General features: G+C 47.8%; 3 protein-coding genes across 14 annotated transcripts; 1 reads left to right on the top strand and 2 right to left on the bottom strand.

Moving 5' to 3' along the window:
- The first annotated feature begins 23,561 nt into the window (after nt 1-23,561).
- On the top strand, nt 23,562-33,746 carry PIGH (phosphatidylinositol glycan anchor biosynthesis class H). Of its 9 annotated transcripts, none has more exons than XM_084969538.1 (5): nt 23,562-23,799; nt 28,054-28,156; nt 28,423-28,627; nt 29,525-29,608; nt 32,006-33,746. In XM_084969538.1, the coding sequence occupies exons 3-5, from the start codon at nt 28,424-28,426 to the stop codon at nt 32,144-32,146; spliced, it is 429 nt and encodes a 142-aa protein (XP_084825664.1). In that variant the 5' UTR covers nt 23,562-23,799; nt 28,054-28,156; nt 28,423; the 3' UTR covers nt 32,147-33,746. The 9 variants fall into 8 exon arrangements, 8 of the variants coding, with proteins under 8 accessions (XP_084825663.1, XP_084825666.1, XP_084825664.1 ...); XM_084969537.1 differs by having other exon boundaries at nt 28,461-28,627; nt 32,196-33,746; XM_084969540.1 differs by having other exon boundaries at nt 32,196-33,746.
- PLEKHH1 (pleckstrin homology, MyTH4 and FERM domain containing H1) lies at nt 32,869-94,012 on the bottom strand. 4 transcript variants are annotated; one of them, XM_084969534.1, is made up of 29 exons: nt 93,766-94,012; nt 84,277-84,435; nt 68,158-68,220; nt 67,143-67,292; nt 63,311-63,394; nt 60,989-61,070; nt 59,830-60,566; nt 57,194-57,272; nt 56,536-56,627; nt 54,253-54,403; nt 53,952-54,094; nt 52,409-52,519; nt 50,817-50,903; nt 50,343-50,504; nt 48,555-48,635; nt 48,042-48,224; nt 47,532-47,640; nt 46,617-46,729; nt 45,404-45,580; nt 44,754-44,851; nt 44,082-44,259; nt 42,449-42,604; nt 41,001-41,101; nt 39,774-39,915; nt 38,215-38,357; nt 37,985-38,114; nt 36,386-36,472; nt 35,965-36,111; nt 32,869-35,034 (listed from the first exon to the last, which is right to left on the bottom strand). In XM_084969534.1, exons 2-29 carry the CDS (start codon nt 84,400-84,402, stop codon nt 34,873-34,875), a joined length of 4,074 nt encoding a protein of 1,357 aa, XP_084825660.1. In that variant the 5' UTR covers nt 84,403-84,435; nt 93,766-94,012; the 3' UTR covers nt 32,869-34,872. The 4 variants fall into 4 exon arrangements, 3 of the variants coding, with proteins under 3 accessions (XP_084825660.1, XP_084825661.1, XP_084825662.1); XM_084969535.1 differs by having other exon boundaries at nt 54,253-55,466; nt 56,218-56,627; nt 93,766-93,832; XM_084969536.1 differs by having other exon boundaries at nt 54,253-55,074; nt 56,218-56,627; nt 93,766-93,832.
- LOC146401811 (uncharacterized) lies at nt 87,226-94,352 on the bottom strand. Its single transcript, XM_084969542.1, has 2 exons — nt 92,989-94,352; nt 87,226-87,957 (listed from the first exon to the last, which is right to left on the bottom strand). Exon 1 carries the CDS (start codon nt 94,276-94,278, stop codon nt 93,736-93,738), a length of 543 nt encoding a protein of 180 aa, XP_084825668.1. The 5' UTR covers nt 94,279-94,352; the 3' UTR covers nt 87,226-87,957; nt 92,989-93,735.
- Between the last annotated feature and the right edge of the window lie 21,010 nt (nt 94,353-115,362).

Raw genomic sequence — 115,362 nt, 5'->3', positions numbered from 1 at the left:
CTACACCACAGCTCACAGCAATGCCGGATCCTTAACCCACCGAGCAAGGCCAGGGATTGAACCTTCGTCCTCATGGATACTAGTCAGACTCACTTCCACTGAGCCACGATGGGAACTCCAAGAATGAGTTGTTTTAGAATTTTACTTTAAAACTTACTTTAGTACTAGTTATAGCATGGCTCTAGGACCCTTCCTCAGGTCCAAACCGGCTGGTTCTGCTTTTCTTCTTCCTTCATAGGAGGACCTAGAAATTCTGTCTCTTTAATTCAGTGGCTGCTGACATACACTCTATCCCTTGATAGGTTGCTGGGAGTGTGTACTGGGGCTGGGGGGTGGTGAGTAGGTAAGACCTGATTACTGCATTGAGTGATTTCCATGTTGTAACTACTCTGCCACAGCTACAATTTCAATGTCACTGAACATGGGGTCAGGGCCATGACTACCATTTCAAGTTACCATTGTGATGTCACTAAGTATGGAGTTGGGAAAAGGTGCTCATTATATAGTATTTCCACCATACATATACAATCAACTTCAAGACCATAAAAAATAGTAAGTGATAGTAAGATAATTAAGCATAAAGTTTTGAGTGTATATCATCTTTGTTTTTAATATAATTAACTTGTAAGTTTATATAATTTGGTTTTTTTTTTTTTTTTTTTTTTTTTTTGGTCTTTTCTAAGGCTGCTCCTGTGGCATATGGAGGGTCCCAGGCTAGGGGTCTAATCAGAACTGTAACCGCCGGCCTATGCCAGAGCCACAGCAATGCTCCATCCAAGCCACATCTGCCACCTACACCACAGCTCCTGGCAATGCCACATCCCTAACCCACTGAGTGAGGTCAGGGATCAAACCCACAACCTCATGGTTCCTAGTTGGATTTGTTAACCACTGAGCCACGACGGGAACTCCAATAATTTGTTTTGTTTTGTTTTTGTCCAATAATTTCATTTTTGATGATGGCAGTGTTTAACTTGTAAGTTTATATAATTTGGTTGCAAAATCCTTAAAATTTAACAACCTGGTTAAAAGCAGGTTCTAGCACACCGCTGTTTACTACAAACCTAAGGGAACTCAGAAAGGACTAAACTGCAAATTCTTGAAGGCAGGAACCATGACTATTTCTGCTCATTGTTTGATCCTTTCCTGAGTACAGTGTTTGGCTCATAGCAGGAGCCTGGTAAATAATAAACACATCTTCCAGATTCTTATGAAACCCTTACTCGTGGTCCTTCAGCTATGGCTCTGACATGGTAAATGTAAATTCCCAAAGATTTCCTATGGGACTGCTGCTTTTACCTCTGAAGGGCTGAGCTCATTGACCACAACTTTAGACTCTAAACTTTAGAGCCTCTCTTTCATTTAAAAATTTTATTCCTTTATTTATGGTTGATAATTAATATGCAAAACATTGTTCTACATGCTGTTGATAAAGACAGATAATATCTCGTCACTCTCAGTGCTTTTAATTCTAGCTGGGAAAACAGTCAAGTCAATAATTTCAGATTAGTAAATGCTATGGAGAAAAGAATGCAGGATCACGGGACAGGAGGCACAGAGGGGTGTCAAGGAAAGCCTCTGCAAACTGATATTTGAGCCAAAGACCTGAATGGTGAGAAGGAGCTGCAGCAACAAGTTCTGAGAGAGGAGCCGTCCAGGCTTACAGGAACAGCAAGATCAAAGGCCCTAAACTGAAACCTTCTTGTGGGTCAAAGGATGAGCAAGAATGTCCCTGTAGCCCAAAAGTGCAGAGCCAAGGGGGCAGGGTGACTTGGGTCAGATGAATAGGCTGGGGTCAGGTCTCAGAGGCAGCCTTGAATAGAATGAAATTGGGAGGAAGAATGTTTTACACAAAAGCAGGGGGTTAATGGTTCTGAATCTGCATTAGGGAGTTGGGAAGGTGTGGTCCCTTCTTTCTTGCTCTTCCATCCCGAGGCTGGGAGAATTAACATAATTAACCTAGGATTCAGTTAGGGTAAGGAAGCAAAGGCCGAGTTCTTGGGAGGGTAAAACACAGAGTCTGTTTACTGTGCAACGGGGGTGGGTTGGGGAGGGTTCCTGGGTTCAGTAGAAAGGAGGCAGTGAAGGGAACAGAGGAGGGGGTGTCAGAGTAAAGCCTTGTGTGGAGGCAGGCGCCTGAGCCCCTCACATGGTCATCACTGCACCCCCGACCGCCCCACCGCCACCACAGCGAGGCGGAATATTAACTCAGGTAGTCAGAGTATGAGCCTGGGCTTGGATGCATTCTTTGATAGGGCCATTGATGAACATTTGTGGCTTAAGGGCTCCAGGGAGTAACATCCCCACAGGCCTTGTTTATTAATCTCTAATCCCCTGTGACTCAGTTTATGGGAGGAAAAGTTCAAAGAAACAATGAGATTTACAGGACAATTCCACCCCAGGACCCTACTGGACAAGGACTAAGGCCAATTGGTAACTGAATAAGGCCAATGGGAGAGGACCACATCTCTCCGGATCCCACGTTGGTACCCCAACCTTAAGGAATAAAAACCCCTATAGGACAATAGAGAAAGGGGGCTCTTCTCCCCACCTCCCAGGAACCCTGGGAGCTATCTGCTTTCCTCTAATAAAAACTTTGCTTGCTTGCTCCCTGTGCGTTCGCAGAGTTCATTCTTCGACCACCGTGAATTAGAACCCAGATTCCAGTATTATCTTTCCTGCATCAACAAGACAGAGGGATTCTTATGTGGGGCTTTGCTCAGTGATAGAGAGGTAAAAGCAGACCAATGGCTGCCATCAAGGGCCAAATGAAATGTAGCTGGGAAATCTGTTTTAGTGTCAGTGGAGGGCTGGGGTTGCAAAGGACACCAGAACACTTTGTTCTTTGTTCAGGTTCCAAACAGAAAACAAGCTTCGAGCCCTTTGTACCTACTGCTCTTTCTCTTTGGGACCTTTCGCCCTTCTCTCTCACCCCCTCCCTTCAGGTCTTCTCATTCTTCAGCTTTCCAGGGGAAGCCTTTCCAGACCCTCCAAGCTGAATTAGACAGTATAATACTTACTAATATTACTGAATGATTATACTAGATCCTGCGGAACACTTGACAAGTGTCACTTCAATCCTGCCCACAAGGCAGTGAGTGAGGTACTGTTATTAGCAACCAAGACTGGTAAGGCTAAGTCATGTGCTCAAGGTCACAGAGTAAGTAGTCAAAAGCAGGATCCAAAACCAAATCAGACCAAGGGTGTTCATTACCCCTCCCACGGTTCACTTAATCCTCTGATTTATAATTGCCCATTTAAAATCATTTTCTCCTGGAGAGCCCTTCTTTGAGAGCTCAGATGGTGTTTTGCTCTCATGTAACACAGTGCCTGGTTACAAGGAGGGTCCAATAAATTTGTATTGAATGAATAGATATTAAATGGTATGTGTAATGTCTTTTAAAAGAAGTCATGTCTCTTTATGCTATGAAAGTTTTTGTTGTTGTTGTTCTTGTCTTTTTGCCTTTTCTAGGGCTGCTCCCGTGGCATATGGAGGGTCCCAGGCTAGGGGTCTAATCAGAGCTGTAGCTACTGGCCTACACCACAGCCACAGCAGCGCAGGATCCGAGCCGAGTCTGCAGCCTACACTACAGCTCACGGCAACGCTGGATACTTAACCCACTGAGCAAGGCCAGGAATCGAACCCGAAACCTCTTCATTCCTAGTCGGATTCGTTAACCACTGAGCCACGACGGGAACTCCTATGCTATGAAATTTCTGAGGGTGGAATTTCAGCTCTTCTCTGGGACAGAGAATATTGTCAGGGAGTTGGCATTCAAGCTGAGCCTCAAGGATTTTCCGAGGAGGACTCTGTAGGGTGTTTGGGCAATGGTGAGAATAGTGACCTCAGCTAAGAGGCATGAACTTGAGTGATGGAAGTAGAGGGAGAGAGTCAAATATGTGGGCACCCACCATTTGTCAGTGTTCTGGGATTTGAGGGTACAGTGACAAAGAGAGTCCAAGCTCTCCTGGAGAGAATTGTAGGTACTGATATGTGTGCTAAATAATATAAGGTGCTACAGTAGAGAGTATGTATGGGGGGAACTTCCTAAACCATTGCAGATGGGGACAGATGTTAAAAGTGTCCCGCAGCTGGAATAGATGGTACTGAGTTATTCCATTTATACAGACTAGGGAGGGAAACAGAGGAGAGATTTTAAGCCTAGATGAGGAGGGGCTTGGTGGTACTAGAGAACATATAGAATAAAGAGTCATAGAAGGGTCGTACTAGAGTTCCAAAGGGTTTGAATAGCCCACCAAAGTTGGAGATCACTTTAAACCAAAAATATCTGATCAGTAGCCATAAAAAGAACATTAAAAAAGAAACTTAAGCAGAGCCTCCTGAAAAATATAGCTGCCTTTGTCTCCTACCTCCCACCCCAAGGAGGGAGTTCCCTGAATGGGAAATGACTGAACTTTAACCTGAAAAAAGAATCTGGCTCGTTCCTATTAGCATTGAAAAACCCAACAGAACTTTTCATACTTTGAAGCCTGGAGCCCTAACCCCCTCTTCTTTGGTTAAGTTGGTGTATATAGTTTTACTCTGGCTATTCAGAGAGTTACTCAATACAGAGCAACTCCCTTTTCTCCTATTAATCTGCTGTCAGTTAATTCACAAGCCCCCAATCACTTGAGCATAAAATAGCAGAAGAAAAGTTGTCAATTCGGGCAGCTGTTAAAAAGAACCTAGGGAGTTCCCGTTGTGGCTCAGGGGAAATGAATCTGACTAGTATCCATGAGGACACAGGTTCAATCCCTGGCTTTGCTCAGTGGGTCAAGGATTCGGAGTTGCCATGAGCTGTGGTGTAGTTTGCAGACGTGGTTTGGATCCCGCATTGTTGTGGCTGTGGGTTAGGCTGGTAGCTGCAGCTCCAATTTGAGCCCCAGCCTGGGAACTTCCATATGCTGTGAGTGTGGCCCTAAAAAGATGAAAGGAAGAAAGGGAGAAAGGGAGAAAGAAAGAAAGAAAGAAAGAAAGAAAGAAAGAAAGAAAGAAAGAAAGAAAGAAAGAAAGAAAGAAAGAGAGAGAGAGAGAGAGAGAGAGAAAGGAAGGAAGGAAGGAAGGAAGGGAAAGAAAGAGAGAGAGGGAGGAAGGGAGGAAGGAAGGAAGGAAGGAAGGAAGGAAGAAAAAGAAAACCTAGGAACCTTTTTTAGAAAGGCTCAAGTCCATCCTGGGCATATATCTGGACAAACTTTCATTCAAAAAGATACTTGCACCCCATGTTCATTGCAGCACTAATCACAATAGCCACGAAATGGAAACAACCTAAATGTCCATCAACAGATGAATAAGAAGATGTGCTATGGGAGTTCCCATTGTGGCTCAGTAGTGACGAATCCAACTAATATGCATGAGGATGGGGGTTCGATCCCTGGCCTCACTTAGTGAGTTAAGGATCTGGCATTGCTCTGGGCTGTGGTGTAAGTTGCATAAGTGGCTTGGATCTGACGTTGCTGTGGCTGTGACTGGGAGGTACAGCTCCAATTTGTTTTTTTGGGGTTTTTTTTTATGATTTTAATTTTTTCCATTGTAGTTGATTTACTACATCTGTGATTTGACTTTAGCTTGGGAACCTCCATACGCTGCAGATGCGGCCCTAAAAAGCAAAAAAAAAAAAAAAAAGAAGAAGAAGAAAATGTGGTGTACATATGTACAATGGAATACTACTCAGCCACAAAAAGAATGAAATAATGCCATTTGCAACAACATGGATGAACCTATAGTTTATCACACTAAGTGAAGTCAGAAAGAGAAAGACAAATACCACATGACAGCACTTAAATGCGGAATCTAAAACATGGCACAAATGAACGCATCTACAAAATAGAAACAGATTCAGATACATAGAGAACAGACTTGTGGTTGCCAAGGGGGAAAGAAGTGGGATGGACTGGCAGTTTGGGGTTGATAGATGCAAACTATTACATTCAGAATAGATAAGCAATGAGGTCCTACTGTATCCAGTCTCATGGGATAGACCAGGATGGAAGATAATATGAGAAAAAGAATATGCCTGGATCACTATGCTGCACAGAAGAAATTGACACAATACTGTAAATCAACTATACTCTAATTTTATTTTATTTTATTTTGTCTTTTCTAGGGCCACTCCTGCGGCATAGGGAGGTTCCCAGACTAGGGGTCCGATCGAAGCTGAAGCTGCCAGACCACACCAGAGCCACAGCAATGCCAGATCCAAGCCGCGTCTGCGACCTACACCACAGCTCATGGCAACGCCGGATCCTTAACCCACTGAGCAAGGCCAGGGATTGAACCCACAACCTCATGGTTCCTAGTTGGATTCGTTAACCACCGAGCCACGATGGAAACTCCAACTATACTCTAATTTTAAAAAAAGGCTCAAGTCCATATCCTCCCTCCCCTACCACCTGCCCATTATTTACCAGGGAGGGACACAGGCAACAGAGTTTCAGAAGTTCCCGGGTGGTTCCAACAGACAGTAAGGGTTGAATCCAGTAAAAGAGAATCCAGTATTAAGAGTTACATCTTTCAGGAGTTCCCATGTGGTGCAGTGGGTTAACCTGTCACTGCAGTGGCCCAAGTCACTGCTGCAACACGGGTTTGATCCCTGGACCAGGGATTTTCGCATGTCTCAGGCACAGCCAAAACAAAAAACAAAAAACAAAAAAAACTCTTTCAGTGCTTCTCAAATTTTAATGTTCAAGCAAATCACCTGAGGATCTTCTTAAGCTCAGATTCTGAGTCTATACGTCTGTGGTGAGACACAAGAATCTGCATTTCTAACAAGCTCCTAGGTGATGCCCATGCTGCTTAGCTATCTACCACTTTTTTTTTTTTTTTCCTTGTCTTTTTGCCTTTTCTAGGGCCATTCCGTCGGAGCTGTAGCCACCGGCCTACACCAGAGCCACAGCAAAGCGAGATCCAAGCTGCGTCTGCGATCTACACCACAGCTCATGGCAACGCCGGATCCTTAATCCACTGAGCAAGGCCAGGGATCAAACCCGCAACCTCATGGTTCCTAGTCAGATTCGTTAACCACTGCGCCACGAAGGGAACTCCTCTACCACACTTTGAATAGTAATACTTGCTTTAGCTAGGGCTCTTTCACCTTTCCTTTTAAATTCTTTCTTTTTTTTTTTTTTTTTTTTTTTTTTTTTCTTTTTGGGGCCGCACCTGCAGCATATGGAGTTTTCCAGGCTGGGGTCAAATTGGAGCTGTAGCCGTTGGCCTATGCCCCAGCCACAGTAACACCAGATCCAAGCCACATCTGTGACCTACACCACAGCTTATGGCCACACCAGATTCTTAACCCACTGAGCAAGGCTAGGGATCGAACCTGTGTCCTCGTGGATGCTAGTCAGATTCGTTTCCGTTTTAAATCTTCAGAATCATTTTCACGTGAAGATAACATTTCCTAGGCCACACAGATGTGGCTGGATCAAAATCACTTCAAGAAGTCATTGCAACCAGTCACTTGAAATTGAGCTGAGAATGTAATTGTTTAACTGAACCTATTTCTCAAACCTATGTCCGGGAAACCAGATCCATCATTTTAACTAAACTTTCCCATCTTTCGTTTATTTAATTTAAAAACTTTAGTGTAAAAGTTATAAAATGTCCTGATGTTATAAGGGAAGAAAAAACTTCCACAAAAAAAGCCAGGTGTGTTCTCTGATTTAAATTGAAAGTTTTAAACGTTACTATCCTAAAATGCCACAAGATGGGGATGTGACTCCAAACAAAAACAAAAACAAAACTGCTTCCTGTGTTTTATCTGTTTCCATAGTTTTCCTTCTATTTCTGTATCTGTTTTTCCTTTCTTCTCTAGTTGTCTATTTTTTCACTGTCATTCTTTCTCATTTGAAATTTTTACTAGGTATTTTCACCAGGTAGAAAAATAACAGGGTGATATGAAATAAATTATGGTAGAGTAACAGGCTGGAACACTATGTAGCTATTTTAAATGTATTTATAAAACCTATAGAAATATGGAAAATGTTTGCCAAAACATTAATTTTTATTGTTAAATGAATTACATTGGGGCAATTCTAATACCCCAGCTGCCTATATAAGCAAATGGAACCTATAAATGCCTCAAGGGGAGTTCCCCTCGTGGCTCAGTGGTTAACAAATCCGACTAGGAACCATGAGGTTACAGGTTTGATCCCTGGCCTTGCTCAGTGGGTTAAGGATCTGGCATTGCCGTGAGCTGTGGTGTAGGTTGCAGACATGGCTCGGATCCCGCATTGCTGTGGCTCTGGTGTAGGCTGGCAGCTACAGCTCCGATTAGACCCCTAGCCTGGGAACCTCCATATGCCGTGGGAACGGCCCTGGAAAAGGCAAAAAGACAAAAAATAAAATAAAAAAATAAAAAATAAATGCCTCAAGGTTAAGAAATCTAAACCTAAGGATATTAAATGTTTCTGCACAGCAAAGGAAACCCTAAATAAAATGAAAAGACAACCCACAGAATGGGAGAAAATATTTGCAAATGAATCAACTGGTAAGGGATTAATCTCCAAAATTTATAAATACCTCCCACCGCTCAATACCAAAAAAGCAAACAACCCCATCAACACATGGGCAGAAGATCTAAACAGACAACTCTCCAAAGAAGACATACGGATGGCCAAAAAACACATGAAAAGATGTTCAACATCACTCATTAATAGAGAAATGCAAATCAAAACCACTCTGAGGTACCACCTTACACCAGCCAGAATGGCCATCATCAAAAAGTCTACAAACAGTAAGTGCTGGAGAGGGTGTGGAGGAAAAGGAACCCCAGTACACTGTTGGTGGGAATGTAAATTGGTGCAACCACTGTGGAAAACAGTATGGAGATTCCTCAGAAAACTAAACATAGAACTACCATTGGATCCAGCAATCCCACTCCTGGGCATCTATCCAGAGAAAGCCATGACTCGCAAAGACACATGTACTCTGATGTTCGTTGCAGCACTATCTTCAATAGCCAAGACATGGAAACAACCTAGATGTCCATCGACAGAGGAGTGGATCATGAAGATGTGGTACATATACACAATGGAATATTACTCAGTCATTAAAAGAAATGAAATACCGGCATTTTTAGTAACATGGATGGACTTAGAAATTATCATGCTAAGTGAAGTCAGTCAGATGATGAGACACCAACATCAAATACTATCACTTACATGTGGAATCTGAAAAAAGGACACAATGAACTTTGCAGAACAGATTCTGACCCACAGACTTTGAAAAAGGAGACAGCTCAGGGGGTGAGGGGATGCGCTGCGGGTGTGGGATGGAAATCCTATAAAATTGGATTGTGATGATCATTGTACAACTATAAATATAATAAATTCATTGAGTAATAAATAAATAAATTAAATAAAATAAAAATAAACCTAAGGATAACCAATCACAAATGGCCAACCAGGCTTTCAAATAATGCAGCCTTGGAGTCCCCTTCGTGGCGCAGAGGAAAAGAATCCAACTAGGAGCCATGAGGTTGCAGGTTCCATCCCTGGCCTCCCTCAGTGGGTTAAGGATCTGGTGTTGCCACTATGCCGTGGTGTAGGTCACAGACTTGGCTTGGATCTGGCATTGCTGTGGCTATGGCATAGGCTGGCAGCTGTAGCTCTGATTAGACACCTAGCCTGGGAAGCTCCATATGCCATGGGTGCAGCCCTAAAAACACAAAGACAAAAAAAAAAAAAAAAAAAAAAAGAAGAAAAGAAAGAGAAAAAAATCAAATAATGCAGCCTTACTCTATAGCTGATCAAATAATTTCCTTGCTTTGTTTCCACCTTTTCCCTATAGGACTCCTTCCCCTAGCTCTTGTCAATGGAGTGACTCCTACCCATGGCCAGTTTGGTGCTGCCTTATTTGAAACGATTTTTTTTTCTCAAATAAACTGTTAAAAAATTTAAATGCCTCAGTTTACATTTTAACACAACAAAATGGTGTGATACTATCACTACAATAATTTTTTTAAATGCAAAAACTAAGAATGATGGAAAAATAATATGTAAAACTGAAAGGTTTTAAGATTCGTGTAATTTTTTTCCTCTCATTTGCAATTTTTTTTCTTTTTCTTTTTTTGAAATGAGAGGTGCAACATTTATTTCAGGTTCTCTTTTGGATTTGCTTTTGTTTGTTTGTTTGTTTGTTTTGCTTTTTAGGGCCCCACCATCTGGACGTTCCCCCTCTAGGGGTTGAATTGGAGCTGTGGCCACTCACCTACACCACAGCCACAACAATGCCAGATGGGAGCTACATCTATGACCTACACCACAGTTCACGGCAACACTGGATCCTTAACTGCTGATCAAGGCTAGGGATTGAATATGCATCCTCATGAATATTAGTCGGGTTCGAAACACACTGAGCCATGACAGGAAATACCACTCTTGGGTTTTGGGGGTTGGGTTTTTTTTGGGTTTTTTTTTTCCTATTTTTTTTCCTTTTTTGCCACACAGGCAGTATGTGGAAATTTTGGGGCCAGGGATCAAACCTGTGCCACACAGCAGTGACCAGAACCACGGCAGTGAGAACCCAGGACCCTTAACTGGCTAGGCCATCAGAGGACTCCTGCAAATTTTCTATATTACATTGTCTTTTCAACAGTAAAAACATTAAAACAAAATGACTCCGATACTTGGGAAATTAAGATCTTGTTTAGGTCACAGGATTATGGATGTATTTTCTTTTTCTTTTTTTGTCCACACCCATGGCATGAAAACGTTCCTGGGCCAGGGACTGAACCCAAGCCACAACAGTGATAACATGGGATCCTTGACTGCTAGGTCACCAGGGAACTCCTAGATGTATTTTCTATTATGAAATTTCAATTTGATGGTTCTGGGAAAATAATAAATATATCTTATTAAAAATGGATGGGTAACACAATTCTTAAAATATATAAGAGTATCAAAAAATCAAATACCAGGAGTTCCCCTTGTGGCGCAGTGGTTATCGAGTCTGGCTGGGAACCATGAGGTTGTGGGTTCTATCCCTGCCCTTGCTAGGTGGGTTAAGGATCCGGCGTTGCGGTGAGCTGTGGTATATGTTGCAGACTCAGCTCAGATCCTGCGTTGCTGTGGCTCTGGCATAGGCTGGTGGCTACAGCTCCGATTGGACCCCTAGCCTGGGAACCTCCATATGCCGCAGGAGCGGCCCTAGAAAAAGCAAAAAGACAAAAAAAAAAAAAAAATCAAATAACAGAGTTCCCATTATGGCTCAGCCATTAACGAACCCCACTAGCATTCATGAGAACATAGGTTTGATCCAGTGTTGCCGAGAGCTGTGGTGTAGGTCGAAGATGTGGCTCAGATCTGATGTTGCTGTGGCTGTGGTGTAGGCCAGCAGCTACAGCTCCAATTGGACCCCCAGCCTGGGAACCTCCACATGCCACAGGTGTGGCCCTAAAAAGATAAAAAGACAAAAAAAAAAAAAAAAATCAAATACCTAGGGAGTTACCTGGTAGCCTAGAGGTTAAGAACTCAACATTTTCACTGCTATGGCTCAGGGTAATGCTGTGGCTTAGGTTCGAACCCCAGCACAGGAACTTCTGCATGCCATGGGTGCAACCAAAACACACACACACACACACACACACACACACACACACACACATTAAATATCTAGAAATAAGTCTAATGAAAGAGGTACAAGATAACTTGCAGAAGATTGCTGAGAGAAATTAGAGAAGACCTAAAAAAAACGAGACACAGATAAGGTTAATGGGCTGGAAGATTCAATATAAATAAGACATCTAAAATATGGAGTTCCTGTTGTCGCTCAGCACGTTAAGAACCTACTGGTATCCCTGAGGATGCAGTTTCAATCTCTGGCTTCGTTCAGTAGGTTAAAGGATCTGGCGTTGTTGCAAGCTATGGCGCAGGTCATGGATATGGCTCAGATCTGGGGTTGCTGTGGCCAGCAACGGCAGCTCTGATTTGATCCCTAGCCTGGGAACGTCCATAGGCCGCTGGTGTGGCCCTAATAAGACAAAAAAAAGATAAAATAAAATAAATAAGCTACTAGAATATATTGTACAGCACAGAGAATACAGCCAATACTTTATATTTTTATTATTTTTTAATTTTAATTTTTGTCTTTTTAGGGCCACACCTGCAGCATATGGAAGTTCCTAGGCTAGGGATCAAATTGGAACAGTGGCTGCTGGTCTACCCACAGCCACAGCAATGAAGGATCAGAGCCGCATCTGTGACCTACACCACAGCTCAGGACAATGCTGGATTCTTACCCTACTGAATGAGGCCAAGGATTAAACCTGCATCCTCATGGATACTAGTCGGGTTTGTTACCGCTGAACCAGGATGGAAACTCCTAAAATAACTATAAATTGAGTATAATCTTTAAAAATTCTGAATTACTTCGTTGTACACCTGAAACTTATATATTGTAAATCAACCATACCTCAGTTTAAAAAATATTCAATTCTCTCTAAAGCAATTGATTCAATGCAATCCAAGCAGGATTTTTGGTGAAAACACAAAAACCTAGAATAGCCAAAACAATCTTGAGGTAAAAGATCAAAGTTGGAAGACTTAATATCATGAAAAACCACAACCTACTGTAAAGTCATGATGTGGATGTTGACACAGGAAAGACAAAAGAGAACAGGATATAATAGAGTCTGGAAACAGACCGAAGCAAATGCAGTAACTTGATTTACAACAAGTCAGTGGGGAAAGGAGAGTCTTTTCAACAAGTACTGCAGAAAAAAAGAGCCTTGATTATTTACTTCATATTAAATAAAAAGTAATTCAAAATGGATCATAAGCATAAATATGAAAGGTAAAATAATAAAACTTCTAGAAAAAAAGGAATAGAATATTTGCATGAACATGAGGCAAAGTTTCTTAAATGGAACATAAAACAGCACTAACCATAAAAGAATATATTGCTAACTTAGACTTCATTAAAATTAAAACCTAAAAAGAAAAAAAAAAAAAAGAGGGAAGGAGTTCCTGTTATGGTACATCGGAAACGAATCTGACTAGGAACCATGAGGTTGCAGGTTCCATCCCTGGACTCACTCAGTGGGTTAAGGATCCAGCGTTGCCATGAGCTGTGGTGTAGGTCACAAACACAGCTCAGATCTGGCGTGGCTGTGGCTGTGGTGTAAACCGGTGGCTGTGGCTCTGATTAGATCCCTAGCCTGAGAACCTTCATATACCACGGGTGCGGCCCTAAAAATAAAATAAAAAAAAAAAATTAAAACCTCAGGATCTCCTGTTGCGGCTCATTGGTAACGAACCTGACTAGTATCCATGAGGACACAGGTTTGATCCCTGGCCTTGCTCAGTGGGTTAAGGATCTGGTGTTGCTGTGAGCTGTGGTGTAGGTCACAGACAAGGCTTGAATCCCAAGTTGCTGTGCCTGTGGTGTAGCAGATATAGCTCTGATTCAATCCCTAGCCTGGGAACTTCCGTATGCTGAGGGTGTGACCCTAAAAAAAAAAAAAAAAAAAAGACAAAAAAAGTAAAACCTCTGTTTGTTAAATTGGAAGAATCAATATTATTAAAATGACTATACTACCCAAGGCAGTCTACAGATTCAATGCAATCCCTATCACGTTGTCAATGACATCTTCACAGAACTAGAACAAAATATTTTAAAATTTGTATGGAAACAAAAAAGACCCTGAATAGCCAAAGAACATTTAAAAAGAAAAACAGAACTAGAGGACTCAGGCTTCCTGACTTCACACTATATAATAAAGCTGCATACAATATCAAAACAGTATGGTACTGGCACAAAAAAAATTGAAACGTATATCAGTGGAATAGGATAAAAAGTCCAGAAATAAACCCAAGTACCTACGGTCAACTAATCTGTAAGAAAGGAGGCAAAAACATGCAGTGGGGGAAAGAGAATCTCTTTAATAAGTGGTATTGGGGAAACTGGACAGCTAAATGTAAAAGAATGAAATTAGAACATTCTCTAACACTAAACACAAAAATAAACTCAAAATGGAATAAAGCCATAAATGTAAGGCCAGATACTATAAAACTCCTAGAGGAAAACATAGGCCAAACACACTTTTGACAGAAATCACAGCAATATCTTGTTTGATCCACCTCCTAGAATAATGACAATAAAAACAAAAATAGGAGTTCCCATCGTGGCTCAGTGGTTAATGAAACTGACTAGGAACCATGAGGTTGCAGGTTCAATCCCTGGCCTTGCTCAGTGGGTTAAGGATCCGGCATTGCCATGAGTTGTGGTGTAGGTCACAGACGAGGCTCGGATCCCGCGTTGCTGTGGCTCTGGCATAGGCCGGTGGCTACAGCTCCAATTAGACCCCTAGCCTGGGAACCTCCATATGCTGCGGGAGCGGCCCAAGAAATGGCAAAAAGTCAAAAATAAATAAATAAATAAATAAATAAAAATATAAATATAAAAACAAAAATAAACCAATGGGACCTAATTAAACTTAAAAGTTTTTGCACACCAAAGGAAACCATTAAAAAAAAAAAACCCAAAACCAAAAATACAACCCACAGAATGGGAGAAAATCTTTACAAACAAAGCAACCGTGAAGGGATTAATCTCCAAAATATACAAACATCTTATGGAGATTTATATAAATAAAAAACTAATCAAAAAGTGGGTACAAGATCTGAATAGACATTTCTCCAAAGAAGACATACAGATGGCCAAAAAGCACATGAAAAGATGCTCAACACTAATTATTAGAGAAATGCAAGTCAAAACTATAATGAGGTAAGACCTCATATCAATCAAAATGACATCATCAAATGTTTACAAATAATAAATGCTGGAGTGGCTGTGGAGAAAAGGGAACCCTTCTACACTGTATATGGGGATGTAAATTGGTGCAATCACTATGGAGGACATTATGGAGGTTCCTTAAAAACTAAATATAGGGGAGTTCTGGTGGCTCAGTGGAAATGAATCTGACTAGCATCCATGAGGACGTGGGTTCAATCCCTAGCCTTGCTCAGTGGGTTGAGGATCTGGCATTGCCATGAGCTGTAGTGTATGCTGCAGACACGGCTCAGATCTGGCATTGCTGTGGCTTGGTATAGGCCAGTGGCTACAGCTCTGATTCGACCCCTGGACTGGAAACCTCTATGCCCCAGGTGCATCCCTAAAAAGACAAAAAACAAAAACAAACAAACAAATAAAAACAACCTAAATATAGAATGACCATATCATCCAGCAATCCCACTCCTGGGCGTATATACAGAGAAAACTCTAATTCGAAAAGATACATGCACCCCAATGTTCATGGCAGCACTATTTACGAGAGCCAAGACATGGAAGCAACCTAAATGTCCATCAGCAGAGGAACGGATAAAGAAGAGGCAGTACATATATATATATAATGGAATATTATTCAGCTATAAAAAAGGAATGAAATAATGCCATTTGCAACAACGTGGATATACCTAGAGATCATCATACTGAGTGAAGTAAGTCCGAGAAAGGCAAATATATGAAATCACTTATATGTGGAATCTAATAAAAATGGTACAAAAGAACTTATTTAAAAAATAGGAACAGACTCGCAGATTTCAAAACCAATCTTACGCTTATCATAGGTGAAATTGTTGGGGGGAGGGAATAATTGGGAGAATGGGAATAATTTATACACACTACTGTAAAAATAGATGATTAATAACCTATAGCACAGGAAAATGTACTCAATAGTTTATAATAACCTATATGGGAAAAAAGAGTGGATATATTTCTATGTATACCTGATTCACTTTTCTGAACACCTGAAACTAATACAACATTGTAAATCAACTATATTCCAATAGAATTAAATTTTAAAAAAAGATATCATTAAGACTATGAAAAGGTAGGGAGTTCCCATTGTGGCTCAGCAGGTTAAGAACCTGACATAGTGTCCATGAGGATGTGGGTTTGATCCCTGGCCTTGCTCACTGTGTTAAGGATCCAGCATTGCTGCAAGCTGTTGTGTAGTTCACAGATGCAGATCAGATGCAATGTTGCCATGGCTGTGGTGTAGGCCTGCAGCTGCAACTCCAATTTAACCCCTAGCCTGGGAACTTCCATATGCCACAGGTTCAGTTGTAAAAATAAGAAAGAAAGAAAGAAAGAGAGAGAGAGAGAGGAAGGGAAGGAAGGAAGAAAAAGTAAGGCACAGACTGCATTTTACTGCATGAATGATAACACCTCAATAAAAAAAAAATAGTTTAAACGGACAGATAACAAAAATTCTCCTCTGAAAGTTAGGGTAGACATAACTTTCCTTATCTTTCCTATTAAGAACAGCTAAAATCCTTGAATATTTTATATAAAACAATACAAAGAAGACTCCAAAATGCGGGAAGAAGGAAGCCTTTCAGAGGCTATGCTAGGGACCCTGGAAGGACACAGTGCGTTCACTGGGTTTTCTTTTTGCCTCATCTATCTCAGACCACCTGCTGGAGAAGATGGCAACTGGGAAAATAGCCAGTAGAAACCCACACTCTCTAGCCAAAAGCCCATATAAAGAGCAGCCTAGCAACACTGCAAACTTTCAGACAATAACTACTTTACTCTGGCTAAATGCTACAGAAAAAAACATCAGGCCCATCATTACCCCTGCCACAAAGGCTGACTGAGAGACCTAGACTTCCACCTTCACCAGGCTGTAGAGAGGAGCCCCACCCTGCTGCTGGGGTGAAATCAGAGACGGCTGAATGGTAATAGCTTCCCCTAATGCCATTCTGTGGTCTCAGTGGAGAACCTGTGGGAAGCCTAGATGTGTGGGAAGCTGCCCAAAGGTACATTGCATTCGTCCCCACCAGGGGTCAATGAAGGCCAAGTGGGGAACTTGGACTTCTGCCTCTACCTTGCAGTAATGTGGTAATGCTTCTCTTCCTCTGCTGGAGCAGTGTCAGTATGCTACCAGCCTGGGCCCCTGGACTCTAATCAATAAATGTTGATGAGAGACTAGATAAGAATTTCAGGCAAGTCTTTATTGGGATTCATGCTGCAGCATGAGGGAGTTGAGAACAAGAGTCACGTGCCCAGGCTCTTTCCACGAGGGGAGATTCTTGGGTCCTTAAAACGGGTGACAATAGGGGCAGGTAGGTGGGTTGGGCATGAGACATAGCTTAGGTGGTCTGTGTGCAGGGATTGTGCACAGTGATTTTTGCTCCCAGCACCTCAGAAGTCAAAGTTGGTTTTGTGGCCTGTTTGTATCTTATTTTTCTTAATTGTCCCAACTGCCCATATGTGGAATTATTTTTAGTCTCTTATAGTTTCTTTGTATCCTGTTGCATGAGGGGATGTTTGTCCAGGTACAAGCACTCCAGTGAAGGGTACCAGGTTCCAGGTCTCAGTTTATCTGAAATGAAGGGCTGCTATAACAGAAGATTTAAATAAAGATCGAAAATCTCCTAATATGATAAGTGCTCGGGTTTCAATAAAAAGTCATTCATCAGGAGTTCCTGTTGTGGTTCATCAGTAACAAATCCAACTAGTATCCATGAGGTTGTGGGTTCAATCCCTGGCCTCACTCAGTGGGTTAAGAATCTGGTGTTGCGTCATGGCATAGTGGTTAACGAATCTGACTAGGAACCATGAGGTTGCGGGTTCGGTCCCTGCCCTTGCTCGGTGGGTTAACGATCTGGCGTTGCCGTGAGCTGTGGTGTAGGTCGCAGACATGGCTCGGATCCTGCGTTGCTGTGGCTCTGGCGTAGGCTGGTGGCTACAGCTCCGATTCGACCCCTAGTCTGGAAACCTCCATATGCCGCGGGAGCGGCCCAAGAAAAGGAAAAAAAAAAAAAAAAAAAAAGAATCTGGTGTTGCCATAAGCTGTGGTATATGTTGCAGATGTGGCGTGGATCCTGCATTGCTATGGCTGTGGCATAGGCCAGCAGCTACCATCCTGATTTGACCCCTAGCCTGGGAACCTCCATATGCTGCATGTGCAGTTCTAAAAAGAAAAAAAAAAAATCATTCATCAGAAAAATCTCAACTGGAATAACCATAGACAATTCACATATGCCAATAGCAGTATGGTGTAGTTGTTAGAATTATCTGACAAGGATTTTAAGCAGCCATCATAAAAATGCTTCAACAAACAATTACAAACACACTTCAAACAAGTGAAAAATTTGGTCTCAGTAAAGAATAGAAGGTATCAAAGAAGAACCAAATGTAAATTTTAGAACTGAAAAATAAAATACCTAAAATTAAAAACTCGGAGTTCCCGTCATGGCTCCGTGGTTAACGAATCCGACTAGGAACCATGAGATTGCGGATTCGATCCCTGGCCTTGATCAGTGGTGTTGCCATGAGCTGTGGTGTTGGTTGAAGACATGGCTCAGATCTGGCGTTGCTGTGGCTCTAGTGTAGGCCGGTGGCTACAGCTCCGATTAGACCCCTAGCCTTGGAACCTCCATATGCCGTGGGTGTGGCCTAGAAAATACAAAAGTAAATAAATAAATTAATTAATTAAATTAAAAACTCAATGTATAGGCTCAACAACAAAATAGAAAGAGACAGGAAAGAATCAGTGAACTTGAAGATAGAATAGAATTCACTCAATCTGACTGATGGTGAGAAAAAAAATACTGGAGAAAAGCAAAGAAAAGGGCTTTAGGGACCTTAGAAATATAACAAACACATCTAAAAATTATGTCATTTGATCAGAAGGAGAAGCAAAAGAAGGCGAGGCTGAAAAAAACATGTGAAGAAATAATGGCTGAAAATTTCCTAAATTTGATAAGACCTAAACTTGGGGATTCAAGAAGATGAGCAAACACAAAATAAGATTAACCCAAAGAAATTCGTGCCAATATATATCATAGTCAAACATCTAAAAACTAAAGACAGAGAAAAAACCTTGAGAGCAGTGGTGGAGAAAAAACATTTTACCTAAGGGGGAAAAAAAATTCAAATGACAGACATTCTCCATCAGAAACCATGGAGACCAGAGGAGTGACACAGTATTTTCCAAGTTCTGAAATAAAACTGTCATCTCAGAATTCTATATCCCATGAAAATATCTCCCAGGAATGAAGGGGAAATCAAGACATCTTCAGATGAAGGAAAACTAAGAGAATTTGTCACAAACAGATCAACCTTAAAAAAATGGGTAAAGGATGTTGTCTGAGCAGAAAGAAAATGCTAAAAGGAGGAATCTTGGAGCATCAAGGAAGGAAGAAAACAATTCGAAAGAGCAAAAAATAGACTTTCTTTCTCCTGAGTTTTCTTTTTTTTTCTTTCTTTTTTTTTTTTTTTTGTCTTTTCTGGGGCCACTCCCACAGCATATGGAGGTTCCCAGGCTAAGGGTCAAATCAGAGCTGTAGCTGCCGGCCTATGCCACAGCCACAGTAACACGGGATCTGAGCTGCATCTATGACCTACATCACAGCTCATGGCAACGCTGGATCCTTAACCCACTGAGCAAGGCCAGGGATCAAACCTGAAACCTCATGGTTCCTAGTTGGATTTGCTAACTACTGAGCCACGACAGGAACTCCTCTCCTGAGTTTTCTAAATTATGTTTGATGTTGGAGAAAAAAGTATGCCGCTGTCTGATATGGGTCTCAGTGAATGTAGAGGAATTATTAAGACTATTATAAATGCGGAAGAGTAAAGGGAGGTAAGCTTTCTACACGTGACTTGAACTAGTAAAATGCTGATACCAGTAGACTGTGATAAATGGTTGTGAGGTATTAGAAAAAAAAAAATATGTATATGGAGTTCCCTTTGTGGCTCAGCAGAAATGAATCTGAGTAGTTAGTATCCATGAGGACACAGGTTTGATCTCACTCAGTGAGTTAAGGATCTGGCTTTGCTGCGAGCTATGGTGTAGGTCGCAGACGTGGCTTAGATCTAGCATTGCTGTGGCTGTGGTGTAGGCCAGCGGCTATAGCTCCAGTTGGACCCCTAGCCTGGGAACTTCTGTATGCCGTGGGGGTGGCCCTAAAAAGACAATATATATATATATATATATATATATATATATATATGTTGGTCTCTCCCCCTGGTTCCTGGCACAAAGCTCCTAAAACAGTTGTAATTTCCTAAGTGATAAGAGTCCTAGAAACATTTTTTGTTCTAATATTTGTTCTTTGGTTCTTGACACAAAGTTCATAAACACTTTGGGGTTTCCTGGTCGATAACAGTATCTTTTGTTCTAAGAAGGCAACTCTTGGTGGGATCCTAGATGGGGGCTGGTCACCAGAAAGCCCAAGCCATGATTAGAAGCTTGGGATTTTCAGCCTATGCTCCCCGCCCTATTCTCCAGAGAGGAAGAGTGGCTGGAAACGGATGTAATGATTGAGCATGATTACATGCTGAAGACTGCATTAAAATCCTGAAAGTACAAGGTTTGGAGAGCATCCGTGTTGGTGAAGCCTCCATATACCAGGAAGATGATGTATCTCACTCGACGGGGCCAGAAGCTCCTGCACTCAGAACCCTCCCAGACCTTGTCCTCTGTATCTCTTTATCTGGATATTCATCACATCCTTTGTTATATAATAAACTGGTAAAAATGTTTCCCTGAGTTTTGTGAGCCATTCTAGCAAATACTTGAACCCAAGACGTTAGAGCAGAAAAATCAAAGAAGAGGCAGGAGGACGGAGCACTGAGACATCAAGAGAGTTTTATTGACTAACAGATTCAGATTGGCCAGGAACATTGAGAAAGAACGTGGGGCTCCCAGCTGGCTTAGGGAGCAGTTAGTTATAGAGGAAAAGGGGTAGTTTCTATTTTTAGCACAGCTTTGTTCCTGGGCTAAGTCAGTATTCAAGGGGGAGAGGGAGGCAATCTCCTTAGGCATGTGGGTGGGTAATGGTTTGGGGTGGGGGTAGAGCGCAGTTGTAAGGGAACATCCCATGATGAATGAAGTTTAACTGGTCTCCAAGGCACTGTTGGGGTGGGGGAATCAACCTTCTAGACTGTAAGTCTGATTAGGGTTTCGGTGGTGCCTGGCACGTCATGTCTCCACCTAAGACAAGAAAGAGGAGGTCACGGGGAACTCGGATGTGCAGCCAAGTGGGGAGAAGTCTCGTGGGACCGAGCCCTTAATTGTGGGATCTGATACTATTTCTGGGTAGATCGTGTCAGAACTGACACCAACTGGCGTCACAGATTTATTGCCCTTGGTGTGGGGACTTCTCCTAACATTTGGTGTCAGAAGTATTGTGAGTGTGGTAGCAGTGTGAAGGTAAAGGAGAAACACAGACCAAGCTTTTTCTAAAACAGTTTTGTATATATGTAACATAATACCTAGAGCAACCACTAAAAAAGCTATATAAGGAAGCATATATTCACACTGTATAGATAAGCCAAAATAGAATTTTAAACAAGGTGAAACTGTAAGCTGCTTTTTGCAAGAAAGAGCTCTCTGCAGGAGACCCCTTTTATCTTGTCACTTTAACAAAGCTATATTTTAACTAGCTTCCAGCCCAAGCACACCTTTCAAATCTATTGATCACACATATTTTGTTCCTTAGATCAAAGAAAAAGAAATGAACAATAAGTCATTAACAGTTGGTCAGAATTTTTTTTTTCTTTTTTGGGCCATACCTGTGGCATATGGAAGTTTCCAGGCTAGGGGCTGAATCAGAGCTGCAGTTGCTGGCCACAGCCACAGCCACACCAGATCCGAGCCACATCTGTGACCTACGCCAGAGCTTGAGGCAACGCTGGATACTTAACCCACTGAGCGAGGCCAGGGATTGAACCCACATCCCCATGGATACTAGTCGGATTTGTAACTCGCTAAGTCACAACGGGAATGCCACAGATGGCCAGATCTCTTCCCCAGCTTCCCTTTCAGTAATCTCACAAGCAAACTGCGTAAACAAGATAGCCTCTAAAGAAAGGTCAGAAGAAGTAGACGAGCCTGCACACAGTGGGAGATGTCGACGAATCGGACCGCCTACCTCAGTAATTAACTGAGATTACTTCCCTTTCTCCCTTGAAAACCTTCCATGGCCAAACAGAATCTTGGGAGCTGGTCTTGTTATAGGGGTCCACTTTCTCCCCAGATTGCCAGCTTTTGGATTAAAGCAATCTTTCTGTTTCTACCAGCACTTGCCTCTTGAGTATTGACTTTTTAGCAGCAAGCAGCAAGACTGGAGTTTGTCAACAAAATGTGTTATATTTGTCTTTTTAATGTAAAAATTTCTTTTTCTTTTTCTTTTCTTTTTTTGTCTTTTTGCCATTTCTTGGGCCACTCCTGTGGCATATGGAGGTTCCCAGGCTAGGGGTCTACGGAGCTATAGCCACCAGCCTGTGCCAGAGCCACAGCAACTCGGGATCCGAGCAGCATCTGTGACCTACACCATAGCTCACGGCCATGCCACATCTTTAACGCACTGAGCAAGGCCAGGGATCGAATCCGAAACCTCATGGTCCCTAGTTGGATTAGTTAACCACTGATCCACAACGGGAACTCCAAATGTAAATATTTCTTGATCAATTTCACAAAAAATTGCAATAAGATTTACAAGTTCTTTTTGTTGGTTTTTTATTTTTTAATTAAAAAATTTTTTAGGGCTGCATCTGCAGTATATGGAAATTTCCAGGCTAGGAGTAGAATCAGAGATACAGCTGCAGCAACTTGGGATCCAAACTGCATCTGCAACCTATACCACAGCTCCCTGCAATGCTGGATCCTTAACTGACTGAACACGGCCAGGGATCGAACCCAGGTGTTCATGGATACTAGTCGGGTTCTTAACCCACTGGCCACAAAGGGAACTCCTTTGATGGCAGAAGGAAGGGATAATAATTAGACTCATCATCTTCCGCTCTTGCTAACCTCCCAGCCAGGATTTGTCTGCCTACTCAATGCTCCAGGCAGTGGTTTGGGAGAGAGGACAACTAGCCAGTGAGATCTAAACTCCTTACCAAGCCCTATACAAAATCCTCCTGGTCCTGACCGCTACCTACCTCCCAACAGCCGACTGCATTCCTTATGCGTCAGCCTCTCTGACCTTTTGATTCCTTCAATAAGCCGATCTTGTTCCAGCCTCGGGGGCTTTCTTTTTCCTGGTCCTCCTTCCTGGCAAATTTCTTCTCCAGACCTGCCTCAGACCAGTCTGGCACCTTATACTTGTAGCTCCAGTGTCTCATCTCAGAGGATGTCGTCTGCCCTCTTCAAAGTCCTCGGGTAGCCCTGCAGGTCCTATTATTGCCAAGAGCACTCTGAGATTATTTCCATATTGTTTCTCTTAATAGGAAGGAAACTACTAGAAAGCAGGGATTTTGTCAATACTGTTCACCGCTGTACCCCTTCAGCACCTAAAACTGCCTTGCACCGGGATGAATGAATGAATGAACAAATACCTGCGGGCTGTCTCCTTGGGCGTACTCTGGCTTAGAAATAGAAATCAGTTTGTTGGGCGAAAGCACGTTAACAGCTGTTTTAATCTGCCCGCTGAGGCCTTGGCCCCCTTTGAATCTCTGGGGTAGATAATCTTCAAATCCCTCTGGGCCAGGGCGTGGAAAAACCTAAACCCGAAGAGCGTCCCTCCTGTCGGCGGCGGAACTGCGGCTGCGCGCAGCCGGGGGAGGGGCGTGGCCAACCCCGCTCGGGAAGCTCGCCCAGAGCCGGCGAGAGGACGCTGGAGGGCGCGCCAGACGCCGCGGCGTGGCCTGGTGGAGGCGAGCCGGCAATGGAGGACGAGCAGAGCTTCTCAGACATCTGCGGGGGCCGCCTGGCCCTGCAGCGGCGCTACTACTCCCCGTCCTGCCGGGAGTTCTGTCTCAGCTGCCCTCGGATCTCGTTCCGCTCGCTCACCGCAGTCACCTGCACCGTGTGGCTGGCGGCCTACGGACTCTTCACGCTTTGCGAGGTAAGGCCGGCCGGCCCCTTCCCGCGGGCCGGAGTCGGAGGCTCGGCTTTAGAAGGGTCTTAGGGTTGAGCCCAGACCTCTCGCCGGACCCTCCTCCAGTCGCAGGGCTGGAGGGAGGAAACGGGAGGGTTCTGGGGACGCCATTCCGCTGCTGGACAGCTCTCTTCCTTAGGTTTAGTGACGTTTGTGCTCCTGTACTTTATCCCGCTCACGGGCCGCTGCTCTGCTCCCTGATTCCACCCAGCATACAGATGGAGCTAGTCCTTGCACGACAGTCCAAAACATTAACTTCCCCGTGCTCTCTGTAGTCCACGCGCATGGTCATTCAGGTCCAAGAGTTCAAGAGAACTAAATGGATCGTCATCATCCATCACTTCCACTCCTCAGAGGAATCACTGCTAACAGTACCTTAAAGTCTTCTAGAAACTGCCTGTGCCGCCACAGTAATGTCTTTGCCTCCGTGTGTCTTTGCCTCCGCAGTTCACACAAGCAAGTTAAGAGTTTGATATAGTTCTTCCTAATCTCCTTTTCAAGGCAGCCTAACTCCTCCTCCTCCCGATCCCTTCCCCAAATTTAAATTGTGAAATTTTGGACATGGGTGGTTTCTATGCTCAGTTCTAGACTCATTCCCTTTTTCTGGGCCTCAATGTTCACGTCTCCAAAATGCAATTAATATCTGCCACGCCACTTTCACAGCATTGTGAGGGTCACATGTAGTGGCTTTGTGACAGCCCTCAAATAAAAGGAATCATCCTTATTGTTTTCTTCAGTAATTTAGTTTCGTATGTAGTGCCCTAAATCGAATGTATTATCCCAGGAGTGACCTAACTAGAGCTAAGTACAGCAAGGCTATTTATTTCTATAGTTTGGGTATTGTTTCCCATACTGCATCCATTAATTTGTACCAAATTGCATTGAAAAGCTTGTTTGTAAGTCACTCGAATTGGTTAAGTTGCCAGGACCGTCCTTCCCCTTCCGTAAAAAGATTTAATATATAATATAGCTGAACTTCAATACGAGCTTGAGCTCTGACCATGTAGTCATGTGAGGAAGAGGGAACAGGTATTTTTATTAAATGCCCACCAAGTGCCTGCTGCTTTACTAAATGCCTTGTTTCAACCTTAGAAGAAAATCAAGACTCAGAGTAATAACTTATCCGAAGTGATAAAGCTAGTAAATGGCATACCTGGGTTTCAAACCCAGGGCTGACTCTGAAACCATTTCTTCTCACTACACTATGATGTCTCCTCCTTGGGGAGGGCTTACTTAGGCAAAATTTTTAAATAGGGGAAGTTTGTTATTGTGCCAGCTCCCTTTTGTATGCATTTCTCCCATCCTGGTATATCCCACTTACCCCATCAAATGTCCAGGCTCCGTAACTTCAGCTTCCTTTAAACTCCACTGCAACACTTCTTAAGGGCCCTGTGTACCAAAATTTCTTTTCTTTCCTCCTATTCAAAACTATTAGAGTAATGAATCTCAGCTAGAATGAGAAGTCTGATGAAGAAATTCCTTAAAACATGTGGCTTAACTTCAACCCAAACGAATACTGAATTGTTAGAATTTCAGAAAGAAAAATGAAGTATAAAAAATTGTAGGTAGTGGAGTTCCCATCGTGGCGCAGCGGAAACAGATCCAACTAGGAATCATGAGGTTGCAGGTTCAGTCCCTGGCCTCGCTCAGTGGGTTAAGGATCTGATGTTGCCGTGAGCTGTGGTGTAGGTCGCAGATGAAGCTCAGATCTGGTGTTGCTGTGGCTGTGGTGTAGGCTGGCAGCTGTAGCTCCGATTAGACCCCTGGCCTGGGAACCTCCATATGCCGCGGATGCAGCCCTAAAGTGCAAAAAAAAAAAAAAAAAATGTAGGTAGTAATGAAGTTTGGGGCAAGGATTACTTTCTAGAAATGCTAATATGGGTCAAATCCCCTAAGTATATCATGTTCTTCATCCCTTCTTCCCTCCCAGTTTTTGAACTCACAGTTCTGTTGGAATTCTAAGTCTTTATTTATTCCTAGAATATCCGACCTCCTTCCTTTTCTCAGCTAAGTATATCTGTCAATAACCACTACCTCCTCTGTACCAGCTAAATCCTGCTTCCTTGGACGTCTTCATGGGATCTTCCTGTGTGCTTAAGTCTCTTTGTTGCTTTCTCTCTCTCTCTTTTAATCCAGTCTTAGGCACTTCTAAAAGTATCACTTCTAGTGAATAGTATCACAGTATCCTCCAAAAGTATTTTTTATATATTGATCTTGCCTCTAATAAATCTCTAAGGGCCAGAACCGAATTTTATCATTCTCCACTCTTCCTAATACTTAACTCAGTTCACACTGTGTACAAGACACTACTGTACTAGATGCTAGACTCAGTTAACTAAAAGTGTTTCTGGATCATCAGAGACCCAGCACAAAGATTTCTCCATCTTCCATTTGTTAATCCACAAATGATTATCTAGCACAGAGGTCAGCAAAGTTTTTCTTTAAAAGTCCAAATAGTAAATATTTTAGGCTTTACAGGTCTCTGTCTCATATTCTTCTGTTTCTTTTTCTCTTTTTCTTTCTTTTTATCAACCCCTTAAAAAATGTAAAAAACAGAGTTCCCTGCGTGACTCAGTGTTTAATGAATCCGACTAGGAACCATGAGGTTGCGGGTTCGATCCCTGGCCTCGCTCAGTGGGTTAAGGATCTGGCGTTGCCGTGAGCTGTGGTGTAGGTGGCAGATGTGGCTTGGATCCCGCGTTGCTATGGCTCTGGAGTAGACTGGCGGCTACAGCTCCAATTCAACCCCTAGCCTAGGAACTTCCATATGCCACGGGTGCAGCCCTGGAAAAAGACAAAAAATGTAAAAAACATTCTTAGCTGAAGGTGGACCAGACAAAAACAGATCACAGGTCCAAACAGTTTGCAGACCTCTGATCTGACACTTAACTATGTGTTAACGTAGAAAGAAGTAGAAAGTTACTTTCAAGGAAAACCAGAGCTGGTCAGTAGCTAAAGGGGTAAAAACAGATTTTATTCAGAAACAATTGTAATTGGAGAAAAGAGACCTCAGTATCAAATTGGGCTCAATCCTGAATATAGCAGGGGTCAGTGGGAATTTATAGTCAAGGAGCAGGGTTGGGGGTTCGTGGGTAGAAAATTACTCAAAGAAAACCTCAGGGGCAAAGGGGGCTTCTGGCTAAGCTGATTTGACAGCATTTTTGCTAAAGGCAGTCCAAGGTGATCAGATTCCAAGGTGATCAGATACCAGGGGTGAGAGAATTCTCTAAACTCACTTGGCAAGATTCTTGCTACAGCTTGTTGGACCATGCAGGCCCAACAAGTATGGACACCAAGGTCCGATGCTTAGGAGAGCCTGACTAGAGGTAGGTCAGAGAGGGTGTCTTGTCAATAATAAAGTTTTTTTTTGTGTTTGTTTGTTTGTTTTGTCTTTTTGCCATTTCTTGGGCTGCTCCCACAGCATATGGAGGTTCCCAGGCTAGGGGTCGAATCGGAGCTGTAGCTGCCGGCCTACACCAGAGCCACAGCAACGCAGGATCCCAGCCATGTCTGTGACCTACACCACAGCTCATGGCAACGCTGGATCCTTAACCCTACTGAGCAAGGCCAGGGATCGAACCCGCAACTTCATGGTTCCTAGTCGGATTCGTTAACCACTGCTCCTCGCCACGACGGGAACTCTGTCAATAATAAAGTTTAATGAAACACTTCCTGCCCTCTCTTTTGATTCAAGGTCATCATTTCCCCCCGCCCCCCGTGCCATCCTTCTAAATAAGACATTTTTGGAAAAAAAAGAGAAAACAGTGCCACATGAAAGAAACATACCCCAATAGAAACTTTCTACTTAAGAAATGTTAAAAAAGTTTGTAAATGTGTCTTAGACTCAAAGAAATAAATACCTTTTTGGGCGCCCTTAACACATCAGTTAGTCATTTCACCTGGTCAGTCAGCCACAACCCAAAACAACTAAACTAGCCCTAGATGGTAAGACCTGTATTATTTCACAAAACAAAAAGTCAGGGCTCTGAAGGCATGAGAGACTCAGATGATTTTGTGTTTTCATCGTACTGCTCTTTCACCCTTGATGTCCTCAGCCTAGCTTTCCACACGGTTTGGCAGAGGCCAGGTAGTTCCAGGCACCAAAACCTCAGGATGAAGGGGCCTTCTCTTCTTAGATGTCTTTTGGAGATGGCCTTGGAAGGAGGAGTAGCTGTTGAGCATTATCTGCTACACTGTGCTAAGCATTTTATTATTATTCAGTTGGTGATTTTGCTGTCTGTTTTACCGATGGAGCATGGGAAGCAAAGATCGGAGTCCTTAAGTTACAATTCTGGAAGGAAACTCTCTGGAGAGCGGTGTGATGGTGGGTATTTTGCTGACGGAGGTTCTTTTCCCTAGACCTCTCCATTTGTCAGCTGCATGTATTTCATCACATGCTTTTATAGCACTACAGAGACCAAATAAAAGCCATTTCCTCTTCCTCCTTGCATGTTCCTCCTATCTGTTCAACTCAGGATAGGACGAAGGCTTTTTCCCACCGCCTAAAGTTGACTTATTAAACCGCAGAGATTTATGGGGAGGACCACTGGGTAATCTTACCGCCCGTGTCTGGCTCTCTCTTCAGAACAGCATGATCCTCTCTGCTGCCATCTTCATCACCCTCTTAGGCCTGCTCGGGTACCTCCATTTTGTGAAGATTGATCAGGAGACTCTGTTAATCATTGATTCCCTTGGCATCCAGATGACCTCATCCTATGCCTCAGGCAAAGAAAGCACCACCTTCATTGAGATGGGCAAGGTGAAGGATGTGGTCATTAATGAGGCTATTTACATGGTAAGTATTTAAGCAGTAACTTTTTTTTAAGGGCCTCAGCTGTGGCATGTGGACGCTCCCAGGCCAGGGGTTGAATCCGAGCCGCAGCTGCGGCAACCCTGGATCCTTTAACTCACTGCACCGGGCTGGGGATCGAGCCTGCACCTGCTCAGTGACCCAAGCCACTGCAGTTGGATCCTTAAGCCACTACGCCATAGTAGGAACTCCCTTAAGTGGCAAATATTATTGGCCTCTCTGGAGGAGGGAGCCCACGGGGTGTGTCTGGATCTACACTGTCTTCATACCGAAAGTTACTGGTGTCACAGAACTAAACTTGAGAGTTCTCCATTCTGGTTATTTGTAGTGTTTTATTTCTGGATGACCTGTCTATAGACCATAAAAGTGAAATTTGCATTGAAAATACATGTCCTTTATTTTTTTGCTTTTTAGGGCCGCACCTACAGCATATGAAGGTTCCTAGGCTAGGGGTCAAATCAGAGCTACAGCTGCCAGCCTATGCCACAGCAACGCAGGATCTGAGCCACATCTTTGACCCACACCACAGCTCACGGCAACACCAGAGCGAGGCCAGGGATCAAACCCGCAACCTCATGGTTACTAGTCGGATCCATTAATCACTGAGCCACAGTGGGAACTCCTGTCCTTTATTTTTAAAGAGATGCAGCAGGTTTTCATGGATAGAGGGCAAGTCAACTTTATTTTCTAGCCCAGCTTCAAAAAAACCTCTGGTTTGTTGTTGTTGTGTCTTTTTTCATTTAAAAAACGAGAATATGCTTCTCCCTCACTTCAAAGCTATCAAGTGGTCTCTCATTTATGAACAAGTTTTGCGCCTTCCCTTGAAGCAAAGAAAACTTGAGCTTGACTTAGAACTCTGCTCTTTGGTTTATTTTCTTACAGCAGAAAGTGATTTACTACCTCTGCATCTTATTGAAGGATCCAGTGGACCCACAGGGGATATCCCAAGTAGTACCTCTCTTCCAGGTGAGCACAGAACACTTAAGTTTCTTTCCCAAAGACAATCCTCTCCCTCCCCCACCTCGATGTAGATCCACTGCTCCTTCTGTTCAGGAGTAATCTTATGTTGTCAGGAATATCTGAGGATACCTGAGGGCTGTTTTTACTGAGAAATAGGATTTTAGTTACTTCAGAAGTTCCTGGAGGAGTTCCCGTCGTGGCGCAGTGGTTAATGAATTTGACTAAGAACCATGAGGTTGCAGTTCGATCCCTGGCCTTGCTCAGTGGGTTAAGGATCTGGTGTTGCCGTGATCTGTGGTGTAGGTTGCAGACAAGGCTCGGATCCCGAGTTGCTGTGGCTCTGGTATAGGCCAGTGGCTACAGCTCTGATTCGACCCCTAGCCTGGGAACCTCCTTATGCCGCAGAAGCGGCCCTAGAAAAGGCAAAAAGACAAAAAAAAAAACAAAACAAAAAAAAACAAAGTTCCCTTCTGAGGCAAATAAAGGCTTTCAGAAATGTTATAAATGTATACAAATTTTAGAGATAAAAATAAACCTAAAGCAACTTCTGCCTATAATTCATCATTCAGGATTTCCCACTGTGGCACAGCAGAAACGAATCCGACTAGTATCCATGAGGATGAGGGTCCAATCCTCAGCTTCGCTCAATGGGTTAAGGATCCAGCATTGCCTTGAGCTGTGTAGGTCAGACAGGGCCCCAATCCTGCGTTGCTGTGGCTGTGGTGTAGGCCAGTACTGTAGCTCTGATTCAACCCCTGGCCTGGGAACCACCATATGCCGCCAGTGCGGCCCTAAAAAGCCAAAAAAAAAAAATCGTCATTCAGCCACTTTGTCTCTGTCAGTCAGGCAGTATGTGATTTTACAGAGATGCTACTGATCTACACCTACTGTTCTACACTGTTTGGTGTGTTCCTTTTCAAATCTGCGTATTCTCATGCAGCCACAGAGGCCATTATACTGATTATTTTAAATAATTGTATCATATCAAATATCAGTTTATTTAGTCACTCTTTTGTTCACTTTTGAAATCATGTCCAGGTTTTTTCTTACAAAAAAAAAAAAAAAACACTTATACAAACATGATTATAATATTTTATAGATATATAAAATATTTATGTATGCAGTAAACTGTCTCTCCACCTTTCTTTTTTCACAAAGGATTTAAGGCAGCTAAGCTAAAAGCCTTTTGCATTATAGTTCAAAATTATTTTACTAAAGCTTATGAAGTTTCAAAGATTTTTGACAGTGTTTGAGAGTTGGCTCCAGAGACTGGACACCTTTACCGTATTTTGGGAATTTGTACTTGCTTTTCTATAGTCTTGACTAACAGTGGGTTTAGCTATTTTTTAGTTTAGTGTGTAGGTAAAGGAATTTAGAGTTATTAAATTTGTATCCTTTTTTTTTTTTTTTTTAAGGGCCGCAGGTGAGGTATATCCAGGTTCCAGGCTAGGGGTCAAATCGGAGCCGCAGCTGCCAGCCTACACCACAGCCACAGCAATGCCAGATGCAAGCTCACCACAATGTTGGATCCTTAACCCACTGAGTGGGGCCAGGGATCAAACCCACATCTTCTTGGATGCTAGTTGGGTTCTTTTCTGCTGAGCCACAATAGGAACTCCTGTATTTCTAACTCTGTCAGTGCAAAGAGACTTTTCATATTTCCTTGTATTATCTATATTTTCTTGTTTTAAACTGTCCATCTCCTCTATTAGTCAAGTAGAATCTAGATACTGATTATGTGTTGTAACGATTCACATGTTTGGGGTAGCAAACTTTTATTAAATTTGCTTTCCATGTATTTTTTTCCCATTCTGTGGTTTTTAATTTGTATTACATTTTATTATGTAAAATAATTTTTGATATTTACTTTTCTCTTTTTTTTTTTTTTGGTCGCACTCGTGGCATGTGAAATTTCCTGGGCCAGGGATTGAACCTGTGCCACAGCAGTGATAGCACTGGATCCTTAACCCACTGCACCACAAGGGAACTCCTCAATAGTTACATATTAAACTGCCCTTCTTGACTCTGAGAACTGTTTCGCTTCCTGTGAGGGTCATCCTTGTTATTCCTCTTGCTTGCTCTTAGATGGAGATCATGAAATTTAGACAGATTTAAAACTGTTGGAGTTCCCTTCGGGGCGCAGCAGCAACAAATCCGACTAGGAACCATGAGGTCAAGGGTTTGATGCCTGGCCTCGCTCAGTGGGTTAAGGATCCGGCATTGCCATGAGCTGTGGTCTAGGTCGCAAATGTGGCTCGGATCCCCCATTGCTGAGGCTGTGGTGTAGACCAGCAGCTGTAGCTCCAGTTCGACCCGTAGCCTGGGAACCTCCATATGCCATGGGTGCGGCCCTAAAAAAATAATTTAAAAAGTAAATAAAACTGTTGAGCTCCTGCTCTGCAGTTCACAGGCTGGGCTGTGGGCCTACAAAGGGACTCCTCCCAGCGAGGTGCTGTGAGGCCTGAACTTCTGCCTCTGAGGCCACACCCGTGCCGTTTGGACCCCCTTGTCGTGGGTGAGAGACTGCAGATGCAGCAGCCCTGAGCACTCTGACGTTCATCCTGACTCTGCACTTCTCCCCCTTGGAATTCAGAGTGCCAAGCCCCGGCTGGACTGCTTGATTGAAGTATACAGGAGCTGCCAGGAGATCTTGGCACACCAGAAATCCACGTCAACCAGCCCGTGAGTCCCAGCATTCGTGATCAGTATTATCTCCCAGGGGAGGTGACTCCTCAGCCACAGCGACTGGTTTATTTTCCGGATTCTAAACCATCAAGTGGATGCAGGCCCAGGAACCAGTCTGGATGCGGCGGATCCCAGAGCCATAGAGCAGCTGACTGGAAATCTAACTTATTTTCCGTGCGATGCGGCGGAAAATATTTATGTATGTTTTAGGGTTTCCCCTGTCAGGTTTTGTGTACTTTACCAACTGAGGGGAGACCTCGAAACCATACGTCAGAAGTAACACTGACAAAGAGCACTTTGTGAAATTCCTGAGCACATTCAAGTTTACTTTTTGTTGCAATTTGTGGAGCAAGAAAATGGGAAATCGATTATCAGATCTCTTGAGAAAGGTAATTTCCAATTGCACTGTACCCCTGTATAAAAGTTGAGAGGGAGGGAAAAAAAAGCCCTTCAGGTACTGGTTGGTAGGAGGAAGATGTCCTACAAAAGATGAGCCTCTGCCCATCTAGCGCCCATACAGGGTTAGCTTATGATGATTCTCTTAATAAGCAGATCTCTTTCCAAAACATACAAGGAATTGCTTGGTTCAGGCAGCTGCTTTTTATTGACAGACTTGATCATGGCATTTCAGTCATGGGGGTTAAGCACATTAATACTCTCGTTACTCAGCATTGTCTATGGTTTCAAAAACTTCTTTTGCCAAGAGGGATGAGACAAAAAGCCAGACAGAAATTTGACTCTGGTTTCCAGATATGTTAAAGGCCAGACTACAGAAGCCTCTGTTTACATGGCAGTTTCTTCTGTGTAAAATTAACGAATTAGGGCAGGATTCCTGAAGGGCTGGGAAGAAGATGGGGCGGGGGGAATAGCTGGATCCCCAAATTCAGTATGAACACAGCTCCAGTCTTGCTTACTTTTTCTTTGGGATTTTTTAAAAAATTCCTGGGTAGATGATAATATTCTTATTTACTTTAGAGCCACTCAAGATCTTACAAAACTAGAGCTGTAATTTCTGCCTTTTATACCAGCCCTGGAAGGGTTATTCAGGAGCCTGCGGGGACATGGGACATGTCACCTGTTGAGGTAGAAATGTCTCAGCTAAATCCCAAATCCTGGGGGAAGGGCAGGAACAGAAATGGGAGACAGCTATAAAATTGCCAGCCTGGCAAAGTCAAGTTTGTTTAAAAGAGGCCGACACTCTGATGTGCTGCTTTTTTCGTCATGCCTGTTGATGTAAAGAGTGAGAGAGCAGAAGCTTACAGCCACTAAGGTGTTCCAGTAAACCAGTTCCAGCCTTGCAGTTCTTGCAGTGTGCAACACACACACACTTTGTTGGGGTTAAAGGCCTGGTTCTTGGATGCTACTGCTAAATCCATATCGTTTGTTCAGCCTTTATTGACAAATGGTAAGACTGCCTTAGAACTATGAAATAAAACGCAGTTTCTCCAGTGTTGGAAAATCAGAGTATGAATGAACTCTTTCGTTTTGTTTTTCCTGTTAGGGGAGGGTGGAGACAGGTCACCTCTGCAATCAACAGAAGGCCTCACTCAGGGAAGAGGGGATATTCGTATCAGCAGGGGGCCTGACACTCTTAGGCCAAGGCAGGTAACACAGACGAGTGCTCTGTCCTCACACTGGTTCCCAGCGCGGGTTCGCTGGAAATCCAGAGGGAGCAAATCCAGGCCCACGAGCCTGGAGGGATCTTCTGTTCCTGACTCATCTTGGGTGGCCTCACAGAGCAGCAAAAAGCAGAGCGCATCTGCTGGTCTTTCAAAGAGCAGGGACAACCACTTTGTCCTACAGTAGTAAGCACAGCCTCCACCGAGCCCCATGCAGTCGTTAAGATGAGACAGGGAGCGGTTCCATTGGACCTACCCCCTGCCGTGCTTGCTTGTACCCAATTGTGCTGACAGTCCAGGGTGAGGGAGAAGAGCTTTGGTCTCAGCCCAGCTTGCGCCTTGTCTTGCAGAGGTCGGTGCAGCTGTCCCCAAAGGGCCCCACCGCCGCCTCCTCATCTGCGGTAGGGGAAGGAGGGCCCTGAGGCTACTTCTCCTCCAGCCCTGCCGACGCCTTCCCCACGTGGGAAACGAAGTCCAGTCTTAGTGAGTTCTAGGCTCTTGTCAGAGTGGGGGCATTAGAAATTTTAGTCCTCTCCTGTTGAGGGATGCCGGGAAAACTTCAAGTATCCATCCCCACATAAGGACCATATCTGGCTAAGAAAGAGTGGTCTCCCTGAGTGTATCAGTGCAAAAACCTGACCTAGAGCACTGATGCCCTCAGTAACCGGTAGCGGTGGGCCATCTCTCTCTGTGTCTAGAATCAGGCAGCATCCAGGGCTCAGTATCCTTGAGGGGAAAAAAGAGTGCTTTTTCTACTGGGTCTGGATTTGTAAAGGTTGGCCCTGAAACGTTATAAGGCACCTAGAGTAAAAGGCTCCATGGACACTGATATACACACTTCACAGAACAAACGGGCGAGGGTGGGCGAGGGCTGTGAGACCCATCACAGTAGCATCGCACCCCAGGATGCATCTCTCTCATCCCAGAGGCAGCAGGTGGGGGTGGGGAAAGGGGCAGGAGAAACAGTCACAGCAACGTCGGCCCCTTGGCAGCGCGGGGAACAGAAGTGAAGAAGTGCCGCGCATCCAGTTCCCAAGGCTGGCAGGCAGCCGGCGGGTTAGTGGGTGGGCTCACAGCTGTGGAGCAGTGGTTCATGTAGCTGGCCACGATGAAGGTCACCTCTGCAATCTAAGGAGACAGCACACGAAGGACTTGAACTAGCCTTGGCCCGAACCCAGCTTTCTCACTCACTAGCTGTTGTGCTGGGTATATACCCTGCGTGGGCTTTAGTTTCTCTTAAAATACCCACTCAGGAGAAAACATCCTAAAGGGGTCATTACTGTGAGGTTTGGCAGCCTAGTGAAATGGGCGCCTGGGAGTCCCGGGATGCACAGGAACCCGAGGACAGGAGGACCAGTGTTCCATGCTGGTTGTCTCCAAGCCAGGGCAGGGGGCCTGCCTGGAGGACGGGATCTGTATATCCTCTGCTTTGGCAGGGAAGGTATTGAAAGGAGGGAAGGGGTTTGAGCATTAAAACAACAGGCTTTCAGTTACTCAGAAGGGAGTCAGAGACTACAAATCAGAACTTTGGTTTCAGAGTCTCTGGAATTTTTTTTTTTTTTTTTTTTTTTGGGCCAATCAACATTTCCTGAACTGAGTAGGAACAAGGCCCTTAAAGCCAGCGGGTCTTTGGACCTTCTTCAAGACCCCGGGGAAGGGGGAGCATGTGTCGATGGTCCCACTTGTGACTAGTGTCGGGATAATAAAACCCAAGGTAAGCCAAGAGCACCTTGAGGAAGCTGCCCTGGACCTGGACCTGCTGTAAGAGGAGCAAGAGGGCGCCTGACTCAGGCCTGCCTTGTGCCGAGGCGGACAGAACAGAAGGTAACAGGCGTGTAGGAGGCGCTGGACCAGAATGAGTTCCCTCCCCCGCCAGCCCCTTCACCTGCCAGCTCAGCAGTGACTCCTGAGACGCCACATGCCTGAACTTCAGAGGCCCAATGACAGACAACGCCAAAGCTTTATCTGGGGCAGGGCCCTTCTAGAGAACTGTCCTAATCCCAGTTTCCTGTCTTGGCTCCAAGCTCCCCCCCCCACCTCAGACCAGATCAGACCCACCTTGGGAGCAGCCATTCGGAAGATCAGCTTCTCAATGTGGCTTCTTCCAGAGCCCTGGTCTGGAATGGATCTAATCACAAGCATGAAGTCATCCCGGTAGCCGCCAAAAGTCATCACCGAAGCATAGGGATAAGTCACGTGCACTTGCTGTGGGGAAAGAGCCAGTTTGTTCTGGGGAAACTTTCCACGTGCCTCCCGAGCTAGGAGCCAGCAGGCCCGGTCTCTTTCAGACCAGGCAGGGAGAACTCTGAAGTGGCCACACTTTGAAGAGCCACACCTTAAATGTCTACAAGCTGTGAGGACACCAGCACTTGGGCGGTGGGGGCAAGAGCAACAGTCACTTAGCCAGGCCTTTGAGTCCAGAGAGGAGAGGCAAAGGTACTATTTGGGGGTCTGGGAGCCAGCCCCCACCCTCCCGTACCATCGTGTTGTGGTCCAGGATGCTGACACCATCCTCGTTCACAGCAATCCACACTGGAGCATTCTCCTTGGAAGACAGCTCTGCAGGCTGGGGAAATAGAAAATGCCATCAGACAGAGCCACCGCTAGAGATTCAGAACCATGAGAGCTTTCTGAAAGAGAAGGCACATCCAGGGATCTGCTAGGCTGTGATGCCCATCTTTTTCCTCCTTTTGGAAAACACAGAATATGGTATTTTTACAGCATGCCAGAGTAAAGGGGCTGCCCGTGGCGGGAGGCATCTGGCTTGGGGCTCTGGCCACCTACTAACTACCCCGAGTGGGCAGAGTACCACTTCCTTGCCGTACCTCTAGCCCATCCTGCCACAGTATAACAACACACTACACTTTGTTCCTGCTGCAGGACCAAGGCCAGCCCTGGCTGCTCTGTCAGGGGCGTGGAGAACCGGCTGTTTTCTTCTGGCTCTCAGAGACTGACCGCTTCCCACCCACAGTCTCTCCCAGTGCAGGTGCACCTGCTTCCACCAATTTCCTAGGGACTGTGAAAAAAAATTAGGAAAATAATGCAACCTTAGGGCTTTAGGCCCTGCCAGGGAGAAAAGTGACTATCCGGTGGACAATTCCTAGAATGACTCATTTTCACTGCTTGGGCTGCAGTCGGCAATCTAGATTTCCTGGCCAAATGGCTGAGGGGAGAGATAGACCTGTTCCTTTTTTCAGGAGCTTTTCCCAACCTCCCAGACTAAGTGGGTCCCCATGTTATATGCCTAACACCCCTGGACTTTCCTTTCATGGCACTTGTGACATCCTGCAAAAACATTATAAACATATTCAGAGAGAGAGAATGTGTGATTATTTGATTGACGTGCACACCCCCCACCAGGTGGGAAGCTCCATGAAGCCAAGGACTCTGTTTCCTTTGCTCACCTCCTGTAACCTCAAACAACCAGCACAATCCTTGACACACAGTAGGGGCTCAACAGTTCTTTGTCAAAAGAACGAGTGAACGTCCACCGTCTCATCTGTACCCACCGTGAACAGGATCATGGTCCAGCTTCAAGGACAGGATACTGGGGTGCACAAAGTTCATGCACCCCAGATACCCAGTGAAGAGAAGTTCCAACTGAAATTACTCTTGGCCAACTGGCCTTCACACAGGAGAAACAAACAGTTGCCTGAGTAGTTAGATCTCCCTGTGGCCACGCCAGGCCTGCAGAGATGTATCTGTTTAGATTATACATTAGTCTATCTTTCAAACTTCTTTTAAAATAAAAGCATTCTTGAAAGGGACATCATATCAAGTCTGAAACCTGTTGAAACTTAGTTGATCCTGTCTTTTCAGGGCTAGGATTGGGAAAGAAGTGAATAAAAGAAAGTTAATCCTGGCTCCAAAGCAATGAATCACACACAACTGCTGTGGACCAGAGAAGTCTAGCGTAGGCAAGAAATGGGTGGCGAGACAGCGACCCCTGGTGGTTGCTAGTATGCAGGGCGGGTGCCACAGACAACCAGCTCAAAGGTGACAGCAGCTCCAGGAGAAACCCAGGGAATTCCCAAAAGGGTGGAAACCACTCCTTCCACTGGAGGTCACTCACACTTACCTGAGCAGCAAAGAGCTTAGCACCAAAGAAGGGCCATTTCCGGGCCACTGTCAGGTAGATGCGGACGCATTCAGAAGAGGAGCAGCCTTGCAGGGCTGCCCACTTTGTGGTCAGCTGATCTGCCAGGTGCCTGGTTTGAACAGATGGAGAGAAATGTCATGTTTTTGTCACAGCTCTGACTTTTCCCCAGGTCTGCAGCCCACGCCTCCCCACAAGACCTTGCAGCCTACCTCAGCTGTTCAGGGGGGGCCCCGTGTCTGTAGCGCCTTGGGTAGAACCTATCTAGGACCTGCTGTAGAAGATGCTGAGCCTTGGCAGGGGGTGTGACCCCAGGGCCTGGCAGGACGGGCCTCTCCAAGTCCCCATACTCTACCTGTGGCAGAAGCACATGGAGGGTCAAGTCAGGAATCTGGACATGAATGGGGTGGGGAAGGTGAAATAAACCATTTTTTCATTCCTTTATTGGTGAGGTGTGAATGGATGTGAAAAACACTTCTTGTGAACAGACAGCCCTTTTAGCTCAAGCTTCCCGAACACTAGAGAAACCACCTTAGGGTCTTAGAATGTCAGACACTGTCCAAATTAACTTTCGTCTTGCAGTTGAGGTTAAGTGCCCTATCCTAAAACATGGTTAATTAGCAGCAGACAAAGGAAAACAATGTAGAAATTCTGGCTTCCAATCCAAAAGTATGGGATACAGGATGGAAAATGCTACAGATACAGCAGAGTGTTCCAAACACTGGCGTCAGACAGTTGCCATTTACCAGCTTTGTAACCCTGATCAGGTTAACCTCTGTGAGCTTCAATTTCCTCATCTATTAGGGGATGAGAATTAAATAGAGCAGTGCTTAGAAAAAGTTTAGCATAGGACCCTCTATAATGTATTCAGGAGTTCCCGTCGTGGCGCAGTGGTTAACGAATCCGACTAGGAACCATGAGGTTGCGGGTTCGGTCCCTGCCCTTGCTCAGTGGGTTAACGATCCGGCTTTGCCATGAGCTGTGGTGTAGGTTGCAGACGAGGCTCAGATCCCGAGTTGCTGTGGCTCTGGCGTAGGCCGGTGGCTACAGCTCCGATTGGACCCCTAGCCTGGGAACCCCCATATGCGGCGGGAGCGGCCCTAGAAATCACAGAAAGACAAAAAAAAAGAAAAAATCAACTATTATTATTTCCCCTTCCTCTTGAGCATGTAGATCCAGACTCGTGTGTATGTGTGTGTGCATGCGCGTGCACGTCTTTTTAGTACTGCACCTACGGCACAATGGGAACTCCCAGAATCTTTCTTATAGAAACCATAACGATATCCCAGGTAACTTCAGCAAGACGGCCTTCTAAAGGGAATGGGAAGAAGAGGAAAAGTCTGAATGTGTTTCTTTTCCTAGTTCGCATCACAGTGTTTGACAGATTAAGTACACATTTTACCACATACACCATGGGACACACGTTACCTAAGAATCATACTGAGTACAACTCTGTAAGGGCAGGCAGGATGTATTTTTTCTTTCAGTATACAAAAAAGGGAACTAAAGCATAGACAAGTAAAGTGACTTGGCTAAGATCTCATGGCAGGAAGGTGGCTTTGATTCAAACCTAGGCCCCGGGATTCCGCGCCCAGAGTTCTGCATGTAGCCTGTATCTGCTGTGAGGCGCTCTGCTGGGTGAGGGGTCCGTGAGGCCACCTCTCTGGCACCTCAGGATCCGCAGAATCTCCTCTTCCCGCCTGTGTGATACATTCCATCTGGGGGTCCAAGACGGCCTCCTGACCCTCCTGATACCCAATCAGAACCTTACCTGGGCCATCAGGGCAGCCATCTCCAGAGCCAGTTCCTTGTTGACAGGAAACCTCCCCGCCACTATCTCTCCGCTAGCCTGGGAGGCCAGCAGCAGCCGCTCTCGCTCTGTCTCCCCTTTGACTTGACTCCGAAAGTACAGCCTACAGGGGAGAGAAGGAGGAGCCAGCACTTAGCTGGGGTCCCAGTGGACGAGGCTGTCTCTGCATCTGTTTACCCTGATTTCCAAAGAAAGAAACTCTTCTTTTTACACCATTTGTGAGCCTATGTTCCACTGTCTCCAGAAAAATTTAACCAAGTATAACCAGAGGAGATAACAGGGCTATCAGATGTCACAGCAACAGTAGCTGTTCACTTTTTTTTTTTTTTTTTAAACTGAAGCCCATATTTCATTAGGATTTTCTTTTATTTTGCCTGATATTCTTTTTCTGTTCTGGAATGCCATCTGGGATCCCACAAGACATTTAGTCTCAGACTTTCCTTGGTTTTTTTTGTCTTTTTAGGGCCACACTTGTGGCCTGTGGAAGTTCCCAGGCTAGGGGTTCAATCAGAGCTGAAGCTGCCAGCCTATGGCACAGCAACGCCAGACACTTAACCCACTGAGCAACGCCAGGGATTGAACCCACATTCTCATAGATACTAGTCGGATTGGTTAGCCGCTGGGCAACCATGGGAACTCCTAGTTGTTAACTCTGAATTCACCATCAGACTTACTGGATTTAATGAGGGGAATCTGGTACCTAGCATCATAGCTTATTAGGGAACTGGATGAGTTAAGATTCCAAGAGAATTTATTTGCCTGGAGACATATCTGGGATGGAATTTTCTTACTCAAATTGATATAAATCAGGGTATCTCCTGTATTTCCTGGAACTGGTATAGGAGCGATTTATTCTTTAGCCTTAAAAATCTAGTGCTCAGACAAAATCTCATTCTCCTCATGTAACGCATTTGGTCTGTTTGGTGGGGCAGGTGTGTGTGCACATGTGTGCACATGGACATGTGATGTGTGAGTATGCAGACCTAGTTCAGGGACTGAAAGCCTGAGCTTCCCATGGCCTCACAGAGACCAGCAGAGCCAGCCTGGGCCCCAGCTGATGACCACCACGCATTGTTGTACGTGTGGGCTCCCTGCCTGTGCAGGCCGGGCCTCCAGTTGGGGAATTGAAGACTGCACCCCAGTGGCAGCCATCCTGCTTGGTCCCCCGCCTCCAGGGGTGCTCAGGACCTGTTCTTATATATCAGCTTCACGACACGTGAGCCACCCTCAGACTTTCCAGAGTGCAGCTCCTTCAGGGCTTGCTCCCACTTGGAGATGGCATCGCAGATCTGGAAGAGGCAAAGAGAAAAGTCAGAAAAGCTCCCGATTTGGGGAATAAATAAGTCAGGGCAGAGCAGGGGGCAGAGCTGGCTGACTGCCCTCCTTCAGGAGGCTGACCTGCCGGCCTCATGCTCCCAGGACTCAGGGCGCCTGCCACTCCTGCACAGACACAGGTGCAGCTCTGGGCGTGGCGTGAGCAGCAAACCTCAGAACGCTGCCCCCGCTGCCTTGACATCTGAGGGGGCCTCCCGGAGGCTAGACAGGCCCCAGTCAAAAACCACAACCTCTTGTCACTGGCTCCACTTCCCTTCCACTGACTCCATTCTCTTCAGCAAGTATACCAGGGGGCCTACTCTGTGACAGAACCTTACAGATGCCTGGGCATTTAGAAGGAAGGTCCATGGCGCAGTTTTTCCAAGCAACAGTAAAAGAGGGTAGAAGCCTTTGCCCTGTTACCATAAAAAAAGGAGATGCTGGAGCCCAAACACTCATCCTCATTCCCATAAACACCCAGCATGCCCCACGGCTCTGACCCCAGACCCTAGGACAATACAGGGCTCGAATCTCACTCTAGGGCCTTTACTCACACAAGTACCATAAGGATCTACCTCTTTAAAGTACAGTTGGACTTGGAGTTCCCGCAGTGGCTCAGTGGTTAACAAATCCATGAGGTGCAGGTTCAATCCCCGGCCTCACTCAGTGGGTTAAGGATCCGGCGTTGCTGTGAGCTGTGGTGTAGGTCACAGATGCAGCTCGGATCCCGTGTTGCTGTGGCTGTGGTGTAGGCTGGCAGCTGTAGCTCTGATTTGACCCCTAGCCTGGGAACCTCCATATGCTGTGGGTGCGGCTCTAAAAAGACCAAAATAATGATAATAATAAAAAAAGTACGGTTGGACCTGTAAGCGCAGCACAGGCCCTGGGAGACGGGGTAAGAAGGAGGTGCCAGTGTGCAGCCCCACCTCCCCTGGTGCAGGCAGCGCTGGCCATCTAAGCGTGTATGTACGAAACTGGCAGCAGGCTGTGCGTGGGTGGGGCTGCTGCTGCGGGGGGCCTCCCTGTCCTTCCTACACTGATCTGAGAAGCGGTGTTTCCCCTGAAGCTGGACAGCCCCTCCAGGGAGCGAGGGATGTAGAGATCTCTTTGGCACCAAGGGCACAGCACCTTTTCTCTGCCTGATGGGACACACTGCAGGATGGCCCAGAAACGCTGGCCTGGGGAATGCCTCGGGCTCAGCCCCGAACTGGCTGGGGCTGGTCAGGCACCCAGCAGGGGGGGGGGCTTCCTCCCGACACAGAATCCTGACCCCTCAAGCTGGCTCCGGAGGGGCTCAGCTGGCTTACGGGGGAGGCCATCACCTTGACGCTCCCCTGCAGGCAGTGTTCCAGGTCCCGGCCGGAAGGGTCATCTGTGAAGAGGGCAAAGCCGGAGTGGGACGACGTCCTCATGCCCGCCTCCTGGTTCAGCCGCTGGAGGAACTCATCCACTGTGGACGAGCCGTCAAAACCCACCACCTGCCGGGAGAGGGAACGTCCTGAGTGGGGCTCGGGGGGGGGGGGCAGTGGGGAGTCCAGGAGGTGGGAAGGCTTGGCTGAAAGAAGCAAAGGGAACGCAAAGGCCAAGGGAAGCTGGTTTCCAGGCACAGAGGGTCCGTGCTTAAGGGAGAAACCTGCCCACAGTGAACTGCAGTCCCACGTAAGCTCTGTTCCTCCTTTCCTGTCGCTCTTTTTTTCTCCCCCTCCCCGCCCTGCTTTTTCTGGGGCCGCTTCCTATGGCATATGGAGGTTCCCAGGCTAGGGGTCTAATCGGAGCTGTAGCCTCGGCCTACGCCAGAGCCACAGCAAAGTGGGATCCGAGCCACGTCTGCAACCTATACCACAGCTCACGGCAATGCCGGGTCCCCAACCCACTGAGCAAGGCCAGGGATCAAACCTGCAACCTCATGGTTCCTAGTTGGATTTATTAACCACTGAGCCACGATGGGAACTCTCCTTTTTTTTTTCTTTTTGGCTGAGCCTTTACCCCATGGAAGTTCCCAGGCCAGGGACTGAATTCTCACCATAGCAGTGACCCAAGCCACAGCAAGGACAGTGCTGACCCTTCACCCGCTTAGCCAGCAGGGAACTCTACTGTCTCTCTTTTGGAGGCCCCGTCTCATGCCACTTTCATGGTCAGTGTCTCAGCTTCCCTGTTCATGTAGTGGGTTCAAAAGATCCACTTCCAAGGCTTCAAACCAGGAAGCACTTCTGTTTTTACGTTTGTTTGTTTTAGGGCTGCACCAGCAGCATATGGAGGTTCCCAGGCTAGGGGTGCAATCAGAGCTACAGTTGCCAGCCTATGCCACAGCCATGGCAACGCAGGATCCAAGCTGCATCTTCGACCTATGCTACAGTTTGCAGAAATGCAGGATCCTTAGCCCACTGAGGGAGGCCAGGGATGGAACCCGCATCCTCACAGACACTATGTTGGGTTCTTAACCCAACGAGCCACAATAGGAACTCTGTGAAGCACTTTTGTGATTCAAGCTCCTTTCTCCCTCCACACTGGCATCAACAGCCCCAATCACTCCCCCAAACCCCAGGCCTGTCCTTGCCCAATGTGCCTGGTTAAGAACTGCTAGGCCTGGAGTTCCCGTCGTGGCGCAGTAGTTAACGAATCCGTCTAGGAACCATGAGGTTGCGGGTTCGATCCCTGGCCTTGATCAGTGGGTTAAGGATCTGGTGTTGCCATGAGCTGTGGTGTAGGTCGCAGACACAGCTCGGATCCCGCATTGCTGTGGCTCTGGCATAGGCCGGCGGCTGTGGCTCTTATTGGACCCCTGGCCTGGGAACCTCCACATGCTGCGGGAGCGGCCCAAGAAATGGCAAAAAAAAAAAAGAAAGAAAAGAAAAGAAAAAAAGAACTGCTGGGCCTGAGGAGGCTCAGCACCCACCGGCCCACTGGAAGGATGACACGAGAGACTCGGGACAGTGAGCACAGCGGCCTCATCACCTGGTATGTCCCGTTGGCGAAGTGCACGGGGATGCTGAAGGGCAAGGAGTGGTGGAAAGGGTTCCTCAGCAGGATGGACACCACCTCCATGCGTGACGGCCTGGCCTCCCGCTCCCCGGTCTGCAGCGTCCGCTCCACGGCCCGCTGGCAGTAAGTGGCGTACTGGCCAGTTTCATTTCTAAAAAGACAGGCAAAGGAAGAAGAGAACACCAGGGAATGTGCCTGTTCTTGCCACCTCGACACTCTGGCTCCCTACCTCACGGTCACCTGCAGGACCAAACCTGTAGCCGGGCAGGCTGTGATAAGAGCCCCAAAGACTGTCTGAGCGTTTGTCACTCGGGACCTATTTGCTGCAGGTGGCTGGCAAGGACATTTTCTCTAAAGGCCAGAAAACATGGTAACAGCGAAGGAAAATCTAGGGATGATTTGGAGGCGCCGCAGCTTCACATGAGAGCCCCCGCAAAGCATCCATGCACAAGTGGACTGGTGTGCAGAGGAGCCCAGGCGTGCCCAGGTCTCCACACGCTCATCTGTGTACACGGTGGTGGGCAAAGTCTCCCTGTGCAGAGCTCAGAGGGCAGGGGCGAGCTGATCCATCCTAGTCTCTCCTGTGTCCCCTCCGTCTCGCTGGTCGGTGGTGCCGGAGTGGCAGAGGGAATGACGCTGACTCACCTGGGGTCTGCATGGCGTTGGAGCTGCTGTTTGACGTACCAGAGGAAGTGGTGCTGAGGCAGGAAAAGCGGGGCGCACAGAGCCAGGAGCTGCCAGCACTGCCAGCGGAGGAGAAGGCAGGGTGGGGTGAGTGCTGGGTCTGCAGCATCACTGCCATCCCAGTCCCTCCAAACCACAGCCCCCAACCTTCTGCGGGCACCAGGATGGCCAACTTGTCCAGAACCGCCATCCCACAATCTGTGCGCAGATTCAGGAGGGGCACAGAGAGGGCAAAGGGCCGCAGGCAGCTTTTTTGTTGTCGTTTTAAGGGCTGCACTTGCAGCATATGGAGGTTCCCGGGCCAGGGGTCTAATTAGAGCTGTAGCCACCAGCCTGCACCACAGCCACGCCAGAACTGAGCCGTGTCTGCGACCTACACCACAGCTCACGGCAACGCCGGATCCTCAACCCACTGAGTAAGGCCAGGGATTGAACTCGCCACCTCATGGTTCCTAATCAGATTCGTTTCTGCCGCACCACAGTGGGAATTCCTCCAGGCAGCTTTGAGCACTGAGGCTGCCCAATGGCTGCCAGGCTCAGGGAATACCTTCCGTCTTTCCCACCCCTGGGTAGCCCTGACCAGTGGGCTGTTCCACCCCAGGGGTGCCCACCTGCACAAGGGAGTACTTCTGTGGCGGGCGGCAGCTAGTCTGCTTCATGAGCTGGCAGTAGATCTCGCTCTGCAGCTCAGGGTGAACCAGGCAGACCTGCAGTGCTGTCTGTGCCAGGGACACATGGTAGTCCACTGAGGCGGCCTCCACGGGCACGTTGATGAACAGCTGGCAGGACTGCAGGGAAAAGGCGGTGGGCATGGGTAGCCCAAGAGTCCCTTGATTATCACCCCCTGTGATGGGCAGAGGCTGGACCATCCCCCTGGGGCAGTTCACTGCAGACAGCCCCTTCTAGGAGGGGGCATTGTTACTGCTCAAGAGCATCTACGCTTGCTGAGAAAGCTACTTTGGGACAGAATCCTTCCTTCATTATTTGTTACTCGTTTTTTCTTTTTAGGGCCACACCTGTGGAGGTTCCCGGGCTAGGGGTCAAATTGGAGCTGCAGCTGCCAGCCTACAGCACAACCACAGCAATGCCAGATCTGAGCCATGCCTAAGACCTACACCACAGTTCACGGCAATGCCAGATCCTTAGCCTGCTAAGTGAGGCCAAGGATCAAACCCAAGTCCTGATAGATACTAGTTGGGTCTGTTACCACTGAACTACAGTGGGAACTCCTGTTTTTAGGGTGTTTTTTTTTTTTTTTGGTTACTTGCAGTATGTGGAATCTCCCGCCAGGGATCGAACCTGAGCACAGCAGCTACCTGAGCCACTGCAGTGATAACACTGGATCCTTAACCAGCTGTGCCACAAGGGAGGTCTAAATCTTTCCTTCTTTAAATGTTTCCATTACGTAAGCAAGACATATTCATTTGTTTTTTAAGACAGAATATTCAGAGGGGAACAAAGAGCATTCTAAAATAGGTCAGACTCTCTCAGATCCACAAGGAACATAAACCTGCCCTTTCCTGCTGTTCACTATTGGGGGGGGGGGTGCTCCTCATGTCACTGGCGCTTCCCTAGGGCTTATGAATGAAGGCCCGGAGCTTCCAGCCTCATGGCCACAAAGGAAGCGGTGGGAACCCTGAGGGGCTGTCTTTCCCTTCATATCCCTCCATGAACGATCAGATCCCTCCATGAACTAGCCCCTAACTGCACGAGCCTCCTCCACCCCAGCATCACCATGGTGAGCAGAACTGCTCCAGGAAGAACCGAGGCACAGGGTGAGGGCGCCGCTGCCAGCCCGTGGGCTGGGCTTTGCTCCCACTTTACCTTGAAGAGCTTGAGAGCCTCCGTCTGCAGGGCCTCGGAGGGCAGCGTGGTGAGGGAGGTGTACAGGCCGTCTTTGCTGTAGCACAGCATGGGGTGCCTCCAGAGAGGGGAGTCTGCACAGAGCACCAGAGCGCAGCAGCAGTTACCACCCAGGAGGGAACTCGCCTCCCGCCCCACCCCCACTTTGATCTGGGGGAAGATGGGGGTTCACTGTCTGGACACTCGGGCTGTGCTGGGTGTGTATCCATAGGATGTAGGGTGTAGTGCCCTGCATTCATTCAGCACACCTGCAGTGTGGCTTACAGATAGGTGGCCACTGCTCTGCTTATGGGGCTGCAGTAGTGGTGAGTGTGCAAGGTGTGGGCACCTGAGCGCAAGTGTGTGTGCACAGGGATGGTCCCCTCCCTGCAGCATCAGGTCTGGGTAGAGGAGCGTATATCAGCCTGGAATAAACAAGCCCTGGAGCAGCAGTAAAGCAGTGTGTGTGGTGGGAGACCTCAGATCTTCAGGGTCTTGAGGATCAGTAGCAAAATAAAGACCTCCAAATGCCCCAGGCTTGGGATAGCCTGATCTCAATTTAGGCTTCGTTTATTAAGAAACTCTAACTATAGACTAACCAGCCACCTTCTTTCCTCAACCCTCTGCCTGGCCAGCAAAGTTGCAATGAATAAAGCAAAACATTGACCCACGTCACTGGAAAGCCTGCTCCCCACACAACTCCTCCAGAGGCAGAGTGGTCTCCTCAGTAGCCTCACCAGAAACGGGGTTCCTGGAGCTTGGGATGGGAAGGCCCTTCTGTGGCTTAGATGGTTTGAAAAGAGCTTCAGGGTACAGCAGTGCTTTCCTTGGGTCCTTGACCAACAATTACCCAGCCACCAGCCTCCCTCCCAGCAGTGAGGGCTCCCTTTGGCTTACCTGGGTCTCCCTCACCATCCATCAGCTTTCCAATGAGCTGCTCATAAGCCGTGCCCACCTTTGCACTGCTGCCACCTGCAGCCACTGTGAGGTGGTAAAGCCATGTATCCTGGAAGAGGATGGAAAGCCATCTGATGGGGAAGGGCTGGGGAAGAGGGGAGGCAACAAGAGCACACCAGACCAGCTTGGAGGCAAGAGCCCCAAGGGAGCTTCTCTGAAGGGGTCAAGCCCAGGGTCAGGTTCAGCCTGTTTGGTTGGCACAGGTCAAAGTCACCAGTCTCTCAGAGGAAAGACTGTGGTCCTTCTAGCTCATGGCCCCGCTGAAGAGATGCTGGTCACTGGGAATGAATTCAATACAAGGAATATTCCCAATAAGGAAATACTCCTAGTTGCCAAAATGTCCAGGAGGGCAATAAATGTGAATCTGGGGAAACTCGGGGAAGAGAAAGGAAAAATGAGAATCAGAGGTCCAAGCTTGGCCAAGGAGGGAGGCCCAGCCCTGTCTCTCACCTTTTCATGCTTGGTGCCAATGAGGAGGTAGGTGGGGCTGTGCTCTGGGGGATGGATCACCAGGGTGCAGTGGGAGGAACGCAACCGCCCGGTTCCTCCGGCCTCATAGTCCTCGTCTGAGTCACAGGATCGATCTACTTCCTCTATGCACGCGTCCCGCACAGGCAGCCGGCCCAGGGGTCGCTGTGGATGTGAGCCTTCTGTGAATGGGGGTCCAGTGGGGAACAGAGGAGTCTGCTTTCCCTGAACCCTCGGGCCTCGCAGGGCTGGGAACTTGGATGTGGGTGGATGTCAGGATGGGGAGGGGAAATCCCTGGCTGAGGCGGGCTTGGGGGAGCACAGGTTGACCCCAAGCAGAATCCATGGGCCATGCACACTGGTCACACACTCTAGAGGCATCTGGCCAGCCGGCTTGGGGCTTGTTGTGGGATTGGATGAGAAAGAGGGTAAAACTGGGGCCTTCCATCAGGACATGGAACCACAGGGATTGGGAAGCTGCCAGGAGGCTGGTACCTTGTCCTCATGGCTTCGATAGTAGTAGAAGGTTCTTCCGATAAGAGCACACCAGACCAGCTTGGAATGCCCATGCTTGACCTGTAAGCCAGAAATGAACCGGCATTATGAAATCCAGGGCTGGCAAAGAGAAGCCACATGGAGACTAATCTCAAAACCTCTGGTCCAAGAGCTCCCACTGTGGAGCACCAGGATGCAGGTTCAATCCCCAGCCTGGCAGAGTGGGTTAAGGATCTGGCATTGCTGCAACTGCGGCTTAGGTCTTGGAACTGATCCCTGGCCTGGGAGCTCCATATTGCCACAGGGTGGCCAAAATGAAAACAAAAAACAAACAAACAAAAAAACCCCCCAGCCCTGGTCCAACTCAGATCTTTAGGTCAATCCCAGGCCAAACTCAGATGCCACCCAGGCTCCCTACTAATGGAACTAGCTGTTTCACAGGGCGCATCCGTGGTATGTACTACAGGACACCTCATGGGTCCTCATGTGACCTGCCATTAAAAGATCAATCAGGGAGTTCCCGTCGTGGCGCAGTGGTTAACGAATCTGACTAGGAACCATGAGGTTGCGGGTTCGGTCCCTGCCCTTGCTCAGCGGGTTAACGATCCGGCTTTGCCGTGAGCTGTGGTGTAGGTTACAGACGCGGCTCGGATCTCGCGTTGCTGTGGCTCTGGCGTAGGCCGGTGGCTACAGCTCCGATTAGACCCCTAGCCTGGGAACCTCCATATGCCACGGGAGCAGCCCAAGAAATAGCTACAAAAAGACAAAAATAAATAAATTAATTAATTAATTAAAAAAAAAAAAGAGATCAATCAGGCCAACCAGATGCTCGTCCCGGGAACATGACCACAAGAAGAACTGGCTCGTCAGCAGAGGCTGGAGTCGGGAGGGAAGGGCCATAGCCGGCTAAAGCCTTCAGGCAAGTGTAACCACCTCTCATGAGCACAGGAAATGGCCATGAACATGGGCTGAACGGGGAGGTAGAGGCAGAGGGAGAGCCCACAGCACTGAGCTTGCTCACGCATCATTCCTGACAGCGTCCTGGCCCAGTTAATGTGCTTCCTCATTAACCTCCCAAGAATGGGATTAACAGGTGCTTCTCCACTCCTCACAACCAGAAGGCCCCCAACGAAAATGTCTTTAAGGGCAGCCTGAGATGACATGTCTTTGGCCACACCTGCCTTGCGGAGATGAGTTTCCCACTAGTCATATGAGGCGTGGTGGGTACCAGACCGGGGGCGGGGGGGCACCTCCTAATGACTTCAAAATGGGTCTAAGATATGCATTTCCCTCCTCTGTCTTGAGAAAAGCTCTTGTTCTAACAACCCCGATCCCTATTTTTCTAGAGAGTCATTCACCCTCACTTTTTTTTTTTTTTGTCTTTTCTAGGGCCGCTCCCATGGCATATGGAGGTTCCCAGGCTAGGGGTCCAATCAGAGTTGTAGCCACCGGCCTATGCCAGAGCCACGGCAACTCGGGATCTGAGCAGCGTCTGCAATCTACACCACAGCTCACGGCAACGCTAGATCCTTAACCCACTGAGCAAGGCCAGGGATCGAACCCGCAACCTCATGGTTCCTAGTCGGATTCGTTAACCACTGCACCACGACGGGAACTCCATTCACCCTCACCTTGTGTGGTTCAGACCACAGCCAATCAGTGTGGGGAACTTCTTAGAGAAAGGAGCCGTGTGTTGGGAGGGGCCCCACCACCCCCTGGCACTCACTCCTGGCCCCCTTGACTCTCAGGAGGTCCCCATTCCCCATCCGCTGACCCCGCCCCTTGTACCTTGGTCAGCCAGCCCTTCACAGTGGGCTTGGTGCCACCCTGTGGCAGGGCTGGAGGCCCAATGGTCTGGACCTTCAGCAGGCTCTGCAGGACTCGGATCCACTCCTCCAGCAGGCTGGGTGAATCAGCCGTCAGGTAATAGGTTTTCTTCTCAGAGATGAGCTGGGGAAGGAGGCGGGGGTTGAGGGCCGAGGAGACAGAAGGGTGGAATAAGAGGGACCTGGCTCTGAGGTGGCACAGATCTCTGACCCATCAGTCCTTCCTTCCTTCTTTCCAGCCTGATACTCTCTCCCTCCTCTCCTCCTCCTCATCTTTTTCTCTGACCTTCTCTCCACCTTGCACATTCTGCCTCCTTTCCTTTCCCTATACCTACAAAGGAGGATAGCATTTGGCCCCATCTGGGTATCCAGTGGAGCCATATTCAAACCCAACACCTCTTCTATGTACAATATCAGCTGCTAGGAACATGCGCACCTGGAATGTCTGTGCACCCTCTCCTCGGACAATTCGGCAACGGGAGTTCAGTTCCACTTGACCTTGAGGTTTCCGGATGACGTCACTCTGCAGAGAAAGGAATGGGGAGGAAAGAGGTTAGAGCCTTCCCAGAGCACACCATTTCCCCCCAGATCTTTTCTTGCTTTTCTTTCTTTCTCTCTCTCTTTTTTTTTTTTTTTTTTTTTTGCTTTTTAGGGCCCCACACTTGGCATATGGACGTTCCCAGGCTAGGGGGCAAATAGGAGCTACAGTTGCTAGCCTACACCACAGCCACAGCAACACCATGGGATCCGAGCCGTGTCTCTGACCTACATCACAGCTCATGGCAACACCGGATCCTTAACCCACTGAGCAAGGCCAGGGATCGAACCGCTTCCTCATGGATACTAATTGGGTTCATTAACACTGAACTATGACAAGAACTCCTCCCCCTCAGATCTTATTCCAGGTTGAAAGCTTTCCTGGACTGTGGTATAATTGGTAACTTGTTCTGGCTCCTGGTTCTAACTAAATGGAGTAATGGTGACAGACACAGGTCCCTCTGACCCAGGCCTCAAAAAGTACAGATTGAGCCTTTAAATCCTGGGTAAGGAGTCGCCAGGTTATTATGGAGCTACAAAGCCCTAAATTCTTTCTACTACATCCTGTAAAAGATGGCAAAGAGTGTGGCAAACAGGTGGCATACATATATCACTATTACCCTTTCTAGTACCACTGCAGGCATGACTAATCAATCAGAGCATGGTACTCACTGAGTGAGGCAGACCCAGAATCCTTAACATAGTGTTTCAGACAGCCACTAATAACTGACTGGCATTGCACAAGAGACATGGCCTTTCTGCCTTTTTTAAAACATTAGGAGTTCCCACCATGGCTCAGCAGTAACAAATTTGACTAGTATCCATGAGGGTGGGGGTTTGATTCCCAGCTTCACTCAGTGAGTGAAAGATGTGGCATTGCCATGAGTGGTGGTGTAGGTTGCTGATGTGGCTTGGATCTGGCATTGCTGTGGCTGGGGCTTAGGCCAACAGCTAAAGCTCTGATTCAACCCCTAGCCTGGGAGCCTTCATGTGCCGCAGGTGTGGCCCTAAAAAAAAAAAAAAATAAGGGGGAAAAAAAAAGGCAAAAAAACAAAAGGTAAAAAAATCTCTTAACATTGGTCCTGCAGGGAGGTCCTGACAAACTAGGTCCCAATATCCAAGGCTCTCTAATTCCAAACAGTGTAGAAAGGAGTAATGGGCTCGCCTATTAGAATAATCCAGACGATGTGAGGGCAGCCTGGGGACAATTCACTTACAGGACGAGGCATAAGAACTCAGCTTCTGAAGGAAGAAGGAAGTGCCAAGCCAACTTGTCTACAAGGGCCCTTGACTGCTCAGCGCCCATCACTGTGAGGCCCGGTGACCAGCCACACAGTCCCGTGTGTGGCTCAAAGCGTCAGGTGCTCGGCCAGGCTGCCTCTCGCCACCTGCTAGAGCTTTGCCCTCTGCCCTGGTTCTAGCCCTTCTCACTTGGTCCTGGGCCTGCGATGAGGTCCTTGTGACTACTGTGCCAGGGAAGGAGGGTCTCACCGGAGACTTGTAGTACATGATCTGTCCCTGTCTCAGGACAAACCAGCGCCTCTTCCACGTCTTCACCCGGCTCCCCATTTTCAGCAGGTAGCCTGACTTCTCCAGTAACTCCTGCAGCAGTGGAAGGATGCAGGGGGAAGAGAAGGGGACAGAAAGGGGGAAAATCAGGATAAACGGATGCAAACTATTGCTCATGGAATGGATTTACAGTGAGATCCTGCTGTGTCGCACTGAGAACTATGTCTAGATACTTGCAACGCAGCACAACAATGGGAGAAAAAATTATGTATACATGTATGTGTTACTGGGACCCCATGCTGTACAGTGGGGAAAAAAAGTGTGTTGGGGGAAATAACAATAAAAAATAAATTAAAAAAAAAAGAAAGGGAAAAATCACTGGCTTCCTGGACATCACACAGGACAATGTGGCCCAGTGGAGTCACGCTTTGTCATCAAGTTTAAAAAACTATTGAGGACTTCCCATCATGATGCAGTGGAAACAAATCTGCCTATTATCCATGAGGATGCAGGTTCTATCCCTGGCCTTACTCAGTGGGTTAAGGATCCGGCATTGCTGTGAACTGTGGCGTAGGTTGCAGACATGGCTGGCGTTGCTGTGGCTATGATGTAGGCCAGCATCTACAGCTCCAATTCGACCCCTAGCCTGGGAACCTCCATATGCCACAGGTGCGGCCCTAAAAAGACAAAAAAAAATTTATTGCATATTTGTTATGTGTGTTTTGGGGGCATGGTGCACTGCTAACGGTGCAGAGAAGACTCGAAGCATGGGTGGTTCTGCTGTTGAAGGAGACAGCACCTGACCACAAGGAGGTGGCAGATCAGGGGCTGCATGAGGGAGAGCCTGGCCAAGAGCCAGACCAGAACAGGCCTTGAAGGAAATCAGACTTTCCTTCGAAGACAAGCCCAGAGGAGGAAGAAGGCCATTCCAGGAAGCAGGGAAGGGAGAGAAATTAGGGGAACATCAACCAAGCTGGGGCAGAGGGTCTGTAAAGTGGGGAGATGAAAGCAGGACAGCATGTGCTGTGGCATGAAGGCTGGGGAATGAGCCATCTGAATTTACTGCGAGCTTTGGTGCATAACAGCGTGTCTCTGAGCCTCTAGCTTCTCATCCATGAATTGGGCTCATAAGCCTGAGAGGACTGTGAGGACAAACGTAACAATGCGTGCAAAGCTGTGAGCGCAGTGCATTCAATAAATGTATTGTTAGCTCTCGGCATTCCAGAGTCAGTTTGGAGCTAAAATGAGGTAATTTGTATAAACTCCTGGGCCCCATGGACCTACCTGGCCAGTTCCGGAATACTAAGGACAAATCAGCTCCCACCCCTTCCTCCACCACGGGGTCTGTGTGCCTGACTCCCTAACTGCACACTCCAAGCTCATTCCCCATGGCCTCCCATCAACAGTGGCAGCCCCCAGACCCCCACTCTCCCTTCACTAATCCCGGGACCCCCCATCTCATGCAGCTGCTACCTGTGTTCTTGTGCAGGAGGTGAGCTCCCACCCGGCCCTGCCCCCAGCTCACCCCGCCCAGGCTCAGCCCATCGGTGGAGTAGGACGAGGTGCGCTGTAGTTTGTGCTCAGGCTCTGAGTAGTCGCTGTCCAGGGAGCAGGCGTCTGGGGGGATGGCGTAGTCGCCCTCGGAGCTCAGCGAGGACATGGAGACGCCTGGCCAAGGAAAGAGGCAGGGCCGGGATCCAACCCCCTCCCCCAGCTCACACAGTCCGGGAGCTGCAGAGTCTTCCTTACCCACCCCAGATCCCCAAGTACGATAGCTCATGGGAGGAGGGGAGGGGCCCCTTGTTGCCCTGCACCCCTCCTGCTACCTCTCTTGATGGCCCGGGGGCTGCCCAGTCCACTGGTCCTTCTGGACTCAGAGCAGGGCACTGAAGTTCGGAAGCTCGCCTGGGAGCTGCAGTCATCGTCAGACCCAGAGGACTCGTCCACAAAAGGCACCGTGCTGATCTGTGTGGCTCTCTGCAAGACAAGCCCCTCCACCACTGCAGCTCAGGCTGCAAAACAAGCCTCATCCCATGTGCACTGGCTCTCTAGTGCCACATGCCCCGTGGGCCTAAGTGGCCATTCCTGATGTGCTGAGGACAAACCAGCTCCTGGCCTTTCCTCCTCCACGGGGTCTGTGGCCTGTTCTGGTCGCCATCACCCAGCCAGGGTTCCCAAAGGACAACGACCCCTTCTCGACCTTACAAGCTTACTCCCGTGTCCTCACCCCCACACTTCTCCCTCCCCCACACACCATTCTCCACGGTCCCCAAAGGAGCTGCCTTAACTGGGCTGAACACGTGGCCTGCTGACCCACTGGCTCCCGGCCACCAGGGGGCCAGAGGAACCACGCCATGTGCCAAGCATGAGAAAGGAGCTTTAAGAGGGGGTGGACATGACAAATTGAGAGATCGTGTCAACTGGCAAATATTTAAAAAGCAGTTACCTCGGAGTTCCCATCGTGGCTCAGTGGTTAACAAATCTGATTAGGAACCATGAGGTTGCAGGTTCAATCCCTGGCCTTGCTCAGTGGGTTAAGGATCCGGTGTTGCCGTGAGCTGTGGTGTAGGTTGCCGACGTGGCTCGGATCCCGTGTTGCTGTGGCTCTGGCATAGGCCGGTGGCTACAGCTCCGATTTGACCCGTAGCCTGGGAACCTCCATATGCCTCAGGAGCGGCTCAAGGAATGGCAAAAAAAAAGACAAAAAATAATAAAAATAAAAATAATAAAAAAATAAAAAATAAAAAGCAGTTACCTCAATCTTGGGGAAACTGTGGAAAAGGGTACTCTATAGTGTGATAAAGCGTTTTTAGGTCATTTGGCACTACCTGTCAACATTTAGGAGCTCCCGTGGTGGCGCAGTGGTTAACGAATCCGACTAGGAACCATGAGGTTGCGGGTTCGATCCCTGCCCTTGCTCAGCGGGTTAAAGATCCGGCGTTGCCGTGAGCTGTGGTGTAGGTCGCAGACACGGCTCGGATCCCGCGTTGCTGTGGCTCTGGCGTAGGCCGGTGGCTACAGCTCCGATTAGACCCCTAGCCTGGGAACCTCCATATGCCGCGAGAGCGGCCCAAGAAATGGCAAAAAGACAAAAAAAAAAAAAAAAAAAAAAAAAAAAAAAACATTTAAAACATGCATATCATCTGCCCATAGATTCCACCTCTAGAATGCTGTCCTACCGAAATACGTATATCTAAGCGTGCAGAGAAATATCTGCCTGAAGATGCTCATCACGACATGGATTTTAGAGAAAAACTGAGACATACACCTACACTGTCAATCAGTGGAGAACAGGTTAAGGAGTTTTGAGCCTCTATACCAAGGGGTACTGGACATCCCTACAAAAGGAGGCAGAGTTCTGTGTGGAGTTGGGCCAGGAAGACTTGGCACATGGCTGGGTGAATAAATGAGGGGCAGTCCGACATGTATAATATCATCTTCTTTATGTGTGTGTGTGTGTGAGAAAGAGAGACAGAGACAAAATGCATAAATGCATTTGTAAATGTATCAGAGGGCATTACAGAACAAACACCAAATCATTAATGGCAGTTGCCTCCAAGGTTAGGAATTAGGGAAAAGTTATATAAGAGGAAATTTCACTTATGCGTTTTTATCCATGTGGACTAGTATCCATGAGGACGCAGGTTCAATCCCCGGTTTTGCTCAGTGGGCTGGGGATCTGGCATTGCCCTGAGCTGTGGTGTAGGTCACAGATGCGGCTCGGATCCAGTATTGCTGTGGCTATGGCTGTGGTACAGGCTGGCAGCTGTAGCTCCAATTTGACCTCTAGCCTGGGAACTTCCAATGCCACAAGTGTGGCCTTAAAAAGAAGCAAAAAAAAAAAAAAAAACCAAAACCCAAAAAACCCAACTTATATAGTTCTATACGTCAATTAGAGCTCAATAACACTGGAAGAAAAAAAATTACAAAATAAAAAGATTTTTTAAAAAAATCCCATAAACAAAATAAAATAACATATGGGGAACTGAGCTCCCCGCCCAGAGCCATGTGTGCCGAGGCCTGACCATAGAGCCCCATTCCAGCCACTGCCTGCTAGATCCGGGCCTTTTCAGATGGGGACACCCACTCCTCAGACAGGAGCTTCTTACCCCCTTCAGGGCTGTGTAGACAGGCACGGTGACATTCTTGTAGACAAGGCCAGAGAAAGGCCCCGGGGACCCGAGGACAGGAGGGCTAGAGGCTAGAGAGAGTGGGGAAGAGGGAGGAGATCCACTTAGATGCATGACCCAGGAAAGGGTGCAGGGCAGGCAGAGACCTGAACTGAGGGAGGAGGAGAGAGGGCCCTGCAGACAGGGGTTTCCTGGAACAGCACTCTGGCGACAAACTGAGTGACAGATCTCAGCCGGGGTGCCAAGGCCTTCTTCAGTCCCACTCAAGGGGGGGATGCAGCTCCTCCAGGGGTTTATCTAAATCAAGGCCCTGGGGGCTCCCCACCCTGCTCACAGTCCTTGCCCTGCAGAATGGAAGCCAGGGCAGGTGGGCGGCACAGCTGGAAGAGCCCGCCTCTAAAGTCCCTCCCAGCTCTGTAATTGGCTACAACTCTGTTCACGCCCACGCCCACCTGTGCTGATGAGCCGCACCTTCGTGGCTTCCTTTTCTCTCCCTGGGAGCCCTGGCCCTGTGCTTTCTGAACCTCAGCTGCTGCAAGAGGGAACGCGCTGCAGGTGACCTCGCCCTGGGCCTTGCTCAGAGTCTCCTTCCTGCAAGCCCACCCTACCCACCACGGGCCGCTCCCCGGGAACTCACCGCAGCACGTGGTGTTACTTCTGGCAGACACCTCCGACAGCCGCATACCTGACGTGGCCACCGCGTAGATCCGGCTCTCCTGGAAGCGGAAGACCTAGTGGGTCAGGACACCCGTCCCACCCCCACCCCTACCCCAGCCCCGACCCCGCGCCCACCCCGCCTCTCCCAGCCTGTGGAGGAAAGGCATGGCTTTGGGGGCCGGCAGACCTGGGTGTGCATCCACACCCTGCCAGTTACTGGCTGCAGGATCTCAGGCAAGTCACACCCGTTCTGGACCTCACTTTCCTGGGCTCTAAAATGGAGGTGATAATACACAACACCTGGAGTATAGACAGTGCCCTGCAGGCGATTTTCATTCCCTCTCTCCCTGCAACATTTCCAGGGCAAGGAATTCCAGGAGAAGAGGGGTCAGTGAGCTGTTTCTCTGAATCCTACCCATCCTATAGTCCTAGAAGGTGGGGTGTTGATCATGATGGTTTCAGAGCCCCATGGCAAAGGTATGCCCATTTGTAAGCCAACTGTTTGGAAACCGGGACACATGCTTTCCCTGTGGTGACAGTGTCAGTCACATCACAGTCAGGCCTCAGGGCCAACCTCAAAGCCCTAGCTCACCCGGAGCCCTGAACCCTGCTCTGGAGGAGACAGGTGGATAGAACCTCCACTCTCAACTCTCCCCTCACCCCTCTCGGTCCCCTGGGTCTGAAGCAGGGTTTGGATCACTCCTAAGCCCAGAGGCCCCGCCTATCCTTCCTGAAATCTCCTTTCCGCTCAAGATAAAGAGAAACAAAGACCTCTTCAGGTGACACGTGAGTCCTAAGGACTGGGAAGGGAGGCCTGGCTCAGAGAGGCAGCTGAGCTGGGAGCTGGGGCTGGAAGGGAGGTGGATGCCACTGGGGTCACCCTAGAGGGGAGCAGCAGTGCTGGGGTTCCCAGAGGAGAGAGGGAGGGGTGGCAAGGACTGGGAGGAGAGCCTGCAGTACTTGGAGGCATGGGAAGAGAAGAGATGGGGGCAGCAAGGAGGGATTTCCAGGATGGAGGGGGCATGGGCAGGCACCGAGGGCAGATAAATTGGGGCAGGGTATTCCCAGCATATAGACGGCAGATAAATTGGGTCCAACCAGCAAAATTAGGCCCAAAAAAGATTACTCTTGCCAGCAGTGGTGGTGGAATTCAACCAAGGACAGGAGTCTCACTTAAGATAAGGAAATGAAAGTGAAGCTTGAGGATTTAGGTTGAACAAATATAGGAGTGTTTTACCAAGGGTTATGGAGGGCCTAACAAGTTTATTTTCAGGGTCAAAGAAAAAAGAACTCTTGAACTGATAAATGGGTCCAGCTGACTCCCTCACATTAAGAAACATCCTCTGAATTCTGTCTGGACTCTCCCCACATGGGTACTGCCCAGCTGGTCCCACTCGGGAGGAGACATTGGGTTCTCTGGCCACCATGGTTCCCCATTGTGACAAGGGTGGTCCTGTCTGAGGGCCCTGATGGAGCCGAGCCCTCCTGCCCATGTCTGCTTTAGGGATCCAGAGCATCTGGACTTACAACACCACAGTGAACAGAGGAGGGATGGTTCTGATGGAGTTCCCACACAGCCAGACCCCTTCCAAGAGCCTCTCAACCTTTCCACTGACTGTGAACCACCACTGCAGCTACTCAGCAAATACGCATTCACCTACCTCATCCTCACGACAACCCTATAAAGCAGGCGCTATTATCCCCATTTTACAAAGGAGGAAACTGAGGCACGGAGGTTTAGTGGCTTGACTCGGCTCACACAGTTAGTGATTCAACCCTTTTTTTTTTTTTGTCTTTTCTAGGACCACACTCGCGGCACATGGAGGTTTTCCCAAGCTAGGGATCCAATCGGAGCTGTAGCTGCTGGCCTACGCCACAGCCACAGCAATGCGGGATCTGAGCTGCATCTGTGACCTTACACCACAGCTCACGGCAACGCCTGATCCTTAACCCACTGAACAAGGCCAGGGATCGAACCCGCACCCTCATGGTTCAAGTTGGATTCATTAACCACTGAGCCATGACGGGAACTCTGGATTCAACCCTAATGATTAGATCTTGGGACCTGTGCTCTCAGCCACCCCACTGAACCTCCTTGAAGAGATGCAAACTATTACATTTGGGATGGCTGGGCAATGAGATCCTGCTGTAGAGCACTGGGAATTATATCCAGTCACTTGTGATGGAGCATGATGTGAGAAAAAGAATGTGTATATTTATACATACACACACACACACACACACACACACACGTTTGTGTGACTGAGTCATGTTGTACAGTAGAAAATTGACAGAACACTGTCAACCAACTATAATGGAAAATATAAAAATCATTATTAAAAAAAAAAAAACATGCACCAAGCACCCAGCAAGGCATGTGGCCCATGGTAAGCATTTGCTCAGGAAACGAGAGCCAACCATGGTCCAATCAGTCAGAAGCCCTGGCTCTGCCCAATGAGGGTGGGGTGGTCTGGGCAGGCTCGGGGGTAACCATCTTGCAAAGCAGCATGAGGGTGACAGCCTCATCCAACTCCCAATGTGTGGCTCTGCCTGACAAGCAGCATTCATGTCATCGTCAGCTCTGCCCCACTGCCCTGTCCCCAGGGAACCTCTTACCCAGGAAGGAAACCGGTGCAGAGGGGGTGTGGGCGGTTTGTTCCCCAAATCCACTTCCTCCAGCACTGTTCCGGGGGCCTCCTCCTTCCCTGCTGGGGGCTGCTCCTCCATCTCCATCTTCTCCGGTTCCTCCCGGAGCTCTGCCTCCGCCTTGGGAGGGCTGGCAGGGCGGAGGGCTGAGAGGGCCCCGATCTCAATGCTCACCACGTGGCTGAAGTGCCCAGGGCCGGCCTGGGGCTGGCTGTGGTGCCGCTTGGCCAGCTGGATGCTGTCCCGGGGAGTGCTGGAGGCCCGAGCCTTTGGCAGGGTCAGGCTGCAGCCGGGGCCACCTTCCCTGGCAGAGGTCTTTGTCCCAGGAAGCATCCCTCCCTGAGCAGTGACCAGGCCCTCACCCCAGGAGACCAGACCATGCCTGGGGGTGCGAGGCTTCACGCACAGCTGGCCAGGAGAGCCCTGCCTTCCTAGATGGGTTGGAGGGGTCTTGGTCTCTGATACTTCTCCAGGGTGGACCATGACGGAACCAGAATCCTCCACGGGGCTTCCTGCTTTAGGAACAGAGTCCTTGCTCTGCGGAGGACCTGGAGAAGGTGCAGGCATGGCTGCCTTCAGGGGACTCTGGGCCCGGGTATCACTGTCCTGCCCCACTGGCTGGGCTCCTGGCCCTGAAGGGACAGAATCTTGCTCCACGGTTCCCTGGGGGGCCACCAGCAGCTTTCCTGAAGGTGTCATCTGAAGAGCTGTGGTTGGGGCAAAAACAGGCATATTAAGAGCTCCCTCCCAAAAGAGACTATAATTCAAAAAGATAGGTGCACCCCTATGTTCACAGCAGCACTATAACACAGCCAAGACATGGAAGTAACCTAAATCTCCATGGACAGATGAATGGATAAGGAAGATGTGGTATATACACAATGGAATACTACTCAGCCATAAAAAAGAATGAAATAAAGCCCTTTGCAGCAACATAGGTTAACCTAGAGATGATCATACTAAGTGAAGTCAGACAGAGAAAGCCAAATACCATATGATTATTACTTATATGTGGAATTTAAAATATGACACAAACGGACTTATCTACAAAACAGAAGTAGACTCACACCCTGCCACACCCACATCCAGGCACGCACGCATGCATGTGTGCACGCGCTGGCCTGCTTACCTTCTAGCGCATCTTGAAGGGCTCCCACCTGCTCCACCAGGTGCTGATTACAGCTTTTCAGGTGCTGATTCTCCATCTCAAGCTAGGTGAAAAGAAAAATGAAGCCTTAGGATACTCAGCCTACAGGTTTAGACATATAATTCAAAATCAGATTAAAATCCTTCTTAAAGATCAAATCTGCAAAAAAAAAACCAAACCACGGTGCCCCCCACCCCACTGCTGACTCTCCCTGGAGTTCTGACCTCCTCCTCCCTCTGTGCTACCTGGTTTGGGTGGGGACAGAATTCCCTTTGGCAGCCCCTGTGCTTTCCTTTCTAGGTTTTTTGTTTGTTTGTTTGGACTTGGCCTTTTTAGGGCCACACCCGCAGCATATGGAGGTTCCCAGGCTAGGGGTCGAATGGGAGCTATAGCGCCTGGCCTACTCCACAGCCACAGCAACTCGGGATCTGAGCCACATCTGCAACCTACACCACAGCTCACGGCAATGCCCAGATTCTTATCCCACTGAGCAAGGCCAGGAGATCGAACCCATATATTCATGGATACCAGTCGGGTTTGTTAACCACTGAGCCACGAAGGAAACTCCATAGGTATTTTTTTTTTTTTTTTTTTTTGTCTTTTGTTGTTGTTGTCGTTGCTATTTCTTGGGCCGCTCCCGCGGCATATGGAGGTTCCCAGGCTAGGGGTCGAATCGGAGCTGAAGCCACCAGCCTACGCCAGAGCCACAGCAACGCGGGATACGAGCCGCATCTGCAACCTACACCACAGCTCACGGCAATGCCGGATCCTTAACCCACTGAGCAAGGGCAGGGACCGAACCCGCAACCTCATGGTTCCTAGTCGGATTTGTTAACCACTGCGCCACAACGGGAACTCCTCCATAGGTATTTTTAACCTTTCCCCCCAAATGGTAAAACAACACATACACAAAAAAAACTGCACACCACATCAATGAACAGCTTAACAACTGATTCTGAAATGAACACCCACATTTACTTCCACTGAGTGGAATCAAATCCCACTAGGAACCATGAGGTTGCAGGTTTGATCCCTGGCCTCACTCAGTGGGTTAGGATCCGGCACTGCCGTGAGCTGTGGTGTAGGTCAAAGACACAGCTCGGATCCCATGTTGCTGTGGCTGTGGTGTAGGTTGGCAGCTGTAGCTCCAACTCAACCCCTAGCCTGCGAACCTCTATGTGCCATGGGTGCGGCCCTAAAAAGACAAAAGAAAAAAAGAAAAAAAAGAAATTGTTTCTAAATAAAGCTGTAGCAAGTGATGAAGTAGGGAAATGGATGGACAAAGAGGGAAAGCAGAACTACAGGAAGTGACAATGGGGAGTTAGTGTTTGATGGATACGGAGTTTTTATTTGGGGTGATGAAAAGTTTTGGGAATAGTGGTGACGGGTGCACAAGACTGCGAAGGTACTTAATGCCACTGAGCTGTACACTTCAGAAACAGCTCAAATAGTACGTTTTACGTTTTTGTTTTTTGTCTTTTTGCCTTTTCTAGGGCCACACCCGCGGCATGTGGAGGTCCCCAGGCTAGGGGTCTAATCAGAGCTATAGCCGCCGGCCTACACCACAGCCACAGCAACGCAGGATCTGAGCCACGTCTGCGACCTACACCACAGTTCACGGCAACGCCGGATCCTTAACCCACTGAGAGAGACCAGGGATCGAACCCGCAACCTCATGATTCTTAGTCACATTCGTTAACCACTGAGCCACGACGGGAACTCTGCATTTTACATGTCTTTTACCAACAAAAAAAGCTATAAAGACTGGAGAGGACAGAGGAGACAGTGGAGAGGGTGGACAGTCAAGACTGTGTGTGCGCCTCAGGAGGAAACTGACAGGGATCCTCAGAAGTGAGACTTGGCAGTTCCCACAGAAGTGGATCAACAGGATTGGCGGTCCCTATCACCAGGATGCAGGTTCAATCCCCAGCCCTGCACAGCAGGTTAAAGGAGCCAGCATGGTCACAGCTGCAGTGTAGGTGGATCTGATCCCCAGCCCCGGAGCTCCATATGCCACAGAGTGGCCAGAAAAGAAAAAAAAAAAAAAAAAGGAAAGAAAAAAAAGTGAGTGAGACCCATTCCTTTACCCCAGACACAAAGCTGACCAGGCACTCTAGGGAAACGCAGCCACCACAACAGGAAGGGGCAAGGGAAGTGAAGTGTCTCGTCTAAGCTGAACGGGGGACAAATGGTTAATGAAAGGAAAGGCAGGCAAGGCCCTGCCAACAGATGGAGGCAAAAAAAAAAAAAAACACAGGGAGACAGGAGCAACCCCAGCCCCGGCCCTCCCAGCTCCCAACCCACCTCTGCTAATTTCAGCGTCACCCATTCCTTGATCTTTGCAGCTTTTTCTTGAACAATTTTTGCTTCCTCAGCTCTCATCTGCTTCTGCAAGACAGACAAGGGTCGTTAGTTAGTCATGGTGGTCACTGGTTTAGTAGGGAATTGGGAGTAGGAGGCCCTGAGAAGAAATATCAAATGACTGGATGCAGGTGAGCCCCTCCAGGTGCGCCCATTCATAAACAATCCAGCTCATTTATGAAATTAAAAAAGTATTCCTGGGAGTTCCCTAGTGGCTCAGCAGGTTAAAGACCTGGTATTGTCACTGCTGTGGCATGGGTTTGATCCCTGGCCCTGGAACTTCCACATGTTGTGGGTGAAGTCAAAAAAATATATTCTTGGATGTTCCCGTCGTGAATCAGTGGTTAACGAACCTGACTAGGATCCATGAGGGTTCATCCCTGACCTCACTCAGTGGGTTAAGGTTCTTGCATTGCCGTGAGCTGTGGTGTAGGTCACAGATGCGGCTCGGATCCCGAGTTGCTGTGGCTGTGGCATGGCCAGCAGCTACAGCTCCAATTTGACCCCTAGCCTGGGGACCTCCACAGGCCATGGGTGCGGCCCTAAAAAGACTAAAGTGGGAAAAGTCTTCCTTATGCATAATACAAGTCCCAAAAAGACATGAAGGAAAAGACCTATAAATCTATATCATCTGTATAAATTACTGTATGCCCCCCCCCCAAAAAAAAAAGGTTTCCTTAAGCAAAACGAAAAGACCAATTTGGAGATGATTTGCAACACAAATGACTTACATACAAAGGGGATAATTTGAAATGAACAAACCAATAAATGCATGCAGAGGATGTGAACAATCAATAGCAAATAAATAAAAGAAACCCATGAAAAGCTGTGCAATCTTAATTATGACTTTAAGAATACAGATAAAAGTGAGACATAATCATTCTCCTCTACCAGACTAACACAACTTAAAAGGTTGATATTTATTTCAAATGGTCAAGGGTGTTGAAAAGCAGCCCAAAGTATACAAACCGGCAAAGCCTTTTGGGGGAACACTGTGTCAACATTTTAAATGTCTCAACTGCGGATCTAATAAACCCACTGCTTAGGGATCGTTGGTTGCATTGCTATTTGATGAGGCAACAAGGGCAAAAAACTCAAAACTGGAAATAACCTAAGTGTACACAAATAAGGGCTTGGCTAAATAAACAAAATGAAAATAGAATGGCTGCGCTCTGATGCACAGGAAGCAGTCACCGTGAACAGGGGTTAACAGCGAGGAGGGGAAACGAAGGACTGGGGAAGGAGGAAAAAACGCTGCCATTTTATTCCCTTCCGGTCTTTTTGTATTTTGTACTCTACGTATGTATTACCTTTACAGTTAAAAGACAAAAAACAAAGGTAAATTAGCACATGCGTGTAATTCCCTCGAAATACTCAAGGGTATAAAGTGGTCCCTTGGTATCTACTGGGGACGCCCCCTGGATACCAAGATGCAAGGATGCTCCAGTGCCTGACATAAAAGAACAGGGAGCATTCAGGCTTCCGTATTGGTGGATTCAACCAACCACAGACCTAATTCTGTGGATGTGGAGGGCTGACTGTCCTCTGCCCTTTTATATAATGGATTTGAGCATCTGAAGATCTCGGTATCTGTAGGGGGTCCCGGAACTAAACCCCCTCCCCCAGAGATACCTAGGGAACCACTATAAAATGATGGAAAAGCAAGATCTGTATCTATAAAATAGCAGCCTAGGGGAGAACAAAATATAGGCTTTGGGGATTCGACTCTGCCTCTGAGGCTTATCTGCTGTGGTGCAGGTTCCATCCCTGGCTCGGGAATTTCTGCATGCCGTGGGCACAGCCAAAACATTTAAAAACATAAAAAGCATGGAGATAATTGGTATATTCAGAGTCGTTTGGAGATCGGCAATAATGACTTCAGATCCACTTTTAAGGTAAAAACTCCCTCGAAACTAAGACGATAAACATAAGCTCCAAACAAGGGAGTATGTGGAAATGAGATGAGAATATGAAAATGTCTGATTCCCGGTATTTCAGAGCTGGAGGGCCCGTGAGGTTATCTAGGGGCTTGCAAACTGGCCGCAGGCCAAAGCCAGCCTTCTACCTGGTCCCTCCTGGAACAGCCCTGCCCACTCATTTCTGTATTATCTAGGGCTGTTTTCAGGCAGCAGAAGCAGAGCTGGGGAGCTGCAAGAGACCATGTAGCCTACAAAACCAAACATATTTACTGCCTGGCCCTTTTAGACAAAGTTGGCCAACCTCTGACCTACTCTGATTCCCTAATCTTTATGTGGCTGTGGAAACAGAGGCCCAGAGGATGAAAGGACTTGCCTCTGTCTGTTTGTGGCACAGCAGGGACTGACACCAGGTCCACTAACTTGTAGAACAGCATTCTTTCTATTCGGGTCTGGACCTATTATTACTGTAAAGGGATTTTGTTCCCTGGCCTAAGCTTTAGCAGGAATTATGGTGCCCCCCCCATCCCCAGGTGCCGCCTCTTCTAACTATGAACCACTCAAAAGAGAAGATAGGTAGCTAAAGTCAACGGGAAAGCCCTAAGAGATTCCACGTGTTAACATTCGATTTTCCCATGATTCTTCAGCAACAGATGGTTCCCCCCACATTGCGGGAGGCACATCTCGCGAGGAAATGTTCCATGCACACTGACGAGTGGTTACAAATGTGCCCGTGACAGTGCGAAGGCGCTGGGAGGATCAGCTGAGAGCACCATGGAAAGTACACCTGTCAGAAACCGAAAGTTGTCTGACCACGTTGGTTAGAAATGATGGCACGGAGTTCCCGTCGTGGCTCAGTGGTTAGTGAATACGACTAGGAACCATGAGGTTGCGAGTTCAATCCCTGGCCTTGCTCAGTGGGTTAAAGATCCGGTGTTGCCATGAGTTGTGGTGTAGGTTGCAGACACGGCTTGGATCCTGCATTGCTGTGGCTCTGGCGTAGGCCGGCAGCTACAGCTCCGATTAGACCCGTAGCCTGGGAACCTCCATATGCCGCGGGAGCGGCCCAAGAAATAGCAAAAAGACAAATAAATCAATTAATTAATTAATAAAAAAAAAAAAGAAATGATGGCACTCAACTGGTAGCTAAGACCAACGGCAGAGGGAAGGGACAGAATGAGGATGAAGTTAATGGGATTGTGAGGGGGAAGCTGGGCACAGGGGAGGGGTAGGGGGTGTTCCAAAAGCTGCTCCAGAGCAAAGGTGCTGACTGTGGCTGGAATGCCGGGCAGCAGCTTCTCCTGGGCTCCTGCGTGCTTTTCAGAGGAGGTGGCAACTCTGGCCTCTGCCTACTCAGGTTCATCGGGAAACTTTGACCAACCAGGTGACCAAGGCTGACGGTCCAGCTCTGTGCTGCTGATACTACAGGCAAGCATCGTGTCCCAGAGGTTGGCAGGCCGCAAGGCCAGGGGGAAGAGGAAAAGCTCTCTTTACCAAACACCAACCTCATGTCTGATACGGTACCCAGAATCCTGAGTTCATTCTCCCGGCAGCACTATGACATACTACAACCCCTCTTTTATAATGTGTAAGATGAGAATCCGCAGCTGAAGGGATCTGCTCACAGATGGACTGTGACAGGTGCTACAGGTGGGATTCAATCCAGATCCGTCAGCCTCCAAGGTCCCTTTCCCACCATCTCCCCGGCCTAGCTCCTCATGCACCTTCCAATAATCACATCATCACGTGAAAGAACAGCCTCCTGAAGGTGCTAGCTGAGGTGCGCTTCTCAGGGAGCTGTGGGCAGCCAGTGCAGATGCCGCAAGGGGCAGCGGTGTTCCCCTGTGCGTCAGCCTTACCTGCTTCTCCAGCTGCGCCTCCAGCTGGCCGATGAGCTCATCTTTGCCCTGCATGGCTTTCAGCAAATCTTGGTACTTCCGGTGCAGGCTGCCTGCTGAGTCCACATTCTTCAGATTGGACAATTTCACCTTTTCTTCCATCACACCCACCTGAAAAGTACCAATCGTCTCCTAGGGTTGGGGTACAGTGTGTGAAATGGCCACCAACATGGGAGGGACAGGATGCTTCCTGATGCCCCCGCCTGGGACTCGCTGGCAGAATCCACACCCGGGGCAACTGGGGCCAATCAATTCAATGACCATTTAATGAGCCTCATCTGGGCAAAAGAAGGAACTGACAAAGCCAGGAAGGAATAGCTGGGTGTTGGGCCATCTCACTCTGGGCCCCAGCAGGGACAAGCTGGGCAGGACAAACAGCTCCAAGATCACTATGGCAGAGACATTTGCTGCTCACTGAATGTCCGTGAACTTCCCGATCCTTCCCAGCCTTCTTGCAGTTAGATGGCTTTAGAATTCACTGCAGCCAATGGGCCTCAGTGGAATGACACGTCATTTCTGGGCTGAAGTCTAAGAGCTGGCACACAAGCACCCAGCTCTTTTTTCCTGCCATGGCAACCAAGGAGGCTGCATGTTCCAGCTGGTTCAGCTGGAAAACGGGGACCTCCATTAGCCTGGATCCCAAATCACTGTGGGAAGCAGGAGTCCTGGCCAGCCCTTTATGGAGAAGCAGCCTGAGTGAGAACCACATGTGATAAACTGCTGACAGGTCGGACTTCACTGGGCACCTCGGCATAACCTGGCCTATTTGGACTAACCCACCCACTACCCCATTGCACTGACTCTCACCCCAAGATTCCTTTGTGCCCAGGCACCTTGTTTGTTCATAAGGTCTTACACATGACTGCTGGTCTTCCTCATCCATGTAAGGAGCTTAGCAGTGTGATGTGTCCACGTGTGTCCACAGGAAGGGTCAGGAAAGGCCAACAGTACCCCCGCCAACCCCCAGCCCCACTACCTGGGTCTCCGCGTTCTCTGCTCTCTGCTCTGCTTCCAGCAGCCTCTGCTCCAGCTCCTGCATCTGCCCAGAGAGGGAGGGGAGACAGAGTTGTGGTGTCCCTGTCCTGACCATGGCATCACGGCAACTCGAGCAATTTGTGCAGATACACAACCGCACAGTTCAGGTGGCTCACGGACGTCAGGATCAACCCTCACTCTCTCATTCTGAATATCAGAGGCAGGTGCAGAGCCTCGAGCTGCTGTCCTCTCTGCTGAGCGAGGAGAAGGCAGGGCGCCAGGGAGGGGCAGCAGTACCACGGTCATCCTTCCTGAGCATCCTCACTCTCGCTCTTGCCCTTGGACTCCTCCCCAGGCCCCTCTCCTCTCAGCACTGGGCTGCAGGCAGGACCCTACCCCTGCTCGCCATGTGCCTGGTGTGCAACATGCTCCCACGAGAGCCCCCACCATGTTATCAGCTCACTTTCGGGGGACAAACACTTCATCCCCTTCTGTCAAGGACACCACTGACTGCAAATGGCATTCACAGGTATCACCTTCTTTGATTCTTTTCATCCTAAACAAATAGAGGTTCAAGATATATATAGCTTATAGATACAGATAATTTGTTTTGTTTGTTTTGTTTCTGTCTTTTTGTCTTTCCTAGGGCCTATGGAGGTTCCCAGGCTAGGGGTCCAATCGGAGCTGTAGCCACTGGCCTACGCCAGAGCCACAGCAACGCCAGATCCGAGCCGTGTCTGCGACCTACACCACAGCTCACAGCAACACCGGATCCTTAACCCACTGAGTGAGGCAGGGATTGAACCTGCAACCTCATGGTTCCTAGTCGGATTTGTTAACCACTGAGCCACGAAGGGAACTCAGATAATTTTTTAAATTCAATCTTATTACCAGTAAGGGTCTGAGGAATGTGGCAATTCTGGAATCTCATGCCAACTGGCCCAAGCAAAGGGACCAATGTTTTTACACACTGGGCTCATCAGGGACCAGACATAAGCGGAAGCCTCGGGAACAACTCACACTGTATCTCAGCAGCTTCGAGAGCTCAAAGCCAGGCGAGGAGAGTTTGGGCTGGATTTCCACTCTCACCCTCCCCTGGTCAGGGCCCAGGGGCCTAGTCAGGCAGCTACTTTCTTCCTGGCCCTGCCTCGGGGGAACAGGTATTCAGGAAACATACCTCAGAGGCATCTCCCAGCCTTGTCCTCCAGGAGGCTGGACAGGCCTGGATTTCCAGGCTCTCATCCAGCCTTTGGCCACCTCATCCTGAAGATTTGCCCTTTTTTTTTTTTTTTTTTTTTTTTTTTTTTTTGTATTTTTGCCTTTTTCTGGGGCCACTCCTGCGCATACGGAGGTTCCCAGGCTAGGGGTCTAATCGGAGCCGTAGCTGCCGGCCTACACCAGAGCCACAGCAACGCGGGATCCGAGCCGCGTCTGCAACCTACACCACAGCTCACGGCAACGCCGGATCCTTAACCCACTGAGCAAGGCCAGGGATCGAACCTGCACCCTCATGGTTCCTAGTCGGATTTGTTAACCACTGAGCCACGACGGGAACTCCAGATTTGGCCCTTTTTTTCCAGCTACTCAACCTTCTTTGGCCTGGACCCTGGCTTGATTATTTGCCGGTGAACTAATTAATCCCTTCTTTCTTTCCCCATCTCTCACCTTCTTAGTTGAAATTCTGCATCACAATTGTTTCTTGATGAAAGGATAGAAGAGAAGGAGCCCCCAGCCTGGTGCTAGACAGTGAAAGGAAAACTACCGGAGCAGTTCAAGTTTGAGAACCTGGGGCACCTCTTTTCTCAGAGCCACCCTCCCTCCATCCATCTTCTTCCTCCTTGGGGTTTGTGGGAGAGAGAGGTTTTCAGTACACATTCCCTTTGAAAGGACCGAGGATCCCAAATAAAACTCGAGGTTCTCAACCTGTGGGACAAAAATGCCTCTTGGGCTCCCAATGGACAGGACCGCCTTTGACAGGCATTCCTGTGCTCAGGCCAAGGATGCCCGCATCTCTTCTTTCCTTCCTCTCCTGGGTTTAATAATCATGATGGAACCTCTTGACTCAAGTCTGAAAGGGTAGGTTGGTTCTGGCCAGACTCAGGCATCAATTGGAGCCAGATGGCCTTTCCAAAATCAAACAGTCCTTGGACCTTTGTCGCTGTGGGGGAGATAACAGCACAGAATAAACCAATATTATGGTTCCAGGGGAGGCTGCCTGGTGCAAAAAAAATTCTACCTGGGAGTGACTGTTGACACGTAGGGGTGGCCCCCCGGGGACCAGGTTAGTGTGATCCCTGATTCTCTGCCCGGGAGTCTGAAATGTGGGATCAGGAGACCAGAGATGAGGGCCAGGGGGCTTCCCTGGAAAATGTATACAGATTTACCTAGTCAGTTCTGTGAGCTGTTCAAGATCCTCCTAATAAAGTCCCATGCTTAAGCTAACCAGCATGGGAGTCTCTGCCCAGGAAATACCTCTAACTCATACAATTATTGGGAGCATTAAAATTTTAAGAATACAATGAGATATTGAATGGGAAGGCTCTAGATTCTTGACAAGTGTCCCAGATTAACCTTCATTTGGATCTGACACCTGCTATCTGTAGCTCGAAGACCTAAGATTTCCATAGGAAAGGATCACTCATATTCTTGACCTTACAGATGGAGACACCAAGGCAGAAGGAAGAACAGGACATATTTGAGTCCATCCTCCCACCTGGCCATTTCCATTTGGGTCAAGAGTGGTCAATGATATTAGTCAGAGTCAGAAATCACTCTGTTATGGACAACATGGTGTGCAAAATTCTAATATTAAACATCCTTTAAGGTAAGCCATTACCAAAGCAGCTGGAAAAGAAGGCACCTCTTGGAAACCTTGGGTCTCCTCCCAGCCTTGGCCTGACAGTCACACGGTCCTCACTGCTGCTGACCCTCCAGCCATTCTCATCCTCCAGGCAAGGACACTCAAGACTCAAAGCCTGGAGTCGCCACTGTGGCTCAGTGGGTTGAGAGCCTGACTGCAGGGGTTTGGGTCACTGGGGAGGCACGGGTTGGATCCCTGGCCCAGCACAGTGGGTTAAAGGATCCGGCATTGCTGTAGCTGTGGCTCGGATTCAGTCCCTGGCCCAGGGTGCCATGGGTGCAGCCATTACAAAAAAAAAAAAAAAAAAAGACTCAAAGAGTTTTGTATTCACCTTCATGCTGGAGTATCCCCCTTTCTCTAAAACGAACTTATGAACATTGAAACAATTTGGAACACCCATCACTGTGCTCCAACAATTACCATCATACTGACCTCCTTGTTTGAATATCCTTAACTTCATGTTTCCTTCCATTTTTATGAAAATACATTTTCTCCACTGTCCTCGGAGCGCTCTGAGGAGTGCCTATGCCGGAGGGTCATTTGGGGAGTTTGAACTTGTCTTTTAACCCCAGCATCAACGCATCTCATGATGGCAGATGGCTTTTTACACTCACACAAAGGGCCACCCCTAGAGCTCTGAAAGGCTGAGGCTATAGGCAGGCTCCCCTTATCAGGATTCTGTTTCTCCTCTCAGAGGGTTCCCTAGGACTGTGTCCTCAGTTGTCCTTTTAGTCTATGCATCTGGGTGACAGGGCAGCCAAGGAGGTGTCAGGTTTGGGAGGCTGACTTTTAGGCGGGATCCACTTTCACCAGCTGCGGCTCATACCAGAGACTTATAAGTCACCCTAGAACAGGCTGCAGCGACCTGATGAAATGCACTTGGCACCAAGCTGGGATATAACCAAGCTCCTTGTTACACTCGGTGACCCTGTGATATACTGGTCCCAAGGTGGCAGCAGGCACAGGGGGCGCTCTCCTGATCTTAGCACCAGCCTGCATGCTGAGTGGTGGTCCCAGCCCAGAGCTACCCAGACGGGGATCTCAGCTATGAAAAGGGAACCTCTTAAACCCTTTTCAACCTCTGAAAAGGATTCAAAATTTTTTTTCCCCCCTGTGTCCTTAACTGCTTGCTGAAGTATTTAATATTTGGGGGGTGTGTGTGTGTGGGGGGGGGTTCAACATTCTTACCACTGCTTTGCATTCAAGGAGAGAATGGTCCAGATAAGCTCTAAGGCTCTGGATCCTGACTGGCTCCACCACTAGTGCAGCTTTAGATACATTTCTTAACCTCTCTGTGCCTCAGTTTCCTCACCAATAAAAAAGTAGTAAGGAGCTCCCGTCATGGATCAGTGGAAACGAATCTGACTAGTATCCATGAGGACACAGGTTCGACCCCTGGCCCCACTCAGTGGGTTAAGGATTTGGCATTGCCATGAGCTGTGGTGTAGGTCGCAGATGCAGCTCAGATCTGGTGTTGCTGTGGCTGTGGTGTAGGCTGGCGGCTACAACTCCAATTCGACCCCAGCCTGGGAACCTCCATATGCTGTGGGTGTGGCCCTAAAAAGAGGAAAGACAATAAAAAAAAAAAAAAAGAGTAACGACTGTCCACCTTCTAGGGTTGTTGTAAAGATCACAAGATGCCTCTTGTCAAGCTCATGTGCATAACTTGGCACTTACTGAGAAGTTTGCAGAAACAAGCTACTTTTTGGATTTTCACATACATTAGGATCAGGGAGACCAGGCAGCCTGGTTGAGTCTGGTGTTTACCTGTCATCCAGTATAATGAGTAACACAGCCTTCCTTTCTTTCTCCAAAGCGCCCTGGGTTAGAAGATAAATTACATGGTCATCTTACCTATGATCCATCTCCAAGAAAGAATGGCGCTAAGTCAGAGGTTGCCAACCATTAGCCAACAGAGCATCGGGTAAGACTTACAGTGTTGTGGGCACTGAGCTGACCCAGACATAACCAAACAGGACCACCTGATGTATGTCCGGCACTCGTTAAAGCACTTTACATGTATCAACTCATTTCATCTTCATCCTTATCCTAAGAGGCAAGTCCTATTATTATCCCTGTTCTGCAGATAAGAAAACATGGACACAGAGAGATTAGGTAACTTGTCTAAGGTCACACAGCCAGGAGGCAGAGCCAGGATTCAAACTCAGGAGCACTGGCTCCGGCGTCTACCACACCCTCAGCCACTGTGCCCCTCACATTCATATCTCACATCCTATAAAAACCCAGATATCACATGCAATCCCCGAGGTCCAGCTTTTCTTGAAAACTCAGGAAATCTGGGGAGTTCCTGTTGTGACTCGGTGGTTAACGAATCCGACTAGGAACCATGAGGTTGAGGGTTCGATCCCTGGCCTTGCTCAGGGGGTTAAGGATCCAGCGTGGCTGTGAGCTATGGTGTAGGTTGCAGATGCAGCTCGGATCCGTCGTTGCTGTGGCTCTGGCGTAGGCCGGTGGCTACAGCTCCAATGAGACCCCTAGCCTGGGAACCTCCATATGCCATGGGAGCGGCCCAAGAAATGGCAAAAAAGACAAAAAAGACAAAAAAAACAAAACAAAACAAAACAAAAAACCCTCAGGAAATCTGGACACACTCGGGTTAGGTTTTCTTCTGACAATGCCTGGCTTCCTCCTCCGCTATAGCACATTTCCTTGAATCCTCCCCAGAACCCTCCTGCCTCCCTCATCTAAGTTGCTTGCAAGCATTTGAGGTTGCAGCCCCCAATTTTAGCTATTAAATGGTTCCAAGTGTGCTACAATCAAAGACAATGATTTTCAACTTTTTGTTTACTATCAGATCTTTTGTCCAACTGAAATCGCATGCTTATTTCCAAATATATAAAATACACAACTGTGGGGCTGCCCTGGTGTCTGAGTGCAGAAGAGGCAGGAAACAAAGGACGCTGTCTTGTTTGTGGATCCTCTGCTCCACCCCCACCCCCAGCCCAGAATCCCCTCTGAGGCTCCTGGGGCACAAGGCGTCCACTAGACGGACAGGTGAATGGGGCCCAGGAACGCGGTCAGGGCAGGAGTTCCTGGCAGAAGATCTCACACCTTCAGGGGCATCAGGATCCCCAGGAGCTCGTTACAGAAACATTCCTGGGGCCACAGAGGTTTTTATTTAGTAGATCTGAGGCAGGGACCTGGGAATGCACTTGAAAAGAAAATACCAGGAGATCCTGATGCAGATGAAAAGCACACTCTGAAAAGCAGTAGACTGACCGCAGAGAACAAAGCAAAGTGAATGACTCCTTCAGGGATGCAAACATCCCAGGGCCAGGCCCCCATCAGCACAGGACTCTTCTTGAATGGCTTTATACAAAACTCTAGCAAGACAATGGTTCCTGAGAAATACTACATGGGTCTTACTAAAAATGGGGGGGGGGCATCCCACTATGGCTCAGTGGTAAAGAACCCGACTAGTGTTCATAAGGATGTGGGTTTGATCCCTGGCCTTGCTCAGTGGGTCAAGGATCCGGCATTGCCTTGAGCTGTGGTGTAGGTCATAGATGCCACTCAGATCTGGTGTGGCTATGGCTGCGGTGCAGGCCAGCAGTTGCAGCTCTGATTCAACTCCTAGCCTGGGAACTTCCATATGCTGTGGGTGCGGCCCTAAAAAAAAGGGTGTGTGTGTGTGGTTAGGAACGGAAACGACAACTATGTACACAAACCCTCATACACAGTGAGTAAAAGTTCGAGAAGACATCTGCTCTCAAAGCAAACTGAATCTTCTAGCAAAAGAGATGTGCTAATGCTGATTCTGTGATGACTTTACCCAGACTTTATTTCCACCCAGTTCTAACAGCCTTAGCATTCTTCTTTTATGGGACCCAGCCTTTTCATAAATTCTGAGGCATTTAAGAATATGTCTGTCTGGACCTTGAGTTCTATCCACATGCTGTGTGTGAAGCCGGTGATTAAACTGAATTGCCGCCTCTGTATAATCCATGGTCAGAGAGGGGAGGAGCAACAGTCATTGTTCCTTTGTTTAAGGCGACTGAACGGAACCATTTATATATTCAAAAAAAAAAAAAAAAAAAAAAGGCCTGAACTACAAATTTTTGGTATATATAAATATAAAACTGAGTCAGTGTATTTCAAAAGCCTGGATGAAGAAACTAGTAAGAGATTCTAGAAAAGAGGAAGGACACACAGTCCCACTAGAACAGGCCTCAGGAAGAGGCACCAGAGTTAAAAACATTCCAGCTCCAAAATGAGGGATTTTTTTTTTTTTTTTTGGTCTTTTTTTTTTTTTTTGTCTTTTTTGCCATTTCTTGGGCCACTCCCGCGGCACATGGAGGTTCCCAGGCCAAGGGTCCAATCGAAGCTGTAGCCGCCAGCCTATGCCAGAGCCACAGCAATGTGGGATCCGAGCCATGTCTGCAACCTACACCACAGCTCACGGCAACACCAGACCCCCAACCTACTGAGCGAGGGCAGGGATTGAACCCGCAACCCCATGGTTCCTAGTTGGATTCATCAGCCACTGAGCCACAGCAGGAACTCCATGAGGGATATTTTATTACATAATGTCTTCTCCACTCAAATCCCTTTAGGAAACAGAGGGGAAGAAAATAAATTTTTTTTTTTTTGGTCTTCTTAGGGCTACACTTGCTGCATATGGAAGGTCCCAGGCTAGGGCTTGAATCAGAGCTACAGCTGACAGCCTACACCACAGCCACAGCAACACCAGATCCGAGCCGTGTCTCCAACCTACACCACAGCTCACGGCAATGCTGGATCCTGAACCCACTGAGCGAGGCCAGGGATCGAACCCACAACTTCATGGTTCCTAGTCGGATTCGTTTCCGCTGCGCCACGACGGGAACTCCAGCATCAGGTTTTAAATTGATCTGACTACCTCTGTGACTTCTTCAATACACCAAGAAGAGAGCTGGGGAAATGGCCCCGGGAGCAGGGCAAGAAGTGAACTTCAAGACGTGATCCATTCCCTCGACGGCTGTGCCGAAGGGAAAGTGAGCCCGGAGCTCACCTGGTTTCGGAATGGGCGGCCCTGGCAAGGGCACAGCAGACCGTGACAGGTGTCCCAGCAGAAGGAGAGTTTGGTCTGCCTTCTCTCCTCGCCCTTCCTCTCCCCTCTTAGCTGGAGGGGAGGCATTATCGGGGAGCCTGGACATTTCTTCTTTTAAAAAAAATTTGGCACAACATCGTATATCAACTATACTCCAATAAAATTTAAAAACTTGCTTTTTAGCACAGACGATGCCATGTCTCAAATGGCAATTCTGCAAGAGGGAGTCAGGTATGAGCCAGCTGTGTGGTGGGGAAGGAGAGGGCTCGCTTCCAAGGCTTAGCAGCCAGTGGCATTCTGATCCTGGGCAGGGCAGGTCCCCTGGGAAGCACCCAAGCTTGACCTGCCCTGCACGACCACCTGCAGACAGTGAGCGGCCATCAGTTGTGCAGGGAATGCAATCTCCAGGGCAGGTGGGCGCTGTGGATGGGTGGAGGGGGCAGGCGAGTGAAGGGCCTGGCTAGAGGGACCCAGCTGAGCTGGCTCACCAGGGTGCAGGTGGATACTGACGATGACCAACAAGTAAGTTCTGGGAAAAGTGACAGGGACGGGCACCAGGGCCCGGCCCCAGCAGGAGCTCTCCTGAGAAACCTGAGCCACCCCTTCCTATGACCTGACACTAACATTGACGTACTAGGGAAAACCTCTAATGAATTTTTGAACCCGACCTATTGGTTTGGGGATGACAGCAGGGGACAGGCACAGTCCCAACACTGAGCAACGGGGTGTTTATGGCCATCCGGTTTCCTGCCAAGAGGTCTGGTGTCGGGCTAATGTCCCAGCTCTCTACCTTACTTAAATGTCCCAGCCCATGATTCCTAGTCAAGGCTTCTTTCTCTCCCCTTCCACACCTCCAGTCCCTTCTGCCCTGTGTCTGTCACACCCCTAGTCTCTTCTGCCCTGTGTCTGTACGCTTCCCATTTTTTTACCCAAGTCACGCTCTGGACCCCAACATTTTTATGGGAAGAAATTATGTAGAATTCCCATTCTGGCTATGCAGCAACGAACCCAATTAGTGTCTGTGAGGCTGCAGGTTTGATCCCTGGCCTTGCTCAGTAGGTTAAGGATCTGGCATTGCCGCAAGCTGTGGTGAAGGTTGCAGATGTGGCTCGGATTCCACATTGCTGTAGCTGAGGTGTAGGCCAGCAGCTGCAGTTCCGATTGGACCCCTAGCCTGGAACTTCCATATGCCACCGGTGTGGCCCTAAAAAACAAAGCAAAAGAAGTTCTAGTTACTTTGACAGCAATCAAAGACAGTCTAAGATAAGGGGCCAATATTAGAAAAGTTCAAGCTACCCAGGCCCAAGGGTCTGTGGAAAAAGGTATTTATTTATAATGTATTTAAGGCCCCTGGAGAATAGGGGACAGAGGCATTTAAACAAAAACAAACAAACAAAAAATTTTTTTGGCCACCCCCTCGATATATCGAAGTTCCTGGGACAGGGATCGAACCTCTGGGCCCCATCACCACCAGATCCTTAACCCACTGCACCAGGCCAGGGATTGAACCTGCGTGTCAGCAGGGACCCAAGTCGTTGCAGAGACAACATGGGATCCTTAACCTGCTGCACTACAGCAGGAACGCCAACACATTTTTTATTATGAAACATCTGAGGCTGGCAGAAACACACAGAGAGTAATTTTTTTAAAAGCATAAATCACAATTCACTTTTGTCAAATCTTAATTTCTGTCATATGTGCTTCTGGTGTTTTTAAGAAATGGATCACTATATACAGCTGGAGCCTCCAGTGTACTTCTCCCCAATATTACTGCTCTCGTTCCAAGTATTTGCCCTACATTTGGTTGTGTTCACATTTTTACCTCATTTATACACACCCCTAAACACACCTGTTTTGTGCAGGTTTTAAAAGTTTATATAAACTGTGTTGTTCTACGTATATATAGCCTTCTGATCTTTTTTGCTCAATAGTGGTTTTTGAGATTTATTGATCTTATAGAAGTAGCTTTACTTGACTGAAATTTTTTTTTTTTTTTTTTGGTCTTTTTGCCTTTTCTAGGGCCGTTCCCGAAGCATATGGAGATTCCCAGACTAGGGGTCCAATTGGAGCTGTAGCCACCAGCCTACACCAGAGCCACAGCAACGCAGGATCGGAGCAGTGTCTGCAACCTACACCACAGCTCACGGCAATGCCAGATCCTGAACCCACTGAGCAAGGCCAGGGATTGAACCCTCATCCTCATGGTTCCTAGTCGGATTCATTAACCACTACGCCATGATGGGAACTCCTACTTGACTGATTTTTTTTTTTTTTTTTGTCTTTTTGTTGTTGTTGTTGTTGTTGTTTCTTGGGCCGCTCCCTCGGCTTATGGAGATTCCCAGGCTAGGGGTTGAATCGGAGCTGTAGCCACCGGCCTACGCCAGAGCCACAGCAACGCGGGATCCGAGCCGCGTCTGCAACCTACACCACAGCTCACGGCAACGCCGGATCGTTAACCCACAGAGCAAGGGCAGGGACCGAATCCGCAACCTCATGGTTCCTAGTCGGATTTGTTAACCACTGCACCATGACGGGAACTCCTACTTGACTGATTTTTAACTGCAAAGTGGTATTGCCATTGTACAAATATCCTTAACATGGTTATCCATCCCCCTGTCAACAGACATTTTAGAGTATTTTCAATTTTTCACTCATGGATGCTGCAATAGACAGTCTTGTATAAGTTTCTTTATAACCAAGACATTTGGATTTATTTCTACTATTACATTTTGTATTTTCTAGTCACTCCTTTTTTTTCTATACTTTTATTCTTTTCCCTGCCCTGAGTTAATAGACTTTATTCCATTTTCAGTAGCTGCTCTGCTGATCTGCTCTATTTCTATTCGAGTTTTCTTTTAAAATTAAAGTACAGTTGATTTACAATGTTGTGCCAATTTCTGCTATGCAGCAAAGTGACTCAGTCATACATACATATATATATTTCTATTTGCTACTACTATTATTCTAGACTTTAAATCTTTATTTATTTGGCTGTGTAGGTGCATACCAAAGTTCCTGGGCCAGGCATTGAACCTGAGCCAGAGCTGCGATCTACAGATGCAGCAATTCTGGATTCTGCTCTGCCACCTGGGAACTCCGAGACTTAAAATCTAGATTTTTTTTTTTTTTTTGTATTTAGGGCTGCACCCGAGGCATATGGGAGCTCCCAGGCTAGGGGGTCAAATTGGAGCTGTAGCTGCCGGCTTATACCACAGTCACAGCAACACCAGATCCAAGCCACATCTGCAACCGACACTGCAGCTCACAGCAATGCACGATCCTTAACCCACTGGGCAGGGCCAGGGATTGAACTCACACCCTCACGGATACTAGTCAGGTTTGTTACTGCTGAGTCATGATGGGAACTCCCCAAATCTAGATTAAAGACTACTATCTCTTCCCCCCTTTCTTCTCATGTGAATAGAAGCTCTGACTTTTAATAGATCACATGGTAATCCAGAATTAAGACTCCACTTTCCAATCTTCCCTGCAGCTGGGTATGACCATGTAAATAAGTTCTGGCCAATGGGATATGAGCAGAAGGAATGAAGGCAACCTTTGCGTCATATGCTCAAAGGGAAAGGGCTGGAATGTGGACAAAGGGGTGAACCACCATCAAACGTGCAGCTAATCTCTCCCCAGAGCTAGGCTGCTTATGTCTGGAATGTTACATGAGAAGGAATGGATTTTTCAAAAAATGTAGACTGCTTAGTGTCATCCTGCTTCTTAAATCTGAGGCTTCAAGTCTTTCATCAAGTCTAGAAATTTTTAAGCCATTCTGCCTTCAAGCAATGCCTCTCCTGCCCTCTCTCCTCCACTTCTAGAACCTCCAGAAGGATCCTGCCATTGTGACATCCATGGCTCAGCCTGAGTCTTCGTCTGTGTCACATGATGTCCTGGGTGACATCCTCAGGCCTGGCTTTGCATCCGTGAGCTCTGTCTCTAGTGGCACCTGATCTGATGTTCAACGGATCCACTGAATGTTTAATTTCAGTGCAAACATTTCTCATGTCTACCAGTTCCGTTTGGTTCTTTTTCTGATCTTTTTGGATGTATTTTTATTAGTGTCTATTTAGTGTTTTATTTTTATATTTTCAACAGTTTATTGTGTCTTCGATTTGAACTCAGCGATTTTTTTTTTTTTTTTTTTTTTTGGGCTGCACCCAAGGCATGTATAAGTTTCCAGGCTAGGAATCAAACCCATGCCATAGTAGTGACAACACTGGCTCCTAAACCCGCTGCGCCACAAGGGAACTCCTGAACTCACTGATTTTATGGTATTTTGCCAACGGTTCTATTAACAGAATTTCTTGGGGGATTGAGTCCAGTTTGTTATGTACATGAACTTGCACTCACTAAGGGTTATTCTCCCAAGTACTTAGTCATGGTAGATCATACATTCATCTTCTCTAAGGACATTTTTTCCCCTGTGGGGACTCTGAGTGACCAGGGTTGAGGTCTTGTTCCTCCAGGAGAGAGGTTCTATGTTAGCTTCTACCAGGTCTCCCAGGGGTATCACTGGCCCAGAACTTACGGTTCCTAATCCACAGATCGTATAAATTCTAATGTTAAACCAATAACATCAGGCGCTTGGGGGACACTTTTCATTGTCTTTAGTTTTCTTTTTTTCTGCCCGAGAGCCTTGGTTAAATTTGAGAAGCTGTTCTGTCATCTTCCTGTGCTGCTGGATGATTTTCTTTTCTTTTCTTTTCTTTTTGTCCACTCTTTTATTTCACATAAAGCCTTTTGATAGTCCTGACTTTACCTGGAAGTTTCAGTTTCATCTGGAGCCTCCAAGGGCCAGAACTCATCTCTGTCTCCACAGATGTTAAAACTCAACCTTGAACCTTTCATTACTAAAGGGAAACCAGGCATTCACCCATCCCAACTCAGCTGCCAGAGTTGAGTACCACTCTGGTTTTTCCTCTTCATTTTACCCCTGAGGATTCCTTTTTTTGTTTTTTTGTTAGTACATAGCTCTGCACTTAGAAAGATATTTTATTTTTTTTTTGATAGGCAAGAAATAGATTTATTAAGGTAGGACGCTTTGGAGTTCCCATCATGGCTCAGTGGTTAACGAATCTGACTAGGAACCATGAGGTTGTGGGTTCAATCCCTGGCATCGCTCAGTGGGTTAAGGATCCGGCGTTGCCGTGAGCTGTGGTATAGGTTGCAGATGCAGCTCAGATCTGGCATTGCTATGGCTGTGGTGTAGGCTGGCAGCTGTAGCTCCAGTTAGACTCCTAGCCTGGGAACCTCCATATGCCACAGGTGCGGCCCTAGAAAAGACAAAAAAAAAAAAGAAAAAAGAAAGAAAAAGAACGCTTGTGAGAGATGCAAGCAGGTAGGCAAGGAGGCTCTAGAAGGATCTTTTAAATATTTAGTAGATCTAGGTGTCTCATAATGGTCATTTTTAGATTTAGAAATCTATTTTAGAAATAGAAGTCTCTTGCCTCTGAGCTGTGCTCTAGACCAGCAGGCTTAGTCAGTCCCTGCTAACCCCTTCCTTCCCTCACACACCTCCAATACCACATCCAAGACAAGGTTCTCAAACTTGAGAGTCTACAAATTCAACTTCTGGTGCTTTTTTTTTTCTCTACTTTCGGCTGTCCCACGGCATATGGAGTTATGGAGTTCCCAAGGCCAGGCATCTGATCCGAGCCACAGGTGCAACCTACGTATGCCGCACCTGCGGCAACACTGAATCCTTGAAGCCACTGTGCTGGGCCAGGGATTGAACCAACATCCTTGTGCTGCAGAGACACCACCAACTCCAGGGTACTTCTTTTTCTTTCTTTCTTTCTTTTTGTTTTTTTAGGGCCTCACCTGCAGCATATGAAATTCCCAGGCTGGGAGGTCGAATCAGAGCTACAACTGCTGGCCTACACAAACAGCCACAGCATCACTGGATCCGAGCCTCCTCTGCAACCTATGCCACAGCTCACGGCAATGCCAGATCCTTAACCCACTGAGCAAGGCCAGGGACTGAACTGTATCCTCATCCTCAGGTTCATTACCATCAAGCCAGGAAGGGAACTTCTCCAGGGCGGTTTTTTTTTTAATTTATTTTTAATTTTTTTTTGGTCTTTTGTCTTCTTAGGGCTGCACATGTGTCATATGGAGGTTCCCAGACTAGGGGTCTAACTGGAGCTACAGCTGCCAGCCTACACCACAGCCATAGCAATGCCAGATCTGAGCTGCATCTGCAACCTACACCACAGCTCACAGCAACGCCGGATCCTTAACCCACTGAGCAAGGCCAGCGATCAAACCTGCAACCTCATGGCTCCTAGTCGGATTCGTTTCCACTGCACCATGAAGGGAACTCCTCCAGGGTGCTTCTTAAACACAGATTATTAGCAGCATGAGACTTGGGTCAGAAGGACTGGGGTGGGGCCCGAGAAAATACACATTTAATCAGCAGTCTAGCTTTCCGGCATAGGAGCTCCCAGGATGACATTTTGAGAACCACTGGCTAAGGCTTGCCTCTCTTTCCCTGAGGTGGCTGAATTCTACCCTTTCTACTAGTAGTACCTGAACCACACCCACGGGAACCCTACCGGTCTCCACTCTGCAAAGCCTGAACTAGGAGACAGCAATGTCAACACACCCAAGGTTCTAGTTCAAGCCAGTCCAGGGCCACACAGCAGAAAGGCAGAGGTGACATCAGTGACTTGTCTTCCTGGACTTCAAGTTGTGGGGTTTTTAGAAAACACTACATTTATGCAGGCTTTATTCATCAAGACTTTGACATCATTTGGAGAGAGGTAGCCTGAATTTTACCTTTACACTAGGAAAGAAGGGTTTGCTAGCTGATGGATGCAATTAAAAAAAAAAAAAAAAAACACAAAAAAACTACAGGGAATAGTTGATTCAACTAAGATACGCATATTTTCAGGTCTCCGCTCTCTAGATGGGTTATGCTCCAAAAGGCCTCTAAAAACAGCCATTTAGAGTATCTTCCTGGAGTTCCCGTCGTGGCGTAGTGGTTAACGAATCCGACTAGGAACCATGAGGTTGCAGGTTCCATCCCTGGCCTTGCTCAGTGGGTTAAGGATCCGGCATTGCGGTGAGCTGTGGTGTAGGTCGCAGATGCGGCTCGGATCCTGAGTTGCTGTAGCTCTGGTGTAGGCCGGTGGCTACAGCTCTGATTAGACCCCTAGCCTGGAAAGCTCCATTTGCCTCGGGAGCGGCCCTAGAAAAGGCAAAAAGACAAAAAAAAAAAAAAAAAAAAAAAACCCAGTCTATGTGAGAACCTTTATATATGTGATCTGATACAGTTCTCAAAATAACTCTGAAAGGTAGACAGTTGGGTGCCTGCCTTAGAGGTGGGTCTGGCTCCAAACCCTGTGTCCTGGTCACCAGGAAACCAGGCTGCCTTCCACAACTTCTACGTTTAATAGAGGGTGAGCAGCAGGGAGGGGATAGCCATTCTTCTCTCCCAACCATCTTTCTTCCCCAGATTGAGGAAGAAATATTAAGGCAATAACAGAATCTCCACTATAGCCACATGTGACTCAAGATGATGCAGGACCAAAAAGATCTGTATCATGTCTTTGGCGTGTCACAGAGAGAAGCAGGGCAGGAAAGAATGCAAGATGACAGATTAGTAAATGGCTTAGATTTTGATCTTTGAAAAAAACAGACTACCTTGGGTTTCATTTTACAAGTACAGAGAGCACCTTCTTAAAAGTGCACTTTTCTGCAATGGGTAGTAAATACGCCCTAACACACAGTGTAGGGAACACAGCCGACCGTCTTGCATTATAATCATCAAACCTGCTAAGAGGCTAGAACTTGATTCTTCCACCCACTAGAAAGAAATGGTAATTATGTGATATGATAGAGGTGCTAATTATTGCTATGATGGCAATCATATTATAATATGTATCAAATGAACATGTTGCATACCTGGAATTATACACTGTTACAGGTCAAATATATTTCAATCAAGTCTCTCAAAAAAGAGAAAGAAAGAGGGGGGAGAGAGGGAAGGAAGGAAGGAAGGAAGGAAGGAAAGAAAGAAAGAAAAAGAAAGAAAGAAAAGAAAGAAAGAAAGAAGAGAAGAGAAGAAAAAAGAAAAGAAAAGGAAAGGAAAGGAAAGGAAAGAAAAGAAAAGGAAAGGAAAGAAAGAGAGTTGGCTTTCCCCAACTCTCTCTGATAGTGACCTCTGTGGGGAGGGTAGGCGCCACCTGCTCTCCAGGACTCACCTTGTCGGCCAGCAGCTCCCTTATCTTGCTGGCCTGCAGGCGGAACCTGAAAAGCTGGGTTTCCAGGGCCAGGCAACGCTTCTGCCAGTCCACGCTGCCCCGGGTCTCCACCTTGAGCTCCGCCATGATGGAAGCAACTTCTGGATCCTCCAGGGAGCCCTGAGGAACCAGCACACAGAGAGGGAAAATGCTAAGTGTGTGAGGAGGAGTTCCGTAGAGAAAGGAGGAGGAGACCCAAGGAGGAAGGAGGAAACAGGGCGGGGGAAGGGACCTGAGCCTTGCCCTCCCTCTGTCCCTTTGCCGGTTTCCTTAGCTCAGCGGGTCCCATTCCACCATAAGTTAGCTGGGCAACCTCAGGAAATCACAAAACCTGAGAAACCACAGGAGAACCTATTCTCATTGTTACAGAAGTAGAACATAAGCCTCGTTTGCTTTTCATTCAATTATCCATTTAACAAACATTGATTCAGTCCATGAACACTGATATGCCTAGAACAGCAGTGGAGATGCAAAGGGAAATAAGAGAGGTCGCCTTGTCTTTTGAGTTTTTCAGGGACTCAGGAAAGTCTAGTTGCAAAATTAGTCACAGCTGCTAATCAATATGCAGATAAATATTAGCAGGAAATGGAGAGGAGTCTGCTGGGGGGTGAGGAGTCTTTAGGGAAGACTTAAAAGTGGATAACAGATTCATCCAAGATCACATGGCTACCTGAAGGCAGAACCTTGGTTCTCAGTTGAGCACTGATTCTTTGTTTATTTTTAAATTTTTTGGCTGCGCCCTCAGCATGTGAAACTTCCTGGGCTAGGGACTGAACTCATGCCATAGCAGCGACCCAAGCCACTGCAGTGACAATGCCAGATCCTTAACCTATTGCACCACTAGAACTCCTGAGTACTGATTCTTTACTAATTTTGGATAGGGAAAAAAAATGGAATAAAAATGGAATGCTTTAAATTTTCTGGACAATTCTCTATTTAGTTGGGATTTTGTTAGTTGTCATCGAATCATCCTGTTTTGGAACAGACTCTCATTCTTGAAGTTACAAACTGCAAACCAGAAAATTGGTAGATATTTTGCTGTAGCCTCTTTATTTATTTTCTTTTGTGGCCACCCCACAAGTTACGGCGGGATCAGATCTGAGCCGTAGCTGTGACCTAAGCCATAGCCGTGGTAACCCTGGATCCTTAACCCACTGTTCAGGGCCAGGGATCAAAACTGCGTCCCAGGGCTCCCAAGAAGCCACTGATCCTGATGCACCACAGTGGGAACTCCAGAAAACCACAAGTCTTTAGAAAACACTTTATTCAAATTCAGAACAAGTAGACACCTATAACATCCCCAGCCAGGGGAATTTACACAGATGTCTCTGGGTCATATTTTAGAAGGAGAAAAACCTGGGTCAGGGATGAGAAAACAAAGAAGGATGTATGAGTGTACATGAGAGGGGAGATACAGGTGCAGAGATGGCACAGAGCAGACACGGGCTAGAAGACATATCCAACACCAGAATTTTATTTCATCTCATTTCATTTCATTTTGTCTTTTTAGGGCTGCACCTGCGGCATATGGAGGTTCCCAGAATAGGGGCTGAATTGGAGCTGTAGCTGCTGGCCTACACCACAGACACAGCAATGCCGGATCCGAGCCTCATCTGCAACCTACACCACAGCCCACACCAACGCCGGATCCTTAACCCACTGAGCCAGGCCAGGGATTGAACCTGAGTCCTTATGGATGCTAGACAGATTCATTTCTGCTAAGCCACAGCAGGAACTCCTTATAATTTTTTTTTTTTTCATAACCAGGACTTTTAAAATCCTTCTTCTAGGGTGCTATTAATTACACTTGGCAAGAAGCACATACCATGATATATGGTCACCTGAGGATCAAGTGATTTTGAGGAATGATTGTTAATTTTCTAGGTTGATTATATATATATATATATATTCTAGGGCCACACATGTGGCATATGGAAGTTCTCAGGCTAGGGGCTGAACTGGAGCTGGAGCTGCCAGTCTACACCACAGCCACAGCAATGCAGGTTCCAAGCCGTGTCTGAGACCTATACCACAGCTCATGGAAATGCTGGATCCTTAACCCACTGAGGCCTGGGATCAAACCTGCATCTTCATGGATACTAGTCAGGTTCATTACCTCTGAGCCACAGCGGGAACTCCAAGGTTGGTGTCTTTTAACTCAATGAATTTTATTACATTTATAGTTGTACAATGATCATCGCAACCCAATTGTATCGCATTTCCATCCCAAACCCCAGGCTATCCCCCCTACAACCTGTCTCCTTTGGATACCATAAGTTTTTTCAAAGTCTGTATGATCATTTTTTTTGTCTTTTTTGTCTTTCCAGGGCTGCACCCGCAGCATATGGAGATTCCCAGGCTAGGGGGTCTAATCGGAGCTGCAGCTGCCAGCCTACGCCACAGACACAACACCAGATCGGAGCCACGTCTTCGACCTACACCACAGGTCACAGCAATGCTGGATCCTTAATCCACTGAGCGAGGCCAGGGATCGAACCCGCAACCTCATGGGTCCTAGTCAGATTCGTTTCTGCTGCGCCACAACGGGAACTCCCTGTATGATAATATTTTTAAATGTCACCATTTAGAGATACATATGGCTTACAGGTGAAATGAGGTAATGTCCTGGGTTTGCTTTAAAATACTTCATAGTAGGAGGTGATGAGTGGGGTAGAGGGAGATACATGAAATAAGATTTGTCAGAATGTTGATAATTTTTGAAGCTGGGTGATGGGTATACTGGTCTCTCTACTTGAATATATGCATGGAATGTCCCATAATAAAAATTTGTCAAAAAAAAAAAATCTCGGCATTCTCATTGTGGCTCAATGGTAATAAGCCCGACTAGGAACCAAGAGGATGTGGGTTCGATCCCTGGCCTCGCTCAGTGGGTTAAGGATCTGGCGTTGCCATGAGCTGTGGTGTCGGTCGCAGACACAGCTGGGATTCCGCATTGCTGTAGCTGAGGTGTAGGCCAGCAGCTACAGCTCCAATTAGGCTCTAGCCTAAGAACCTCCATGTGCCACAGGTTCAGCTTCAGGAAACCTGTCCATGTCCTATATGTCACTAAATATTACCCTGGGGCAACAATGAGCCTGTCCCTGATGGGTTAACCATCAGTATTGCTTCCCAACCTGCATTTGACTTTCACAATATCGTTCTCCCATTTTACACCACAAAGAGCTATTATTTATTAAGTTATTAGTTAAGAGCTATTATTATTTGCCAGGCACATGTGGCCTCTTTAATTTTCATGACAACCCACAAGAAAAGGGTTGGGCACTAGCCCACACTCTCAGGTGAGGGCACTGAGGGACAGAGAGCTCTGCAGCTAGTAAGTAGCAGGACTGGGATTCTCACTCCAAAGTGCCTGTTCTTGGAGTTCCCTAGTGGCCTAGGGGTTAAGGACTCGGCATGGTCGCTGCTGTGGCTCAGGTTTGATCCCTGACCCAGGAACTTCAGCATGCTGAAGGCACAGCCAAACAAAATAAAACAAAACACCAAAGTGCCTGTTCTTGGCCACTGTGCTCCTTTCCCATCCAAAACCTGCCAAACTGATTTCACAAAGAGTGGGGTGGACTGTTAAGAATGAGAGAAATATTCTAAGAGTTCCCATCATGGCTCAGGGGTTAATGAATCCAACTAGGAACCATGAGGGTGTGGGTTCGATCCCTGGCCTTGCTCAGTGGGTTAAGGATCTGGCATTGGCGCGAGCTGTGGTGTAGGTCACAGACTCGGCTTGGATCCCATGTTGCTATGGATGTGGCATAAGCCAGCAGCTACAGCTCTGATTTGACCCGTAGCCTGGGAACCTCCATATGCCACAGGAGCAGCTCAAGAATTGGCAAAAAGACAAAAACAAAAACAAAAAAAAAGAATGAGAGAAATATTCTATAGGATCTTTCAGGATCCTTGGCACTAACGTGAACCTAGGCACGAGATTTCCCAGCGCGTGCCAGTCTCAAGTATTCTGACACTCTACCCTCCAAAAGCACAGACATTTATCACAGGTCCCAATTTTTTCTTTAAAAAACAGCGTCAGTAGACCCGCCAAGAAGGGCCCAACAATGGAACCACTGATGGGTCTGGTGATGAAGTCTTTTGGTTCTGGGCTGCTCAGAACACTGGATACATGACCTCAGCCCTGCTGTCCCGGAACTGTCATCCCAAACAATCCTACATTGTGACCTCCCAGCAATCCCCACCTCAAAAGACTGGGACCAACTGGAACGGGCAGGAAGACAAAAGACAAAAACAAAACATAACCTCCTCTGAGCTAAGATCACAGCTGAAAAGACAACAGAGCCCTGTGGGGCCTCCAGAGAGGGCCCGGAGGCTTCACGTCTGATTTTCTTTGTCCTTTAAGGGGATTTTACTTCCCTTGCATAAGGTAAAAAAGTGGCAGATCTGACGTTAGGACCTGGGAGTCTTGCAACCTAGCCCAGGGCTAAGAATGAGCTGAAAAAGCATCCAACTCAAACCAAAGGGCAGGGGAAACTTAATCCTTTTGTGTAGTTAAAAAAAAAAAAGTTTGGTGAATGTTCATTCCTTCTTACTGATTGTTGAAGCTGCCACTCAGATTCCAGGGTGAGAGTGGAAACCCAAATTATCAAAATCTCCAGGGACTTTGGAAAGAAAATGTCACTGGTCTCTGCCTCACCGGGACACCTGAGATTATACCTACTCTGTAGGGAGCACTTCCCCAGCATATTCATGACATCATGGATTTGAACCCATCAAGTGCTCTGCTTAATCCTCTCCCTGCTTGGGGATGCTGGCAAGGGAGCTGGCACCCTTGTTAAGCTTGTCCTGGCACGCTAGGAGAGCTAAGAGCTTTCTAAATGGATCTGGAAAAAGGTGCCTGATGCCAAGCCAAGGCCCAGAGGCTCTTCCGATAGAAGCAGGTGGTCAGGGCTGCAGCTATACAAACACGGGATATTGAGGGAAAATACCTGTACGTTGAAGCTCTGCTGCTGAGCCACCTTGCACGGGTACCTCCCACAAAGATGGGCAAGGATGAGCAGAACTTGCAGAATGGTTTGTAACTTTTTTGGGGGGGGGAGGGCATGGCACCCACAGCATGCAGAAGTGCCCAGGCCAGTGATCAAGCTCACACCACAGCAGTGACCTGAGCCGCTGCAGGGACAGTGCCAGATCCTTAATCCACTATGTCACAAGGGAAATCCCGGTTCATAACTTTCCAAAGCGTTACCTTGACAGGCATTATTTCACTCATTTCCCTCGCATTATCCCTGAGACGGAGGACAGGTGATATAATTCACACTGAATCGATGAAAAATTCCTCACATCTGTGACGTGCTAAGAGAGACAGCGCTAAGCAGTATCAGAGCTGGGCCAAGCATCCTGATCTCCCAACATCTAAAACTGCCCTCTTTCCAGGAAGATGCTTCAGGAGTGGGGACTGAGTCTCAGGCTACCAGGCAGGCCTAACACAGATACGGCATTAATGTGTTCCCTGGGGAAATGATATAAGAGAGGTGATCTGGGGACAAACCCCAGCTCAATTGTTTGTGTTATATTCTGGAAAGCTTCAGACACGAAAGTAGGGAGAAGAGTACAATAAACCCCCAAGTGCCCTCCAGCCAGCTACAATGATTACCAACTCATAGCCACTCTTGTCAAAGCCTGTTATTTGAGTCCCACTAGTGCCCACCCTGCTAAACTGCTTGGCAGGAAAGTCAAATGGTTGCTGGGGCCTTGGCACCTGCTCTGGAACTCCCTAAGCAACCCCCCTCCCCCAGCACCCTGGGCTGCCAAGGCCAGAGGCAGTAGAGATATGCCTCAGAGGCAGGGGCCACCGATAGGAGGGTAATGAACAGAGGGCACAGGGCATCATTAGGTGAATTCAGACTCCAGCCAGCATCAGAGAAAACACAAACTTGGCCTGGGATAGCTCTGGTAAGTTTCGGGATTTGACCAGAAATCGACAAAACGCTGAGATTACATTTAATTTAACCAACTTTTGGTAACAGATGCCCATGTGCGAGGTTGGGGACCTAACAATGAAGAAAGAGCCTATGGCTTGTGAGGCTCAGGTCTACAGTCTGAATATCCCGGCACTTGCCTGCAAAGGGGGCCAATCAATCCAAGTACCTAAAAGAAAGAGGGCAGAGGTCTCCACAGGAAGCATCAGAAGCTAACGGAGGCTGTTCTGGAGACAGTTTCCACTAGGCTCTCCCATGTCAGCCGGCAATGGCTTACTCCCTGAGTGCAGGCACCTGCTGTGAGCTCCATTTGCCCGTGGCGTGCACCACCACCACCTTCTAACCATGCTTTGCCAGACTAGGCTGCCCACCCGCCTCCAGTGAGGCAAGGAAGAGCTATGTGCCCCTTTTCAGGGAATGGAGCTGGCAGAGGGTGAGCAGTCACAGGGGCACAGCCCCCACTGATCTCACACTGTCATCTGCTCAAGCCAACAACAGGTGTCTTACCTCCTTTGGGTGCTGAGTGAGACACCACAATGTTGGGAGAGACATGAAAAGGTGAGCCTGTGCCAGCCTTCCGGGATCTATATACCAGAAGGGCTAGGAGAGCCAGGAATAGCATCCCCTTGAGACAAAACCACTAAAGAGCAACAGCAGAACGGAGTGCTTAAGATCCTGAGTTTGGGCGCCAAACAGGCCTGGGTTTGAATCCTGGCTCAAGCACGACTTAATCCTGTGACCTTCAACCATCTGCTTAACTCCTCTCAGCCTATCTGAAATTAAGGGCAATGATATTTGAAAAGGAGAACAAAAAGATTAAGCTGAACCCCATGAAACTGTCAACATTTAACCATTTCTTTGACCTTCAAAACTGGCAGTTTCATTGCTCACAGTATGTCGGTTTTTTTTTCTGAGAATTAAAGGAGGTATTACAAAAGCCTGGCATACAGTAAGTGCTCAATAAGTGACGGCTACTATCAACAAACCAAAGGCAAACCCAGAGCACATACTAAGAGAGGCAGCCCACAGATGTGCTCACCACCACATGGGAGAGGAGGTCAGGGAATTTTTAAAAATGATTTTATCGCTTTATTTTTGAATACTGAACAAAATTCAATATGGTGCAAAGTGAGGCATCTTCCCACCCCCGTACTCCAGCCATAGTTTCCCCAGAGGCAACCACTCTTCTGGGGATTTGTGTCTTTCAAAATATTCCACGTTATATATAAGCATTCACACACACATTGCACACACACACACACACACAAATGGCAGCACACCATACACATTGTACTTAATGCAACTCAGAGAGCCTCCTATATGGAGATAGATCTCTGCCCCATTTTCCCCTCACACTTTTTAACAGCTTTATTGTATTCTACTGTATGGCTTTCACCTGATTTCACTTGAGTCCCTACTTGACAGACATTTGGGTTGTTTTAAACCTTTTGCTAAAATCAACAATGCTGCAATGAATATTCAACGACCAGATATCACTTCATACATATCAGAGTTTATCTGAAGGATAGTCTCAGAAATGAATTGTAGGGCTAAGTGATGTGTATATATATATATATATATATATATATATTTTTTTTTTTTTTTGTCTTTTTGCTATTTCTTGGGCCGCTTCTGCGGCATGTGGAGGTTTCCCAGGCTAGGGGTCGAATCGGAGCCATAGCCACCGGCCTACGCCAGAGCCACAGCAACACAGGATCCGAGCCGCGTCTGCAACCTACACCACAGCTCACGGCAACGCCGGATCGTTAACTCACTGAGCAAGGGCAGGGACCGAACCCGCAACCTCATGGTTCCTAGTCGGATTCGTTAACCACTGCGCCATGACGGGAACTCCAGTGATGCATATTTTTAAATGGCCAAGTCCAAATTGCTGTCCATTCAGGCTTTTGTCCCTCCCCACCTCATCGGCCGCATGCACAAATTCCCGGGGTCAGGAATCGAACTCCACCACAGCAGCGACCAAAGCCACAGCAATGACAACGCTGGATCTTAACCCACTGAGCCACCCAGGAACTCCCTCCTGAGGTTATTCTAATTCATCCTCCAGCTAGCAACAAGTTCCACCTGTTTCCCCACAGAAGCGATCCGTTTTGAGTTTTTGACAGGAGGGAGACAGTTCAGTTGGGTTGGCCAGGACAGGCAAGATGGTGGCTCAGCGGCCAGCCTGCTGTAAGTCACCCAGATCAAGAGGGAGGCAGTGCCTCAGCATCAGTTATGTAGGAAGCACTCTTCAACCCCCAGGGAGCAGAGGTGTACACACAGATACACAGAGAGGAGAAGAGAACGGTCAAGAACGCTCTTCTGGAAGCAGAGTGGGAGGAATAATACCTCTTGCTGTGGCTGGTGACTTCTAGAGGGGGCAGAAAGGGAGCCACATTTTCTCAGCTCCCCTATTAGTTTCAACGAGTCTGGGACCACAGGGTGTATGTACCCCACTGTACCTCAGCTCTGGTGGCTGATCAGAGAGGGAGGGTGGTGGACAGTGGAGCAAACTCCACAGTTGGCATTAAGGAGGCTTCCATCTGAGCCTTGCCTCTTCCCCTTTTCAGCTGTATGACCTTGGGCGAATCACAATTTTTCGGAGTCCCAGTTTCCTCCTTTACAAAATGGGGATAACAACCTGCAGAAACACTGGAAGGGATGTTCTATAAAGTGTTAAAGTGATGTAACCGTATACACAGTGTCTTTGGCACAGAAGACAGTCCACAAAGTTTAAGGAAGGAACAAATGACTTTTCCATTGAAATTGTTATGAAAATGATCTTTCAAGCAGAAGTTTTAGCACGAACTACGGCTCTGTCCAGAAGTTTTGTGCGGTGTATTCGCAGCAAAAGCTTATGGAGGAGACGTCCCCGGGCAGGAACAAATCCAACAGAAAGTGAACTTACTCCCACAGGAGGGGCTTCATTGCCTCTGTCCCCTCCATTAAGGTCCCCTGAGCCCCGAAGACAGGTTCCTCTCGAAGGCTTCTAAGACCCAAAGTTCCTGGTGTCACAGGGAGACCACCTAGTCTTCTTTTCTGTTGGACTGACCCTCCTCTAGGAGTCAAGCCTAATCCAAAAAGGACCCGTAAGAGAACACCCCCCCGCCCCCCCCCCCCCCCCCAGAAATCGCACAGAGATAACCCGAGATGAGACGGGGAGGGAAGCGGGAGGAGTGAGAGCGAGCGAGAGCTCAGGCAACGCGGCGGAAAGCCTGCAAGTTCGCTCTGAGTAACTGGATCGAACCGGTCCCAAACTGAGGATCCTCCCCAGGAAGGCTACTCGCCTCGCGGTGCGGGTCCCCGGAGCCTGACCTGCCGCTCCCGGCGCTCCAGGCTGCTGGGAGCTCGTTTCCAGGTACGAAAGCACCTGTTCCGGAATTGCCCTCTGGCCAGAGGGAACCGATCCTCTCCGCCCAACTAAACAACTCTCCTCGGCCAAAGCACCCCGACCCGGGTCCCCGCCAACCCCATCTCAGCCAGCTGGGCGCCGGGGGCCGCTCACCTCCAGCCTGCTCGCCGGCTTCCCCGCCGCGTATCCGGCACACGGGCGCCCGGAGCGCGCGTCCGCCCCTGACCTTGCGTCGATCTCGCTCGAGTCCGCAGCGGCCGCCGGGTCTCCGCTCCCCTGCAGCAGGGGTCGTGGTGGGCGGGGCGGGCCGGGCAGGGCCAAGAGAGGTGCCCGCGGGCAGGCAGTACAAAGCTGTGCGGACCTCGCAGCGCCCCATTCAGCGCTCTGCCGCGCCCCCTCCCCGCCCGCTCCCCGCCCGCTCCTTAAAGGCAGAGCGCCCGGCTCCGCTCCTGGGGCGGCTCGCCGAGAGGCACAGGAAATGACCTCAGCAGGCTCCAGCCTCCCACCTCTCGGCACCGCTCGGCCTGTCCCTGGGGCGGTGGGGAGGGCGGCGGGGTCCGGTGGGCGGGGGGGTGGGGGTTTCTCCGGGACTTCGGTCTCCAGCTCTCTGCCGAGGCAGAATCGGCTGCCTCCGGGGGCGGCCGGGGCGCCCCGGCATCTGCTCATCTTCCAGGCAGCCTGGGACCCTCGCGGGATGGGGCTCAAGACCAGACCCTTCCCCCCAAAAGAGATTCCAGCCACTTGTCGGGCGACTGGCAGGAACCGTCACTCCCGGATATGTGGAGAAGTCCTTACTTCAAAGAGTCTGTCCCACTGGCAGACCAAAGTTCTGATTTGTAATTTGCAATTTGAAAAAAACCTCACCAGAGCCTAGAGGGTAACCTGCTTGCGTATGTATATATGTATGCATGTATGCATGCATGCATTATTTATTTTAAAGGAGCCGGCTGGGGAGCCAGAAAGGCCAACAGGACACTGCCTTCAGGCAGTTGGCAGTGCACCCTTGCTGTGTCTCAGCTCTCCAGGATAATCCTACACCCAGAGGGATTGGTGCTTTCCATTTTTGGTTAGGTGGGTATGGGGTAAAGAAGATGAATATGAACAATATTGCGGGAGAGGATTCACGTTTCAAAACAGCTGTCTTCCCCAATCCTTCAGTCTCCCAGTCAGGCCTGAACAGAGGCAGACATCAGCAGGGTCTGTTTCTCCAAAGGGCCTTTAGAAGTTTCACTCCAGGCGGTGGTAAGGAGCCCCTGGCTGCACCACAGGTTGGAATCTGAGTCTCTGGAGGTGAGGCTGGGAAGTTACCCAGCTAATAAGCTCCCCAGGTAATTCTCAAGCACCATTTTAAGAGCCCAGACTCTGTGGAAAGCTGACCCTAGTAGTTCGGGAGGCCAAGGGTGAAAGTTCAACTGGGGTCAGTGGGACTTCAGGGGCTGAACTTGCAAATGGATTCATAGCTTCTGAGGATTGGAATAGATTACCCCCAGACTCTGGGACACTGGCCACTGCTATCCCTTTCAATACCTGAAGTGTTGCAAAAGCAAGTCCTGTGAAGTTCCTAAGGAGATTTTGTTATTTCATTCATTTATGCGTGCATGCATTCACCCATTTTAAATAGGTAATCATGCACATGGTGTATATTTCAAATAATACAGAAGGGCTAAAAATGAATGGTCAGTCTTCCGCGCCCTGTCCCTTGTCCCTCAGATCACTCCTCCTCAAGAGCAACTACTGTTGTAGGTTTTTGTGTGTATTCCTTTAAGATATTTTATGCATATGTAAGTATTCATGTATTTATGAATACATATGTATACATGTGTATTTTTTTCCCTTGACTTTTTTCCCTTTTGACTTCCTCTTTTTCTCTTGACTTTATCATTTGTTGACTCTAAGTGTGATGTGTCGGCACACTTAGAGATGCCTTTTCCCCTCAGTTTTATTGAGATATAATTGATATATAGCACTGTATCAGTTTAAGGTGTGCAGCATAATGATTTGACTTATGTACATCATGAAATGGTAACCACAAGTTTAGCGAACATCCCTCATCAGATGTAGATCCAGAATTAAAGAAATAGAAAAGAAATTTTCCCCTTGTGATAAGAGCTCTTAGGAGTTAGTCTCTTCACAACTTTCATAGATAACACAGCAGTGTTAATTATATTTATCATGTGTACAGTACATCATCAGGACTTATGTATCTTATAACTAGAAGTTTATACCTTTTGACCACCGACCTACAATACCCATCCCTCCGCCCTGCCTCTGATAATCAAAAATCTGATCTCGGAGTTCCCGTCATGGCGCAGGGGAAACGAATCCGACTAGGAAGCACGAGGTTGCGGGTTTGAACCCTGGCCTCGCTCAGTGGGTTAAGGATCCAGCGTTGCCGTAGGCTGTGGTGTAGGTCACAGATGTGGCTTGGATCCTGCGTTCCTGTGGCTGTGGTGTAGGCCAGCAGCTGCAGCTCCAATTGGGCCCCTAGCCTGGGAACCTCCATATGCTGTAGGTGCGGCCCTAAAACAAACAAACAAACAAACAAAATCTGATCTCTTTTCTATGAGTCTGTTTGTTTCTTTGTGTTTGAAGTATAATTGTCCTACCACACTGTGTTAGTTCCTATCATACAACATAGTGATTGGATATTTCTCTGCATTTCAATAAGTCTAGTTATGATAAATCTCCATAAACAGATATTAGTTATTAACTGCATTCCCCACACTGTTCATTTCATACATGTGACTCATTTATTTTGCAACTGGAAGTTTGTACCTCTTAATCTCCCTCACTTATTTTTTTCCTCCCCAACAACTTCCTCCTCTCTGGCAACCACCTGTTCTCTATATCTATAACTATGTTGGGGGTTGTTTTTTTTTGGCTTTTTAGGGGCGCACCTACAGCATATGGAGGTTCCTAGGCTAGGGGACCAATTGGAGCTACGACTACCAGCCTACACGACAGCCACAGCAACGCCAGATCTGAGCCTCGTCTGTGACCTACACCACAGCTCACGGCAATGCCGGATCCTTAACCCACTGAGCAAGGCCAGGGATCGAACCTGCAACCTCATGGTTCCTAGTCGGATCCGTTTCTGCTGCGCCACGATGGGAACTCCCCATTTGCTTTATTTTTTAACATTCCCCTAGCATTCCTAATGATAAATATTTAGGATGTTTCTAATCCTTGGCTATTACGGATCTTGCTACCATGAATATCTCTGTACATACTTCTTGGTCCAGTTTAATACTTAGAAGTGGAATTTCTGGCTGTAAACACAATGTGAATTTTAAATTTCAATAGATGTTGCCAAATTGCCTTCAAAGGAGACTGCACCAGAGTTCTCTTGTGGCACTGTGGGTTAAGAATCTGGTATTGTCATTGCAGCTGCTTGGATCGCTGATGTGGCACAGGTTCGGTCCCTGGCCTGGGAACTTCCACATAGCACAGGCGAGGCCAAAAAAAAAAGGACCTACATTTCTGTAGGTGTGTGTTTGAGGGCCCCTTTGTTCCTTCCCACTGGTATTCATGGAAGTGATTTATCACAAAGTACAAAGCTTTTAGAAAGGGAGGGTGGACTGAGTTAAATGCATGGACGATTTCAGAACACTGAGGGCACACAGAAAAAGGCTCACCAAGGTGTTAGCCGATGGTCTCCCAGCTGCACTCCTCCGTGTGACTTCCCCCTTGCTTTGGGTTCTGTTTCAACCTCATCTCTGTAGACGTGGGCAGGTTCCTTAACTCTCCGGGACTCAGTTTCCATGACTTTAATATGAGAATCATAATGGCTCCCTCTAGAAGATTAAATCAGACAGTAGAATTACATAAGTTGTGGCATCTGATCATTGATTGTTTGTTTGTTTATTTATTTATTGTCTTTTTGCCATTTCTAAGGAAAAACCTCCATATGGAGGTTCCCTGGCTAGGAGTTGAATCGGAGCCGCAGCTGCCGGCCCACACCACAGCCACAGCAACTTGAGATCCAAGCCACGTCTGCAACCTACACCACAGCTCATGGCAATGCCAGATCCTTAACCTACACTGTGCAAGGCCAGGGATTGAACCTCAACCTCATGGTTCCTAGTCAGATTCATTAACCACTGAGCCATGATGGGAACTCCTGATCATTGTTTAATAAGTGATAGCTATCCTTCCCTCAAATTCCATCCCCAAATTTTTATTTGGAAAATTTCAAGCATTCAAATGTCAAAATTTAGATGTTGCAAAAAACAGTGCACTTGGGGAGCTCCCGTTGTAGCACAGCAGAAATGAATCCGACTGGTAACCATGAGGTTGTGGGTTTGATCCCTGGCCTCGATCAGGGGGTTAAGAATCCTGCGTTGCTGAGGCTGTGGTGTAGGCTGGCAGCTGTAGCTCTGATTTGACCCTAGCCTGGGAACCTCCATGTGCCGAGAGTGTGGCCCTAAAAAAAGCAAAAAACAACACAAAACAAAAAAACCCAGTACATTAAATACTCATATGCTCTTCACCTAGATTTACCAATTCTTAACACATTGCTGCATTTGCTTTCTCTCTCTCTCTCTTTTTTTTTTTTTTTTTTTTTTTTGACTTTTTTTCGCCATTTCTAAGGCTGCTCCCTTGGCATATGGAGGTTCCCAGGCTAGGGGTCTAATCGGAGCTGTAGCCACCCGCCTACACCAGAGCCACAGCAACGCAGGATCCGAGCTGCGCCTGCGACCTACAGCACAGCTCACGGCAACGTCGGATCCTTAATCCACTGAGCAAGGCCAGGAATCAAACCCACAACCTCATGGTTCCTAGTCAGATTCGTTAACCACTGCGCCACCATGGGAACTCCTCTCTCTCTCTTTTTAAGTGTGCATTTTTTTGAGACTTTGTTGTCCATATCATGACATTTTACCCCTGGATACCTCAGCAGAGTTCCTCCTAAGAACAAGCATGTTTTCCTAATATCATCACACTTATGAAATTTATGCAATACTGCCATCGACATTACAAGCAATATTTAAATTTCCCCGAGTGTCCCAATAATGCCCTTCATAGTTCAATTTTATAGCTCTTCTATTTAGTATGTTAATCCCTACCTAGTACTTCCCAGGGTGAATGGATGCCTGGAGGAGAATGGACTTGTCCCCTCCTCCACTCCAGGGAGAAAGTGACCCCCACAGCCCTAGACCCTGGCATTCTTTGGGGGCAGGTAATCAATAACCAAGTCGGCAGGGTTGATCACAGGCAGAGCAGTTTCCCATCTAGGGATTGTCCCACCAGCCTTCTTTGCTGAAATTGCCTCCTCTGCCTGACCCCAGGCACCCATGCGAACAGTACAGAAAGGTCCTGTCTGCCTGTCTGGTGGGGTCTCTGCTGTCTCCTCCACCTCCCCCACTGGTCCCCAATCATCAAAGGCAGCCATTCTGGCTCCAGTGAGGTCTGGCTCCTCAGTGGCACCCTCAACCACAATTCCCCACCCCACGACACCCCAAGGATGAATTCTTAGGGAGCGTCAGGCTGGCCTACCCCTAACTTAACTCTGGGATTAAAGGTTGGAATGTCTGAGACACTGTCTTTTTCCTGAAATCTTTCTGTCTTTTTTTTTTTTTTTTTTTTTTGTCTTTTTGCCTTTTCTAGGGCTGCTCCCAGGGCATATGGAGGTTCCCAGGCTAGGGGTCTAATCAGAGCTGTAGCTGCCAGCCTACACCAGAGCCACAGCAACACGGGATCTGAGCCGCCTCTGCTCACGGCAACGCCAGATCCTTAACCCACTGAGCAAGGCCAGGGATCAAACCTGCAACCTCATGGTTCCTAGTTGGATTCATTTCCGCTGCACCATGATGGGAACGCCAATCTTTCTGTCTTAAAGCACTTTCTATGTAGCTCTCCATGGAACCGAGACAGTCACACTGCGGCCACTGCCAAGTCAGACGATAACATCTGTGGACACCAGTATCCCTCTCTTCTTCCCTCCCTCCCTTTCATTCAGTCATTCATTTATTTATTCATCTGACTTTTAAGCTGTTCCAGGGATTCTGTTAACTGCCCCACAGTAAACTTGGATAAACCATCTCCTTGCTTCCTGCCTCAGTTTATCCTGTTGTAACCTGGGAAAATTATTTCCTCGGCCCAGCCACCCTTCAAGTCATAATATCTGAGAGTTGAAGGAAAAGGCAGGATCATGAGGGCATCACTACAGCAGAGGGGGAACTTTGCAAAACTGAAGGAAAGACTAAAAAGCCATGTTGGGCGCCATGTTGGGTCAGTGCCTCAGTGGAAGAGGGAGGAGAGCCGGAAAGGTGTTGTGGGAGCTGGGGGAAAGTCTCTGAGCTCCCAGACCTCTCCTTCTGAGCATCCACGGAGAAATGGTACCCACTACACCTAGATCTCAATTTTTTTTTTTTTTTTTGCTTTTCAGGGCCGCACCTGCTGCATATGGAGGTTTCCAGGCTGGGGATCTAATCAGAGATACACTGCTGGCCTACACTGCAGCCACAGCAACGCTAGATCTGAGCCGTGTCTGTGACCTACACCACAGCTCACAGCAATGCCAGATCCTTAACCCACACTGAGCGAGGCCAGGGATCGAACCCGCAACCTCATGGTTCCTAGTTGGATTCATTTCTGCTGTGCCACGATGAGAACTCCTAGATCTCAAATATTATTACAAGTGTCCTGACAGCACAGAGAAGGGGAGAAAACCATCAAGTGCCCAGAATGGAAGGGTCAGTTGGGCCACAGAAGCTGAGGGCCTCTCTTTACTCTTAGCAGAAGAGGGTCAGGCCTGAATGGGCACCTGCTGTGAACAGGTCTGAACCAATTTGGCCCTTTGGCGATTGTCAGATTCTTATATTTGCAGCCACTGGAAATGAGAGGTGAGTGGAGGCTATTTGTCCTCTCTTCCATTACCTCCTAAAGGTGGGCCATTCAAAATGGCCAAGGTCCAAATCTGCCACATACACAAACATTTATTAGCAAGCAGGCACCAAAAGTGCTACCACCTGCTTCAAGGGAGTTGGCCTGGTCTGGTTCTTACCCATCATTCACGAGAGGTTCTCAAAGATCTTTCTAGCTAACTTCATATTTTGAAAACCACTCATTTCACCAGTGAAAGATTACTTCTAGCACCCCTCAAGCACATCCAGCCAACTTGTGTGGATTTTTTTTTAAATTTTTTTTTTGTCATTTTTGTCTTTTTAGGGTCGCACCCTCGGCAAATGGAGGTTCCCACGCTAGGGATCTAATCAGAGCTGTAGCTGCCAGCCTATACCACAGCCACAGCCACGCCACATCCAAGCTGCATCTGCAACCTACACCACAGCTCACAGCAACGCCAGATCCTCAATCCACTGAGTGAGGCCAGGGATCGAACCTGCAACCTCATGGTTCCTAGTCAGATTCGTTTCCGCTGCACCACGACGGGAACTCCCCACCAGTGTGGATTTTGATGGCTTTTGAAGTGTTTATGTAACCACCCTCAAGAGTGCAGACTCCTGATTAGATGCTAACTAACCACTCTAGGAGTGAGAGTCAGCTTATTATACAAAGGCCAGGCCTTTTAGACTGAAATAGTTTAAAAAAAATTCTGGAGTTCCCGTTGTGGCTCAGTGGTTAACGAATCTGACTAGGAACCATGAGGTTACGGGTTTGATCCCTGGCGTTGCTCAGTGGGTTAAGGATCTGGCATTGCTGTGAGCTATGGTGTAGGTCGCAGACACAGCTCGGATCCCGAGTTGTAATGGCTCTGGCGTAGGCCAGTGGCTACAGCTCCGATTAAACCCCTAGCCTGGGAACTTCCATATGCCGCAGGAGCGGCCCTAGAAAAGACAAAAAGGCGAAAAAAAAAAAAAATTCCTCCTGTGTCAATATAACAGAATGCTAGTCCGTGCCTGGTTCTCTAGGTAGCACTTTGGGAAAAAATGAGAACCTAAGAACTGGCCAGACTACATTCAAGTCCCAGCTTTGCCACATATGTGCTGACGTAACTTTGAGGGTGGGGGATGCTTATGCTTTCTGAGTGAATTCCTCGTTTGTAAAATGGTTGTTAATAATTCTTACATCTTAGCCTTGCAGAGAGGTAGTATGGTGTCTGGCACTTAGCAAATGTGTATAAACGGTAGCTTTATGTTATTCATTCTTTGAACGAATATTGGCTGGAGGTCACAGGTTTACCAGATATGCCCTGGATGCCTCCTACACTTAGTCCAGAGGTGGTATCTGCTCCCAAGGAGTTCTCTTTTTTGCAAGATTGCAATAGTTAAGCAAGATGGCTTGAGAGACAGTAATCACTCGAGGAGAACTGGTGAGATGTTTGACATTCATCTTCCCCATGTCCTGGGCCTTCCAGAGACCTCATCCCCCAACTCCGCTCCTTTTCTCTGAGCAGGACTCTGGGTTCTAAAGAGAATCCCTCCTGCTTCATAGAAACCTTTCCTAATCAAAGCAATCCTTCTTCTGTCTTCAGGGCCTGTTCTCAGTTGCTGTCAGAAGGAGGGTAAAGGGGAAGGAAAGCAGAGGAGCTGGGGAGGGGCCTCGGATTCCTAGGAGCCCTGGGGCCAGTCCTGGTCCAGCCTTCTGCTTCAGGAGCAGGGGCAGAGCTTGGAAGCTCTTGGGTTACAGAGAAATCTGGAGGCTTTTGCTACGGCTGAATCTCTGGGAGCAGCCAGAGCAACCAGGGGCTGGGTCACAGAGGTGCAGTCATCATCCAAGTGGGGCCGGGAGGGCAGGCGGTGACCAGACAGGCAGAGAGGTGCAGGGTAGGAAGGAAATGAGATGGCCCAGCGACAGAATTCTGTGTGTGTGTTGGCGGGTGGGTATCCTAACGCTGAGTGTGAATCCTTCTTTCATTTATTTATTCAGCTACTCACGAACAAATATTTACGGAGCACATCCTATTTTCCAGGCACTGCAAGGAAATGAAGAAGGGTGGCAGGCGTGACGATGGACTCAGGACATGGGCTTCAGAACCAGACATCCTTGCTGTTGAATCCAGGCTCTTCCCAGTGGGGAACACGGGGAAGAATGGATGCAGTTACCACCTGTCTCCCCACAAAGGATCTGTTCAGGGCAGCTGTGGGCTCTGGAGCCAGAGAGAGCCAGGAGGAAGGGGAAGGGAGGGGATCTGCATTTGTTTTTTTTTGTTTGTTTTTGTTTTTGTCTTTTTGCCTTTTCTAGGGCCATTTCCTGAAGCATATGGAGGTTCCCAGGCTAGGGGTCGAATTGGAGCTGTAGCCACTGGCCTACGCCAGAGTCACAGCAACTGGGGATCCAAGCTGAGTCTGCGACCTACACCGCAGCTCACGGCAACGCCGGATCCTTAACCCACTGAGCAAGGCCAGGGATCGAACCCTCAACCTCATGGTTCCTAGTCAGATCTGTTTCCACTGGGCCACAACGGAAACTCCCTGCATTTGTAAAACAGGGAGCAGAATCCTAATCTTTGAGGGCGGTTGGCGAGGTAGAGATTGGGGTCTGCCCCTGTGCCTGGCATATCTTAGGCACCTAGTAAGTGTTGTCAAAGGAGGAGGGAACTTGAAGGTCTAAAGGGATAAAGGACTTGGAAGATGTGCAAAGACTAGGGACTTGGAAACGAATTACTAAGAGGAGCAGGTGAAGTAGGGCCTGGTGGAGAAGGATGCTGATGAGAAGGTAGGCAGTCATTCCCCATGCAACCTCACATCACAAAATCCTGGGGGAACTAATTAAAAATATGCAGAGGAGTTCCTGTTGTTGCTCAGTGGTTAATGAATCCAACTAGGAACCATGAGGGTGCGGGTTCGATCCCTGGCCTCGCTCAGCGGGTTAAGGATCTGGCATTGCCGTGAGCTGTGGTGTAGGTTGCAGACGCGGCTCAGATCCTGCATTGCTGTGGCTCTGGCGTAGGCTGGTGGCTACAGCTCTGATTAGGCCCCAGCCTGGGAACCTCCATATGCTGCGAGAGCAGCCCTAGAAATGGCAAAAAGTCCAAAAAAAAAAAAAAAAATGCAGTCAGACCCTGAGCTTTGTGATCAGGCTCGACGGTCTGTATTTCCCTGCTCCTTAGGACTGGTAGGGAGCCTGGTAGTGATGGGTTTGTCATACATCATGTTTTGACTCTCCAGTGACCTTCTCAGAGAGCAGCAACAGCCCCGGAGGGGAACACAGGGTAGAACTGATGTGATGATAACATATATCAATGCAGAACGATCTGTCCAGGGCAGCTGTGGGTTCCCCAAGCAAGAGAGAATGGGGGAGGGGGGACTCAGTAGGATGGGGATGGGGGAGGGGAGGGGAGATGGCAGGGAGGGAGAAAGGGAAGCTGAGCTGGGAGCTAAGGGAGCTCAGGGGATGAGAACCTGATAAATCCAGCCAACCAACTGGGATGCTAGATCATTTAAAAACGTGCAACATCCTGGTTTGAAACCAGCTGATTTATTTCTCCATCAGCTTTCCTCACAGATGAAAACAACAACTGCTCACATTAGCGGGCAAGAGGGGCTGGGCAGGGACCAACGCCAAGGAGGTAGCAGGTGCTATGGCAGCCTGGGGAACCCCTCAGCTTCCCCTCTAAGCAGCTGCTTCTGACAGGAAGAGGCCTACGGAGTGAGTTTTGGACCTACACGCAGGGCGGCGAGTACCCTCTGCTTCAGGGCTACCAGGTTCCCCCACAGGGCGCCTTCCAGGGCCTGGTTGCTGTAAGAGTGGGCCAACGAGCGCCCCAGAATTCACAGAGAAGGGAAGACGAGAAATACCTGAGCGGACGAGACGACCTCCCTTCCTCCAGTAGGTTAGCATCAAACCGGTGGGTCCCCTTTGATCCATCAGACCTTTGCCTCCTTGCGTTCTGATGGTTCCGATCTTCAGGCTCAGGCGCAGGGTTTTGATGAAAAGCATCAGCGCTCATATCCTATTGGAAGCTCTCCTTGCCAATGCCTTTTTGTGAAGGGAGGTTTGTTCAGATGACCAACCTGTCTTCCCTCTCAAAAGTCCTGTGTGTGACCTCCGACCCTCTGGGTCGCCAGAGGCTATCTCTTAGCGCCATCTAGTGGTCAGCGTGGCTTATTTTCCTAAAGGACCCTGAGCTCGGGCATTCCTCCTCCCAGCCCACCTAGGGACATTCCCTTCTGATCTGACCATGGCAAGCTTGGGTCACTTTGAAAAGTGGTGATTGTTGAGGCTTTAAGCTCTGCCTAAAGTGGAGGCTGTAAGCTCTGTGTCCTTTGTCCCTGTTCAATTTTACATAGTTTCAGGGAAGGGGATTGGAGACGAGTGGTATTAAAAGACTAGGGTAAAATAGGAAAAAATGGAATGAACATTCTCCTCCTTCCCCGCACTGGTCACCCGGCTCTGGCATGCACAGATCATCAGCTTGGCATGTACCCCAGGCATCGCTCACCCAGCGGTGGCACAAGAGCAGGACACAGGAAGAGTCTTTTCTGAACCAAGGACAAATTGAGTATTAAGATTCATCTTTGCCACAGATCAAGTGATGGGACCTGGAGCTGGAACCAGACTGCTCGACTCAGAGCACCGAGGGAATCCACATACTGGGAGCTTTTCTTCCAGAGAAGTGAGCTTTGGGATTTTCAGAGAGGTTGTGTGGGTAGTGCACCTTTCCAAAAAGGAATATCCACGTTTCCTGGTTCTGAATTTCCTAGTCCAGGTCCAGAAGAGGGAGCACTAGCCCTTTCCCCTCACAGAGGGGTGCCCACCCAAAGGAATGAGGTAGAACCAACGCACGGGTCTTGTACCCAAGAAGGCAAGTCGGCAACAGAGCAGAATGCACTGATTCCTAGGATGGGAACAGGCATTGCTCTGGGGGTGATACGTGACTGCTGCTCCTTCCAAACACTATGCATTGTTCATTGGCCACTGGGGAAACATTCAGATGGTTTCTGGAATGGCCTGACCCTGAAAGGAGGAATTTCCCTGCAGGGTACGGGGAGTTGTGCTTATGCGGACCCAGAATCTCTGGAACAAAGATACTCTTGGAAAGAATATGATTTTCTTGGGAAGCAAAATTTTGAAATAAATCCATTGAAATATTCATAATGAGAAACTTCCCTAAATATACTTGCTACTCAAGCCAATGGAATAGTAAGGTGCATCTGTAGAAGTGCACATAAATTAGAAACCATTAATAGAGGTAAGGATCACTAAACATTTTCTAGGACGTTTTCCTCCACGCCAAATTCCTGTTCCCGCCAACAGGGTTTTATGATTCTTGTGTCCTTGAACTACATGGTTAAATATTTTTCTCTTTAGGAGAAGGATATATGAAAGGACTGAATTGCCCCCAATATTTATATCAGCAATAATAACAAAGAAGTAAAGATACAACTTAAATGTCCATCCAGTTGGAACTTAGTAAATAAGATTCGTGTAGAAAATAAAAACCTATGCAGGGAGTGCCCATGTAGTGCAGCAGAAAGGAATCTGACTGGTAGGATACAGGTTCAATCCCTGCCCTTGCTCAGTGGGTTAAGGATCCAGCGTTGCCATGAGCTGTGATGGAGGTCCCAGATAAGGTTTGGATCCCACGTTGCTGTGGCTGTGGTGTAGGCCAGCAACTGTAGCTCCGGTTTGACCCCTAGCCTGGGAGCCTCCATATGCAGTGGGTGTGGCTCTGAAAAGCAAAATTAAAGAAAGAAAGGAAGGAAGGAAGGAAGGAAGGTAGAAGACTTTTCCCCCAAACATTAATCATGATAATTTTGGGGTGTATAAATTTGGTGTAATGTTTTTACTTTCTGCTTTGTTCTCTTCATATGATATGAATGTTTTACAAGGAGTGTGAATCATTTTTCTAAGAAAGCTATTAAAATGTTTTAAAAATATTGATCTCCTCAGCAAAGTAGAAAGCTGAGATTCAAGGAAGTTGACAACTAACTCAATAAAGCCACAATCTGCCAGTCAAAGAACCTGAATTTGCCCTCATAACCTCCCATCCTTCGAGTTTAATGCCAACTCACTGTCTCCAGCTGGTGAAGCTCCTGGGCACGGATACAGCAAAAGGGAGAGCTGGGGACCAGTGCTGAGCTCAGAGGGCACTCACATGCTTTTGATATTGCCTGGATCCTGTTACCTCTTCAGAGCAATTAAGCTATGACCACAACAGCATTACCGGATTCCTGTTAGACACTCTGTTCTCGTGGTCTGGAAGTTGTCCAGGTCTTGAAGGAGCAGACACAAGTCTAGGGGCAGAGTTAAGTTGGGCCTAATTCTCTAATCCAAGCCCATTTTACGTCCTGCAAGGGAAATGACATATTCAGCCATGGTCCCCACTTGAGGAGAGAAAGAATGTGAAGCTAGATGCATGGAGTCCAGAGGCTTGATCTTGTGATGTTCTGGGTGGGAGCAGCATGGTGGATGGTTCCAAGGAGAAAGTCTGGCACCCCTCTTCCTTCCCTCTGCCCCTTCTCGCTCCTCCCCACCCACCCACGCTCACCCAGGCTCCTCGACCGCAGCACCAGACTCCCTTGTGATCCTTCCTTCGATGCTCTTCGAGTGTTGGGCCATCATCCAGCTCTCCTCAGCAGAGCAAAAAGCAGCAGTTAGGACAGGGGGTGGGACCCCTGTCATCCTACCACACGAATTTAGATGTGGATAGTGAAAGCTCAAGAATACGATGGAGGCGTTCCCCTCGTGGTGCAGCAGAAACGAATCCGACTAGGAAGCATGAGGTTTCAGGTTTGATCCCTGGCCTCGCTCAGTGGGTTAAGGATCTGGCGTTGCCATGAGCTGTGGTGTAGATTGCAGATGCAGCTCGGATCTGGCATGGCTGTGGCTGTGCCGTAGGCCAGCCACTACAACCCCAATCAGACCCCCAGCCTGGGAACCTCCATATGCCATGGGTGTGGCCCTAAAAAGACAAAAAGACAAAAAAGAAAAAACGAAAATGATGGGGTGTTTAATCTCCCATCACACAAATGACTTACCAGGTCAAGATGAGGCCCCTGAACGACCAGTTCCCTTCTTAGCCTATGCACTCCAAACAGACATACAGTTCCAGAACAAATCCCTCAGCCCCCCTGTGGTCTTCCTTGGTGTCATCAAGAACCCTGCTACTCTTCCTTCCCTGTCCCTGGACCCCTCTGCCGTATTCCCTGGGGAGGTCATAGCTCTACACCTCACATTACTGCTCACAGACACAGAAAGAAATCTGCTAAAGATGTCAATGTGCCTTCCCAAGTCTGTATCTTACAGAAGGGCATGAGAGAAAGCCAACCTTAACCTAAGCTGTGGGCAAGAAAGAAGGGCAAAGAGTCTTTTGTTAGAAAGAAGTATATGAATTTGCAAATACGCATCCATTTGGAGCCAGTGCCTGAGCGTTTATTTTATAAACCAAGTGTGCTAGACTAAAGCCTGGCATGGAAAAAGCCCTATCTGAGAACGCAATAATCACAGACCTTCTAAGGCATGAGAGGAACAAAATTTAAGTCACTAGGAGCCCAGGGTAATGCTTGTTAGGTATCACCGTGTATTGCTCCCTAATCCATATGCTTAGGTCTTAATTTTATTACCCTTATGACTAATCCTTAGCACAGTACATGGTACATGAATGGTTGTTGAATTGAATAACAGTTTCCTTGAAGTCAGGAATTTAGCCCTCACAACAGCACAATACTAGAGTAGAGGAGACCTTAAGCATATAACTTACTGGAGTTCCTGTTGTGGCTCCATGGGTTACGAACCTGATTAGTATCCATGAGGATGCGGATTAGATCCCTGGCTCTGCTCAGCAGGTTAAGAATAAGGCATTGCCCTTATAGGTTGCAGTATCCATGAGGTTGCAGTATCCTGATTCGTATCCATGAGGATGTGAGTTCAATCCCTGGCCCCTCTCAGTGGGTTAAGGATAAGGCATTGCCCTTATAGGTGTAGGTTGCAGATGAGGCTTAGATCTGGTGTTGCTGTGACTGTGGTGTGGGCTGGCAGCTGTAGCTCTGATTCAACCACTAGCCTGGGAACTTCCATATGCCTGCAGGAAAAAAAAAAGGTATATATAAAACTTACTAATTAGTTGGCATCTGAGATTAATAGGACACCTCAACTGAACTAATTCTCCAGACAAGATGGAGTCCCTGAGATCCTCAAGCCACCCCTCAGGCTTATGCAGCCTTTTCTGAAGGTGGCAGGGCTCTCCTAGAAAGAGCCAGGATGAAGAGCGTAAGAAGAATTGAAACAGGTTTTATCCTACCCTCAGTGATACAATCCAAACACCCTCCTCACCTAGTTCCCAGGGATCAAACCTGCACCACAGCGGCAACCTGAGCCACTGCCGTGACAACCCTGGATCCTCAACCTGCTGTACCACAAGGGAACTCCTGGGACAACTCTTTTGACTCAGACCTACAAAAAGAAAGATTTTCCCACTCTAATCCATCTCAGGATCTAGTGGGGCCAAGAATCGGGTCTTGGATGAGAGGTTGTGATAGAAATTTGTAACCTATTCGTGTCGCCATGTCCCAAGACATCCTTCTGCAATCACTGCAAAAGGCTGAAATTTCTCTTTGAACTGATCCGGTGAAGTTGGGGCAGGCACACAATGTCCCCTCAGGCAGAATGGCTTAGATAACAGCGCGAGAGAGCTTTTACTTGCAAAGCCTTCTCCTAACCAGGCTCTCCTTAACAATACCCCTTTGTCCCTACTCAGACGACTAAGCTCCTTGTATCCCGGCAAAGGGAGGCACGGAGGGGAGGTGACTAGCTCGGAGTTTGGTTTCTAATCTCCGGGGCAGAAATTCTTTCAAATTTGCCCAGCACCTGGGCTGACTGCTGAGTCGGAAATGAGAGCAGCTGGGGACGGGGATGGCTCACCCCATGATTCCCAAGTGTCCTAATCAACTCTATTGTCCCCCCACCCCCCAATTTACAATCTTCACAGTTAAACTCACCTTAAAGTTATGAAATGGCGTGTTCCTATTTTCACTTTGATTTCTTTGAGTTTTGGCATTCCCTCTCCCGTTAATTTACTGCTAGTCTCATGAAGCTGCATTCATTTTCAGGGCTGTCTCAGGGCTCACACATGAATGTCTTAATGCTTTATGGATGAATTCACATGATCACAGAATGGTGAGTTCCTCATTTTCAGGCTCAAGGTGTTCATGAATACTGCATAGTTCTTATCCACTAAAAGAAAGAAAGAAAGAAAGAAAGAAAGAAAGAAAGAAAGAGAGAAAGAAAAGAAAAAGAGAGGACATGACTTTTAAATATCGCTAAAGTACGAGCATACGTTATTTCGAGAGCTCTGTGAAAGTACATACTCCTTACCCACATGGCCATGTGGACAGCAAAGCTTGTGATAAACCTACAGGCAATTTGACCATTTTCCTGAAGTTTGATGCCTCATCCCCCTCCGCTGGTACCACTTTCCACCCCCTTAGAGGCATTGGATAAACATTCTAGGACATCCTGAGGAGTTCCCGTCGTGGCGCAGTGGTTAACGAATCTGACTAGGAACCATGAGGTTGCAGGTTGGATCCCTGGCCTTGCTCAGTGGGTTAGGGATCCGGTGTTGCCGTGAGCTGTGGCGTGGGTCGCAGATGCAGCTTGGATCCCGTGTTGCTGTGGCTCTGGCGTAGGCTTGGTGGCTACAGCTCTGATTAGACCCCTAGCCTGGGAACCTCCATATGCCACGGGAGTAGCCCTAGAAAAGGCAAAAAAGACAAAAACAAAACAAAACAAATTCTAGGACATCCTTACTAACCTTTTACACCTACTTCCCTTATCAGGGTCCATCCATTCCTGAGCACAGCCTGTAGCTGTGCAAAGCCCCTAAAACGCTGACTTGTTTTCCAGCTCTCTATCCACCCCAGCATAAGCAGTGATTTTATTCAGCAATCTAAGCTTTCTTGTTCCAGTACATTTCAGAGCTTCCTGCTACCTTCTGGAAGCGTCTATATTTCTCCCTTCCCCTTTGCTCATAGGCAAGAACTTTATGAGGCTCTCGGTTAGGGTGTACGTTCTCTGTGCTGCTTGCTCCCCACCCCCAACCACGTGCCATGGGCATGTGCATTTCCGGGACTGCCTGGCAGCCCCTCTCTTCCTTTAGGTAACAGCACTTTGATTTCTCTGTCACGGCGTACCTGTCATTGTGATGTGGATGCTAGTAGATCTTACATCAAGGTATCCTTGCAGCCCTTCTCTGGCCAAGAGGAGGATGTCTGACTCAACTCAGGCAAATTTGACTCTTACACTTGAGCAGAAGTGATAAAAAGATTGAAGTCCTGGAGTTCCCATCGTGGCACAGTGGAGATGAATCTGACTAGGAACTATGAGGTTTCGGGTTTGATCCCTGGCCTCGCTCAGTGGGTTAAAGATCCAGTGTTGCCATGGCTCACAGACTCGGCTAAGATCTGGTGTTGCTGTGACTCTGGCGTAGGCTGGCAGCAACAGCTCCGATTCAATCCCTAGCCTGGGAACCTCCATATGCTGCAGGTGCAGTCCTAAAAAGACCAAAAAAAAAAAAAAAAAAAAAAAAGATTGAAGTCCTGTTATTCTGGTAGCAGAGCCCTGAGGAGATGCTCAGTTACTTCCCACGCCCTGAACTTCCAAACTACCCTGGTCCTAGCCCTTTCGCGTCTTATTTGCAGGCATCGCCGCCAAATCTGTGAGCCACCTGCTCATTTCCTGCCAATATATTCCTTTTAGACTTAAGATAGCTAAAGCCGGATTCTGTTGCTTGCAAACAAAGAATCCTAAATGATGTCGGTTCATCCTCCCTAGCCTCTTTATGCCTCTTTCCTTCCTATTTCAAGGAAAGGCTGTTACAGAGACCATGCCCCCCCCCGCCCCCCATTTTCAAACTCCAGCAGATTACCTTGACCTCTTCTGTTACCACCAAGACCACGCCCATATCTTCTGGAGTTCCCGTCATAGCTCAGGGAAACAAACCTGACTAGCATCTATGAGGACGCAGGTTTGATCTCTGGCCTTGCTCAGGGGGTTAAGGATCCGGCATTGCCGTGACTGTGGTGTAGGTTGCAGATGTGGCTTGGATCTGGCATTGTTGTGGCTGTGATATAGGGCAGTGGCTACAGCTCCCATTCAATCCCTAGCCTGGGAACCTCCATATGCTTTGGGTACGGCCCTAAAAGACCAGAAAAAAAAAAAAACCCACAAAAAACCCCAAGAACATTTATTTCTACCCTTCTACTAAGCCATTCACAAAGTAGTAGCTCCTGTTCATCGTAATTTTCATGATGACTTTTAAAGGGAACAGGAAGATTTCTGTATGTTTGTTAGGAGGGCTGGTTCCCTGGGGGTTCCTCCAGTTCTTTCTCGCCCAGCTCATTTTCCTGTAAAGCTGGTCCAATTAATTCCAAACTCAAGATTGCCTTTGACTTCAATACTTGCTCTGCTTCACCCTCACGTCTCTCCTTTTTAATCACAGCATCTGGGACAGATTATGCAAAGTTCTCTCTTGGCCCCCCATTCCCAGGCTCCTGCTCCCTCCCAGGTCCTTCCTGCTCTGGCTGCTGGCCCAGTTCCTCCACTGAAATCACCCTCTTGAGCAACCTCTCTCCTGACTTGTGGTCAGAGGACAACCCCCAGAGAACCACTTCTGTCTAATGAGTATATAGACGTCTTCCTGGTTCCCCTTGAAAGTCATCGAGAAACTTACGGCAAACAAGCTCTACCGCTTTCTGGTTTGCTTTGCAGGAGGGCAGAAAAGTTCTTGTTTTTCAGAAAACATGGTAAGGACCTAACCTATTCAAGGCACTTTAGAGATTACAAAGACACTTGAAAGACTCTATTTTTTTTAAACTTGCCTGGGGTTAGGAGTTCCCGACGTGGTACAGTGGTTAACAAATCTGACTAGGAACCATGAGGTTGCGGGTTCCATCCCTGGCCTTGCTCAGTGGGTTAAGGATGTGGCGTTGCCTTGAGCTGTGGTGTAGGTCGAAGACGCAGCTTGGATCCCATGTTGCTGTGGCTCTGGTGTAGGCCGGCAGCTATAGCTCCGATTCGACCCCCAGCCTGGGAACCTCCATATGCCACGGGAGCAGCCCTAGAAAAGGCAAAAAGACAAAAACCAAAAACCAAAAAATTTGCCTGGGGTTAGAAGAGAGATGTGGAGAGAATGACCATTAACTGCTGATGGTGGCAGGGACTTCAAACTATGTATTAAGTGCCTGGCACTCTGCTCTGTTCCTAATATGCAAAATCTTATTTATGCTGGCATCAGCCATGGGGTTGACTTTTATGGCCGTTTCCATCTTGCAGATGAGGAAATAGGCTCAGAAAGTTTAAATAAACTTCTTTAAGACACTGGTGAGGATGTGGAGTCTGAAATCAGATCCAGGTTGCTTTGGTAAGACAAGAAGCCAAAGGAGGGGCTGGCATCCTTTGGTGTGTGTTAGTGTAGTGGGGCTTGGTGTGTCCATGGCCCTCCACCCTGAATCTGTACTCGAATCACTAGAACCACTACCACTATGCCTACCTTCACCCAGGGCCATGCTCCCCACCCATTCCCACAACACACGTATGCATGTTTCAGCATTCTTTGGGTGAAAAGCCAGGGGACCCACTCACTGCTACAGATGCTATTTTTATTTTTTTATTTTATTTATTTGTTTATTTTTGCCTTTTTAAAAATTACTCAATGAATGTATTACATTTATAGTTGTACAATGATCATCACAACCCAATTTTATAACATTTTCATCCCAAAGCCCCAGCATCCCCCCAGCCCCCAACCTCACTCCTTTGGAAACCATAAGTTTTTCAAAGTCTACAGATGCTATTTTTAGGTCTGCTTCTGCAGCAGACACCTCTGTCCTGTCCATACCTGATCTTATTTGAAATCTTCTAGGTGCAGATGGAAAAGACCTTGGGTGGGGGTGTCAGAAGACCTGTTTGAACTGCATTCTGCCTTTAAGAGCAATATAACCTTGATCAAACCATAAATCTCTCTGCGCCTTGATTTCCTCATTTATAAAATGGTGATGAAAAACAGCTGCCTTGGAGTTCTTGTTTTGGCTCAGTGGGTTAAGGACCTGCCATTGTCTTTGTGAGCATGCAGGTTCGATCCCTGGCCTTGCTCAGTGGGTTAAGGATCCAGCGTTGCCACAAGCTGTGGTGTAGGTCGCAGATGAGGCTCCAACTTGGCACTGCCGTGGCTGTGGTCAGGCCACAGCTGAAGCTCTGATTTGACCCCTAGCCTGGGAACTTCCATATGCTGCAGGTGCAGCCATAAAAAGAAAAAAAAATAGCTGCCTTACCCAAAGAGATAAGATATGTCAATTGTAAGGCAATATATAAATTTTTGATAGGAAGAAATGATTCCTAATTTAGGAATGAGGAAGACCGAGATGATGGAGTTATGTCCTTGGGAGAGCTGGATAAAGTAGAGAGTGGCAAAATCTTGTTCCTTAGTTTCTAACTCTTCCTTCTTTTGGATTCTGTAATTGGCATCTTGGCTTCTATATACTATGGCTTCTCTACTAATATTATATATGAAAATGTTTTCTTTGATCTCAAAGGTTTTTTTTTTTTGCCTCTGATTTTGAAAGACAGACAAACATTCTGTGGGCCCTAAAAATATTGTGGGTGCTAGGCACTGCACTGTACTGAAAGGATTAATCACCCCAAATTCAGATCTTCTGTCTTAACAGCCCGGTATGCTTTCCTTTGCCCAATGCTGCCTCCCAGAGCCAAACGGGAGCAGAATCAGCGGCCAGCCACGGATGAAAAACCAGAGCAGAACTGGGCCTCCGAGGCAAGGGGGCGCCAAGGAGGTCCCTCTTCAGCAGGTGGGTTTTGCTGCTAGACTCAATGAAGCCTCTTCTTGCCCAGATGTTCTTGAGCAGGGGCTGTCTCCTGACTCTTCAAGCATAGCCTACAATACCTCACTGTAGCCCTGATCCCTTCTCCCCCATCCCTGCATTACCCCCAGCAGAAAACAATTTCCTGTTATTGAAGGCTTTCTGTACTGAGGACTCTCCATGCATTATGCAATTGTATGCTTAGGGAGTAGCCATATTATCTGCATCTCAGCGGAGGAAACTAACTCAGGAAGCCAAGAGCTCTTGTCCCTGGCACCACATGGCTGTGTAATTCCTCTAGTGGTTTGAGAAACCCAACATAGCTCCTTCTGCCTGTGTCAAACTCCAGTGCGTTCCTTCTGGGAAGAACCATCCACTAGCCCAAGAACAAGGTGTGTATGAAATGAACGGGCTTAGAACTCCTTGTCCACATTGGCCATCTCTAATTTAGAAGGCACCTTTGCTGATCTTTGAATATCCTGGCCAGGGATAGAAAATGGATGAAAAACCCATGACTCCATCAGGCAATTAGGCCTCTGCTTAGGTTCAGAGAGTAGGCCAGAGCAGCTCAGCTTCTCATTTAGAGTGGGGCAAAACCAGCTGGATGAATTTCAGGTTCCTTTTCAAAGATTCCATACTGCCTTGGGCTTCTGAGAGCCCTTTGTCACGATGGAATGTGATAAAAAGGAGAGGGCTAGGAGGGAAACAGCCATCAGGTCTCTCCCATCAGGCCTTGGCACACGTAGGGTCTGTGTGAGAATTCGGAAAGGGCGCCCCCTCTGGATGGATTATTGACAAAAGACATAACTCAGGGAGCATTTTATTTTATTCTGTCTTCTTAGGGCATAGGGAGGTTCCCAGGCCAGGGGTCCAATCCGAGCTGTAGCCGCAAGCCTACGCCAGAGCCACAACGACGCTGGATCCGAGCCAGCATCTGCAACCTACACCACAGCTTATGGCAATGCCAGATCCTTAACCCACTGTGTGAGGCCAGGGATTGAACCCATGTCTTCATGGATGCTGGTCGGGTTCGTTA

This window comes from Sus scrofa, chromosome 7, assembly GCF_054392235.1.
Source record: "Sus scrofa isolate SSC_HxYL_T2T_F1_AM1 chromosome 7, Sscrofa_HxYL_maternal_Yorkshire_Landrace_v2.0, whole genome shotgun sequence".
In the NCBI taxonomy this organism is placed as follows: Eukaryota; Metazoa; Chordata; class Mammalia; order Artiodactyla; family Suidae; genus Sus; species Sus scrofa.
This window is presented reverse-complemented; position numbering and strand designations above follow the sequence as displayed.

What these genes read in the sequence shown, in the direction of transcription:
- PIGH (XM_084969537.1), top strand. Translation starts at nt 23,620, where the DNA reads ATGGAGGACGAGCAGAGCTTCTCAGACATCTGCGGGGGCCGCCTGGCC. An exon ending in CTCTGGAGAGCGGTGTGATG is followed by an intron (nt 28,157 to 28,460) that starts GTGGGTATTTTG and finishes TCACCCTCTTAG; the next exon opens with GCCTGCTCGGGTACCTCCAT. An exon ending in TTAATGAGGCTATTTACATG is followed by an intron (nt 28,628 to 29,524) that starts GTAAGTATTTAA and finishes ATTTTCTTACAG; the next exon opens with CAGAAAGTGATTTACTACCT.
- PLEKHH1 (XM_084969534.1), bottom strand. Translation starts at nt 84,402, where the DNA reads ATGGCGGAGCTCAAGGTGGAGACCCGGGGCAGCGTGGACTGGCAGAAG. An exon ending in CCTTCAAGATGCGCTAGAAG is followed by an intron (nt 60,567 to 60,988) that starts GTAAGCAGGCCA and finishes CCCCAACCACAG; the next exon opens with CTCTTCAGATGACACCTTCA. An exon ending in TCGCCAACGGGACATACCAG is followed by an intron (nt 42,605 to 44,081) that starts GTGATGAGGCCG and finishes CTCTCCCGGCAG; the next exon opens with GTGGTGGGTTTTGACGGCTC.
- LOC146401811 (XM_084969542.1), bottom strand. Translation starts at nt 94,278, where the DNA reads ATGAGCAGATGCCGGGGCGCCCCGGCCGCCCCCGGAGGCAGCCGATTC.